This window comes from Haematobia irritans, chromosome 2 (genome assembly GCF_050003625.1).
Source record: "Haematobia irritans isolate KBUSLIRL chromosome 2, ASM5000362v1, whole genome shotgun sequence".
NCBI classification, from domain to species: Eukaryota; Metazoa; Arthropoda; class Insecta; order Diptera; family Muscidae; genus Haematobia; species Haematobia irritans.
This window is the reverse complement of record NC_134398.1, coordinates 32,648,025-32,792,203: the sequence shown is the minus strand read 5'-3', so window position 1 is coordinate 32,792,203 and position 144,179 is coordinate 32,648,025. Positions and strand designations below refer to the sequence as shown.

The 144,179-nt window shown below is 29.0% G+C and overlaps 1 protein-coding gene across 1 annotated transcript; it reads left to right on the top strand.

The window, feature by feature from the left end:
* The first annotated feature begins 57,159 nt into the window (after positions 1–57,159).
* On the top strand, positions 57,160–132,859 carry sens-2 (zinc finger transcription factor senseless-2). Its single transcript, XM_075293716.1, has 5 exons — positions 57,160–59,003; positions 108,344–109,106; positions 109,269–109,628; positions 109,847–110,028; positions 132,015–132,859. The coding sequence occupies exons 1-5, from the start codon at positions 58,385–58,387 to the stop codon at positions 132,473–132,475; spliced, it is 2,385 nt and encodes a 794-aa protein (XP_075149831.1). The 5' UTR covers positions 57,160–58,384; the 3' UTR covers positions 132,476–132,859.
* The last annotated feature ends 11,320 nt before the right edge of the window (positions 132,860–144,179 follow it).

Sequence of the window (144,179 nt, the reverse complement as noted above, 5' to 3'; positions counted from 1 at the left end):
CAACCGTGCAAAAATCGGTCCACATCGGTCCATAATTATATATAGCCCTAATATAAACCGATCCCCAGATTTGACCTCCGGAAGCTCTTGGAGGAGCAAAATTCATCCGATCCTCTTGAAACTTAGTATGTGGTGTTATTATATGGTCTCTAATAACCATGCAAATATTGGTCCATATCGGTTCATAATTATATATAGCCCTCATATAAACCGATCCCCAGACTCGATCTCTGGAGCCTCTTGAAGGAGCAAAATTCATCCGATCCGGTTGCAAATTGTTATATTTCGCTAGTGTATGGCCGATAACAACCATACCAAAATTGGTCCGTATCGATATATATTATATATAGCCCCCAAATAAGCCGATCCCCAATCACAGAAAAATCACGATAGCCACTCGATCCAAAAATAAACTACCAAAATTTTATTTTATTTTAGAAAAATTTGTCAAAATTTTATATTTCTATAGAAAATTTTGTCAAAATTTGTCAACATTTTATGTCTTTAGGAAATTTTGTCAAAATATAATTTCTATTTAAAGTTTTGTCAAAAATTTATTTCTATAGGAAATTTTGTCAAAATTTTATTTCTATATAAAATTTTGTCAGAATTTTTTTTTCTGTAGAAAATTTTGTCAAAATGTTATTTCTATCAAAAAAATTATGAAGCATTTCATAGTTGGAGAGGAATTCTTTTTTTGTTTTTTTTGTAACCATTGCACCACGGTGGCTCCCGTATGGCCAATAACAAACATGCCAAAATTGGTCCGAATCGATCTATATAGCCCCAATGTAAACCGATCCCCAATCACAGACAAATCACGATTGCCACTCGAGCCTACAAGAATTTACCAAAACTTAATTGCCATAGAAAATTTTGTCAAAACTTTATTTCTATAGAAAGTTTTGTCAAAATTTTATTTCTGTAGAAAATGTTGTCAAAATTTTTTTTCTATAGAAAATTTTGTCAAAATTTTATTTCTATCGAACATTTTCTCAAAATGTTATTTCTATAGAAAATTTGATCAAAATTTTATTTCTTAGAAAATTTTGTCAGTATTTTATTTCTATCGAAAATTTTGTAAAAATTTTATCTCCATTGAAAATTTAGTCAAATTTTTATTGCTATAGAAAATTTTGTCAAATTTGTATTTCTATAAAAAATTTTGTCAAAATTTTGGTTCTATAGAAAATTTTGTCAAATTTTTATTTCTATAGAAAATTTTGTCAACTTTTTATTTCTATAGAAAGTTTTGTCAAATTTTTATTTCTAAAGAAAATTTTGTAAAATATTCATTTCTATAGAAAATTTTCTCAATATTTTATTGTTCAGAAAATTTTGTCAAATTTTTATTTCTATAGAAAATTTTGTCAAATTTTCATTTCTATAGAAATTTTTGTCAAATTTTCATTTCTATAGAAAATTTTGTCAAAATTTTATTTCTATAGAAAATTTTGTCAAAATTTTATTTCTATAGAAAATTTTGTCAAAATTTTATTTCTATAGAAAATGTTGTCAAAATTTTATTTCTATAGAAAATTTTGTCAAAATTTTATTTCTATAGAAAATTTTGTCAAATTTTTATTTCTATAGAAAATTTTGTCAAATTTTCATTTCTATAGAAAATTTTGTCAAATTTTCATTTCTATAGAAAATTTTGTCAAATTTTCATTTCTATAGAAAATTTTGTCAAAATTTTATTTCTATAGAAAAATTTTGTCAAAATTTTATTTCTATAGAAAATTTTGTAAAATTTTTATTTCTTTAGAAAATTTTGTCAAAATTTTATTTCTATAGAAAATTTTGTCAAAATTTTATTTCTATAGAAAAAGTTGTCAAAATTTTATTTCTATATAAAATTTTGTCAAAATTTTAATTCTATAGAAAATTTTGTCAAATTTTTATTTCTATAGAAAATTTTGTCAAATTTTCATTTCTATAGAAAATTTTGTCAAATTTTCATTTCTATAGAAAATTTTGTCAAATTTTCATTTCTATAGAAAATTTTGTCAAATTTTCATTTCTATAGAAAATTTTGTCAAAATTTTATTTCTATAGAAAATTTTGTCAAAATTTTATTTCTATAGAAAAATTTGTTAATTTTTTATGTCAGCAGTACCCCCAAAACGTGTTAGCATTTTATCACGTAATTTCTTCCATTTTCCAATCAATATTCCGAAAGTGGAAAATAAATGGAATCAATTTCACAATCGAAATTAAATCAGCATTTCTGGAGAGCTGACGATAAAGCGGTGAAAGGTTTTTTTATAATAGGCAATAACACATAATTGACCATACCATAGACGATAATGGCACAAAAAATCAACAATAAAATCATTCTATTCATTCTATATATCACAAATAGCACAATCGCATTATATTTAAAACTGTTGTGTTATAGAACGATAGTATTAAAAAGAAATGATTATTGCGCACATGTATTTTTACTGCTATGATCTAAGATTTTCGGTTATCCATGTGAAAAACGTGAAATTTTAATCGATTGCCGAGAAGTTATTTCCAAAATGATTAATGAAATTTATTTTTTTTTAAATATGTTTAACGTTCATAGATTCCCTATTACGTTGCATTATTGATTTCTTATTAATTTTACATAAATTAATTAAATAATTACATTTACCTGTGGCACGCTTGTTACTCTAGCCCGGAAACTAAATAAACCTAAGTTTAACTAAAGAAGTATAAATATAGAAACAAAATTATAGTAAGAGCAACAAAAAAACAACAACGTTACACCACATACAGACGCTTGTGGATGTGATATATTTGTTTACAAAGTAAAAAAAAAAAGAAAAAGTTATAAATTATCCGGACAAGGAACCAAATGAAATTATCGTCAACAATGCAAACAAAAACTTTATTTTCAAGAGGTCGATTATGATGGCGGCACAAGAACAAAAGCTATCCACAACGATAACTAACGAATGAACACCAATCTATAGTCAATCAATCCAAAAGCAACTATCCATCCAGAACCAGATGTAAACAAAAATCGATTGAATGGATAAGCGGACACACAGACGGACCGACGGACGTGTGAATGAAGGTATGAACTAACGGACACTTGCTAATATTATTTTCGATGGTAACTCAATGACAAAATACTAACATACAAGAGTAGCACTGGTTTACAAGAAGATGGTTTTTTATAGCCTACACCATAGGACTACACACAAATTCCTTTGACATTCCCTTTCTAACATATCAAAATATTGGTCTAAGATCCCATAAAATATATTTTAGGTCGTGGTAAAATTCTGAGTCGATCTAGCCATGTCCTCAGTCTGTCCGTCTGGCCAGTTCTAACGCAATTTGAAACCTTGTACAAGTAGATATTATTGATGTCGATCGAATGGTATTCCACAGATTAATCCGATCCGCATGCAATTGGGTACGCGATTTTGGTATATGCCCTCTAATTAGTCCATCGGTCCATATATTAGTCCATCGGTCCATATTTATATGCAACTTCCATATAAACCAAGCGCCAGATTTGATTACCGGAGCCTCTTGCAACCAGTTGTGAGTGGGATACTCTGAGCTGCTGCAATGGAGTGAAACAACCGTAGTAGCTTTGTGCCAAACTCTATTGATTGCGTGAAAATGTGAAAGTGATTTTGCAGAAAAATACGTAAAAACTTACTGGGAAAAACTCAAATGTGAACTCCACCCCCTCGTCGTATAGCTCCTTTGCTCTTTTGGTTATGAGGAAGCCAAAAATTTGGTCAATTGTTGAATTGAGACATTTTTTCGTCGTAGTATCCTGTAGGCCCAAAGGTCTCAGTGGTGGAATTATAACCCCGAAGGTCTCACAGAAGGAATGGTAGGCCCGGAGATCTCAGTGGTGGAAATGTATGCCCGAAAGCCTACTACTACTGAAAGAAGGTTTCAAAAGTGCAAATTTAGGTATGAAGGTCTCAATGGTGTAATTGTAGGCCCAAAGGCATCAGTGGTGGATCTGTACCCCGAAGGTCTCACAGAAGGAATGGTAGGCTCAGAGATCTCAGTGGTGGAAATGTATGCCCGAAAGCATCAGTGTTGCAAATATAGACATGAAGGTCTCAGTCGTGTAATTGTAGGCCCAGAAGTATTTGTGGTGAAACTGTAGATCCGAGGATCTCAGTGGTGGAACTGTAACCCCGAAGGTCTCAGTGAATGAATGGTAGGCCCGAAGATCTCAGTTGTGGAAATGTATGTCCAGAAAGTGCTAGTGGGAAAATTGTAGCCTCGTGGAAAAATTGTAGCCTCGAGCCCTCAGTGGCGAATTGTAACACCGAAGATATCAGAGGTGGGACTGTAGGCCCGAAGGCCTCAATAGTGCAACTGTAGGCCCGAAGGTCGAAGTCATGCAACTGTAGGCCCGAAAGTATCAGTGGTGACACTGTAGGTCCGAAGGTCTCAGTTGTGGAATGGTAGGCCCGAAGGCCTGAGTGGTGCAAATTTAGAAATAAAGGCCTCGGTGATGCAACTGTAGCTCCGAAAATATCAGTAGTGAAACTGTAACCCCGAAGGTATCAATCGTGGAACTGTAGACCCTAAGATCTCAGTGGTGCAGATTTTGACACGAAGATATCATGCGTGCAATTGAAGGCCCGAAAGAATCAGTGGTGGAACTGTAGATACGAAGATCTCAGTGGTGGACCTGTATCAGTGGTGATACTGTAAGTCCGATGGTCTCAATGGTGCAACATAAGGTCCGAAGGTCTCAGTAGTCGAACTGTAGACCCGAAGATCGCAGTGGTGGGACTGTAAGCTCGAAGGTCTCAGTGGGAAAACTGTAGGCCCGAAACCCACAGTGGTGGATCTATAACACCGAAGATCTCAGAGGAGGGACTGTAGGCCCCAAGGCTTCAGTGATGGAACTGTAGATCTTAAGGTCTCAGAGGGAGAGCTATGGTCCCGTAGGTCTCCACAAGGGAACTGTGGTCTCGAAGGTTTCAGTGGGGGAACAATGGGCCCGAAGGTCTCCATAGGGGAACTGCAGGCCCGAAGATCGCAATGGTGGAATAGTATGCCCGAAAGTTTCAGTGCTGCAGATTTAGACGCGAAGGTCTCAGTCGTGCAATTGTAGACCCGAAAGTGTCAGTGGTGGAACTGTTGATCCGAAGATCTCAGTGGTGGAACTGTAACCCCGGAGGTCTCAGTGGTGCAATTGTAAACCCGAAGGCCTCAGTGATGGAACTGTAGACACGAAGATCGTAGTGATGGTACGGTAAGCTTGAAGGCCTCAGTGGGAAAACTGTAGGCCCGAAGCCCTCAGTGGCGGAACTATAACACCGAAGATCTCAGTGGTGGAACTGTAACACCGAAGATCTCAGTGAAGGAATGGTAGGCCCGAAGATTTAGACACGAAGATCTCAGTCGTGCAATTTTAGGCCCGAAAGTGTCAGTGCTGGAACTGTAACCCCGAAGGTCTCAGTGGTGCAACTGTGGACCCTAAGATCCCAGTGGTGGAACTTTAATCCCGGAGGTCTCAGTGGTGGAAGTGTAGGCCCGAAGATCTCAGTGGTGGAAATGTATCCTCGAAAGCCTCAGTGCTGCAGATTTAGATACGAAGGTCTCAGTCGTGTAATTGTAGGCCCGAAAGTGTCAGTGGTGGAACTGTAGATCCGAAGATCTCAGTGGTGGAACTGTAACCCCGGAGGTCTCAGTGGTGCAATTGTAGACCCGAAGGCCTCAGTGATGGAACTGTATACTCAGTGCTGCAGATTTAGATACGAAGGTCTCAGTGGGTAATTGTAGGCCCGAAAGTGTCAGTGGTGGAACTGTAGATCCGAAGATCTTAGTGGTGGAACTGTAACCCCGGAGGTCTCAGTGGTGCAATTGTAGACCCGAAGGCCTCAGTGATGGAACTGTAGACACGAAGATCGTAGTGATGGGACGGTAAGCTTGAAGGCCTCAGTGGGAAAACTGTAGGCCCGAAACTCTCAGTGGTGGAACTATAACACCGAAGATCTCAGAGGTGGGACTGTAACCCCGAAAGTCTCAATAGGCAATTGTAGTCACGTAGGTCATGGTGGTGGAACTGTAGGACCGAAGGCTTCAGTGATGGAACTGTATATCCAAATATCTCAGTGGGGGAACAGTAAGCCCGAAGGCTTTAGTGATGGAACTGTAGGTTAGGTTAGGTTATGGAGGATGAGACCAGCCCGTAACAAAAAGGGCTGGCTCCCACTTAGACCATGTTAATCCAATGTGTTTCCTCACTGTTGTTCTTCTTCGTCCTCCTCAATCATTTAAGTTTGCAGGCGAGTTTCGAAAAAAGTTTTCCTAGTTTTTCCATCACGGGGCCTTTATGAAGGCAAGTATATCCTTCATGTTGCAGTTCCGTACGTCCGTTATATCCTGAAAGAAAAAAGAGTCCAGTATCTTGTTTCTTCTAAAGGATAATGCTGGACACTGGCACAGAAAATGGTAGGAGTCTTCTGTTGCCTCTGGCTCCAGACACCATCTACAAATATCATCAGTCATTAAGCCAATCCTTACCATGTATTTTCCAAGGGTGTTGTGTCCTGTTATGATGCCTATCAATGCTCTCAGATCATCTCTGCGGGTCGCCATCAGGAAATCAGAGTTCTTGCGGCTCTTGTCGTCCCAAATCAGCTTGGTTTTCTCGCAGGTCGCATAGGAAGCCCAAGGTTCCTTCCATAAATCATCGTATCTTATATTGATCCTGTAAGTAAGTGTAGAGGCGGGGGGAAGACATCCGTAACAATGTTGTTCGTCCCGCATGCGCCTTCTTTAGCCAACACATCCGCCTCCTCATTTCCCCTTATTCCATAATGTCTAGGTACCCAGCACAGATTGATATTATACAGTTCAGTGAGAACTCTAAGCTGTCTACGACAGCGGTTGACTACCTTCGACGTTATGTTTCCTAAGGCCTTAATTGCTGCCTGACTGTCGATGAAGAATCTGATATCTCTCCTGAATATCGGCCTCATCAACGGTAGTTCTGCAGCATTCGCAATGGCAAACACCTCTGCCTGAAAGATGCTGCATCCGTCATCCATCTTGTATGAATCGCTGATACCCAGCTCTTCGCAGTAGATACCACTGCCCGTGCCCTCATCTATCTTCGAGCCGTCCGTATATATATATTCAGGTCTCCAAAAAGTATGCGTCCCTCTCTCCACTCCTCTATACTTAGTGTAATCGATCTCAGCTCTAGTGCTGCTGTGGCTGTTGTCCTCATTGCGCCAGTCATGGAGATCTCAGTGGTACTGGCTTTTTCGAGCCCAGAAATTTGTGTGTTCTATAGAAAATTTTATCAAAATTTTATTTCTATAGAAAATTTTATCAAAATTTTATTTCTATAGAAAATTTTATCAAAATTTTATTTCTATAGAAAATTTTATCAAAATTTTATTTCTATGGAAAATTTTATTTCTATAGAAAATTTTATCAAAATTTTATTTCTATAGAAAATTTTGTCAAAATTTTAAATTCCTTAGCACGTCCCAAAAATTACAACTGAATTACGATGTGCAATGATCCATCTGTAGCATATCCAAATTGTCAAAGGTCAAAAATATGAAACTTTCATGCGATGGACTAGTTGAAAATTAGCTCGTCTTCCATTAATTGAATATACCAACTAAACTTACGTTTGCATAACAGAAAACAACCACTCTTTTAGTATTTATGTTCACTGAGTTATGCACAGATTTCAATAAAGTAATTTAGTTTATAAAATGGACAAATGCCATTCTGTTTGTAACGCATTGAAATATTGGTCTGAGACCCATAAGGTCTACATATTTTTGGTTGTGGTGAAATTTTGAGTGGATCCAGCCATTTCCCTTGGTCTGATGAAATAACCGTTCTCCAGATTTGACGTTTTGAACCTCCTGGTATAGCAAATTTCATCCGGTCCCATTGAATTTTTTACGCCTCTATCCCCTCTAACTACCACACAAAATATCACTGTAGCAGAGTGTAATATCGCATAGTATAGCAAGGGAAAGTCCAGAAACTAGTGATGACTTCGCCGCAATGGCATAATATCATAATGGCAACAACATCAACAACAACGACAACGACGGCGGCAAATATGACGGCCAACTAATTTATAGCACTCTATGCAACGGCAGCAGCAACTGCTGTAAGTAAAAGTTGTAAAAAAATCCCAACGTTAAGCAGGAGGAGTTGTAAAAAGAACCATAAGCATTGGTTATCGCTTCATTACTTGGTATACCCTGGAATACCAATAATGGTGGGTTGGTTGGTTAGTTGAATTGTTCGCCACAACCCGGGCAAATCTAACACACCCATCAGCCATTATCAAAGATGAGAATACCAGTTGTCGAACAATTCAATCAAATATTGATTGCAAGGAAATCGTTATCGCCAATCATTTATTAAAAGCAGCCGACTGACACACACAAATACAGGCAAACGTAGAAAAATATGAAAAAAATGAGAAAAATCGCACGCATTAGTTCGTAATAATTAATTTAGTTTTTCATTGAACAAAAATGGTAGATATTTTAACTGTTTGGTAGATTTTTCGAAATATTTCTGTTCCACTAAGAGGTACCTCAATTTTCTACAGAAATAAAATTTTGACAAAATTTTCTATAGAAATAAAATTATGACAAAGTCTTCTATAGAAATAAAAATTTGACAAAATTTTCTGTAGAAATAACATTTTGCACAAATTTTCTAAAGAAATAAAATTTTGACAAAATTTTCTATAGAAATAAAATTTTAATAAAATTTTCTGTAGAAATAACATTTTGCACAAATTTTCTAAAGAAATAAAATTTTGACAAAATTTTCCATAGAAACAAAATTTTAACAAAATTTGCAATAGAAATAAAATTTTGGCAAAAGATTCTATAGAAATGAAATTTTGACAAAATTTTCTATAGAAATAAAATTTTAATGAAATTTTCTGTAGAAATAAAATTTTGATAAAATTTTCTATGGAAATAAAATTTTGTCAAAATTTTCGATAGATATAAACTTTTGACAAAATTTTCGATAGATATAAAATTTTAACAAAATTTTCTATAGCAATAAAATTTTCTATAGTAATAAAATTTTGACAAAATTTTCTATAGAAATAAAAGTTTGATAAAATTTTCTATAGAAAAAAAGTTTTGACAAAATTTTCTATAGAAAAAAAGTTTTGACAAAATTTTCTATAGAAATACAATTTTGACACAATTTCCATAGATATAAAATTTTAACAAAATTTTCTAAAGAAATAGAATTTTGACAAAATTTTCAATAGAAATAAAATTTTGCAAAATTTCTTAAAGAAATAATATTTTGACAAAATTTTCTATAGGAATAAAATTTTAACACATTTTTCTATTGGAATAAAATTTTGCAAAATTTCCTAAAGAAATAAAATTTTGACACATTTTTCTATTGGAATAAAATTTTGACAAAATTTTCTATCGAAATAAAATTTTGTCAAAATTTTCTATAGAAATAATATTTTGAAAAATTTTTATAGAAATAAAATTTTAATGAAATTTTCTGTAGAAATAGAATTTTGACAAAATTTTCGATAGATATAACATTTTGACAAAATTTTCTATGGAAATAAAATTTTGAGAAAATTTTCTATAGAAATAAAATTTTGACAAAATTTTCTATAGAAATAAAACTTTGACAAAAATGTCTATAGAAATAAAATTTTGACAAAATTTTCTATAGAAATAAAATTTTGACAAAATTTTCTATAGCAATAAAATTTTGACAAAATTTTCTATAGCAATAAAATTTTGACAAAATTTTCTATAGCAATAAAATTTTGACAAAATTTTCTATAGAAATAAAATTTTAATAAAATTTTCTGTAGACATAAAATTTTCTACAGGAATAAAATTTTGATAAAATTTTCTATTAAAATTAAATTTCTACAAAATTTTCTATAGAAATAAAATTTTGATAAAATTTTCTATAGAAATAAAATGTTGACAAAATTTTGTATAGAAATAAAATGTTTAAAAAAATTTCTATAAAAACACAATTTTGACAAAATTTTCTATAGAAATAAAATTTAGATAAAATGTTCTATTGAAAAATTTTGATAAAATTTTCTATAGAAATAAAATTTTGATAAAATTTTCTATTGAAATAAAATTTGGAAAAAATTTTCTATAGAAATACAATTTTTAAAAAATTTTCTATAGAAATAAAATTTACATAAAATTTTGATAAAATTTTATACAGAAATGACAAATTTAAAAATAAAAATAAAAAATGTACACATTTTTTTATAGAAATAAAATTTTGACAAAATTTTCTATAGAAATAAAGTTTTGACAAAATTTTCTATAGAAATAAAATTTTAACAACATTTTCTATAGAAATAAAATGTTGACAAAATTTGTTATAGAAATGAAATGTTGCCAAATTTTCTATAGATATATAATTTTGACAAAATTTTCTATAGATATATAATTTTGACAAAATTTTCCATAGATATACAATTTTAACAAAATTTTCTAAAGAAATAGAATTTTGACAAAATTTTAGATAGAAATAAAATTTTAATAAAATTTTCGATAGATATAAAATTTTGACAACATTTTCGATTGATATAAAATGTTGACAAAATTTTCGATATATATAAAATTTTGACAAAATTTTCGATAGATATAAAATTTTAACAAAATGTTCTAATAGATTTATAATTTTGATAAAGTTTTCTATAGAAAAAAAATTTTAACAAAATGTTCGATAGGAATAACATTTTCACAAAAATTCGTATAGAAATAAAATTTTTACAAAATTTTCTATAGAAGTAAAATTTTTACAAGATTTTGTATAGAAATAAAATTTTGACCAAATTTTCTTTAGAAATAAAATTTTGACAAAATTTTCTATAGAAATAAAGTTGTGACAAAATTTTCTATAGAAATAAAATTTTGACAACATTTTCTACAGAAATAAAATGTTGTCAACATTTCCTACAGAAATAAAATTTTGATAAATTTCGATAATTTGGAGGCAGAGGGGGGCCTCCCCTTTGTTCGACCTTTTTTTAAAGTACAGTGAAAAAACTAAAATTCTCTAAATTATCTGAGATTTACATACAACATGTATGTGGTGAGGTTATGAAATTAATATTGGGTAACTGATGGGTTCATATGTGGCCGGGGAGGGGGACCTCCCACTTGCCCTACTTTTTGAAACTTGGAACGAAATTATGCGATTTGCTTGAAATGTTCATTGAAGGTTGGGGTTGGAATCTAGACAAAGATCCGCTACATTATTTATCCATATTTGGTCGCGGAGGGGGCCTCCCCTTTGCCTGAAATTTGGGCTTATAATTTGCTGGACATTTTCTAGAACGTTTACAAAAGATACGCTACATCACTTTTCGATATGTGGTCGGGGAGGAGAACCTCCTCTAAAACTGAAAAAAAAAATGTTCTTAAGTTTTCTTGAAATGTAAAACGGCAGTGGGGGAAGGTTATGAACGGGGAGGCAAGAATTTTTAGGGAAGGTTAAGGGTGCTATTTACTTCGGTGTTTGTCGAAAGTGAAGTCCCTTTAAAACAATAGAGCAAAATTTTAACTTCTCCGATCTACTTGAAATTTACAGGGAACGTGGGAGAAGGTGTTTAAATCAATACATGATTTTTAAATTAGTAAATGATTTTTCGATATCTGGTTGGGGGAGGGGAAAAGTGAAATAAACTATGTCGATTTACTTCGATAGAATTTATAGGGACCATTGAGTAGTTTGTGAAATTAATATAGGGTACGTGATAGTCCGATATCAGGTCGGAGTGGAGCGACGGTTCCCTTTTGTCCGATTTTTGATTTTAAGTAGAGGGTTGTCCGTAAATGGGAACTCGGTACATAATTTTATGATTTTTGCACAGGCTTCTGCAAGACTTTTTAAGTTAAGTAACGTAGAGGGTGCATCATTTTTCTGTATATGTTCGGGAAAGTCATGTTCTCCGTGTCCAACATTTTAACAAATGAGAATTTGTTAAAATTGTTTAAGTACTTTTAACGCTTAATTTTCCGGTATGTTGAGGAGAAGGATCCCTTTCCTTAAATGTAGAAGATTCTTTATTTATTTCTATGAAATTTTCTATAGAAATAAAATTTGGACAAAATTTTTTATAGAAATAAAATTTTGACAAAATTTTTATTGAAATAGAAATTTAACAACATTATCTATCGAAACAAAAATATTGACAAAATTGTCTAAAAAAATAAAACTGTGACAAAATTTTCTGTAGAAATAAAATTTTGACAAAATTTTCTATATAAATACAATTTTGACAAAAATTTTTATAGAAATAAAATTTTGACAACATTTTCTACAGAAATAAAATTTTGACAAAATTTTCTATAGAAGTAAAATGTTGACAAAATTTTTATAGAAATAAATTTTTACAAAATTTTCTATAGAAATAAAATTTTGAAAATTTTTCTATAGAAATAAAATGTTGATAAAATTTTATGTACGAGTAGAACTAACATTTTCTATAGAAAAAAGTCAAATGTAATTTTAAAGAATTTCCAGAATTATTAATGTCAATTTGAATCTAGTCAAATAATTTTTTTTTTTTCGTGTAAAGATATTTTAACTTAACTTTTGGGCAAGGCAAACACCTTTATATATTGGAGAAATGGGTCTTCTATGCTAATCAAAACTCGCATTCGTATTTTAAAGACATGACATGGCCTCACGACAATATTATTTTTCAGATTACCACACCCAGCTGGTCCCACCAAATACAATGCAAAATCAAGTACAGATCCTAATATGATGGATTTCTGTTCAGATTGAGATAAAGCTCCCATAAAGATGTACCGTTTAATGTTTTTAAATATGGAAATGCGGTTTATCGCCCAAACCTAGCTTGTTTTTTCAACCGTCGAACGGAACGGACGTGTTTTTTAATAACGGATAAAATCATCGTAATAAGTACCTACTACGAATTTCAAGTGTGGTGGGATATTAGGCCACCATGCAGAGAAATTCAAAGACATCCACTGGGTTGCTAACTTCAGGGCCCAGTGGACGGGTATCGACTGAAGTTATAAATTTGGGCAATGACCAAGAGTTAGGCCCAATTAGTGTACCTGTAGACGGGTCGACAGGTGGCGACAATTTGACAAGTCGGACCTTTTCCAAGGTAACGGCATCAAAAGGAGGTAATCCCTCACGAAAGAGATTCAAAGAACGCAGAAATGCTTTGTTTATCCTAAAGAAATTAGGATCAGTCGACCCAAGCACGTTGTCGGCTAAACAAAGCGATTCCTTAAAATGGGCTCAAGGAATTCTTGAGGCTGGAAAAAGGGAACGATCACCGGATGAGCTGCCATCCTCCAAAAGGGATCAACGATCGTTTGCCTCAGTTGCTAAAGACAGCCTTGTGATGGCTATCATAAATAAAGGAGCATTGGACGGTATGGTTCCAAAGCAAAAATGGGGGGAAATTGAGAATGCTTTGTCTGGCGTCTACTCACAGGTGCTGGAAAAGTTTCCCGGCCCAGATCCTCGACACCAAGAGGCTGGTTGGTATCAAGGACGATTTAAGCTAGTCGCATTTGAGGACCAGAGGTCTATAGAATGTTTTAAAGCTGCTCTGATATTAATTGGTGAAGTTTGGGAAGGAGCTGCTCTAGAGTTAGTCGAGAAGAAAGACATACCGGCTAGACCAAGAGCACATGCGTGGATACCTGCAAACCCTCCTGACCCTGAATCTATTTTAAATAGACTGAAACAATGCAATCCAGATCTTCCAACAGCTGATTGGAAGGTTGGCCGTTTGGATGAAGTGGATGGGCCAAGACGGCATGCAGTGTTTATATTGAACACTCAGTCTTTGCCACATCTAGCAAAGTCCCAGGGCCGTGTATGTTATGGCTTTCATTATATCCAAATGAAGGTGTATAAAAACGATCAGCTAAAGGATTCAGAAATGGACAAGCCTCTGTCTGAGTCAGAAGTAAGCGGATCCTCTTGCGAAGTCGAGGGGGATACCAAGACATTTGAAGACATGGATAGATACCGTATGCGTGAGGAGGCTTCTACTGCCTCAGAACTCACCAAAGTTGAACCTATGGTTATTGCGAGAGTCACCGATATCTCTGAACAGGACATTCTTGATGACTCGATTGAAGCGGCTGATGTGACGGTTGTTGAAAATCTCGATGGTCCTACGGATCCTCCAGATAAATCTTCATCATTGTAAGGCTGCATGTGCTGCCTTAAAAGTTCTCCTGATGAAAGGGGACATAGATATAGTTCTTATTCAAGAACCATATGTTTATAAAAACAAAATATGTGAATTAAGTACTCCGGGGTTCAAACTATTGCAGTATACTGGTAATGATATAAATCGAGCCTGTATAATTGCTAAAAACGAGCTCAATTTGTTTCTGCTTCCTTCAATGTGCAATACAGACACTGTCGTTGCAAGTTTAGAAATAGCCAAATGCAAATATTGGGTATCTTCGGTCTACATGGGACATGACAGGGAGATGCCTCCATATGCCGTTAAGACCTTAGTGGAGGAGTCACTGAAAACAAAGACGAAACTCATTATGGGATGCGATGCGAATGCACATCATAGTATATGGGGAAGTAGTGATACTAATGCAAGGGGAGAGTCGCTAATAGAGTTTATTTTGCGTACTAATCTGGTAGTTTGCAACAAGGGAGATGTCCCAACCTTTGTCACTAAAAACAGGCAAGAGGTTTTGGACATCACCTTGGCCTCGCAAGAACTGAATGAAATGATATCTGAGTGGCAGGTTTTAAGTGAACACAGCTTCTCAGATCATCGCTACATCAGTTTCAAATTTGATGTTCATATCACCAAGATCATATTTCCGCCAAATGTTAGGAAAGCTGACTGGAATAGGTATAGGGAATCGTTCAATATGATGATACCGGAAATAACAGAGACAAATATGAGAAATGTGCAAGATATCGAACACGCAGTGGAGCGGATTACTAAGGCCTTCAACATCTCACTGAAAGCTGCATGCCCTAGAGGAAAGCCAAGGGGGAAACATCGACCACCATGGTGGTCTACGGAATTAAGTAATATGAGGAAATCCTGCAGGAAGCTCTTTAACAAGGCAAAGTCCACCAGAGCCCCTGAGGACTGGGACGCTTACAAGAAGAATCTGAGAGGATACAAGCGAGAACTGAGAAAGGCTCAGCATAACTCTTGGAATGCTTACTGCAGCAGTATTGAGAATACGTCCGAGGCTTCCAGACTACGGAAGGTTCTAGCATCCACCAACTCCGCTCCAGGTTTCATTAAAACATCGGAGGGCAATTGGACAACGTCCAGTGAGGAGACGCTGGAGGTACTATTGGACACACATTTTCCCGGAAATCAAACGGTTGAACCATGTACTGGCGGTGCCACAGTTGCTCAGCGGTCGTTTCCTGTCAAGGAAATTGTATCGGAAACTAGAATAAGATGGGCGCTAAATAGCTTTGGACCATTCAAATCCCCTGGACCTGATGGAATTACTCCGGCGGAGTTACAAGCTGTAACTGACAAAATTATCCCCTGGTTGTCGGTGATATATAAAGGATGTATCAACTTATCATATATCCCAGGAAAGTGGAGGGAAACAAAAGTCGTTTTCATACCTAAAGCGGGAAAAGCCTCTCACTCGAGGGCGAAGGATTTCCGACCAATCAGCTTATCCTCATTCCTACTTAAGACTCTGGAGAGGATGATAGATATTTATCTTAGAACTAGCATCGACTCAAGTTTGTTTTCGAAACGACAGCATGCATACTCGAAGGGCAGGTCTACTGAGACCGCACTACATGAACTAGTCAGCTTTATTGAAAGCTCACTATCTGTCAAAGAATACACAATCGTGGCGTTTCTAGACATCGAAGGGGCGTTCAATAATGTCCATCCGAGCTCGATATTAAATGGACTGACAACTCTGAATGTTGATCCATGTATACTCAGGCTGTTAGACGAACTGCTAATGAAGAGACGTATTTCAGCCACACTAGGACAAGCAAACATACAAAAGTATGTGAACAGAGGCACTCCTCAAGGAGGAGTTCTATCACCTCTTCTTTGGAATGTTGCTATAAACGACCTTCTGGTTTCCCTAGAAAAAGAAAGGATACAAGTGGTGGCATACGCAGATGATGTGGCGATAGCAGTCAGGGGAAAATTCCCATCAACAATTAGAGATATTATACAGAGAGCCCTCCGGATGACTGAGAAATGGGCGAAAGATAATGGTCTTGGGGTAAATCCTGCAAAGACAGAAATAGTCATGTACTGCAAAGATCGCAAAACTCCCACGGTTAGGCCCATTTCCTTAGGGGGTATTGAAATTCCCTTTAGGGAGTGTGCAAAATACCTTGGCGTTATTTTGGACAGGAAGCTGAACTTTAAGCTTAATATTGAAGAAAGGGCGAGGAAAGCAACGGTAGCTTTATACTCGTGCAAAAAGGCAATAGGGAAAAAGTGGGGACTAAAACCAAAAATTGTACATTGGCTATACACGGCAGTGGTTAGACCTATAATGCTATATGGTGTTGTAGTCTGGTGGCCGGCACTTCACCAGCCGACAAGTTTAGACAAAGTTCAGCGTATGGCGTGCTTGTGTATCTCAGGTGCATTCAGCAAGACAGGAACAAACTCCCTTAATGTCATACTGAATCTATTGCCTTTAGACATTTTGGCCAAACAGTCAGCTGCAACAACGGCTGTGCGGTTGCGCGAGCTATCGCTGTGGTCGGAAAAAAGTTACGGTCACAGTTCGGTCCTCAAAATAATGCCAGATGTGCCTAACGTAGTGGATTACACTTTGGCGAGCCCACTTTTCGACAAAAAGTTTGAGACTCTAATTCCCAACAGTGAGGCGTGGTGTACACGGACCCCGGGGAATAAAAGATATATAGATTTCTACACTGATGGCTCCAAATTGGATGGCCAAGTGGGTTTCGGAGTATATTCTAAAGATCTGGAACTTCGAATAGCGAAAAGATTACCTGATCACTGTAGTGTTTTTCAGGCTGAAATATTAGCAATAAGAGAGGTGGCGAATTGGCTGAGAAGTAATGTTCCAAAAAATGTGGGCATTAATATATACTCAGACAGTCAACCTGCAATAAAATCCTTGGACTCTGTGTTCCTCAACTCGAAAACGGCCATCGATTGCCGCAAATCTCTCAATGAGATGGCTGAGCAGTACAATATTCACCTAATATGGGTGCCTGGCCATAGGAACATACCGGGGAACTGCGAAGCGGATGAGTTGGCAAGGCTAGGGACTACCTTACATATTCCAGGGGAACTAGAATTTGTTGGTATGCGCCTAGCTACCTGCAAGCTCATGCTGCGTGAGAAGGCTGTTATGATGGCAAATGTTCGATGGGAGAATTGTAAGGGTTGTAACGACACCAAGCAAATATGGCCCCATTTCAACTTAAACCGCACACTAGATATGCTAATGTTCTCGAGACGTCAGATATCACTCCTGATATCTGCTATAACGGGTCGCTGCCTGATAGGCGATTTTGCAAAAACTATTGGCGCGAAGTATAATGACTATTGTATGAGCTGTCATGATGCGGAGGAAAAAGAATCAATTAAACACCTCTTGTGTGAGTGTCCTGCATTTTGTGTAAAGCGCAAGCAACTTTTAGGAGCATATAGCTTCAGATTACTGGCGGATCTGGAAAACGTTAACTTAAGCAGTCTGCTAATATTTTTGGAACAATCTGGTTGGTTCAACAAAGAAAAGTAATCAAGAAGGTTCAGCGGTTAAAACTAGAAGTGCCCATATGTAATAGGTACTTTTAGTTAATGTGGTATCACAATGGACTGAATAGTCTAAGTGAGCCTGAATCTTAATCGGGCTGCCACTTTAACCTAACCTAACCTAACCATCGCCCAAACCTATATCAATGATACCCCACAAATTCTTACACTAATAGAAAAAATTGCGTTTCGCAATCGTGAACGGACGTTGTCAAAATGAAACGGAAACGTTCACAAAAAATCAAAACGGAATGTTCACGATTTCGTCCACGGGCGTTCACGATTTCATGAACGGCATTCGTTTTTCTTTGGTCATGAAATGTCTTAAAATAATCGTTAGACGTTGTTATGTCAACTCCGCCGTTGGTGCAATGTGCTAAGGCGACTGTTAACGTGTATCGTGCAGGCAACACAGGTTCGAGTCACGGTAGGGGAAATCTTTTTTAATTTTGTTTATAAATTCGTAACCATTACGTTTTCAGATCATGAACGCTGGTTGTTGTTTTGAAAACTTATGGTGTCATTTTTACGTTGTCAGATTGTCCCCATCTGTTCTCAGTTTGACAACACATGTGTGTTGATTCACTTTCATGAACGGATCTTTTCAAAATGACCACGCCGTTCATGATTTTTTCTATGGGTGTAGGATCACTAATTCAGCAAGATAGTTAAGGGTATGATATAGTCGCTCAATTTTCTACTAAAATTAAAATTAATTATTAATGAAAACTAACCTTGGAAATTGTTGACATTCACTTGTGAAACATGAACTTAGTACTGACCTTTAGGTGTAAAATTCTCGCATCCAAGCCGAGAACAATTTATTCAACCCACATAAATTCTGTACTATTGTTCGACTATCAGCTTACTCTATTCCTATTGCGAACAAGTTTAGAGAGACTCATATCAGATTATGGGCTATATACTAAGTAAAATTCGCATTCATATTTTAAGGACATGGAATCTTTGTTTGCTCTAAACAATATTTTTTCAGTGTTGCATAACTACTTCCATGCAGATCTCAATAATACATTTCTTGACCACCTTATGAGAGTAAAGCAATATATTTTCTTTTTCTATTCAAAATCCATCTATGTGGAAAAAAGTATGATCTACCCATCACAAGAATTTTATTTCTAATGGTATGCATTTCCCAATCTGCTGGGAATGACGATAAGATAAGCTGCCAAATGTTAAAGAAGCAATAATGACGGTATGCAACGACTAAACACACCAAACTGGCTATGAGCAGATATAAATGCTTTTGGGACTCTACTACTTATTAGATATACGCTATGGAATCAGGGTATCTTTATACCCTCTAAATGTGGTAGAGGTGGAGGATCATAAAGTGCCACTAAATCAATAGAACGAGTGAGTGAAGTAAGAGGTTATAAATAATTTATTTACAACTTTTTATTATTTGTTAGATTTTGTGCATGAGAGTGTGTGTGTGCGTTTGTGTGAATGCATCGATTCTTATATCGGCAGACAAATAGTCCATACGTCCATTTGTCTAGCCGTGATACTTCCATATGTTATTCTCCTCTGCAGTGAGTCCCTAAGTGTAGTCCATCATCATACAATGCAAGACCATTAAATTCACAAAAACAGAAAACATACAAAACAATCATAATAAAGTATCTGAGAACTACGTCAGTGGCGGTAGATTGTTGCATTATAGCTGCCTTATTTTGTATATAAAGATTATAGAACCAGAGGCGTGCATATATCATAAAATTTATACAGTGAAACCTCTCATACATATGGACAACTAATAAATGTTGACAAAATTTAGATGACTGCGAGTGGTCACTTATGAGAGGTTCCACGTTAATGCGATTAACGCAATTGATTGGCATTGAAGTCAAAAATATATTTTGTCTGTCAAAATGTCATTTCTATAGAAAAATTTCTCAGAAATTTATTTTTATAAAAATTTTTATTTCTATAGAAATTTTTACTTCTATAAAAAATTTTGTCAATATTTTATTTCTATAAAAAATTTATCAAAATTTTAGTTCTATAGAAAATTTTGTCAAAATTTAATTTCTATAAATTTTTTTTTTTTAATTTTATTTCTATGGAAAAGTTTGTCAAATGTTTTTCTTCCATAGAAAAATTTGTCAAAATTTTATTTCTATATGACATCTTGTCAAAATTTTATTTTAATATCACATTTTGTCAAAATTTTATTTCTATAGAAAATTTGTTCAACATTTTATTTCTATAGAAAATTTGTTCTAAATTTTATTTCTACAGAAATTTGTGTAACATTTCATTCCTATAGGAAATTTTGTCTAAATTTTATTTCTATAGAAAATTTTGTCAATTTTTGATTTCTATAGAAAATTTTGTCAAATTTTTATTTCTATAGAAAATTTTGTCAAATTTTTATTTCTATAGAATAATTTATCAAAATTTTATTTCTGTAGACAATTTTATAAAAATTTTAATTCTATAGAAAATTTTGTCACAACTTTACTTCTATATAGAAAATTTTGTCAAAACTATATTTTTATAGAAGACTTTTTCAAAATTTTATTTCTATAGGAAATTTTGTCAAAATTTTATTTCTATGAAAAATTTTGTCAAAGTTGTTTTTCAATAGAAAATTCTTTTAATTTGTCTTTGATATAGACATTTTTGTCAAATTTTTATTTCTATAGAAAATGTTTGTCAAAATTTTATTTGTATAGAAAATTTTGTCAAAATTTTATTTGTATAGAAAATTTTGTCAAAATTTTATTTTTATAGAAAATTTTGTCAAAATTGTACTTCTATAGAAAATTTTTTCAAAATTTTACTTCTATCGAAAATTTTGTCAAAATTTTCTTTCTATAAAAAATTTTGTCAAAATTTTATTTCTATAAAAAATTTTGTCAAAATCCCATATCTATAGACATTTTTGTCAAAATTTCATTTCTATAGAAAATGTTGTCAAAATTTTATTTCTATAATTTTTTTTTTCAAAACTTTATTTCTATAGAAAATTTTGTCAAAATGTTATTTGTATAGAAAATTTTGTCAAAATTTTATTTCTATATACAATTTTATCAAAATTTTATTTGTATTTACAAATTTGTTCAAATTCTATTTCCATAGAGATTTTTGTGAAAATTTTATTTGTATAGACAAATTTGCAAAATTTTATTTCTATAGAAAATTTTGTCAAAATTTTATTTCTATAGAAAATTTTGTCAAAATTTTATTTCTATAGAAAATTTTGTCAAAATTTTATTTCTATAGAAAATTTTGTCAAATTTTTATTTCTATAAAATTTTGTCACCTATTTTTCTTCCATAGAAAAATTTGCCAAAATTTTATTTGTATAGAAAATTTTATCAAAATTTTATTTCTATAGCACATTTTGTCAAAATTTTATTTCAATATAACATTTTGTCAAAATTTTATTTCTATAGAAAATTTGTTCAAAATTTTATTCCTACAGAAATTTGTGTAACATTTCATTCCTATAGGAAATTTTATCTAAATTTTATTTCTACAGAAAATTTTGTCAAAATTTTATTTCTACAGAAATTTTTGTAACATTTCATTCCTATAGGAAATTTTGTCCAAATTTTATTTCTATAGAAAATTTTGTCAAAATTCTATATTTTTAGAAATTTTTGTCAAAATTTTATTTCTTTAAGAAATTTTGTCAAAATTGTATTTCTACAGAAGTTTTTATCAGGCAGTTCATTAAACCCAACAATGAACCACACTTGAACTTTCCGAAAAAAGGTTTTACATGATAGCTGGCTTATGCCGAAATAAATTCGTACAAACAAATCTCTTTTCCTATGCCACTGTCAAATCATCGATTTGAGTGCAGTTGGCTGCGTTTATTTTGAGCGTGCTTCCTCTTTTTTTCATTCGTTTTGTTTTGTTATTGTTGGTTTTGTTCTTTAAGCATTGTTGTTGTTTTTTGATTTCAGCTTAAAACCATGCATTGACTAAACTACAAGTGTAGCTGCATTTTATTTATTTATTCGGCATAAGCCGGTTATCATGCAAATCCCTTTTTCAGAAGGTTCAAGTGTGGTTCATTGTTGGGTTTAATGAACTGCCTGTATTTATTCTGATAATTGGTTGATAGTTTTGCTGCAAGTAGAGGATGCTGATGAGGAATGTGGTAATTCCGAAACGTGCGTCCATCCAACCATCTTGCAGTCTATAGGGCTTTGCCCAAATAAATTTGACAAACATTCTTTTCCTCTGTTGGTTAAGCTACACGTGTAGTTTAGTCAATACATGGTTTTAAGCTGAAATCAAAAAAAAAAACACAATGATTAAAGAACAAAACTAACAATAACAAAACAAAACGAATGAAAAAAAATGTATTTCTATAGAAAATTATGTCAAAATTTTATTATTATAGATTTTGTCAAAATTTTAGATCTATATAAAATTTTATGAAAATTTGTAGAAAATATTGTAAAATTTTTAATTCTATAAAAAATTTTGCTTAAAGTTAATTTCTATAGAAAATTTTCTCAAAATTTTATTTCTATAGGAAATTTTCTCAAAATTTAATTTCTATAGGAAATTTTCTCAAAATTCTATTTCTATAGGAAATTTTCTCAAAATTCTATTTTTATAAAATTTTGTAAAAATTTTATTTCTATAGAAAATATTTGTCAAAATTGTACTTCTATAGAAAATGTTCTCAAAATTTCGTTTCTATAGAAAATGTTGTCAACATTTCAAAAGAAAATTTTGTCAATATGTTATTCCTATTAAAATTTTTGTCAAAATGTTATTTCTATTGAAAATTTTCTCAAAATTTTATTTCTATAGAAAATTTTGTCAATTTTTTATTTCTATAGAAAATTTTGTCAAATTTTTATTTCTATAGAATAATTTGTCAAAATTTTATTTCTATAGAAAATTTTGTCAATTTTTTATTTCTATAGAAAATTTTGTCAAATTTTTATTTCTATAGAAATTTTTGTCAAATTTTTATTTCTATAGAATAATTTGTCAAAATTTTATTTCTGTAGACGATTTTATAAAAATTTTATTTCCGTAGAAAATTTTGTCACAACTTTACTTCTTTAGAAAATTTTGTCAAAACTTTATTTTTGTAGAAATTTTTTTCAAAATTTTATTTCTATAGAAAATTTTCTCAAAATTTTATTTCTATGGAAAATTTTGTCTAGGTTGTTTTTCTATAGAAAATTTTTTTAATTTGTTTTTTATATAGAAATTTTTGTCAAAATTTTATTTCTATCGAACATGTTGTGAAAATTTTGTTTTCAATAGACAATTTGATCAAAATTTTATTTGTATATACAAATTTGTCCAAATTTTATCTCTATAGAAATTTTTGTCAAAATTTTATTTCAATGGAAAAATTAGCAAAATTTTATTTGTATAGAAAAATTTGTCAAAATTTTATTTGTATAGAAAAATTTGTCAAAATTTTATTTCTATAGACAATTTTCTCAAAATTTTATTTCTATAGGAAATTTTTGCAAAATTTTATTTCTATAGAAAATTTTGTCAAAATTTTATTTCTATATGAAATGTTCGCAAAGTTTTATTTCTATAGAAAATTTTGTCAAAATTTTATTTCTATAAAAAATTTTGTCAAACTTTTATTTCTAGATAAAATGTTGTCAAAATTTTATTTCTACAGAAAATTTTGTCAAAATTTTATTTCTATAGAAATGTTTACCAACTGTTAATTTATATAGAAAAATTTGTCAAAATTTTATTGATATAGGAAATTTTCTCAAAATTTTATTTCTATAGAAAATTTTCGCTAAATTTTTATTTCTATAGACAACACAGCAAAAAAATTTGGAAGTTCTTCCAAAGGTACAACTTTAAAAGGACTTCCAGAAGATGCACTCCCAATGATGTTCTTTATTTTAACTACCCAGGAAGTTCTTTTAATTCAATTTGTTATAACTTGGTTTTTTCATACTTTTAATGGATAATTTTAACTTTTTTGTTTCAAATAGGTTAAAAACAGAGTAAGAATTCATAAATTGGTGCAAATTATTTAAATTTTGTCGAAAAAATTTTAAATCCAATTTGAAAAAATTGTGAATTTTTGAAAATATTTAAGGTCAAACGTTCCCGAGAAGCGTTAGAATCCATTAATAATTATAAAAAGTATTTATTTGACAAAATATCACAGAATTTTTGAATTTACATCCAAAACATTGAATTCGGATCACACCTAAAGAAGTGATGCAAATTCAGTGCAACGGCTGTTGAAATGGAGGACTTCCGTCCTATGACAAGTCCATGTTAAACTCATCGCTTCTGCGTCAATTTTGCACCACTTCCTGACCCAAAAAGAACATTTTCATTACTTTTTTGGCGACGCTTTTTTTGCTGGGAATTTTGTTAAAATTTTATTTCTATAGAAAATTTTGTCAAATTATTTTTTCTATAGAAAATTTTGTCAAAATTTTATTTCTATAGAATAGTTCGTCAAAATGTTATTTCTATGGAAAATTTTATCCAATTTGTAAGAATTCATAAATTGGTGCAAATTATTTAAATTTTGTCGAAAAAAATTTTAAATCCAATTTGAAAAAATTGTGAATTTTTGAAAATATTTAAGGTCAAACGTTCCCGAGAAGCGTTAGAATCCATTAATAATTATAAAAAGTATTTATTTGACAAAATATCACAGAATTTTTGAATTTACATCCAAAACATTGAATTCGGATCACACCTAAAGAAGTGATGCAAATTCAGTGCAACGGCTGTTGAAATGGAGGACTTCCGTCCTATGACAAGTCCATGTTAAACTCATCGCTTCTGCGTCAATTTTGCACCACTTCCTGACCCAAAAAGAACATTTTCATTACTTTTTTGGCGACGCTTTTTTTGCTGGGAATTTTGTTAAAATTTTATTTCTATAGAAAATTTTGTCAAATTATTTTTTCTATAGAAAATTTTGTCAAAATTTTATTTCTATAGAATAGTTCGTCAAAATGTTATTTCTATGGAAAATTTTATCCAATTTGTAAGAATTCATAAATTGGTGCAAATTATTTAAATTTTGTCGAAAAAAATGTTAAATCCAATTTGAAAAAATTGTGAATTTTTGAAAATATTTGAGGTCAAACGTTCCCGAGAAGCGTTAGAATCCATTAAAAATTATAAAAAGTATTTATTTGACAAAATATCACAGAATTTTTGAATTTACATCCAAAACATTGAATTCGGATCACACCTAAAAAAATTAATGCAAATTCAGTGCAACGGCTGTTGAAATGGAGGACTTCCGTCCTATGACAAGCCCATGTTAAATTCATCGCTTCTGCGTCAATTTTGCACCACTTCCTGACCCAAAAAGAACATTTTCATTACTTTTTTGGCGACGCTTTTTTTGCTGGGAATTTTGTTAAAATTTTATTTCTATAGAAAATTTTGTCAAATTATTTTTTCTATAGAAAATTTTGTCAAAATTTTATTTCTATAGAATAGTTCGTCAAAATGTTATTTCTATGGAAAATTTTATCCAATTTGTTTTTCTGTAGAAAATTTTGTCAAAATTTTATTTCTTTTTATTTCTATAGACAATTTTCTCAAAATTTTATTTCTATAGGAAATTTTCCCAAAATTTTATTCCTATAGACAATTTTGTCAAAATTTTATTTCTATAGAAAATGTTCTCAAAATTTCATTTCTATAGAAAGTTTTGTCAAAATTTCAAAAGAAAATTTTGTCAATATTTTATTCCTATTAAAAATTTTGTCAAAATGTTATTTCTATTGAAAATTTTCTCAAAATTTTATTTCTATAGAAAATTTTCTCAATATTTTATTTCTATGGAATTTTTTCCTTCCATCCAAATTCGACGTCTCTGCCTTATCACAGAAAAAAAAAAATAAATATTTCCAAAAAAGAGTCACATTTTGTTGATTTTCTATGAAAAAAAATTACAAAAAATCCCTCTCTATCTCTCTCGTCGAATTGGAATTTGGTCTTGTTTTTTTTACAACTTTTCTTTTTTTTCTTTTATTACCAACGACCGTTTGGGTTATTGCTGTGGTTGATATAACCACGATAATGTGGTGCGCGATTGTTTACTGATAACCAACCATGTTGTTATTATTAAAGGCAATTAAAATTGTGATTGAAAATTCGTGTCAAAAATATATAAAAATGGTTTATGATGGGCCCATTGTAAAATATCAATTATTGACAACAAGAAAAAAAGAGAACATTTTCAATGGATATGATTGAAAGCTGACCCATTGTAATCATCACTATATGGTTACATTTAATATGCATATCAATAGTTCCTTGTACTTGCCAGGTGTCCGAGCATAACGGACTAAGAATCGATTTTTTTTAATATAAAGCCACAAGGAAATCGGGAGCATTCGAAATGTTGACTACCAGATGCTGGAGAACAAAACCATTTTGCAAACTTGAAAAGTTACTGGATTTACTAAATGCCTTCTGAATGTCAAGATTCTCAGGAGGAATAGAAAATATTATGGATTTTTCGTTTAGAAAATTTGAAGAAATTCAAGGCCCACAAGGTTGAGTTTACGCCGGCAGCTACATTGATTACTAGAAGTTAAGTCGGTAATTTGTTCAAATTTTCAGCCATCCAAAGCAATTCATATGGGACGAAAGGGACTAACTGTCTAATACCCTTTCCCACTACCTTTTTCTAGTTTTCACACCTTAAAGGCATGAGAAATTAACACTCTATCGTACATGCCTTTAATTTTCCAATTGTCTTCTTTAAATGGAGGAAACATAAAAAAATATCAACCAGCATCTATGTACTGTAAACCAGCACTCTTTGTCTATTATCTAACGTAGTACTAATAACATTTTAATACCTCTTTTAATAAGCCATAATAAAATATTTTCTGGCGTTTATTTGTAGCTACAGGAAATATTTCCAGTATTTAGCTTCCCCTCAAGAAGCAACAATAAATTACTATCAAAAGATATTTTACGGTATTTCTTTTCATCTCGAGTATAATAAGTCGCCCTAAGGGAAGAAGGCGAATATTGGCACATTATAACATACCCTTAGTGGCGGTAGATATTGATAGGGATAGCAGTTTCAAAAAAAATTTTTTTTTTGATTGCCAGTTTTAGGGGTAGGTTTTAGAGATCCAAAAAATAATATTCACATCAGAAGCAAAAAATTTCTACGAAGAAATTCATTTCACTCGATCGAACCGTTTGAAATGAGGCTATTATTCCACATCATTTTATATCGGATAGGAAATTCTCAGTACGACTCTTAGGTTAGGTTAGGTTAGGTGGCAGCCCGATGTATCAGGCTCACTTAGACTATTCAGTCCATTGTGATACCACATTGGTGAACTTCTCTCTTATCACTGAGTGCTGCCCGATTCCATGTTAAGCTCAATGACAAGGGACCTCCTTTTTATAGCCGAGTCCGAACGGCGTTCCACATTGCAGTGAAACCATTTAGAGAAGCTTTGAAACCCTCAGAAATGTCACCAGCATTACTGAGGTGGGATAATCCACCGCTGAAACATTTTTGGTGTTCGGTCGAAGCAGGAATCGCACCCACGACCTTGTGTATGCAAGGCGGGCATGCTAACCATTGCACCACGGTACGACTCTTAGTTGGGACTGAATATTGTTTCACAATAGATTCGTTTTGAGAACCCAGCAAAAAACAACAGTGAAAATGTTCTTTGTGGATCCGGATATGGTGCAAAATTGGCGCAGAAGCTATGAATGTAACATGGGCTTATCATGGGACGGATGTCCACCATTTCAACAGCAGTTGTACTGAATTTGTATCACTTCTTAAGGTGTGATCCGAATTCATTGTTTTGGATGTAAATTAAACAATTTTGTGATATTTTGCTAAATAAATAATTTATATATTTTTATGATTTTTTATGCATTCTGACACTTGTCTGAAACGTTTGACTTCAGAAACTCGCAATTTTGCTAGAATGAATATTGGGAGCCACCGTGGTGCAATGGTTAGCATGCCCGCCTTGCATACACAAGGTCGTGGGTTCGATTCCTGCTTCGACCGAACACCAAAAAAAGTTTTTCAGTGGTGGATTATCCCACCTCAGTAATGCTGGTGACATTTCTGAGGGTTTAAAGCTTCTCTAAGTGGTTTCACTGCAATGTGAATTTGCTCTAGGTTTAGTCGGCTTATGTAAATGTCCACCGAGATGGTTTAATACTCACAATTGATCACCTATTTTGGATCTAAGCTATTTCCTTGTCAAATCGATATACTAATAAGAAGAAATAATTGTAAGAATGTCTCAAACTCAAACCTCTAATAAAGGGTGATTTGTTAAGAGCTTGATAACTTTTTTTTTTAAAAAAACGCATAAAATTTGCAAAATCTCATCGGTTCTTTATTTGAAACGTTAGATTGGTCCATGACATTTACTTTTTGAAGATAATTTCATTTAAATGTTGACCGCGGCTGCGTCTTAGGTGGTCCATTCGGAAAGTCCAATTTTGGGCAACTTTTTCGAGCATTTCGAATAGTTTTTTTCGAGCATTTGGAATAGTTGCTGGCTTATTTCTGTAGACTTTAGACTTGACGTAGCCCCACAAAAAATAGTCTAAAGGCGTCAAATCGCATGATCTTGGTGGCCAACTTACCGGTCCATTTCTTGAGATGAATTGTTCTCCGAAGTTTTCCCTCAAAATGGCCATAGAATCGCGAGCTGTGTGGCATGTAGCGCCATCTTGTTGAAACCACATGTCAACCAAGTTCAGTTCTTCCATTTTTGGCAACAAAAAGTTTGTTAGCATCGAACGATAGCGATCGCCATTCACCGTAACGTTGCGTCCAACAGCATCTTTGAAAAAATACGGTCCAATGATTCCACCAGCGTACAAACCACACCAAACAGTGCATTTTTTCGGGATGCATGGGCAGTTCTTGAACGGCTTCTGGTTGCTCTTCACTCCAAATGCGCAATTTTGCTTATTTACGTAGCCATTCAACCAGAAATGAGCCTCATCGCTGAACAAAATTTGTCGATAAACACATTTCGAACCGAACACTGATTTTGGTAATAAAATTCAATGATTTGCAAGCGTTGCTCTTTAGTAAGTCTATTCATGATGAAATGTCAAAGCATACTGAGCATCTTTCTCTTTGACACCATGTCTGAAATCCCACGTGATCTGTCAAATACTAATGCATGAAAATCCTAACCTCAAAAGAATCACCCTTTATATGCATATGTATAGCCGGAAAAATCATAAATGATTGTTTTTTGTTTTGTATGAGCCCACTCCAATTTGAAGGATTTAATGTGATATCAAAAATTTTAATATACAAAGTGAAGTCAATAATATATAGTCGGACGCCGTTCTACTTTAGATTATCCTTACTTGGTTATTTTATATTAGTATTTTGATTGCAACAGAATAGATTGAAGCAAGAATGTAGGAGTTCTCAATCTGCACTAAAGACCCTATCACAATTTCCTTTTTTGTTCTCCATGATTGACATCCCTAATTATTTTTCACATCATTTGGATTTTTGGGGTGAATACATGGGAAGTTGGTTTACAACTTGGCTCTGCCAACCACAAACATAAAAATACTAACATCAAAATATAGCCACCTACTTGCTTCAATATTGAATATGACGACATTGGTATTCTATTGCATTTGATATCACCCCACACTAATGGATATCGCCAAAAGAAATCTTAGAAAAACATCCTAAATGATGTCTTTTATTAAAATCCAGCTATAAAAAGTTCATCAAAATATACGTGTATTATAAAAAAGAACATCAAATGCACAAATATATCCCATTGTTGTATGGGAAACCATTGATTGTCTTTTAATAACATAAACAATCGTAAAAATATTAATTGAACAAATCGATGATAAATATCCCACTATGATGGGTTGATGTCAGTTGAACAGTCAATTATTATGGCAACAAGCAAAAATATCTCTTGATATTTTCACAAAAATATCTCTTGATCTACAATTTGCATTATTATATATTATGATCTCTCCTATTTTTAAAGATATTGAATTTATAGAAAATTTTGTCAAAATTTTATTCTATAGGAAATTTTGTAAAAATTTTATTTCTATAGAAAATTTTGTAAACATTTTATTTTTATAGAAAAATTTGTAGAATTATGATTCTATAGAAAATTTTGTCAAAATTTTATTCTATAGAAAATTTTGTAAAAATTTTATTTCTATAGAAAATTTTGTAAAAATTTTATTTGTATAGAAAATTTTGTCAAAATTTTATTTCTATAGAAAATGTTGTACAAATTTTATTTTCATAGAAAATTTTGTCAAAATTTAATTTCTATAGAAATTTTTTCAAAATTTTATTTCTATAGAAAAATTTGTCAAAATTTAATATCTATAGAAAATTATGTCAAAATTTAATTTCTATAGAAAATTATGTCAAAATTTTATTTCGGGCATGCTAACCATTGCACCACGGTGGCTCCCGTTTATCCCACCTCAGTAATGCTGGTGACATTTCTGAGGGTTTCAAAGCTTCTCTAAGTGGTTTCACTGCAATGTGGAACGCCGTTCGGACTCGGCTATAAAATGGTGGTCCCTTGTCATTGATCTTAACATGGAATCGGGCAGCACTCAGTGATAAGAGATAAGTTCACCAAAGTGGTATCACAATGGACTGAATAGTCTAAGTGAGCCTGATACATCGGGCTGCCACCTAACCTAACCTAACCTAACCTTCTATTGAAATAAAATTCTGACAATATTTACAATTTTTACAAAATTTTCTATTGAAATAAAATTTACATAAAATGTTCTGTAGAAATAAAATTTTGACAAAATTTTCTATAGAAATAAAATTTTCTATAGCAATACAATTTTGACAAAATTTTCTATAACAATACAATTTTGTCAAAATTTTCTATAGAAATAAAATTTTGACAAAATTTTCTATAGCAATACAATTTTGTCAAAATTTTCTATAGAAATAAAATTTGGCATAATTTTCTATAGAAATAAAGTTTTGACAAAATTTTCTATAGAAATAAAGTTTTGACAAAATTTTCTATAGAAATAAAATTTTAATGAAATTTTCTGTAGAAATAAAAGTTTGACAAAATTTTCTATAGAAATAAAATTTTGACAAAATTTTCCATAGAAATACAATTTTGACAAAATTTTATATAGAAATAAAATTTTAATGAAATTTTCTGTAGAAATAAAATTTTGACAAAATTTTTTATAGAAATAAAATTTTGACAACATTTTCTATAGAAATAAAATTTTGACAAAATTTTCGATAGATATAAAATTTTGACAAAATTTTCGGTAGATATAAAATTTTGACAAAATTTTCGATAGATATAAAATTTTGACAAAATTTTCTATAGAAGTAAAGTTTTGACAAAATTTTCTATAGAAATAAAGTGTTAACAAAATTTTCTATAGAAATACAATTTTGACAAAATTTTCTATAGAAATAAAATTTTTACAAAATTTTCTATGAAAATAAAATTTGTACAAAATTTTCTATAGAAATAAAAAAGAGCTCCCTTTCCACTCACGTGTGCCGTAGATTTCCAATAAATCGGACTACTTGCTTTTTCGTTAATACACAAAAATAGGGCGGTTATGCAGATGTAAAGCGGCCCGGCTTAAAAAATGTCGGGTAGGGGGTGTTCCGTTTCAACCAATTTTTTATTAATTGTTCTGTATTCAAATCGTTGGACAATCTTCTACATTTCCTGTGAATTCCAAGCGTGATTTGTCAAGAGGAGGTATACTTCTCCTCAACACACCGTCCAATAAATCGGAAAAAGTAAAAGTACTTACAAAATTGACCATATTAATATTTGTTAAAGTGTTGAACACGGAGAACATGCCTTTCCCAAACATATACCGGAATATGAAGCATCCTCTACGTTTCCTGTAAACTGTATGTAAATTTAAGTTTTTTACTTTAAAAAAGTCTGTCAGAAGCCTGTGGAAAAATCATAAAATTATGTACCGAGTTCCCATTTAACGACAATCCTCTACTTTTTATTTTCAAAAAAAAAAAATCGGGCATAAGGCAACCCCCCTCCTTCGCTCCTCCCCGACCAGATATCGTAAATTCACGTACCCTATATTCATTTCGCCAAGTACCTAACTTCACTATTCTCCTTACCCAACCAGACATCGAAAAATCAGGTATCCTGTATAAATTTAATCATCTTCTCCCAATTTCAAGTAAATCGGAGAAAGTTAGATTATGCTCGCTTTTTTTTTAAAGGGACGTCACTTTCTGCAAATTCCAAGATAATCTGCACACTTCCCTTCAAGTTTCATAATGTGGGACAAGGCACCATATTGATTTCATAACCTTCCCCTACGGCCTTTGTAAATTTCAAGTAAACTTGCGAATTTTAGTTTTTTTCAGTTTTAGAGAAGGTCTCCCTCCCCGTCCCAATATCGAAAAATGATATATAGTATATTGTGTAGACGTCCCAGAAAATCTCAAGCAAATTGTAAGTCCAATTTTTAAACAGCGGGGCATGGGGAGGCCCCACTTCTCTTCCGACTATCACAAAATCAGATATCCATTATAATAATATAACCTACCCCACATCCTCTGTAAATTTCAAGTAAATTGGAAAAGTTCAATTTGTTAACGGTATGCACTTAAGGAGAAAATTTCATAATCTCCCCCAAGTTATCCGTAAAAAAACATGAAAAAATCAGTAAGTCGACAAATTTTAGTTTTTTTCACTGTACTTTACAAAACAAAGGACAAAGGGGAGGCCCCCCTCCACGACCAAATATTGAAAAATAAAGTAGCTGTTCTTTGCCTCGACGCCCCCTTCAACCTTCCCTGAAATTTTAAAGCAAATCGGATAATTTTGTTTCCATTTTCAAAACGTCGGGCAAGGTAGGGGTCCCCCCTGTAAATCTCAAGTAAATTAGGGAATTTTTGTTTTTTTTTTTGTACTGTACTTTAAACAAAAATCGTATAAAAGGGTGGTCCACCTCCGCGACCAAATATACAAAATAAAGTTGCGGGTCTTTGTATAGACTTCACCCCTAACCTTCGTGGGAAATTTCAACCAAATCGGAAAAGTTTTGGCCCAATTGTAAAAATGTCGGGCAAAGTGGATGGACGTTCCCCTCTCCCACCAGATATGAGGTACCCTATTTTCACCACATGATTACCCTCTACGTTCTCCGAACATTTTTCATGTGAAAAATTAAAATTATTTCATAACAAAAGCAACTGCCATGAATTCAAATTATAAATATGTAAAAAATATTTCCCCCCTTTTCCGTTGAAACTTTTCTTAGATTTCCTTTACTATAAACCTCATAGAGACCGAGACCTTTCCAACGAATGCAAAACCGTGGGAATCGTTTCGTGCGTTCTGGAGCTATAGCGTCAGGAAGGAAAACCCGATTTATTTTTATATATTAGATTTAGTCACAATTTTATTTCTATAGAAAATTTTTATCAAAATTTTATTTCTATAGAAAATTTCGTCAAAGTTGTATTTCTATAGAAAATTTTGTCAAAATTTTATTTCTATAGAAACATTTATCAAAATTTTATTTCTATAGACAATTTTGTCAAAATTTTATTTCTATAGAGAATTTTGTCAAAATTTTATTTCTACAGAAAATTTTGTCAAAATTTCATTTCTATAGAAAAATTTATCAAAATTTTATTTCTATAGAAATTTTGTCAAAATTTCTAATGAAAAATTTGTCACAATTTTATTTCTACAAAAAAATTTTATCAAAAATTTTTGTCAAAATTTTATTTCTATAGAAAAATTTTTCAAAATTTTATTTCTATAAAAAATTTTGTCAAAATTTTATTTCTATAGAAAATTTTGTCTAAATTTTATTTCTATAGAAAGTTATGTCAAAATTGTATTTCTATAAAAAGTTTTGTAAAAATTTTATGTTGTAATCTTTTGTTGCAAGTAGAGGATGCTGATGAGGAATGTGGTAATTCCGAAACAGCTGTACATCCAACCATCTTGCAGTCTATAGCGCTTTGTCCAAATAAATTTGACAAGCATACTTTTCCTCTGTTGGTTAAGCTACACTTGTAGTTTAGACAATGCATGGTTTTAAGCAGAAATCTAAAACAACAATAATGAAATAAAATGTTGACAAAATTTTCTATAGAAATAAAATTTTGACAAAATTTTCTGTAGAAAAAAAATTTGACAAACTTTTCTGTAGAAACAAACTTTTGAGAATTTTTTTTGTAGCAATAAAATTAAAAAAAAAAACTAAAGAAATAAAATGTTAACAACTTTTTCTATAGAAATAAAATTTTGAAAATATTTTCTATAAAAGTAGAATTTTGACAAATTTTTTTACAGACTTTAAAAATTTTCTTTAGAAATAAAATTTTGATAAATTTATTTTTTTAATAAAATTTTGACAAAAATTTCTATAGAAATAAAATTTAAAGAAAATTTTCTATAGAATTAAAATTTAGTGAAAATTTTCTATAGAAATAAAACATTGAGAAATTTTTCTATAGAAAAAAAATTGAGAATATTTTCTATAGAAAAAAATGTTGACACAATTTTCTGTAGAAATAAAATTTTAACATAATTTTCTATAGAAATAAAATTTTGACTACATTTTCTATAGATATAAAATTTTGACTACAATTCCTATAGAAATATAATTTTGACTAAATTTTCCATTAAAATAAAATTTTCACTGTAGAAATAAAATTTTAACAAAATATTCTATAGGAAGAAAGTCTTGACCATATTTTCTAAAGAAATAAAATTTTGACAAAGTTTTCTATACAAATAAAATTTTGACAAAATGATCTATAAAAAAAAAATTTTGAAAAAATTTTCTGTAGAAATAAAAAAGAGATATGCTTGCAAAATTCTGTTAGGCAATAGCCGACTATCAAAAACTCTTTTTTCGGGTGGTTCAAGTGTAGTTCACTTTGGGTTTACTTTTTTTCTGTGTATATCCAACTCAAGTTTTCTACTTCTGCGGCTTGGATTTCGATTAAATCTGCCTTCACTTTTTGGTGTTGTTGCCTCTTTTTTCAACCACTATGCAACACTACCAATATCATCATCAGAGCTGGACAGTTCTAACCATACCCATGCGCGGCGGGCATGCTAACCATTGCAGGCTCTAAGTGAGCCTGAAATAGCGGGCTGGCACTATACCTAACCAAACCATTTCTATAGAAAATTAAATTATATCTATAGAACATTATGTCAAAATATTATTTTTATGGACAATTTTGTCAAAATTTTGAAATTTTTTATTTTTATAGAAAATTTTGTCACAGTTTTATTTCTACAGAAAATTTTATCAAAATTTTATTTATATAAAAAAAGTTATTTATGTCAATTTTTTTTATAGAAAATTTATTCAAAATTTTATTTCTTGGTTTATTTTGTTTCTTGTTCGATCTTTTTCAGTTTAAATAAAATTCTTTATTTTGCCAAGCTTGAGATCTATTTGTTTTTATTGTTTTTAATTCATCCGTCCTTATATTTCGCAATTGTTGTTGAATTGCTTCATCAGAGGTGTATGATATATAAATCAATCACTATACACAAAATTCTTATTAGAGCATCACTGCTCTCGTCAACTTTATTTATTTATTTCTATACAAATTTTGTCAACATTTTATTTCTATACAAAACTTTGTTAAAATTTTATTTCTATAGAATATTTATTTCATAATTTTATTTCTTAGAAGATTTCGTCAAAATTTTATCTCTGTAGAACATTTTGTCAAAATTTTATTTCTGTAGAAAATTTTGTCAAAATTTTTATTTCTGTAGAAAATTTTTCCAAATTTTATTTCTATAGAAAATTATGTCAAAATTTCATTTCTATAGAAAATTTTTATAATTTTTTTTTTTCATAATTTAATTTCTATTGAAAAATTTTTCACAATTTTATTTCTATAGAAATTTGGTCAAAATGTTATTTCTATAGAAAATTTTATCAAAATTTCTAAAGAAAATTTTGTCACAATTTTTTATCAAAATTTTATTTCTATAGAATTTTTTTTTTAAATTTTATTTATGTAGAAAAATTTGTCAAAATTTTATTTCTATAAAAAATTTTGTCAAAATTTATATAGAAAAAATTTCTATAGAAATTTTGTCAAAATTGAATTTCTATAGAAAAATTTGTCAAAATTTTATTTCTTTAAAAAATTTGTCAAAATTTTATTTTTATAGAAAATGTTGTCTAAACTTTATTTCTATAGAAAATTATGTCAAAATTTTATTCCTATAAAAAATTTTGTAAAAATTTTATTTCTATTGAAAATGTTGTCAACATTTTATTTTTGTGTCCAAAATGTTTTGCTATACAAAACTTTTGTCAAAATTTTGTTTCTATAAAAAATTTTGGGAAAATTTGATTTCTATATAAAATGTTGTGATTTTTTGTCCATAGAAAATTTTGCCAAACTTTTATTTCTATAGAAAATTTTGTAAAAATTTTATTGATATCGAAAACTTTGTCAAATTTTTATTTCTATAGAAAATTAAAAAAAAAATTATTTCTATAGAAAAACTATTTATATAGAAAATTTTGTCAAAATTTTATTTCTATGGAAGAATTTGTCAAAATTTTATTTCCATAGAAAACGTTGTTCAAATTTTATTTCTATAGAAAATTTTGTCAATTTTTTTCTATAGAAAATTTTGTCACAAATTTATTTGTATACAAAAATTTTGTAAAAAATTTATTTCTATAGAAAATTTTATCAACATTTTATGTATATCGAAAAGTATGTTTTAATAGAAAATTTTGTCAAAATTTTAGTTGGAGAGGAATATTTTTCAAAATCTACCAAAACATGAACATTTGACTTTCAAAAAAACAAATTGTTCACGTTAGATCGCACACAATTTGTCAATCGCTCAAAAACAAGCTGGTGTCGATTGGTCGAAAGAAATGCTCCAAAAATAAAATTTTTCAAAGTTTCTAGATTTCATTAAATCGTCTTTAAATTTGTTGAATTTTTGCATCTTTAGTATAAAATATAAAAAAAAAAACTTTTAAAAATAGGAGATTTTTTTTAAATGCTTTATTTTAATGGCTTTTGTACTTGAAACTAGACATAATTTCTATTTTTAGTCGCTTCAACATAAAATGACAACCCATATTTCAACAAATCCATAATGGCTCTTCAAAATGCAAGATTTTCCAAATAATTGCAATCTGGTCTTTGGTGCCCTAGTGAATCTATGAAAGAATAACTAAATTTCTTTCGCAACTTGTTGACTAGGCGACCTAAAGAGCAAAGACCAAGCGCCTCTAAAAGAAAAACAAAATAACAACATATGTTTCGAAAATTCTATTTGTTAAACTAGGTCTCCCACACTCATCACCATGTAATGGGGATTTTTTTTTTTTTTGATAATTTTTTGACAATATAATACATTGAAAACAGTGTTTCTAATGTCATGTGTGAATTGATGTAAATATGAGCCACAGATTTACTCGCATTTAATATGAGGCGACACAATTTCCAAATAGGGTAACAGACGGACAATTGTTTACAGCTAAAATTGTAAAACAAAGAAGCAGGGAAAGACATAGGGACGGACATAGAACTTCAAGACTAATGAATAGATATTTAGTATAAACTATTCATAAAAGCCTTCAAAACACTTGTATCCAGTATGCTAGGAATCTTTTCCCCTATTTTCCGGATGAAGTTTTGTAAACATCAACCCTTTCGTGAAGAATTTATTGTTGTCGAACTTGTAGTTTCCCATTTTTTTTTTGTTATATGTGTCTCGAATGCAATCATAAAATGAGTCGACGAGCATTAAATCTAGCGCGTAATTACTTTAAATCGCTGTCATATGTGCTCCCTCCCCCATATACATATATCCCACAAAATATGGTCCACTAAAGTACTTAGTTTGGGGACTAGCAGTGTCGCCATACCCCATGTCATTTTGATCATGTGAGGGGGATAACTAATGCAGGCGGCCAAGTCAAATTCAAATATGGAATTTGGGGTTGTGGCAGTTTTGAAAACCGTGATTAAGTTTCGAAACAAAAGTTTCGTGGTATTCGGTTTTTTTGTTTTGTTTTTGTCAGGGGTGTGAATATATGATTTTAGTTTTTTTTTTAATATTTTGTGGGATGTCTAGGGGAGGCTGTAGTTGTCTTACTTAAAACATTTCACGAGGATTTATGAACATGATGAAATGTGTATATGTTGTTATTACCAACAAAGTCTCCATAACAAAAGCTGTGGTTAATAGGGTAATGCTGTTCTAGATTGATAGATTATGATTTTCGTAAGTGGACATTTTTTATTTTTTGCGACATATCTATTTTCAAGTGTAATGCTGAAATTTTGATACAAAAATCTCTACTACATTCTTTTTCAATACACCGACAAAATAGTAACCTGTTCTATATGAAGAATGAACTAACTCGTTCCAAAATTGAACTAAATTGTACTCCACATTTTGAAAAGAGATTTTTTTTTTCGAAATTATATTTCGATCTCAGCTTAAAGCCATGCATTGACTAAACTACAAGTGTAGCTTAACCAACAGAGGAAAAGTATGATTGTCAAATTTATTTGGGCAAAGCCCTATAGACTGCAAGATGGTTGGATGTACAGCTGTTTCAGAATTACCACATTCCTCATCAGCATCATCTACTTGCAGCAAAACTATCAACCAATTATCAGAATAAATTCGAAGCTACGCTTGTAGTTTAGTCAATGCATGGCTTTAAGCTGAGATCAAAAACAACAATAACGATTGAAGAGAAGCCAACAATAACAAACAAAACGAATGAAGATAGAGGAAGCACGCTCAAAAACAAACCCAGCCAAATACATTCGAATCGATGATTTGAGTTTGGCAAAGGAAAAGAGATATGCTGGCAAATTTATTTAGGCAGTAGCCGACTATCAAACCCTTTTTCGGGAGGTTCAAGTGTAGTTCACTTTGGGTTGAGTGAATTACCCGAATTTATTCTGATAATTGGTTGATAGTTTTGCTGCAAGTAGAGGATGCTGATGAGGAATGTGGTAATTCCGAAACAGCTGTACATCCAACCATCTTGCAGTCTATAGGGCTTTGCCCAAATAAATTTGACAAGCATACGTTTCCTCTGTTGGTTAAGCTACACTTGTAGTTTAGTCAATGCATGGCTTTAAGCTGAGATCAAAAACAACAATAACGATTGAAGAGAAGCCAACAATAACAAACAAAACGAATAAAATTATATTTCTATTTTTAAATGCATATATCATCTGTGATGCGCATTTAGACTGATTGTCTGTACGAAGTACACATAGTGTACCGTAGTACATGTAATGATATAATGGCATTATTTATTAGCCTATCATTACCAGTTATTTTTATGGTGTATGGAAACGTGAAAATGTTGTCCAAAATGGTTGGGAAGACAGCTGTTTCGGATTTCCACATCCTCATCAGTTCCCTTTATTGGACGATCTACTGATCTCAATTATTAGACTATGTTGGTAAGTCATTCTTATATTGCAAAGAACGAGCTTAAGCCAATCCAACATGTCCAAAAAAAGCAGTAGAAAACATTTTCACCTTCCAATTACTTCCAATGTTTTCTACTGCATTTCTTTTTTTGGACATGTTGGAGGATGTGGAAATCCGAAACAGCTGTCTTCCCAACCATTTTGGACAACATTTTCACGTTTCCATACACCATAAAAATAACTGGTAATGATAGGCAAATAAATAATGCCATTATATCATTACATGTACTACGGTACACTATGTGTACTTCGTACAGACAATCAGTCTAAATGCGCATCACAGATGATATATGCATTTAAAAACAAAACGACTGAACGAAAACAACAAAAACAATTATATTTCTATAGAAAATTTTGTCAAAATAATAATTCTAGAAAATTTGTCAAAATTTTATTTCTATAAAAAATTTTGTCAACATTTTATTTCTATAGAAAATTTTCACAAGATTTTATTCCTATAGAGAATTTTGTCAAAATTTTATTTCTATAAAAAATTTTGTCAACATTTTATTCCTATAAAAAATTTTGTCAAAATATTATTTTTATAGAAAATTTTGTCAAAATTTTATTTCTATAAAAAATGTTGTCAAAACTTTAATTTTATAGAAAATTTTGTCAAAATTTTATTCCTATAGAGAATTTTGTCAAAATTTTATTTCTATAAAAATTTTGTCAAAATTTTATTCCTATAAAAAATGTTATTTCTATAGAAAATTTTGTCAAAATTTTATTTCTATAAAAAATTTAGTTAAAATGTAATTTCTATTAAAAATGTTGTCAAAACTTTAATTTTATAGAAAATTTTATCAACATTTTATTTTTATCGAAGTTTTTGTCAAAATATTATTTCTATAGAAAATTTTGTCAAAATTTTATTTCTATTGAAAATATTGTCAAAATTATATTTCTATAGAAAATTTTGTAAAAATTTTATTTCTATAGAAAATTATTGTCAAAATGTTATTCCTATTGAATTTTTTTTCAAAATTTTACTTCTATAGAAAATGTTCACAAAATTTTATTTCTATAGACATTTTTGTCAAAGTTTTATTTCTATAGACAATTTTCACAAAATTGTAATCCTATAGAAAATTTTGCCAAAGTTTTATTTCTATAGAAAATTTTATCAAAATTTTATTTCTATAGAAATTTTTGTCAAAGTTTTATTTTTATAGACAATTTTTACAAAATTGTATTTCTATAGAACATTTTGTGAAAATTTTATTTCTTTAGAAATTTTGTGAAAATTTTATTTCTATAGAAAATTTTGTGAAAATTTTATTGCTATACCAGATTTTGTCAAAATTTTATTTCTATAACAAATCTTGTCAAAATTTTATTTCTATAGAAAATTTTGTGAAAATTTTATTTCTTTAGACAATTTTGTCAAAATTTTATTTCTATAAAAAATTTTCACAAAATTTTATTTCTATACAAAATTTTCACAAAACTTTATTTCTATAGACATTTTTGTCACAGTATTATTTCTATAGAAAATTTTCACAAAATTTTATTTCTATAGAACATTTTGTGAAAATTTTATTTCTATAGAAAAGTTTGTGAAAATTTTATTTCTATAACAAATTTTGTCAAAATTTTATTTCTATAGAAAATTTTATCATAATTATGTTTCTAAAGAAAATTTTGTGAAAATTTTATATCTTTAGAAAATTTTGTGAAAATTTTATTTCTATAGAAAATTTTGTGAACATTTTATTTCTATAGAAAATTTTGTGAAAATTTTATTTCTATAGAACATTTTGTGAAAATTTTATTTCTATAACAGATTCTGTCAAAATTTTATTTCTTTAACAAATTTTGTCAAAATTTTATTTCTATAGAAAATTTTCACAAAATTTTATTTGTAGAGACATTTTTGTCAAAGTTTTATTTCTATAGACAATTTTCACAAAATTTTATTTCTATAGAAAATTTTGTGAAAATTTTATTTCTATAGAAAATTTTGTCAAAATGTTATTTCTATAGAAAATTTTGTCAAAATTCTATTTCTATAGAAAATTTTATCAAAATTTTATTTCTAGAGAAAATTTTCACAAAATTTTATTTCTATAGACATTTTTGTCAAAGTTGTATCTTATAGACAATTTTCACAAAATTATATTCCTATAGACAATTTTCACGAAATTATATTCCTATCGAAAATTTTCACAAAATTGTATTCCTTTAGAAAATTTTGTCAAAATTGTATTTCTATAGAAAATTTTGTCAAAATTTTCTTTCTATAGAAAATTTTATCAAAATGTTATTTCTATAGAAATTTTTGTCAAAGCTTTATTTCTATAACAAATTTTGTTAAAATTTTATTTCTATAAAAAAATTTGTCAAAATTTTATTTCTATAGAAAATTTTCACAAAATTTCATTTCTATAGAAAATTTTGTCAAAATATTATTCTATAGAAAATTTTGTCAAAATTTTATTCCTATAGAAAATTTTGTCAAACTTTTATTTTTATAGAAAATTTTCACAAAATTTTATTTCTATAGAAAATTTTGTGAAAATTTTATTTCTATAGAAAATTTTGTGAAAATTTTATTTCTATAACAGACTTTGTCAAAATTTTATTTCTATAACAAATTTTGTCAAAATTTTATTTCTATAACAAATTTTGTCAAAATTTTATTTCTATAGAAAATTTTGTGAAAATTTTATTTCTATAACAGACTTTGTCAAAATTTTATTTCTATAACAAATTTTGTCAAAATTTTATTGCTATAGAAAATTTTGTAAAAATTTTATTTCTTTAGAAAATTTTGTGAAAATTTTATTTCTATAGAAAATTTTGTGAAAATTTTATTTCTATACAAAATTTTGTGAAAATTTTATTTCTATAACAGATTTTGTCAAACTTTTATTTCTATAACAATTTTTGTCAAAATGTTTTTTTTTTTATAGAAAATGTTCACAAAATTTTATTTCTATAGACATTTTTGTCAACGTTTTATTTCTATAGACAATTTTCACAAAATTTTATATCTATAGAACATTTTGTGAAAATTGTATTTCTATAGAAAATTTTATGAAAATTTTATTTCTATAACAAAATTTGTCAAAATTTTATTTCTATAACAAATTTTGTCAAAATTTTATTTTTATAACAAATTTTGTCAAAATTTTATTTCTATAGAAAATTTTGTCAAAATTTTATTTCTATAAAAAATGTTGTCAAAATTTTATTTCGATAGAAAATTTTGTCAAATTTTATTTCTATGGAAAATTTTGTCAAAATGTTATTTCTATAAAAAATTGAACTTTATACCAACGATAACATACTTCAAAGTAAAAAATGTTTTCTTAACTCCGCAAAAACTTTAAACCAAAGGTGTTAAATCTCCAAAATAAGTCTTAGCCTATATTTGAAGCGCTTGATCTTAAATCTTAAGATGCAATATTTCAGGTAGTTCAAGGACGAGTTTTTAAAATCAAAAATGTATTTCTATACTTTAAGGAAAATTTTGACTTAGTTCAAAGACATAGGGCTGTAATGGATTTAATACAAAAAATTTTTGAAACAAATATTATAAACTTTATTTTAATTAAAATTTCATTATTTTAAAGAAATTTGTCCTTAATATTTTGTAAATTGCGCATCTTTAATGTCGCGTAAATATTTTTTTCAATTTGTGGGCCGCCGTAACGACTAGTGGTTGCTCCCCGCTCGTATTCATCGATCGGCCGTGGAGTGAAAATAAATGCCGAACATTATTGGGAAGATGTTCTAAAGACGGTATTAAAGCCATGGGCAGAAAAATTTTCGCTTGCAGACCATGGACATTCAAAAACGACTCAGAACGCGTCAACCAGGAATGGCTTAAAACGGAGGTTGCTCGCTTCATTTCTGCCGCACAACGGCCACTAAAATCTTCGGATCTCAATCCGATGCCATTTTCGAAAAATACCAAAGGGTTGATAATCTGAAGACGGCGTTCTTATCTTTCTTTCTCCATTGAGTTCTTTACCCAACCCATCATTCCAAAATGTTGAACCCTTTACTCTATTGTGTCTTATATTTACTTCAAATATTTTGTCAAACATATGTGCTGAGAGCAATACCCCCACCCACACTAATATTCTCCAATGTGGCGCTTGATGAAGAACATCGTCATCGACATCATATTTTGTAGATGACTCGTCATCATAACGATCACTGGAAGCCTAGTCAGACACTTGGTTGTGATGGTGATGACTGGTGGTACTGATGGTGTTGTCCCATAATTATGCTAACCATCGATCGAGTTCTTTTTTGAACATCTTGCCATCACATCGAGAGTGTCGTTGACTTGGAAGGTCATATGGTTGGTTTCGTTAAAACAAAACGAAAAGTTTCGTAAAAAAACTCAGAAACATTTCCGAAAATTGGTACAACATCCGTACAATTGTGTTTTGTGGTGACAATATTTGTATTTTAATTATCTCAAAAAAAAAAAAAATATTTAATGCTCCCTTTGCTGCTGCTGTGTGTGTGGGGCTTTAATTTAAAACAAACATTTATTTGTTTGTGTCCAATCTTCATACGTTCACTATTGTTTTTTTTTTTGGGTTGTTGCCGCTGATGATGATGATGACGATGATCTGACGATTTGGGTGGATATCTTGTCTATGGAGACTGATGATTCAATCATATTAAGTGATTAGTTCATAGTTTCCATACACTCTAGACAGACTATGGGCGGTTAGCTCAAGCCACGAGTAAAGTGCGCATTTCACATAATAATAATAACAACAATAATATCAATTATATTATTTGGGTTACTATTTGATCTTTGGCGATTAAGCTTATTTCAGTGTGAATGATTAATAAACAAAAAAAAATAGAAAATAGATTCCACAAGCCCAAAGTGAGTGAGTAATACCCTCAGCAAAAATTCACTATAGAATATTTACTAATTAAAGGAAAAAATATTAACATTTTTACACAAAATGTTTATGAGTGTGTGTGTGTGTGTGTGTCTCAAGCTTAAATATAATTAATTTCATGATTTATTGTTATTAACCCTAAGGTGCCATTATGATTGGCATAATAGCTCCCACACTCATTGCTAGTCTAAAAAAGCCCTCATTTCAAATTGAAATCGGTTAATTCAAATTTTGTGTGAAAGTTTTTTTTTCACTTTAATATTTTGAAATTTTAATGACACAAAATTGTTATTAGACCAATAGGCGTCATAATTTTTGCTTTGATGCTTTTAGGAGTCAGATGTGTTGCAAGAAGTACACTCACAGAAAAGAATATTTGGCTATAAACTTTAGATAACTCTTATTTAGGAAATTTAATTAAAGGGTGATACGGCCAAATTTGGTCAAGGGAAAACGCGTATAAATCGGTGAAATCGTTTATTTAAAAAATCAAATTAAATTTCTTTTTCAAGTTCAATTAGTATAAAATTCAGGAAAGATATTCAGTTAGGCTTTCGCTTTTTCAAATCCGAATTGCCGGGCCTCCCGCTTGACACCTGCCATCAGATTTTGTACAGCCACCTTGTCCACTTTCTTCGCCGCAGAAAGCCAGTTTGCCTTGAACTGCTGCTCGTCCTTAGCAGTTTTTTTGGTCTTCTTTAGGTTCCGCTTGACAATAGCCCAGTATTTCTCAATTGGGCGGAGCTCTGGCGTGTTCGGATAGTTCTTGTCCTTGGGAACCACCTGCACGTTGTTGGCGGCGTACCACTCCATGGCCTTTTTACCGTAATGGCAAGATGCCAAATCCGGTCAAAACAGTACGGAACAACCGTGTTTCTTCAGGAAAGGCAGCAGACATTTATTCAAACAATCTTTCATGTAAATTTCTTGGTTGACAGTCCCGGAAGCTATGAAAATGCTGCTTTTCAAGCCACAGGTACAGATGGCTTGCCAAACCATATATTTCTTTGCGAACTTTGACAGTTTCATGTGCTTGAAAATATCTGCTACCTTTCCCCTTCCTTTTGCCGTATAAAACTCCTGTCCCGGAAGCTGCTTGTAGTCGGCTTTGACGTAGGTTTCGTCGTCCATTACCACGTAGTCAAACTTCGTCAGCATCGTCGTGTACAGCCTCCGGGATCGCGCTTTGGCCGTCGTATTTTGTTTATCATCGCGATTTGGAGTCACTACCTTCTTGTAAGTCGATAGTCCGGCTCGTTTTTTGGCTCGATGCACGGTTGTAGACGATACACCCAGCTTATTTGCGGCATCTCGGAGAGAGAGGTTAGGGTTTCGCTTGAAACTACCGGCAACTCTCTTTGTCGTCTCAGCGGCTTCCGGTTTTCGATTTCCCCCCCGATCCAGACTTCCTGGCTGTCGACAAACGTTCCCCAAACACTTTAATTACATTTGTATCGGTTGATTTGGCAACTTTTAGCGATTTTGCCAGCTTTTCGTGCAAGTAGCTCGGATTTTCGCGATGCGCAAGCAAACTTTTGATACGCTGCTCTTCTTGCTTGGACGGCATTTTGACAAGTGAAGAGTGAATTCCAAAATCAAAAAAAAAGCAACATTCTACACACACACACACCTTCAAAATGAGGGGTGTTCAGGTTTTTTAAATGCAAAATTGAAAGAAATACGTCAAGTTTATATTGACCAAATTTTGACCGTATCACCCTTTATATACCTTTCGTCCGATTTGCACTTATATGGCCACAAAAGAAAGAGTTTTATCCTGATTTGCTTTAAATTTTGCACAAGGAGTGTGTTTAATAGTATCGTTAAGTGTGCGAAATTTGGTTAAAATCAGTTCCGATTTAGATATAGCTCCCATATATATCTTTCGCTCGATATGGACTTATATGGCCCCAGAAGCCATAGTTTTATCCTAATTTGCTTGAAATGTTGCAAGAGTTTTATCCTAATTTGCTTGAAATGTTGCACTAGGAATACAACTTGTACTGTAGTCAAGTGTGGTAAATTTTATTAAAATCGGTTCAGATTTGGATATAGCTCCCATATATATATCATTCGCCCGGTTTGGAGTAATATGTCCACAGAGGCAAAAGTTTTACTCTGATTTACGTGAAATTTTGCAGAGGGAGTGTAATTAACAGGTTGGCTGATAAGTCCCAGGTCTGACACATAGATGGCGTTGCTAGTATTAAATACATATATTTTTTATATCGTACCAACCTTCAAATGATTCGTGTCAAAATTTGACGTCTGTAAGTCAATTAGTTTGTGAGATAGAGCGTCTTTTGTGAAGCAACTTTTGTTATTGTGAAAAAAAATGGAAAAAAAGGAATTTCGTGTTTTGATAAAATACTGTTTTCTGAAGGGAAAAATACGGTGGAAGCAAAAACTTGGCTTGATAATGAGTTTCCAGACTATGCCCCAGGGAAATCAACAATAATTGATTGGTATGCAAAATTCAAGCGTGGTGAAATGAGCACGGAGGACGGTGAACGCAGTGGACGACCGAAAGAGGTGGTTACCGACGAAAACATCAAAAAAATCCACAAAATGATTTTGAATGACCTTAAAATGAAGTTGATCGAGATAGCAGAGGCCTTAACGTGTTGGTCATATCATTCATCAATATTTGGATATGCGGAAGCTCTGTGCAAAATGGGTGCAGCGCGAGCTCACATTTGACCAAAAACAACAACGTATTGATGATTCTGAGCGGTGTTTGCAACTGTTAACTCGTAATACACCCGAGTTTTTCCGTCGATATGTGACAATGGATGAAACATGGATCCATCACTACACTCCTGAGTCCAATCGACAGTCGGCTGAGTGGACAGCGACCGATGAAACGTCTCCGAAGCGTGGAAAGACTCAAAAGTCCGATGGCCTCTGTTTTTTTTTGGGATGCGCATGGAATAATTTTTATCGATTATCTTGAGAAGGGAAAAACCATCAACAGTGACTATTATATGGCGTTATTGGAGCGTTTGAAGGTCGAAATCGCTGCAAAACGGCCCAATATGAAGAAGAGTGTTGTTCCACCAAGACAACGCACTGTGCCACAAGTCATTGAGAACGATGGCAAAAATTTCCTGAATTGGGCTTCGAATTGCTTCCCCACCCACCGTATTCTCCAAATTTGGCCCCCAGCGACTTTTTATACCCTCCACCATAGGATGGGGGTATATTAACTTTGTCATTCCGTTTGTAACACATCGAAATATTGCTCTTAGACCCCATAAAGTATATATATTCCGGGTCGTGGTGAAATTCTGAGTCTATCTAAGCTTCTTCGTCCGTCTGTCCGTCTGTTGAAATCACGATAACTTCCGAACGAAACAAGCTATCGACTTGAAACTTGGCACAAGTAGTTGTTATTGATGTAGGTCGGATGGTATTGCACATGGGCTATATCGGTCCACTTTTACGTATAGCCCCCATATAAAGGGACCCTCAGATTTGGCTTGCTGAGCCTCTTAGAGAAGCAAATTTCATCCGATCCGGCTGAAATTTGGTACATAGTGGTAGTATATGGTCTCTAACAACCATGCAAAAATTGGTCCACATCGGTCCATAATTATATATAGCCCCCATAGAAACCGATCCCCCGATTTGGCTAGCGGAGCCTCTAAGAGAAGCAAATTTCATCCGATCCGACTGAAATTTGGTAAATGGTGTTAGTATATGGTCTCTAACAACCATGCCAAAATTGGTCCATATCGGTCTATAGTTATATATAGCCAATCTCCAATCACACAAAAATTGGTCCATATCGGTTCATAATGATGGTTGCCACTCGAACCATAAATAATCTATTAAAATTTTATTTCTATAGAAAATTTTGTCAAAATTTTATTTCTATAGAAAATTCTGTTAAAATTTTATTCGGTTCATAATCAAATTTTCATCATTGTCAAAATTTTATTTCAATAGAAAATTTTGTCAAAATTTTATTTCTATAGACAATTTTGTCAAAATTTTATTTCTATAGAAAATTTTGTTTAAATTTTATTCAGTTCATAATCATGGTTGCCACTTGAGCCAAAAATAATCTACCAAAATTTTATTTCTTTAGAAAAATTTTGTCAAAATTTTATTTCTATAGAAAATTTTTGTTAAAATTTTATTTCTATAGAAAATTTTGTTAAAATTTTATTTCTAAAGAAAATTTTGTCAAAATTTTATTTATATAGAAAATTTTGTCAAAATTTTATTTCTATAGAAAATTTAGTCAAAATTTTATTTCTATAGAAAATTTTGTTAAAATTTTATTTCTATAGAAAATTTTGTTAAAATTTTATTTCTATAGAAAATTTTGTTAAAATTTTATTTCTGTAGAAAATTTTGTCAAAATTTTATTTCTATAGGAAAATTTGTCAACATTTTATTTCTATAGAAAATTTTGTGAAAATTTTATTTCTATAGAAAATTTTGTGAAAATTTTATTTCTATAGAAAATTTTGTTAAAATTTTAATTCTGTAGAAAATTTTGTGAAAATTTTATTTCAATAGAAAATTTTGTCAAAATTTTATTTCTATAGAAAATTTTGTCAAAATTTTATTTCTATAGAAAATTTTGTTTAAATTTTATTCAGTTCATAATCATGGTTGCCACTTGAGCCAAAAATAATCTACCAAAATTTTATTTCTTTAGAAAATTTTGTCAAAATTTTATTTATATAGAAAATTTTTGTTAAAATTTTATTTCTATAGAAAATTTTGTTAAAATTTTATTTCTAAAGAAAATTTTGTCAAAATTTTATTTCTATAGAAAATTTTGTCAAAATTTTATTTCTATAGAAAGTTTAGTCAAAAGTTTATTTCTATAGAAAATTTTGTTAAAATTTTATTTCTATAGAAAATTTTGTTAAAATTTTATTTCTGTAGAAAAGTTTGTCAAAATTTTATTTCTATAGAAAAATTTGTCAACATTTTATTTCTATAGAAAATTTTGTGAAAATTTTATTTCTATTGAAAATTTTGTTAAAATTTTATTTCTATAGAAAATTTTGTTAAAATTTTATTTCTATAGAAAATTTTGTGAAAATTTTATTTCTATTGAAAATTTTGTTAAAATTTTATTTCTATAGAAAATTTTGTCAAAATTTTATTTCTATAGAAAATTTTGTGAAAATTTTATTTCTATAGAAAATTTTGGTAAAATGTTATTTCTATAGACAATTTTGTCAAAATTTTATGTCTATAGAAAATTTTGTCAAACTGAATTATATACATATTTGATCGATCTTTTTTGATTTAATATAACCACGTATGGACTTACAGACAATTTAGAAGACGGTGTTAGGAGGTTTTAAGATACCTTGCCATCGGCAAGCGTTACCGCAACTTAAGTAATTCGATTGTGGATGGCAGTGTTTAGAAGAAGTTTCTACGCAATCCATGGTGGAGGGTACATAAGCTTCGGCCTGGCCGAACTTACGGCCGTATATACTTGTTCTTGTTCTCAGACCTCAAAAGGATGCTCGCAGGGAAAAAAAATTGGCTGCAATGAAGAGGTAATCGCCGAATCACCTATGCCTATTTTGAGGCAAAACCGAAGGAGTACTACCAAAATGGTATCAAAAAATTGGAAGATCGTTATAATCGTTATAATCGTTGCTCTTGAAGGGAACTATGTTGAATAATAAAAACGAATTTTGATAAAAAAAAGTGTTTTTCTTTGTTAGACCGGTGACTTTTCAGCCAACCTGTTAACATAGTAACTATGCATGTAAAATTTGATTGAAATCGGTTGAAATTTCGATATATTTTCAGCCAACCTGTTAACAAAGTAACTATGCATGTAAAATTTGATTGAAATCGGTTCAAATTTCGATATAGCTTCCAAATATATGTTTGCCCGATTTAGGCCAAAATGCCCACATTTTTCATATAAAATCGCTACTGCTAACTAGAAAAATTGTAAAAATGACTTAAATTTTCTTATTACTCTAATACACATCTTTCGACCAATAAATCATAAAAACACGGTTGCGAAGTTGCCTCAAAATTTGTTCAGATTTAAATTCACCACTTCTCTTATTGCTAATATTTCAGTCTGAAAAACGCTATTCGAAGTTCCAGATCTTTAGAATATACTCCGAAAGCCACTTGTCCATCCAATTTGGAGCCATCAGTGTAGAAATCTATATATCTTTTATTTCCCGGTGATCTTCTTACAATTCCAAATCTATTTTTATTTCATGCATGGTACCAAGACCCTTATACAGTATTTTCCCTACATATACCTGACGCATCAACTTGATGCGATACGTCTCATTTATAACAAAAAAAAAATTGTTATCAGGTCTACATGAGTTGTGAGTGATTCTTTTCATCAAATCCAATCCAAATCTAAACCAAATATATTGGAATATCATCTAGTCATAAATAATGTACTTCAGAATATTTCTCCATGCCACACAGTCGCATAAGCCACTTTATGACATTATGTCCTTGAGAAGCTCAAAAGAAGCCGCCAAATTCCGTAAGTTAATAACCCGCAATTAATCCATAATCTTATCGCATCTGAATCGTAAAACAAGTTCAGCAGATTAGTGTACTGAAATCCAATGGTGTTAATAAAAGAAGTGAACTCAATCACAAATAAAGCGTTTTTTGTTTTCAAGTAGAGGGGGAGAGGACGGAGCTAGTTAACAAAAAAAATTCCAATAGTAAAAGATTTCAATTTAGAAAATTATCTCTAACATAAAACTTTATCGAGCCACTTAAGTGCAGGGGGGGGGGGGGTTGAATTGGAAGCCCATTTAATCTTTTAATTTTTACAATCCTTTTCAGCCTTAATCAAAGTTTTAAAAATTATAGATTAGTTTTTTGTTGTTTTCTTTTCATAAATAACTTAAGAAATACGAAAATAGCTACTTGGGGGATTTTTTTTCAGAAAATTAAATCCAATCCCTTTTTCTTATTCCTTCTTATAACAGTTTCGATGGCTATGATGGTTTTTGCCAGACTAAAGCGAAAGACAATAACAATTTTGGGAGTTGCCTTATAATGTCGTCAATAATGGCATTGAGGCGGAGTTAAATGTTATAAGCAACAGGCTGTTCTACTGTTCTCTCCAGCAAAGTTATGGAGAGTAAAAGAGAACCATAGCAAACTAAGTAGAGCGAAAGAGACAACTACAATTACTAAAGACCATCACAATGGAGATTCGTGTTGTTTTTTCTTCGTACTATTCCACTTGCTGGTGTTCCGTTTTCATTTCATTCCTATTACCCACTTCGACACATTCCAATTGGAATAAATCATGGAATAATCTCAGTTGCATTGCTTCGCTCGGTCACATAGCCCTCTGAGAGAGAGAGAGAAATGCTTTACTTCACAAACTGATTCAGATTGGAAGAGTGTAGCATAAAAGCAAATGCTAAGTGTATGGGTCCTCCATATTGTCTAGAATTCCAATAACCGTTATAATGTAATCATGGTTGGCATGTAGAGTTGTAGTTGTTTTATGGTGCTGAGATATATGGACACAGACAGTGGTATGGAAATAGAAAAAGATAAACTAACAAAAAATTACATATATTAAAATTATTAAATGTTTTACAAGTAGAAAATTAAATATGACATGGGCAAATATTAATTTACAGCAGGATATATGTGAACCTTCCGCCCACACTGAAAAAAAAGCATACTCGGTTCCAAAGATTTTGTCTTTACTTTAAAAAATTTGGTATTGATTCCGAGCCAAAGAAGCGGAGAATACAAGTAAGGATACTTTTAAGACACAATTCTCTTTTAAATTTAGGTTTTGTGTACTTGCTTCTATGAAGCAAATTTTAATTTTTCGCTTTCTCAGTTTTTTTCTTCATATGCTATCAAAGTCCTTTAAAAACGAGTTAACGGCAACTTTATTTTCCAAATTAGGACTCGACTTCCAGTAGAAATTATGCTATGTTTGAAGTAAAAAACTTCTTTAAAATAAAGTTTTGAAAAACATGTCCTATATTTGAACGATTTTTTGCTTTGTAGTCAAGATGCAAAAAGACAACAAATTTAAAGACAATTTCATTAAATTTAAAGAATTTTTCTGAATTATTAAAGTCAAGTTGACCTTAGCCTATAAATTTTTTCTTTCATGTTAAGATACCCATTTTTAAGTCAAATCACTTAATTATAAGGACAATACGACTTCATTGAAAAGTTTATCGACTTTTGGACAAGGAAAATAACTTTATTTTAGAGAAATGCGTCTTCTATGCTAAGCAAAATTTGTATTCGTATTTTAAAGACATGAAATCTTTGACCTCAGGACAATATTTTTTTCAGTGCAATACTGGAAATAAAAACCGTTTCTAGATTGTTCTAGGTTTTTTTTTAAAAACCGCCAAAATTGGGTATGCCAATAGGTACAAAATGATTTTTCAAACTTTTTTAAAAAAATACTCCAGTTTATGCGCTTAAAAATGCTACTTAAAAAGTCAAAACATAAATGTTTTAAATTATCAAAAAACAAGTAAGAAAAATCTAAAGTCGGGCGGGGCCGACTATATTATACCCTGCACCACTTTGTAGATCTACATTTTCGATACCATATCACATCTGTCAAATGTGTTGGGGTCTATATATAAAGGTTTGTCCCAAACACATACATTTAAATATCACTCGATCTGGACAGAATGTGATAGACTTCTACAAAATCTATAACAATTTTAAGGAAACTTCGCAAAAGTTTATTTATGATTTATCGCTCGATATATATGTAGTAGAAGTTTAGGAAAATTAGAGTCATTTTTACAAATTTTCAACTAAGCAGTGGCGATTTTACAAGGAAAATGTTGGTATTTTGACCATTTTTGTCGAAATCAGAAAAACATATATATGGGAGCTATATCTAAATCTGAACCGATTTCAACCAAATTTGGCACGCATAGCAACAATGCTAATTCTACTCCCTGTGCAAAATTTCAATTAAATCGGAGTTAAAAATTGGCCTCTGTGGTCATATGAGTGTAAATCGGCCGAAAGCTATATATTGGAGCTATATCTAAATCTGAACCGATTTCAACCAAATTTGGCACGCATAGCAACAATGCTAATTCTACTCCCTGTGCGAAATTTCAACTAAATCGGAGAAAAAAATTGTCCTCTGTGGTCATATGAGTGTAAATCGGCCGAAAGCTATATATTGGAGCTATATCTGAATCTGAACCGATTTCAACCAAATTTGGCACGCATAGCTACAATGCTAATTCTACTCACTGTGCAAAATTTCAACCAAATTGGCGTAAAACTCTGGCTTCTGGGACCGTATTAGCCCATATCGGGCGAAAGATATATATGGGAGCTATATCTAAATCTGAACCGATTTCAATAAAATTTGGCACACTTGACTATAGTACTAATTGTTCTTCTTGTGTAAAATTTTAAGTAAATTAGGGTAAAACTCTGGCTTCTGGGGCCATATAAGTCCATATCGGGCGAAATATATATATATGGGAGCTATATCTAAATCTGAACAGATTTCTTCCAAAATCAATAGGGATCTATTCTGAGCCAAAACACATACTTGTGTCAAATTTGAAGTCGATTGGACTAAAACTGCGACCTAGACTTTGATTACAAAAATGTGTTCACGGACAGACGGATATGGCTATATCGACTCAAGAGCCCACCCTGAGCATTTTTGCCAAAGACACCATGTGTCTATCTCGTCTCCTTCTGGGTGATGCAAACATATGCACTATGTTTTTATACCCTGCACAGTGTGGTGCAGGGTATAAAAAAAAGTATATACGGCCGTCAGTTCGTCCAGGCCAAAGCGTATGTACCCTCCACCATGGATTGAGTAGAAACCTACTAAAGACTGTCATCCACAATCGAATTACTTGGGTTGCGGTAACACTTGCCGATGGTAAGGTATATTAGAACTTCCTCACACCGTCTTCTAAATTGTAAGTCAGTCCATACGTGGTATATATTAAACTAAAAAACAAAGCCGGCAATAAACATAGCAATAAAATTTTGACATTTTCTATAGAAATACAATTTTGACAAAACTTTCTACAGAAATAAAATTTTGACAAAATTGTCTATAGAAATAAAATTATAACGCAATTTTCTATAGAAATAAAAGTTTGACAAAATTTTCTATAGAAATAAAATTTTAACAAAATTTTCTTCTAAATTGTAAGTCAGTCCATACGTGGTACATATTAAACTAAAAAACAAAGCCGGCAATAAAAATAGCAATAAAATTTTGACAACATTTTCTATAGAAATACAATTTTGACAAAACTTTCTATAGAAATAAAATTTTGACAAAATTTTCTATAGAAATAAAATTTTAACAAAATTTTCTATAGAAATAAAATTTTGACGCAATTTTCTATAGAAATAAAAGTTTGACAAAATTTTCTATAGAAATAAAATTTTAACAAAATTTTCTTCTAAATTGTAAGTCAGTCCATACGTGGTACATATTAAACTAAAAAACAAAGCCGGCAATAAAAATAGCAATAAAATGTTGACAACATTTTCTATAGAAATACAATTTTGACAAAACTTTCTATAGAAATAAAATTTTGACAAAATTGTCTATAGAAATAAAATTTTGACGCAATTTTCTATAGAAATAAAAGTTTGACAAAATTTTCTATAGAAATAAAATTTTAACAAAACTTTTTATAGAAATAAAATTAAACTAAAAAGGGCCGGTTAAATACGTATATAAGTTAGTTTGACAAAATTTTCTATAGCAATAAAATTTTTTCTATAGAAATAAAATTTTCTATAGAAATAAAATTTTTACAAAATTTTCTATAGAAATAAAATTTTTACATAATTTTCTATAGAAATAAAATTTTTACATAATTTTCTATAGAAATAAAATTTTGACAAAATTTTCTATTGAAATAAAATTTTGACAAATTTTATATAGAAATAAAATTTTGACAAAATTTTCAATAGAAATAAAATTTTGACAAAATTTTCAATAGAAATAAAATTTTGACAAAATTTTCTATAGAAATAAAATTTGATAAAATTTTTATAGAAATAAAATATTGGTCAATTATTTTTGGCTCGAGTGGCTAGCATGATTATGAACCGACATGGACCAATTTTTGTATGATTGGGGATCAGCTATATATAACTATAGATCGATATGGACTAATTTTGGCATGGTTGTTAGAGGCCATATAATAACCCCACGCACCAAATTTCAACTTAATTGGATAAATTTTGCTCCTCCAATAGGCTCCGGAGGTCAAATCTAGGGATCGGTTTATATGGGGGCTATATATAATTATGGACCGATATGGACCCATTTTTGCATGGTTGGTAGATATCAAACGCTTACACCACATTACAAATTTCAACCGAATCGGATGAATTTTGCTCCTCCAAGAGGTTCCGTAAGTCAAATCTGGGGATCGGTTTATATGGGGGCTATATATAATTATGGACCGATATGGAAAAATTTTTGCATGGTTATTAGAGACCATATACTTACACGACGTACCAAATTTCAATCGGATCGGATGAATTTTGCTCCTCCAAGAGGCTCCGGAGGTCAAATCTGGGGATCGGTTTATATGGGGGCTATATATAATTATGGTCCGATATGAACCAATTTTATGCATGGTTGTTAGAGACCATATACTAACACCACGTACCAAATTTCAACCGGATCGGTTGAAATTTGCTTCTCCAAGAGGCTCAGTAAGCCAAATCTGGGGTATCCGGATTGGATAAATTTTGCTCCTCCAAGAGGCTCCGGAGTTCAAATCTGGGGTTTATATGGGGCCTATATATATTTATGGACCGATATGGACAAATTTTTGCATGGTTATTAGAGACCATATACTTATCCGACGTACCAAATTTCAATCGGATTGGATGAATTTTGCTCCTCCAAGAGGTCAAATCTGGGGATCGGTTTATATGGGGGCTATATATAATTATGGTCCGATATGAACCAATTTTATGTATGGTTGTTAGAGACCATATACTAACAGCACGTACCAAATTTCAACCGGATCGGATGAATTTTGCTCCTCCAAGAGGCTCCGGAGGTCAAATCTGGGGATCGGTTTATATGGGGGCTATACGTAAAAGTAGTTGAACTTTGCAATACTATCCGACCTACGTCAATAACAACTACTTATGCCAAGTTTAAAGTCGATAGCGCGTTTCGTTCGGATTTCAACAGACAGACGGACAGACTATATATACTTTATGGGTCTTAGAACAAGATTTCGATGTGTTACACACGGAATGACAAAGTTAATATACCCCCCATCCTATGGTGGAGGGTATAAAATAGGGTGATATTCATTTCAATTCAAATATGTTTTTTTTTGTAATCGACATGTGCTTTTCTTAACAAAACGAACCGATATGTTTTTTAGTATAAATTTTAAATTAAATAATAATAATAACATAGCAATATTTTTGGAGTACAACATAGAAATTAAAATGTGATATTCCAAAAATAATTGCAATGACATTAATAATACATTTTTTAATTTAATACAATTCAATTAAATTGCAATTTATACTCGCTTTAGAGCCACTGTGCTGTAGCCCAAAAAACGCATTGAGTTTGATTTCATATTTGGGTGAATGTGTGTGTATATGACGCTAAGGAGAAATCCATTATCCACTATATGTTGTCTCTTTCTCACCCATTTAATATTGGTTTGGGTGTTAACCCCCACCCTCATAATAAACAACCATATGTAGTAAGTAAGAGTAAGGAGAGCTTTGGTTCATTGCTGTTGGTGTTGTTGTTGTTGCTGCTGCTTAGTTATGTGAGTATAACATGAGGGTTATAATGATTGGAGGGTATATGAGGCCTCTTTGCTTGCTCAAATCATATACAAAATCCGGTTTTGGTGGTTGTTATCGCACCACAATTATCTGCGATTGAATTTCTCTGTGTGTGGTGTGGAAATGAAACATGGCAGCCGCGCTGTTACTTATGCCTCGCCTCTGCCTTGTACAACCATGGTACTGGTTAAGTGCCGTTAGTCGCAGCTAAAACGTTGACGGAACAACAAAGCAACGTTGGCTTTATCATAGGAAACGGAATTTGCAAATAAAAAGCAAAAATACGATTTTTTCTGCAATAAAAACAAAAAAAACCAAAACACAAGAAATCGGGAAAATAAAGCTTGTCAAGCAAAAACAACGTAAAACAAGTGGAGAACAGATTTGGCTATTGCCATAACAAAACAAAGCAAAAAAAAAAAACAACTCACAAAAATATTACCGTTACTCGTGCGCTCTGTAGTCGTGGAGAATTCCAAAAGTCTGTTAAACACTCTCCATGTAGGATTCAATTAAAGAGAATGAGAGAGAGCTAGAACGTATACACATGCATTTGGTGACCTTATGAACTGTATATACTTGCTTTGAGTGAGAGTATGAGTGTATATGTTCATTCCTTAACTTGATTTCAGTTCCAATCTAGCTGAGAAATCGCAACAATTGGAATTTACGGATTGGCAAAATTTTGGGTGGGTACAAAATCTGCTACCCTCTTCACTCACATGCACACACACACACACCCACCCACCATATATGCAGGACAGCTCTTTACTCTTACCATCGTTTTGGGTTGCTGGTCATTAAAGCACCGCATACTCTCGGGCTCATACTATAAGAGGCTCAGATTCTTAACGGTTATTCGAATATGGAAGCATTGCAATAACCGCGACGTTGGCAGAGCCACCACAACGCAAAAAATCAAATAAACGAACGAACGAAAAAAAAAATCGAGGCTGGATAGTCAGTCAAGTCAAGTGTTTCAGACTCAGTCGAAAAATCAGATTCATTCAGAGTTCACATTGTGTGTGGCAATGTTGCAGAAGCTCAACAGCCAGCCAGATGGTGGCCACTAGAAGAACAGTGATTAATTTTCCTAGTTAGTCCATAACAAGATGCCAAAGCAACAATAACCTACTCCAGTAGTAAACCAGCAGCAGCAAACGCGCTCTCTTCTCTGAATCAGTAAAGAAAAAAAAAAACAGAAAAAGTGAAATCAAAAATCCAAATCCAAGCGAAATTCCCAAATACCGACGCGAGTGTGAATAAAAACCATAACGGATGAAAATTTTAGAATAATTATTTTAACTTGAAAATAAAGTGATGACAAACAAAATTTAACGAAAAATTTAAATAAAATAAAACATTGTGAAAACAAATTGTAAAGAAAAATTAAATAATTTTGAAAGAAAAAAAACTTAATCCCCCTAGACTTGGCCCAAAATGGATATTAAACCCATAATATTAACATCAGCAGCTTTACCAACGGCCACCAATACACCTACTTCATCGGCTGCATCTTCCACACATGTATTAAGCAGCAGTAGTAATAGTATATCCGCATCTAATAGCAAAGCCACCTTATCCCCTACATCCTCCGCCATTCTCAACCCTTCGATAAATAATTCCTCACCCAGTACACCAGTGGCTTCCTCGTCACATTTACCCCTAGACTATAGTCTGGGAAATTTTAAACCAGCCATAGCTTCAGATTTTCCAGGTCCGTTTGTAAGTACAACAGCGGCGGCCGTATCTCAAGCAATTACTTCCGCCTCCACGCCAGCAACGTCTTCATTGCAATTAAGGGATCTTAGCGTTTTGACCACTATGGCCGCTACAATACCCTCTCCAACACAATTGTTGCAACAACGTGCCCATCATCACCAGCAACATCCTCACCATCCACACCACCACCAACTTCATCATCAACAGCAACAAAGTCCTTCTTTGGGTACGGATGTGCAACAGACAATGCCTCAACAGCACCCTCATCAGCAGCAACAGGATTATCAACCTGTATCGGCATTTAAAGCAGTCCTACCCAAAAAGAAAACTACCGACGGTAAGTGGAAATATTTGAAAACTCTTTATTTTTCCCAATTGGAAATTTTAGGAAAATTTTTTGATATTCAAATATTTTATAATATCCAATTGGAAATAGTGATCAAAATGTATTCGATTTGAAAAATTAAAGCGACGGTATTTTAAAATTTTATTTCTCGTATTTTCTCTTAATAATAGGAGACTTCAAAACGAAATATATGATAAATTTTAAATATGTGTGAGAAAATATTCAAGACAAAAAGATCTAATGTCAAATGGAAAATTAGTTTTTTTATGTTATTGCCAATTTATCGGTGATTGCAATGGAATAATCGGGGAAGCCATAGGGTGGGCCGAAAATGATATGATATTTTTTGTTTAAAGCCTTATTTATGGCATTCATTGGTATGTCTGTTCTCAAAGACTTTTGTTTAGTCTGAAAAAAAAAAAATAAGTTTAATAACAAATGAAAATATTTTGTGGATGTTGATGTAGTTGAAACCATTTACGCATATTGACGTTTATTGTTTACAAAGTTCAATCATATTTTTAGAAATCGGGGGATATATTTGACAGCTACATTTAGATTTTAAAGAATATTGTTGATATTTTGCACATCTCGCTTACGCAAAAAAAGAATTCTTTTCTCCCAAACGAAATTTTACAAAAAATAAAATACTTTCCTCCGAAACCAAATTTTAGACAAACAAAATTGTCCCCTTAGTTATGAAATATTTTCGAATTTATGAGAAGTGATGCAATCCGATTATCTATATTATTTAATTTGGCTTTTGTATTGTTTTAAACTCAGAAAATTTTGTTTATTTATATTTTTGCATTTCTATAGAGTCAAACCAATACTTCGTTTATCTAAAATTTTGTTCATCAGAAAAGATAGTTCTGCTTTCTCTATATGAATAGCATCGATTAATAATAGAGAATATTATTTCTATAACTATGAAAATCGGTGGATACATATGACAATTATTTTATTAAAGGGAAAGGTTGTTTATAACGGTAAAAAATAATTTGTTTTATTGTTTTTTTTTGGAATAAAAGTATGAACTATTCGAAGAAAAATGTAATAAATAATATTTTTTGAAACCCGAAACATTAAAAGTCGCCTTTTGAATATTTGTCAAATTTGGGTTTATTTGAAATTTTTAAAGAACAAATCGAATAGTTTTAGATATAAAAGTATAAAAAAAAAAGTATATAATATTAATATTTCGTATTCGCTTAATTGTCCAGCAAAAAAGCGTCGCCAAAAAAAAGTAGTGAAAATGTTCTTTTTGGATTCGGAAGTGGTGCAAAATTGACGTAGAAGCGATGAATTTTCATAGGACGGATGTCCACCATTAATTCAGCCGTTGCACTGAATTTGCATCACTTCCTAAGGTGTGATGCGAATCCGGTGTTATGGATGTGAATCAACAAATTTTGTGAAATTTTGACAACTAAATAATTTTAAAATTTTTTTTTTAAGATTTCTAATGCATTATAACGCTTGTCTGGAACGTTTGACATAAAATGTTAAAAAAAAAATCGCAATTTGTTTACAAAGGATTTAGCATTATTTGTAGGCAAAATTTAAATAATTAGCACCATTTTATTAATGTTTAATCTGTTTTTAATCTACTTGAAAGAATAAATATTTAAAATTCCCATTAACAATACGAAAAAAGCGATGTATAAAAACATACAAATGCACAAACTTATTATACCCTGTACCACAGTAGTGGTGAAGGGTATAAAAATGACTCAAATGAACTTCCTGTGCAGTTCAAATAAAGAACAACTTTGGGAGGACATTTTTGCACTGAAAAAAATATTGACCTAATATGGAAGATTATACAACTTAAATTTTAGGACTCAAAATTTACGCAACGCTAAGGACTAAATTCTTTAAAACAATGACATTTTAATTAAAAGAAAGTTTATAATCCTTGCTTCAAAACTTTTTTTCATTAAATTTAGGACACAAATCTTGAAATTTTGCGTCTCTCTGCTGAAGTTGTAGATCTTTGAAGTAATGCAAATTTTTCTTAAAATAAAGAAAAACTTTTTAATCTAAAGAAATCGACTTTAACTCAACTGACATATTGAATTTTTAAATTTAAGATAAAAACGCTTCAAATATAGGCTAAGACTTATCTTAAGGATTTGCATCTCTGGTTTAAGAATTAAGAAAACTGTTTTTACTTTGAAGTACCTGGCATAATTTGGATTTTGAATTTGGAATTTGTTTGTACATAAATACCTTTATGAATATATACCAAAAAGAAATTAAAACTCGATGAATGTGATCTGTGTCCAATTTTAATTTATTTGATCCTAGATTTAAAGCCATGGAGGTCCATAAAAAATGTCTTTATTTTAAAAAAATCCTTAAGGGAAGTTCAAAGTCTTTGGATCCAAGTAAACTTTTTTTGAGTGTGGAAGTGCTTTAAAAATTGTGCTTTAAGAAGAACTTCCAAATTTTTTTTGTTGGGTGGAGACACGCGAAATCCTAAAGTTGTTTCTTTAAAAGATTCTTTTATTCGACGATTCTTTTATACCCCCCATATAAACCGATCCCCAGATTTGACCTCCGGAGCCTCTTCGAGGAGCAAAATTCAACCGATCCGTTTGAAATTTGGTACATTGCGCTAGTATATGGCCGCTAATAGCCATGCAGAAATTGGTCAAATCGGTCTATAGTTATATATAGTCAAAATTTTATTCCTATAGAAAATTTTGTTAAAATTTTATTTCTATAGAAAATTTTGTCAAAATTTTATTTCTATAGAAAATTTTGTCAAAATTTCATTCTATAGAAAATTTTATCTCAATTTTATTTCTATGGAAAATTTTGTCAAAATTTTATTTCTATAGAAAATTTTGTCAAAATTTTATTTCTATAGAACATTTTTTCAAAATTTTATTTCTATAGGAAATTTTGTCAAAATTTTATTTCTATAGAAAATTTTGTCAAAATTTTATTTCTATAGAAAATTTTGTCAAAATTTTATTTCTATAGAAAATTTTGTCAAAATTTTATTTCTATAGAAAATTTTGTCAAAATTTTATTTCTATAGAAAATTTTGTCAAAATTTTATTTCTATAGAAAATTTTGTCAAAATTTTATTTCTATAGCAACTTTTGTCAAAATTTTATTTCTATAGAAAATTTTGTCAAAATTTTATTACTATAGAAAATTTTTTCAAAATTTTATTTCTTTAGAAATTTTTTTCAAAATTTTATTTCTATAGAAAATTTTGTCAAAATTTTATTTCTATAGAAAGTTTTGTCAAAATTTTATTTCTATAGAAAATTTTGTCAAAATTTTATTTCTATAGAAAATTTTGTCAAACTGATTTATATACGTATTAAATCGGCATTTTTGTTGTTTACCATGTACCCCGTATGGACTAGCTTACAATTTAGAAGTTTTAAGATACCTTGCCATCGGCAAGTGTTAGCACAACCCAATTAATTCGATTGTGGATGACAGTCTTTATGAGAAGTTTCTATGCAAGCCATGGTGGAGAGTACATAAAATTCGGCCTGGCCGAACTTACGGCCGTATATACTTGTTGCTATTTTTTTTTTTTGTTAAACTTTAAGGCCAAACAAGTAATTCATTCTTTCCATTCTACTGTTTTTAACCTTCAATTTATTATTATAATATAATATTATTCCGCAAATTTGTCCGTATTCACCGTAGGGCAAGAAATTTAAAAACAAATTGTCCAACTTTTGAAAAAAAAAAACAAATTTAAAAAGCTTGATTACAATCCCGTTCCTTACGAAATTTTAGACAAAAAAACATAAATTGTATGATTCCATAAAACTTTTGTTTACTCATAGAAGAAAAAAATATACATTTTTTTACTGAAACCCCGACTTTTGCAGGACATGTAAAATGCGTTATATTAAAATTAAGATACTGATATTATATTATATTAAAATTAAGATACTGATCTCTTCTAATGAATTATAAATTTTCTTTTTGTTAGTTATGTACTATTTATTAAATGTAACTGTAAAAAATCAAATTAATAAAAAGTTATAAAAAAATGTTTGTTTTTTTTAATTAAAAAACAAAACACAAAATAGCTAAGGATGCAAAATCCTCAGAATAAATTTAAATTTTTATCGGCAGTTGTTTTTTTTATTAAGAATTCAATATTTCATTTAGTTAATTTAATTTAACTAAATTAATTTAAATATATCATTTTTTCAAAATAATAAAAAAAATTTATTTCATAAAAAAAAAATCATGCAATTTGATATTGTTAAAAACAAACATATTGTCCATTTAATCGAAGAGAGCGAAGCCCATATCATCATCGGATTCCTCAGGTTCCTCTACCTTCTTGGCCTCAGCGGCGGGAGCAACGCCACCAGCAATGCCTTACTTCAAAGGCATGCAAATTGCAAAGATGATGAGATGTCCTAAATTTTATGTAGTAAAATTTCAAAAATTGAATTTTTTCAATTTTCAAAAAATATGAACTTTATTTTCTTAAAAATTTTTCATATTTTAAAAAGATTTATCCCCATTGTTGTGTAAATATTGTGCCCTTAAAATAATGATACCTAATATTTTTTCATTGTAAAATTGTATTTATTTTAGTTGTTTAATATGTTTATTATAGTTAAAAAATTATAATAAATATATAAAATGAAAAAACAATAGCAGCTAACACCCAGAGAAGGAATATGATCATCTCAAACATGTTTTAAGAGCAAAATGTTATTTTGTGACCATGTAACATGGTTTTCGCAACCATGTTATTTTCTCGGAAATCTTGTATCTGATTTCGGCAAGCAGGCTATATTTGACGAGAAAATAACATTTTAGTGACAAACATGTTACATGGTCACCATACAAAAATAATATTTTGCTCTTGAAACATGTTTGAGGTGATCATATTCCTTCTCTGCGTGAAGGCCCTCGACTTTCCGTTGGTTGATGTTACTGAAATTGTTATGTTAATTTTAATTGGAAATTCCATTAATGTTACGAAGCTTTTTCTATCAGTGTACATTCACAATAAATCATATTCGGTAGAAGCCATTAAAATAATGAAAATATTTGCTATATTTTTAACACAAATTTCTATAAAGTATAAAAATATTTTTTTAAGTCTTCCATTTGATGGGTATTTGAGATTAAAGTAATTACCATACACAAACAATTTTTTTTTCTTTTAAAATTTAATTAAAATTAAAAATTTTTGCTATATGAATATTATGGATATTGTCGCTGGTACCAAAATACACAATGGAATAAGCAAATTGTAATCAAAACAAGGGAAAAGCCACAAAAAATGACAACAACAAAAATAATAATCAAAAATGAAAAGAGCAAAGCAACAGACGTCATATTTCAACACCTGATGATGAATTTCATACATTTATTAAACATGCACATAGACATTTAAAAATGCAAACACACACATATTCGTACTCACCAACATTGACGGAACTCACACAATGCTGTGGTCAGGATATAGCAATAAATTTCATCCATGTTTGTTGCAAGGTTTTATATATAGGCAAACACACACACACACACTCACACACATATTTTGTTCTCTATGCCTGTCTGTATGCTCAATTTTACGTATCCGAGATAGCCTGAATGTATGCTATAGTTCGCTTAAATGTATGCTTTAGCTTTTTTTTTGAAAAACCAATGTCAGTTAATTAAAAAAAGATACTTGGACTATTGTTAACATTATATCACTCAAGCGCACGCTTTATATCACTTGCCAAGCACAGTCGAGTCTATCTTTTGCCATCATTCATAGACTCACTCGCACAAATGCCATAGCGTACAGCAAATACCACGAATACATTAAAAGTAGATGAGAAAATACATGTAAAGAAAATTAAAAAAAAATCCATGGATAGATATAAAAATTGGTTTGGTGAAGCATGTCAAACCAAAAAAAAAAAGAAAACGCTGCAAAATAAATTTGAATAATGCTTGTGATTTTTTCTCTCCCGTATATTTGTATTTACCAACTTCAGTGTCTTTCTTGTTTGGTTTTTTTTGCGTCATTCTGAAAAAGTAATAATGAAACAACATACTCGATGAAAGTGACAGAAAATATGGTGGGCAGATTTTTACCATGTTGTGACAATGACTGAAAATCCTCTTGCATTTAATAGTAATTTGTTGGGAACATTCATATATGTATGAGAATAGTTGCTGGTGATACAAAATTTTGGCACTGTGGTTTTTGGCAGTGGGAGTTTGAGCGTCTTAGGGGTATAGGTTAAAGTTAAAGTAGCAGCCCGATTAAGATTCAGGCTCACTTAGACTATTCAGTCCATTGTCTTAGGGTTATAGTTTTTGTGAAATTTTCAAAAAGTTGCACAAAACGGCTCATCGGTAATAAAAAAGCAGTTTAAAAAAGTGACAACATTTTTATTTCAATATTTTTTAAATTCAATTAAAAAAAACGTAATTAAATTCAATAAAAAAAAATATTTTTTCGAAGTAATATAAATTCCAATTCAAGTCAAACTTTATGGCATTCTAGTGACATCTGATTTTTATTTGATATATTTAAATTTTCCAAAAACCACTGTCTTCTGCTATAGTTGAATTTTTTTATATACTCTAGTATATATATGATGGGGAAGTCATGGCCAACATCAACATTCGGCACAAAGAAAAAACCCGCGAAAAATAAATTCCTGCACTCTATAAAAACAAAACCAAAGGAGAGCCAAAAAAATATTATTCATTTATTCCGTTTGTGTAAAATGAACACAAATCTCCCATGTGGACATAAAAAGGACATACGAATGGATTTTGTCGGGATTGCAAAAATCCAACAAAAATGTGAATGTAAATAAATATTTGTATGTAAATGTGAATGTTATGCATGTATGTATATGTATGGAGAATAGTTACGGGAAATATATATGGAGGAAACGAGATTTATACAAATACAAATGTACTTTAGTAAATTGCATAAGTGTTGAATGAAAAATATTGGATGTAGACTAAAAATTTTTCCGAACTAAGAAAAACGTAATTATACAAAAAAAAATTATTTTCTCAACTTAATTATAACATAGTAACATCTCATGGGGGACACCCAACATTTTAAAATCACTTAACCAAAAATCTACCAAAATTTAAAACATACTTATTTTATAGTTTTGATCAAATTTTTGAATTTATAGAAAATTTTGTCAACATTTTATTTCTACAGAAAATTCTGTCAAAATTTTATTTCTATTTCTATAAAGCAGCATCACACGAACTCACGTTAGTTATTTTCAATATATTATATCTAAAATAATATTGTGATTTGTGAACATTAAAAGTAATTTCATTTTTGTAATTTCCCAGAAGATGGTTAGTGGCACTAACCGAAATATTGGAAATAAATATTAAAACAAATCAATAATCGATTGTTTCTATGACCTCAAGCCGAACAAAATTAATAATCAGAATAAAAAATTTTGTCAAAATTTTATTTCTATAAAAAATTTTGTCAAAATTTTATTTGTATAGGAAATTTTGTCAAAATTTTATTTCTATAGAAAATTTTGTCAAAATTTTATTTCTATAGAAAATTTTGTCAAAATTGTATTTCTTAAAAAATTTTGTCAAAATTTTATTTCTATAGAAAGTTTTGTCAAAATTTTATTTCTATAGAAAATTTTGTCAAAATTTTATTTTTATAGAAAATTTTGTCAAAATTTTCTTCTATATAAAATTTTGTCAAAATTTTATTTCTATAGAAAATTTTGTCAACATTTTATTTCTATAGAAATTTTGACAAAATATTATTTCTATAGGAAATTTTGTCAAATTTTTATTTCTCTAGAAAATTTTACCAAAATTTTATTTCTATAGAAATTTTTGTCAAAATTTTAGTTTTATAGAAAACATTGTTAAAATTTTGTTTCTATAGAAAATGTTGTCAAAATCTTATTTCTATAGAAAATTTTTATTTCTATAGAAAATTTTGTCAAAATGTTATTTTTATAGAAAATTTTGTCAAAATGTTATTTTTATAGAAAATTTTGTCAAAATTTTATTTCTATAGAAAATTTTGTCAAAATTTTATTTCTGTAGGAAATTTTGTCAAATTTTTAATTCTATTGAAAATTTTGTCAAAATTTAATTTCTATAGAAAATTTTATTTCTACAGAAAATTAAGTCAAAATTTTATTTCTAAAGAAATTTTGTGAAAATTTTATTTCTATAGCAAATTGTTATCAAAATTTTATTTCTGCAGAAAATTAAGCCAAAATTTTATTTAAGTCAAAAATTAAGTCAAAATTTTATTTAACAGAATTTTTTTTATCAAAATTTTATTTCTATAGGAAATTTTGTAACAATTTTATGTCTATAGGAAATTTTGTAACAATTTTATTTCTATAGAAAATTTTGTCAAAATGTTATTTTTATAGGAAATTTTGTCAAAATTTTATTTTTATAGAAAATTTTGTCAAAATTTTATTTCTATAGAAAATTTTGTCAAAATTTTATTTCTATAGAAAATTTTGTCAAAATTTTATTTCTGTAGGAAATTTTGTCAAATTTTTAATTCTATAGAAAATTTTGTCAAAATTTAATTTCTATAGAAAATTTTCTCAAAATTTCATTTCTACAGAAAATTAAGTCAAAACTTTATTTCTAAAGAAATTTTGTCAAAATTTTATTTCTATACAAAATTGTTATCAAAATTTTATTTCTGCAGAGAATTAGCCAATATTTTATTTAAGTCAAAAATTAAGTCAAAATTTTATTTCAACAGAAATTTTTTTATCAAAATTTTATTTCTATAGGAATTTTTTTAACAATTTTATTTCTATAGAACATTTTGTCAAAATGTTATTTTTATAGAAAATTTTGTCAAAATGTTATTTTTATAGAAAATTTTGTCAAAATTTTATTTCTATAGTAAATTTTGTCAAAATTTTATTTCTGTAGGAAATTTTGTCAAATTTTTAATTCTATAGAAAATTTTGTCAAAATTTAATTTCTATAGAAAATTTTCTCAAAATTTTATTTCTACAGAAAATTAAGTCAAAATTTTATTTCTAAAGAAATTTTGTCAAAATTTAATTTCTATAGAAAATTGTTATCAAAATTTTATTTCTGCAGAAAATTAAGCCAAAATTTTATTTCTATAGAAAAAATTGTCAACATTTTATTTCTTAAGAAAATTTTGTCAAAATTTTATTTCTATAGAAAATTTTGTCAAAATCTTATTTCTATAGACAATTTTATCAAAATTTTATTTCTATAGAAAAATTTGTCAAAAATTTATTTGTACAGAAAATTAAGTCAAAATTTTATTTCAACAGAATTTTTTTTATCAAAATTTTATTTCTATAGAAAATGTTGTCAAAATTTTATTTCTATAGAAAATGTTGGCACAATTTTATTTTTTTAAGAAAATTTTGTCAAAACTATATTTCTATAGGATATTTTGCCAAACTTTTATGTCTATAGGAAATTTGTCAAAATTTTACTTCTATAGGAAATTTTGTAACAATTTTATTTCTATAGGAAATTTTGTAACAATTTTATTTCTATAGAAATTTTGTCAAAATTTTATTTCGAAAGAAAATTTTGTCAAAATTTTATTTCTGTAGAAAATTTTGACAAAATTTATTTCTATACAAAATTTTCTCAAAATTTTATTTCTATACTTTCTCAAGATTTTATTTCTATAGACAAGTTTTATCAAAATTTTATTTGTATACAAAATTTTGTCAAAATTTTATTTCTGTAGAAAATTTTGTCAACATTTTATTTCTATAGAACATTTTCTCAAAATTTTATTTCTATAAAAAATTTTCTCAAAATTTTATTTGTATACAAAATTTTGTCAAAATTTTATTTCTGTAGAAAATTTTGTCAAAATTTTATTCCTATAGAGAATTTTATCAAAATTTTATTTCTATCGAAAATTTTGTCAAAATTTTATTTCTATAGAAAATTTTGTCAAGATTTTATTTCTATAGGAAATTTTGCAAAATTTAATTTCTATAGAAAATTTTGACAAAATTTTATTTCTATAGGAAATTTTGTCAAAAAATTTTTTTTGTTATAGAAAATTTTGTCAAAATTTAATTTTTATAGAAAATTTTGTCAACATTTTATTTCTTTAGAAAATTTTGTTAAAATGTTATTTCTTCATTTCTTTATTTTGAATTTTTCACATATTTGCTGGGTTTGCATATTTGCCATATAGAGAAGTTTTCTCCATTTCCTGTAGTCGTGATAGTAATGGCACATCTGAATATAGAAAACAAGGATTGGGAGTAAAAAAAAAAACAATAACAAAATGGAGTATGGATTTTCTGATATATCCATGTGATTTACAATCAGGCATATTTGTTGAACACTTGGTGGAACATGTGCTCCCCTTTCTGCTGCTTCTCGCTCTCCCGTTCTGCTCTTGCCATATAAAGCTTTTCACTAAAATGTTAACATGGATTTATTTTCCGACAGTTCAGCTTTGTTTTTCATGTAACTTTTTTTTCGGTATTCCCGTTTCCGTATTTTCTCTTCCCTCTACTCGAACAGATATTCCCCTTGTGCATGGTGGTTTTCTTTTGTTTTCTGATGGCTTCTGTTGTGATATTTGATACTGACATATGAATACGGATTGCAAACAGGAAGAAAAAAAATCTTTTTGGCTTAAAACTGAAATGTGATTACTTTTGTAATAATTTCCTCGTATATATTGCTTGGCGGATTTCAAGGCGAATTGGTCTGATGGTTTGATATGAGTGTCTGAATGGCCTGTCTGTCTATCATAGCACTAAGGATTTGTAAGAAATTTGATGAGCATTGGATAATGTATGCATATGATTTGTAAATGAAAGACTGCAAAGAAATTTTGTTTGACAAAACAGATTTTTGCAAAAATTCTTACAAAGTGAAGAAAGAAAAATGGAGATTGTATGAAATGGTGAGGGAAAAAGAAAATCAAAGGACTACAAACATTTTGTTTGTTCATTTCAATGAATTCAATGTTTTATCTAAAATATCTTTGAGTAAAAATATCATATTATTACTGAATTCCTACTGTCCCCACCTACTATGTACATCAATTTTTAGCTAAAATGATAAGTCAAATAATTTTCGCCTCATTGTTATACTCAACTCGTATTCTAAGTGACACCTTGAAGATTTGAAGCAAAACTGTGACCATTTTGAGCCTCATTGTAAATCGTTATTCCATATTCAGCGAACTATTTTTCTATATTATTTTCATACAAGAAATTTGATAAATAAAACTTAATATTTTCGATTAATTTTCACTAACTAAAAACACCAGTTGTGTCAACATATGACTATCACACCTAAGGATTTCACACCTTTTCCTTTCTCTATACAAGATAGTACAGCAAATAAAATAAATATTTAATGGTAACTTAGTTATATTTGATTTTTGTTTCTCTGCCTGTTTTATTGTATTAATAAACATAGGGAGGTGCAAGAAATGTCTAGTCAATATTTCGATTTGATTGATTTATGAGAATGAAAATATTTTTTCAATAGGTATTCACAACCCTTTTACATATTGTCTCTAGAAATTCTGAGGAATAAAAAAAAACGACACAACAACAATTCGAATAATGACAAAATATTTTTTATGGTATGATTTTTTTTTTATTTCGATCACTTAAAATAATTATTTATGATATAATTAAATTGCTTACACTCTGCGACAATCTGAAGATAATCAAAAGAATTACAACCTTGGTTAAAGGGTAATCGTTTAATCTTTCGAAAAAAAAATAAAATTAATAACTGCTTGCGTACGATGATAAATTATTATTAAATGAATGAATTGATTTTGATGTAATGGTAGATTGTAGGAGAAGAAGAAGGCTTTCCATTTTTAGAGATAAGCACAATGCCCTACAAAAAAAAAACAACGAATACACTGAATATTAAATTAAATTAACGTAAATGTTTTCTGTTTTATTTATATGATTTTCGTATTGAAATTGACGTATTATAATAAAACTGAATATTTAAAATCCTGATAACTAGAAAAGTATTGATTCCTCATCTACTAAGTAGATTGGAACAGGAGAAATGTAGTTGCCACAGTTGGTAGAATTCTACCAAAAATGGTCGATTTCTTACTGCGTGTTAGATTGATAGAATTCCTGATGATTTGGTAGTTTTTGTGTAATATTCCTCTCCAACTAAAAGGTACTTCACAATTTTATATATTTTTATTATCCTATAGAAACAAAATTCTGACAAAATTTACTACAGAAATAAAATTTTGACACTATTTTTTAAAGAAATAAAATTTTGTAAAAAATTTCAAGAGAAATAAAACTTTGCAACAATGTTCTATAGAAATAAAATTTTGACATTTTCTAAAGATTTTCTATAGAAATAAAATGTTAACAAAATTAAGTCAATATTTCGATTTGATAGAAATAAAATACTTTGTAGTAAGAAATATATATATAAAATTTGGCAAATTTTTCTATAGAAATACAATTTTGACAAAATTTTCTACAAAAATAAAATTTTGACAAAATTTTCTAAAGCTATAAAAATCTGACAAAATTTTCTATAGATATAAAATTTTGACATAGTTTTCAATAGAAATACAATTTTGACAAAATTTTCTATAGATATAAAATGTTGACAAAATTTTCTATAGATATAAAATTTTGACAAAATTTTCTATGGAAATAAAATTTTGGCAAAATTTTGTCAATATTTCGATTTGATAGAAATAAAATATTTTATAGTAAGATTATTACTTAACGCTAAATTAAAATTTAATTCTATATAATAAAAATTAAATTTTAAAACTTTTTCTACAAAAATAAAATTTTGACAAATTTTTCTATAGAAATACAATTTTGACAAATTTTTCTATAGAAATAAAATTTTGACAAAATCTTCTATAGATATAACATTTTGACAAAATTTTGTATAGAAATAAAATTTTGACAACATATTAAAAACAATAAAATTTTGACAAAATTTTCTACAGAAATAAAATTCTGACATTTTCTACAAAAAAAATTGATAAAATTTTCTATAAAAATAAAATTTTGACAAAATTTTCTATAGAAATAAACCTTTTGACAAAATTTTCCATAGAAAAAAAATTTGACTAAATTTTCTATAGAAATAAAATTTTGACAAAATTTTTTATAGAAATAAAATTTTGACAACACTTTCTTCAAAAATAAAATTTTGACAAAATTTTCCATAGAAATAAATATTTTGACAAAATTTTCTATAGAAATAAAATTTTGACAAAATTTTCTATAGAAATAAAATTTTGACACAATTTTCTATAAAAATAAAATTTTGACAAAAATTTTTATAGAAATAATATTTTGACAAAATCTTCTATAAAAATAAAATATTGACCAAATTGTCTATACAAATAAAATTTGAAATAAAATATTTTATAGTAAGATTATTACTGAACACTAAATTAAAATTTATTTCTATATAATAGAAATCAAATTTTGACAACTTTTTGTACAAAAATAAAATTTTGACAAAATTTTCTGAATTTTCTATAGAAATAAAATGTTGACAAAATTTTCTATAAGAAATAAAATGCTGACAAAAAAAATATTGAGTAATATTTCAATTTGATAGAAATAAAATATTTTATAGTAAGATTTTTACTGAACACTAAATTCAAATTTAATTCTATATAATAGAAATCAAATTTTGAAACTTATTCTACAAAAATAAAATCTCGACAAATTTTTCTATAGAAATACAATTTTGACAAAATTTTCTATAGATATAAAATTTTGACAAAATTTTCTTTGGAACAAAAAATGTTGACTATTTAGTCTATATTTCGATTTGATAGAAATAAAATATTTTATAGTAAGATTATTACTAAACACTTAATTAAAATTTAATTCTATATAATAGAAATAAAGTTTTGACAACATTTTCTACAAAAATAAAATTTTGACAAAATTTTCTGAATTTTCTATAGAAATAAAATGTTGACAAAATTTTCTATAAGAAATAAAATGCTGACAAAAGTTACTCAATATTTCAATTTGATAGAAATAAAATATTTTATAGTAAGATTTTTACTGAACACTAAATTAAAATTTAATTCTATATAATAGAAATCAAATTTTGAAACTTATTCTACAAAAATAAAATCTCGACAAATTTTTCTATAGAAATACAATTTGACAAAATTTTCTATAGATATAAAATTTTGACAAAATTTTGTATAGAAATAAAATTTTGACAACATAGTAGAAGAAAATAAAATTTTGACAAAATTTTCTATAGATATAAAATTTTGACAATATTTTCTATAGATATATAATGTTGACAAAATTTTCTATAGATATATAATGATGACAAAATTTTCTTTAGAACAAAAAATGTTGACAATTTAGTCAATATTTCGATTTGTCGAAATAAAATATTTTATAGTAAGATTATTACTGAACACTAAATTAAAATTTAATTCTATATAATATAAATTAAGTTTTGACAATATTTTCTACAAAAATAAAATTTTGACAAAATTTTCTAAAGATATAAAATTTTGATAAATTTTTCTATAGAAATACAATTTTGGCAAAATTTTCTGCAGATATAAAATTTTGACAAAATTTTCTATAGATATAAAATTTTGACAAAATTTTCTATAAATATATAATTTTGACAAAATTTTCTATAGAAATAAGATTTTGAATTTTCTATAGAAATAAAATTTTGACAAAAAATTTTATAGAAATAATATTTTGACAAAATTTTCGTCAGAAATAAAATTTTGACAAATTTTTCTATAGAAATTAAATTTTGACAAAATTTTCTATAGCAATAAAATTTTGACAAAATTATCTATAGAAATACAATGTTGACAAAATTTTTTAAGAAATAATATTTTTCAAAGCAAAATTTTTTTTGGGTAGTTTTTGGTAAAAAATTTCTCTAAAATTTTGTAGATTTTTTTTGACTCGAGTGGCAATCGTGATGTAAACATCCCCCTGTTTTTGTAAAATTTTTGAAATTCATTTATAGGTTATTGAAAAATTATCATCCAAAGTTAATTGCTTGGAAAATATGTATAGCAAAAAAATGGAATTATTTTCATTTAAATTCTATAGAAATTCTATAAAAAATAATTATATTCTATAGAAATAATAAAAACCATAAAGTTTTATTTTTTCTTTGTATGATTTTTCTATTGAAGTTTTCATATTGTAATACAAAGGGATCTCAAGAATTTAAATTACTGAATTCGAGTGGTTGCCATTCACTATAGCTTGCAAGGTATTAATTCCTACTGTCTGTATCTACTTAGTAGATTGGAACAGTAGGAATCTAAATAACCCATATTTTTATGAAATTTAATTTAATAATCATTTACTGATTGTTAAAAATTTATTCATTAAGGATTCTTTAGGACCGTGAGCTATATCTAAACGGTATTGATGAAAAAACCCTGATTTAAGATACAAATAAAAGAAAAATTATTTTTATTTTTATTAAGTATTGTAATAATTTAAAAAATTTTATTTCTAAAAAAATATTAGCAGACCATATCAAAAATTAAATATATATACAAATTTTTTCCTGTTCTCTTAAATTTTTTTCGAAAATGTAAACAAAAATGTTTTTTGTTTTTCATCATATCATTTCAATCTTTTGTATAAATTAAAATTTACTCTTAATTGCCTCATGGCATTTTTTTCTGCCAGTTTATTAATACATTTCATCATCTAACATCAAATGATTTTCACATTTTATTTGAAATCACCCCTAAAATACTTACAACAACCATGGACGGAATCAAACCAAAAAAAAAATCTCGATGTTTTTCGTAATAAACCATGGTTTACTCAATTTAAATGCAAATATCATAAATCTGTCGTTTAATGAACAAATGACTTTATTAAAATATTCGTCGCCAGTTGTCTGAAATCTAAAGATTTTGGTGACTTTTTATTTGTCTTTGATTTGAATTTGCCTTGATGGTTTGATCTACTGGAAACAGCCAAGCCACTGGCTACCCCAGACAACGACTACATTAAATCAAATTAAATTAGTGAAAATTGCTACAATGATACAAATTAATTAATACAGATACACACACAGACGCAGATTATAAGCATTTAGATATAAAGAATAATTTTTCCATCGTTTTTCATTGTCTTCTAAGACAAATATAATTCATATGATTTTGTTGAAGTGAAAAAAAAAAAAAAAACAAATGACAAAAATAAAAGACAAATCACGCATTTCATAATTAGTGGTCATCCATCATCACAGAGGACTATGTCCAGACAACAGTAAAAAGATTTTTTCGTATAAAATAAACAGAATTTTAATAAATTAAGCGAAAGAAAGCAAAATAAAACTATTTTTATACGGCTATGGAGTTTTAAGGGCTATTTTTATGGTGGGGAGAGGAGCTTTTAAAGAATTTTTTAAGTATTAATAATTGCAAAACTAAATTATAAAGGTCCTTTATTGAAGAATTTGAAACCAAACCATGAATAGTAGGACCGCAATAAAATAAAAATAAAATAAATTATACATAATTAAATACAAAACAAATTAATCCAAGTATATTTAATTAAATGAAAAATAATTTAATGTAAATTAAATTAAAAACAAGTCCAATAAAATAAAAAAATAATTTTAAATAAAATAAATTATAATATAATTCAATTATAATAAGGATATTCATAAAAAATTACAAATATTATAAAATAACTTAAATTAAAAACAAATTTAATAAAAACTAAATAATTTTAAATAAATTAAATTATATTAAAGTCACTATACATTAGGGAGCCATAGTGGTGCAATGGTTACCATGCCCGCCTAACTTCACGTACCAAATTTCAACCAGATCGGATGAAATTTGCTTCTCCAAAAGGCACCGGAGGTCACCTCTGGGGATCGGTTTATATGGGGGCTATATATATTTATGGACCGATTTCGACCAATTTTTGCATGGGTATTTTAGACCATATGTTAACACCACGTACTAATTTCAACTGAATCAGATGAATTTTGGTCTTCCAAGAGGCTCCGGAGGTCAAATCTGGTGATCGGTTTATATAGGGGCTATATATAATTATGGACCGATGTGGACCAATTTTTGCATGGTTGTTAGAGACCATATACTAACACCATGTACTAAATTTCAGCCAGATCGGATGAAATTTGCTTCTCTTAGAGGCTTCGCAGGCCAAATCTGGTGATCGGTTTATATGGGGGCTATATAAAGGGTGATTCTTTTGAGGTTAGGATTTTCATGCATTAGTATTTGACAGATCACGTGGGATTTCAGACATGGTGTCAAAGAGAAAGATGCTCAGTATGCTTTGACATTTCATCATGAATAGACTTACTAACGAGCAACGCTTGCAAATCATTGAATTTTATTACCAAAATCAGTGTTCGGTTCGAAATGTGTTTATCGACAAATTTTGTTCAGCGATGAGGCTCATTTCTGGTTGAATGGCTACGTAAATAAGCAAAATTGCCGCATTTGGAGTGAAGAGCAACCAGAAGCCGTTCAAGAACTGCCCATGCATCCCGAAAAATGCACTGTTTGGTGTGGTTTGTACGCTGGTGGAATCATTGGACCGTATTTTTTCAAAGATGCTGTTGGACGCAACGTTACGGTGAATGACGATCGCTATCGTTCGATGCTAACAAACTTTTTGTTGCCAAAAATGGAAGAACTGAACTTGGTTGACATGTGGTTTCAACAAGATGGCGCTACATGCCACACAGCTCGCGATTCTATGGCCATTTTGAGGGAAAACTTCGGAGAACAATTCATCTCAAGAAATGGACCGGTAAGTTGGCCACCAAGATCATGCGATTTGACGCCTTTAGACTATTTTTTGTGGGGCTACGTCAAGTCTAAAGTCTACAGAAATAAGCCAGCAACTATTCCAGCTTTGGAAGACAACATTTCCGAAGAAATTCGGGCTATTCCGGCCGAAATGCTCGAAAAAGTTGCCCAAAATTGGACTTTCCGAATGGACCACCTAAGACGCAGCCGCGGTCAACATTTAAATGAAATTATCTTCAAAAAGTAAATGTCATGGACCAATCTAACGTTTCAAATAAAGAACCGATGAGATTTTGCAAATTTTATGCGTTTTTTTTAAAAAAAAAGTTATCAAGCTCTTAACAAATCACCCTTTATAATTATGGACCGATGTGGACCAATTTTTGCATGGTTGTTAGAGACCATATACCAACACCATATACCAAATTTCACCCAGATCGGATGAAATTTGCTTCTCTTAGAGGCTTCGCAAGCCATATGGGGGGATCGGTTTATATGGGGGCTATATATAATTATGGACCGATGTGGACCAATTTTTGCATGGTTGTTAGAGACCATATACTAACACCATGTACCAAATTTCAGCCGGATCGGATGAATTTTGCTCTTCCAAGGGGCTCCGGAGGTCAAATCTGGGGATCGGTTTATATAGGGCCTATATATATTTATGGACCGATTTCGACCAATTTTTGCATGGGTGTTTGAGGCCATATATTAATACCACGTACCTAATTTCAACTGAATCAGATGAATTTTGGTCTTCCAAGAGACTCCGGAGGTCAAATCTGGTGATCGGTTTATATGGGGGCTATATATAATTATGGACCGATGTGGACTAATTTTTGCATGGTTGTTAAAGACCATATACCAACACCATGTACCAAATTTCAGCCAGATCGGATGAAATTTGCTTCTCTTAGAGGCTTCGCAGGCCAAATCGGGGGATCGGTTTATATGGGGGCTATATATAATTATGGACCGATGTGGACCAATTTTTCCATGGTTGTTAGAGACCATATACTAACACCATGTACCTAATTTCGGCCGGATCGGATGAAATTTGCTTTTTTCTCTTAGAGCAATCGCAAGCCAAATTTGGGGGTCCGTTTATATGGTGGCTATACGTAAAAGTGGACCGATATGGACCAATTTTTGCATGGTTGTTAGAGACCATATACTAACTCCATGTACCAAATTTCAGCCGGATTGGATGAAATTTGCTTCTCTTAGAGAAATCGCAAGCCAAATTTGGGGGTCCGCTATACGCAAAAGTGAACCCATATGGCCCATTTGCAATACCATCCGACCTATGTCAATAACAACTATTTGTGCCAAGTTTCAAGTCGATAGCTTATTTCGTTCGGAAGTTAGCGTGACTTCAACAGACGGACGGACGGGCGGACATGATCAGATCGACTCAGAATTTCAGCACGACCCAGAATATATATACTTTATGGGGTCTTAGAGCAATATTTCGATGTGTTACAAACGGAATGACAAAGTTAATATATCCCCCATCCTATGATGGAGGGTATAAAAATAAAAATTATTTATAATTAATTATTAATAATTCATTAATTTAAAATATTTAAATTATTTTGAATATAATTTAATTATTAAATTTAGTTCACATTCCATAAGATTGAATCACTTTCTAGGTTATACTTCTCATTGTATATCACATTTATTCCTACATTATCACATTGAATCCATAAGCCTATTAAATCCTCTACAACTTGTATAGTTTACTGGCCTTATAAATTAAAGTAAATCAATGTATTTGCCAAAAAAAAAGAAATATATATTTCTATTTGTTTACCATAATATTTGAGATTTCAACAGGGTCATTCATCATAAATTATGCGATTGTTCGATCGAACATTTTTATGATACCATTGCAGAGAACAGAATAAATCCAAACAGCAACTAACAACCTAATCTTCTAGTACAACATTATTTGATATACAATATAGCCTATGAGTATAAAGTATTGGGTTAGTAGTTTATGTTTATATATATGATGTTATTCATATAAAAATACAACAATAATATACACAAATAAAGCAAAACAATTTTAAATCACACCAATCGATTCGTTAAGCAATTCAATTAATACCATAATAATAATCGACTCATTGTTTTAGTGGATTCAGATATACAGCTCCCTTGTGCGATGAAATGCCAAGAACTTAGAACTCGTGCCTACTATTATGGGCTATCAAAACAATGTGACTTATTTTTTTTTTCTTGGGTAGAGGAATTCAATATTTTTTTCAATTCATTTTTTTATGATATAGGCAACCTCATTATACACAGCCTGTTGATAATGATTTGATTTTTGTACCTGGTGTATCATAAAAATTCCATTACCCCTAAAAACTTGCTTTACATCGAAAGAAAATTTGCCAAAATAAAATCCAACTCCATCGAATATAAAAAAACGCATTTATTATTATCATGAAAACGAAAGAGAAGCAGCAGCAAATGGTCTGCTATATAATAAACAATCAGTCCCCTAATCATTTCAATTTAAAATAAAATCAAGTCGTTTTTGTTTGCATTTAAAGGAGCGTAAGATTTATTTATATCAAAGCTTTTTTATTGGAATTACAATAGGTGGGTTTTATTTTACGAAAATATTTGGAAATCAAAATACACAAAAACATTTTGAAATTTTGCAACAAAAAACATAGAACTAGCTGGTAAAAATACTTTAAAAATATAAACTAGTCTATAGTAAAAAAATTAAAAAAATAATAAAAATAAAATAAAATAAAAATAAATGCACTTAATTTAAATTTAAGTTGAATTTATTATTATTTTATTTATTTTCTTTTTTATTTTTTTTTTACAAAGACTAGTTTCTACATTTAAAGTATTTTAAACAGCTACTTCTATATAGTTCTATTAAAAAAAGAAATTAAAAATAAATGCAACTAATATAAATTTTAGTTACATTTATTTTTATTATATTTATTTTCTGTTTTTTTTTTTTTTTAATTTTTTTACATAGACTAGTTTTTACATTTAAAGTATTTTAACCAGCTAGTTCTATATAGTTCTATTAAAAAAAGAAATAAAAAAAAAATAATAAAAATAAATGCAACTATTATAAATTTGAGTTGCATTTATTTTTATTTTTTTTATTTTTATTTTATTTTATTTTTTAAGTTTTTTACTGTAAATTGTAAATGTATTTTTCCATTTCTATTTCCAACTATTTTCGTAAAATAAACCCCCTATTTTAAGCATATAAATACAATCCTTAATATTTGTTATTTGATTTTTGTGCTAAAACTCTTCTATTATAGTTGTATGTATTTATTTTATAAGTGATATAATCAGTAATTGAGGTGACATTTTTAAATATTTTTTCAAGAAGTCTTTCAATGCAAAACAGGTCATAAATACCAAAATATGAAAACAATAAAAATTAAAGTAAACAATAGTAACAATAAATGAAGTTTCAATTTTTTATATTAATTAGTTTTCTTAAACCTTATTAATAAGAATTAATTAATCATATAATATAAGAAAAAAAAATGAGTTTTAAAAAATGTTCAATTAAAAATTTAATACCCAAAACATTTAGAATTTTGCAACAAAAAACATAGAACTAGCTATAGTAAAAAAATAAAAAAATTTAAAAATAAAATAAAATAAAAATAAATGCAATTAATATAACTTAAAGTTGAATTTATTTTTATTTTATTTATTTTCTTTTTTTTTACATAGACCAGTTTTGACATTTAAAGTAATTTTACCATCTAGTTCTATATGGCTCTATTAAAAAAATTAAAAAAATAATAAAAATAAAAGCAACTAATTTGTAGTTGCATTTATATTAATATTTATTTTTATTTTATTTTTTAAAATTTTTACTGTAAATTGTAAATGTTTTTTTTTTCATTTTTATTTTCAAATATTTTCTTTAAAAAAACCTTTTTTAAGCGTATAAATACAATCCTTAATATTTGTCATTTGATTTGATTTTTGTGCTAAAACACTTCTATTATAGTTGTATGTTTTTTTTTTATAAGTATAATCAGTAAATACGGTGACAATTTTAAATATTTTTTCAAGAAATCTTTCAATGCAAAACAGGTCATAAATACCAAAATATGAAAACAATAAAAATTAAAGTAAACAATAGTAACAATAAATGAAGTTTCAATTTTTTATATTAATTAGTTTTCTTAAACCTTATTAATAATAATTTATTAATTAATTATTTAATAAAAAAATGAGTTTTAAAAAATGTTCAATTAAAAATTTAATACCCAAAACATTTAGAATTTTGCAACAAAAAACATAGAACTAGCTGGTTTAAATTCCTTTGAATATATAAACTAGTCTGTAATACAAAAATAAAAAAATGTAAAAATAAAATAAAAATAAATGCAATTAATATAAATTAAAATTGAATTTATTTTTATTTTATTTATTTTCTTTTTCTTTTCGTTCTTTTTTTAGATAGACCAGCCTCAGTACATGTTTTTTAATTGATACTATCATTTCTGTGACTGAAGGCATTTCAATTAAAAATTAATTGGATAAATTAATTTTGTGATTGAAGACAAAAAATATTTTTTTGTGTGTTGTATTTAGTTCTTACAGGCAAAATTTAAGATTCTACATAGTTTTCTATATGGATTGTCAGCAAAGAAAGCCGATCAATGTACATTTGAATTTGCACACATTAATGTGCCATTCGATTTATGGTAGTAAAATCTATTGCAAAATTGTTGTTTACTATAGTTGTTTGATATCAATTAATTTTATTAATTAAAACAACAAAAAATCTTATTTAATACAAATCTTATTTAATTTAAAATAATCTTATTTAATATAACAGCAACCAAGCTCATAAGATAAAAAAACTCCAAAATAGCATACAAAAATCAAACGGTTCCATTATCCGGCTATATTTAAAAAAAAAACTATATATTTAAGTTTTAATGCATTGAAAGATATATTTAACTAATAAACAATTTATTAAAATTCAATATTTTATTTATTTCCAGCAACTTTGATTTTAAATAATCGTTTGAAAATCAGTTCACTTAGCTGTATTAATGTATGCCGTATTAAATCTTAATCCTTATCGTTCAAGAATTTAACATAGCTAATCTGTATTCACCATTGTGGAGCCATCTCAAGTGGAAAATCGTATACTTAATCTGTTGCAAATAACATTGTAGAGATTACCGTCTCTAAACAAATAAGGTTGTATATGTTTGTGTGATTGCTTAATGATATTTAGGGTAAAACTATTTATAGCATGTGATTGGAAATTATAAAAATATTTTTGAAAACGATTTGAAATAAATGCTGTACATTTTAAAAAAAGTAATGATAGGATTTTTTTATATTTGACGATATTTGTTTTTTTTGTTAAACATGTAACGATTTTCAAAAATATAAATTTTAATAGGAAAACGATTGCACACTTGCTATTAGTTAACATCAGAAAGATGTATGAAGTCTAGAAAAATGTTATATGCTAATTGTTTTTCTACATCAATTCCCAGAGCGATTCAGATTCCAATTTTTAGTAATAATACTAAAATATAAATAATTCAAATGGAAATAAATGTTGTACATATTAAGATAGAAATTATTAGAAGTAGAAATAAATATTATATTATAAATTTATATTGAGATGCAGCGATTTTAAAAACTTTAAATTTTTATAGGAAAACCGATGCACACTTGCTAACAATTAAAAGCAGAGGGATTTATTAAATCTAGAAAAATGTGATCTGGTAACTGTCTTGCTACATCAATTCCCAGAACAAGTCAGATTTCGTTTTTGATGAATAAACTAAAACAAAATATAAAGCAAGTATAGAGTTTATTACCAACATATTGGTTGCACACATTATAATATGGTAGGCTGTTTGTAAGTTTAGGGCATGGTCAATATCATGACTAATGCCTCTTTTCAATATCAGTTACGTTTTTTTCAGAGATTTCATTTTGATAAAGACTAAATTATTATTTTTTTGTTTTTATTGTTTTTGTTTTTTTTTTGTTAGTTATGGATTTAGAATTCAATATTTTTATTCAATTATACACGTTCACAAATAATTAAAAGATATTGTAAAATATTAACAAATTTTTGTAGGCTACGTAAAACGTTTTAGTTGATAATTAGATATTTTCCAAAGAAAATAGTAAATAATAACAAGTGGTACCCATTTATTAGTTCACACACATATGCAACTGAATAAGAAAACTTATGCACACATGTTACCAGCCACCAGTGGAAAGAAGTGTACACATTAGAAAAATTTTATTTTATTATAGTTTTCTTATATCAATTCCAATAGCATTCCAGATGCCGATTTTTATAGATAACCTAAGAGTAAGTTATTGTATTTTTTTTTTCAGTAATATATTTTAAAGTATGGAAACATTTTTGAAGACAATATAAAACGTTTTAGTTCATAATTAAATATATTTGCAAAGGCAATGTTTTTAGTTCATAATTAAATATATTTGCAAAGGCAATGTTTGCTGATAGGAATTGCCATTTATTTATTATTTCACACTTATATAAATATGCAATTGAATAAGAAAAAATTATGCACACATGCTATCACTTAAAAGCAGAAAGATGTGCACACATTAGGAAAACCTTGTTTTTTATATTTTTCTTATATCAATTCCTATTGCACTTCAGATTTCAATTTTTATAAATAACCTAAGAAAATTATAAATAATTAATGTCATTAAATTTATTTTCCAATAAAATATTTTAAAGTATGGAAACATATTTTTAAAGACAATATAAAACATTTTAGTTCATAATAAAATATATTGCAAAGGCAATGGTTGATGATAGGGATTGTCATTTAAATAAGAAAACAATATGCACACATGCTAGCAGTCAATTTCGGAAAGTGTGCTCTTTGAAAAATCGTTATTTTATTATATTTTTGTTAAATCAATTCCCATCATATTTCAGATTCCGATTATTATGAATAACCTAAGAAAATGTATATAGAAAGTCCCATTGCAATGTCATTGGATTTATTTTTCAGTAAAATATTTTAAAGTAAAGAAACATATTTGAAGTCAATATAAAACGTTTAAGTTCATAATTAAATATATTGCAAAGGCAATGGTAGATGATAGGGATTGCCATTTATTTATTATTTCACACTTATATAAATATGCAATTGAATAAGAAAAAACTATGCACACATGTTAGCAGTCAATTTCGGAAAGAAATGTGCTCTTTGGAAAATCATTATTTTATTATATTTTTGTTAAATCAATTCCTATAACATTTCAGATTTCAATTTTTATGAATACCCTAAGAAAATTATATATAAAATCCAATGACAATGTATTAGATTTATTTTGAAGTATGGAAAAAAGTGAAAACTATTTAAAACGTTTTAGTATATAATAAATATTTTCCAAAGTAGACCATTTTTTATTATTTCACATTAATATAACTATGCAACTGAATAAGAAAACTTATGCACACATGATACCAGTTAACAGAGTAAAGAAGTGTATACATTAGAAAAATGTTATTTTATTATATTTTTATTATATCAACTCCTATCACATTTCAGATACCAATTTTTATGAATAACCTATGAAAATTATAAATATAGTCCCATTGCAATGATATTTTGGTATATTGGCTGCACACATTAAGATTGTTAGCCTTTTGTAGAAGCCTATAACATGCCAAATAACACGGCTTCAATTGTTTTCAAATGTTAATTACCTAATTCATTCAGGAATTTATTTTATACAGTAGTTAATTTTCCAGTAAAACATTTCAGTATATGGAAAAATTGAAGACTACGTAAAACGTTTTAGTCTATAATAAATATTTTCCAAAGTAGACCATTTTTTATTATTTCACATTCATATAACTATGCAACTGAATAATAAAACTTAAGCACACATGCAACCAGATAACAGAGTAAAGAAGTGTATACATTAGAAAAGCGTTATTTTATTATATCCTTCTTATATCAATTCCCATTACATTTCAAATACCAATTTTTATGAATAACCTAAGAAAATTAGAAATAAAGTCCCCTTGCAATGATATTTTGGTATATTGGCTACACACATTAGGATTGTTACCCTTTTGTAGAAGCCTATTACATGCCGAATAACACGGCTTCAAATGTTAATTACCTACTTCATTCAGGAATTTATTTTATACAGTAGTTAATTTTCCAGTAAAACATTTTAGTGTATGGGAAAATTGAAGACTACGTAAAACGTTTTAGTCGATAATTATATATTTTCCAAACTAGACAATCGTTTATTACTTCCCACTCATATAACTATGCAACTGAATAAGAAAACTTATGCACACATGCTACCAGTTAACAGAGTAAAGAAGTGTATACATTAGAAAAATGTTATTTTATTATATTTTTCTTATATCAATTCCCATCACATTTCAGATTCCGATTTTTTTCAATAACCTAAGAAAATTATAAATAAAGTCCCATTGCTAAGATATTTTGGTATATTGGCTGCACACATTAAGATTGTTAGCCTTTTGTAGAAGCCTATAACATGGCGAATAATATGGCTTTAATCGTTTTTAAATGTTAATTACCTACTTCATTCAGGAATTTATTTTATACGGTAGTCAATTATTCCAGAAAATTATTTTCATTATGCAGTATAGACATTCATATAATTTAATTTATTCTGTTAACTAAGTTTTAAGGTTGATACTTTAATATAGTTAAATAGATTTAAAAGATATTCGAAAACATGCGGACATTAAAATAGACAGCGACAAGAACTATATATTAAAACAAAATATAGATTTGAGGAAAATTCTTCACTAACCAAAATTAATTACTGCACACAAGCAAACCTCTTATATATTTTTTCAGCACACATAATTGTAATGCTTATGCATGAATTGGATATCCTATATCAATTCGATTTTTTCTCCAGAACAACATTTATTAAAGATTCATCTCATTGAAGAAGATTTTTCTTTACTATATTCTATTACGAAGGTAATGACAAGAAACCTGAAAACTATTCACAACAAGATTTCTAATTGCAGTGCAACTTCTGAAAGATATACACCAGCAGTCACCTAAATTGTGTCTACATTTGAGAGATGTCCAGTTATGAGAGGTTAATTTTTATGTGTTAATATAACGAAAGTCCCCAGACAACTGACCACTTTTGGAAGGTGTCCGGTTTTCTGAGTGTCCAAGTTTGAGAAGTTTCACTGCATATATTCTGAAAGATACACAAAACATTTAAAAAATTTTCTAAAAACAAAAATTTAAATATTTTGCAAGTAGGCACATTTGATTTTAAATATTGAGCCAACATTCAAATATGTTCAAATAAATAGATAAAAAAGTAATGAAAAATGAAACAGGTAACCAGTCTTAAATCATATGCCCAAGATTACGTATAAATGATTTTTTATTTTATTTTTATTCCATGCCTATTAATGCCTTTTGTTCAGCTTCTTGAAACCGATAATACCCATAATTATTTTCTAACCCCAAACAAAACAAAAAAAATGCAAATCAAATGTTCGCATTAATTTAGTCGTGTGTTCTGGGTTTATCAATTATTCGAAGCTGATTTACCCATCCATGCAAGTGCTAATGTCACCACCACCACCACAGCTACCAAGACTATTAACTAACTCATCCTCCGAATCCAATCATCATCAACATCAAAATCGAAGTCATGACTTAAGAAGGGCAAAAATAGAAAAAAAATCGAACAGATTGTCATCAAATTATGCGTAAAGATACGCTAAATACGGCAACCGTAAAGCCTCTGAGCAGGATGATGATGATGATGATGTCTATTTTTCAAGTGAACAACATAGTCCATGGCAAATTGTTCTTCACAATCAGTACTCACCCTCTTGTCTCTTCAATTCCCTCCAATAAGGCCAAATGCATATAATTTTCATCAATTTCGCACATACCATATAATTATTAGGGCGGTTTTATTTCATTTTATATGAAACGAATGAGCCAACGAATATCACAGACAATAGATAACTTAAGTATGGGCATGAGCACGTCCCAATACTCGGGGATGACAGAAAGAGTATTTTGGGTGTCTCCTGGGGATCATGTTGTTGTTGTTGTATCACGTAATCTGTTTCGCCAAAGTCATGACATAGTTGTAGATACACAATACACAAAGCAGTGAACTAAGGATGGCAATATTGGGGGCGGAAGGCCGGTTCTACAGGAAATTTGTATAGGAAAAAATCAGCCTGTATCCTCCCACACCCCTAGCAATTGGGAGTAGCAAATTCAAATTCGAATAATAATTTACACCAAATAAATCATTAAAGACCCCTTTTTTGTCTTGTCTTGTATATATCCTATGGGAGGCCCAATTAATTGTGTTAAGGGGGGGGGGGGGGGGGGGGGATTTTGCAACATGATATGCTATCATTTAGTCAAAGGTTAATAATATTTAATAGACTACAATCACAAACGGGACTAATACCAGGAAAGTGATAGGTTTAATGAAAGAGATATTAGGAATTACACTGAAAAATATATTGTCCTAATACGAAAGAGTATGCAATCTAAATTTTAGGACACTCGATTTACACAATACTTAAAGAGATTTTTTTTTAAATTAATACATTTTAATTAAAAAAAAAGTTTATAATATTTGTTTTAATTTTTTTCCCAAAAAAATTTAGGACAAGAATTTTTAAAATTTTTAAAGCAAAGAAAATGTTTTTTTTTTTTGGTTTAAAGAAAAACTTTTAAATCAAATGAAACAGTGGAGCTTTGGATTAAAAATTACAAAAAAAAAACTTCGAATATACACTGAAAACATTTTTGATCTAATATAGAACAAACTAAATTTTAGGATACGAAAGTTACACCATATTAAATATATTGTATCTTTGGTTTTAAGTATTTTTTTTTTTTTGTAATTAATAAAATATTTCTTACTTCGACGTATCTGTTACAATATGAATTTTTTTGCTGAGATTTATTTGTAAGTGAGTAGCTTTGAGAGAATTAGAGAATGAAAATTCTATAAATGCACACGGTATCCAAATTTGAATTGTATAGAGCCTATATTTCGATTAGGCGGTATGAAAATGGACCCTAGGAAAATGAGCTCCAAAAACACAATGAAACAAGGCCCCAAAAGTAGAGCGACGCTTCATAATGACTATGAGGCCTATGAAGTCAACAGTTGTAACTGAACCATGAAAATCGACCCCACAGCAAAGGTACTATTCTCACTTTTGATTTAAACGGTTGCCTCTCGTGCCAACAGTAATCTAGAAAAATTGTAAGAAAATTTTACCAAAAATCTACCAAATTAAAAAAATCTTACAACTTCAAATGATGATCAAATTTTTGTGGGTTGTAATGTGAGTTCGTATTTCGAATGAAATGGTTTATTATGTTGTTTTAAATTATTATATAGAAATTTTATTTCTATGGAAAATTTTCCCAAAATTATATTTCTATAGGAAAGTTTGTGAAAATTGTATTTCTATAGAAGATTTTGTTAAAATTTTATTTCTACAGAAAATTTTATCAATTTTTTTTTCTACAGAAAATTTTGTCAATATTTTCATTTCTATAGAAAAAATTTCTCAAAATTTATTTCTATAGATAATTTTGTCACAATTATATTTCTATAGAAAATTTTATCAATATTTTTTCTTATAGAAAATTTTATTTCTATAGAGAATTTTTCCAAAATTGTATTTCTTTATAAAATATTCTCCAAATTTTATTTCTATATAAATTTTTGTCAATTCAGATTTGTTGTTCTGATCTCAGCTTTAAAACGATTGCGTTTACTAAACAACAAGAGTAGCTTAACCAACAGAGGAAAAGAATGTTTGTCAACTTTATTTGGGCAAAGCCCTATAGACTGCAAGATTTTTATTTCTATTGAAAATTTTGTCAAAATTTTATTTCTATAGAAAAGTTTGTCAAAATTTTATTTCTGTAGAATATTTTACCAAAATTTTATTTGTATAGAAAATTTTGTCAATTTTTTTTTTCTATAGAAAATTTTGTCAAAATTTTATTTATACAAATAATTTTATTAAAATTTTATTTCTATAGAAAATTTTGGCAAAATTTTATTTCTATAGAAATATTTTTCAAAATTTTATTTCTACAGAAAATGTTTGATTTCGAATGAAATATTTTATTATGCTGTTTTATATTATATTATTCTATACAAAATTTTTCCAAAATTTTATTTCTATAGAAAATTTAGTCAAAATTTCATTTCTACAGAAAATTTTGACAACACTTTATTTCCATAGAAATTTTTTTCCAAACTTTTATTTCTATAGAAAATTTTTTCAAACTTTTATTTCTATAGAAAATTTTTTCAAAATTTTATTTCTATAGAATATTTTGTCAAAATTTTATTTCTACAGAAAATGTGTGATTTCGAATGAAATATTTTATTATGCTGTTTTATAGCATATTATTCTATACAAAATTTTTCCAAAATTTTATTTCTATAGAAAATTTTTTCAAAATTTCATTTATATAGAAAATTTTGACAACACCTCATTTCCATAAAAATTGTTTTCAAACTTTTATTTCTATATATTATTATTTCTATAGAAAATTTTGTCAAAAGTTTATTTCTATAGAAATATTTTTCAAAATTTTATTTCTATGGAAAATGTGTGATTTCGAATGAAATATTTTATTATGCTGTTTTATATTATATTATTCTATACAAAATTTCTCCAAAATTTTATTTCTATAGAAAATTTTGTCAAAATTTCATTTATATAGAAAATTTTGACATCAAATTTATTTCCATAGAAATTTTTTTCAAACTTTTATTTCTATAGAAAATTTTGTCAAAATTGTATTTCTATAGAAATATTTTTCAAAATTTTATTTCTATAGAAAAATTTGTCAAAATTTTATTTTTATAGAAAATTTTATCAAAATTTTGTTTCTATAGAAAATTTTGCCAACATTTTATTTGCGTAGAAAATTTTGTCAAAATTTTATTTCTATAGGAAATTTTGTTGAAATTTTATTTCAATAGGAAATTTTGTCAAAATTTTATTTCTTTAAAAAATGTTCCCAAAATTTTATTTCTATAGAAAATTTTCCCAAAATTTTATTTTTATAGAAAATTTAGTCAAAATTTTATTTTTATAGAAAATTTAGTTAAAATTTTATTTCTATAGAAATATTTTTCAAAACATGATTTCTATAAAAATTTTTGTCAAAATTTTATTTTTATAGAAAATTTTATTTCTTTAGTAAATTTTGTCTAAATTTTATTTGCGTAGAAAATTTTGTCAAAATTTTATTTCTATAGGAAATTTCGTTGAAATTTTATTTCTATAGGAAATTTTGTCAAAATTTCATTTCATTAAAAAATGTTCCCTAAATTTTATTTATATAGAAAATTTTCCCAAAATTTTATTTCTATAGAAAATTTAGTCAAAATTTTATTTCTATAGAAATATTTTTCAAAATTTGATTTCTATAAAAAATTTTGTCAAAATTTTATTTTAATAGAAAATTTTGTCAACATTTTATTTCTTTAGTAAATTTTGTCTAAATTTTGTATCTATAGAAAATTTTGTCAAACTTTTATTTCTATAGAAATATTTTTAAAAATTTTATTTATATAGAAAATTTTCCCAAAATATTTCTATACAAAATTTTGTCAAAATTATTTTGTCAAAATTTTATTTCTATAGAAATATTTTTCAAAATTTTATTTCTGTAGAAAAATTTGTCAAAATTTTATTTCTATAGAAAATTTTGTCAAAATTTTATTTCTTTAGAAAATTTTGTCAAAATTTTATTTCTTTAGAAAATTTTGTCAAAATTTTATGTCTATAGAAAACGTTGTCAAAATTTTATTTCTATACTCTGCTAGAAAAAGTTTCGTTATATTAACGAAATATGTCGTTATAAGTCAGACAAATTCTTTAATACAACGAAATCTTTCGTTATTATAACGAATTTTCTGTTAACGTAACTTTTTGTACGTTTAACGCATATTTTCATTGTAGTAATGAAAATATTTCGTTATATCAATGAAAAATTTTCGTTGGCTCAATTTTAATGAATTTTTCTTTGTGTGTAAACAATTTTATGATTTTTTTTTTTCAAAATTGTATTCGTATAGAAAACTTTCTCAAAATTTTATTCAAAATTTTTTTTCTATAGGAAATGTAGACCAAATTTTATTTCTGTTGAAATTTTTGTCATAATTTTATTTATATAGAAAATTTTCTCAAAATTTTATTTATATTGAAACTTTTCTCAAAATTTTATTTATATAGAAAATTTGGTCAAAAATTTATTTCTATAGACAATTTTGTCAAAAATTGTAGTTCTGTAGAAAATATTGTCAAAATTTCAAAGAAAAATTACTCAAAAATTTATTTCTATTCAAAATTTTGTTAAAATGTTATTTGTATAGGAAATTTAAATACCTCTTTGGAGAGGAATATTTTGCCAAATCTGCCGAAACTTCTAGAATTCTACTAAACTACCAAACAGTACACACAAAGAAAATTTCATTAAAATTGAGCCAACGAAAATTTTTCATTAATACAACGAAACATTTTCATTAAGACAACGAAAATGTTCGTTAATAGTACGAAACGTTTCGTTGACTAACAGAAAATTCGTTACAATACCGAACAAATTCGTTATATTAATGAATTTGTTTCATTGGCTCAATTTTAATGACACATTTCATTAATATAACGAAACTTTTTCTACCAGTGTAATATACCATTTTTGATAGAGTTCTTCCAACTGTGAAAGCTTTGATCCTTTTTCAAGTCCATCTATTTGACAAATTTTAGGCAGTCACCTCGAAGCGGGGTGAGGAACATAAGGGCCACGAATTATTTTGTAATCAATATACCACCTATATTTTGCGTCGATTCCAAAACCTATTTGCTTTTCTAACTTCCGATTCACTGCTATATAAGAAATCTAAGTTACATTTAGGCCTAACAAAGTTCCATTTATTTCATGGTCTGAGCTTTCAATATTAAATAAAAAATAATTTCCGATATACACATGCTCTTTAAAACCTTTAATCGTTCTAATCGTTATTAAGACAACCTTCTTCCGAAAACACTCAAGTTGCCTTCTTACCGCCCATTGTCATCAATTACCATTAGTAAGGTCAGGATAATCTCTCTTAAGGAAAACATAACAGGATAACAATATTTATCAATTGTTTCAGGTTGTAATTATTTTGCTACCTTCTAAAACACAGTCACAGTCATAACGATGTTCATGAAAATTGAAAATAATCTGGTAGACATAAGCTCCCCCGAATAAAGGGGATGATTTTTGAGCTAGAGGAAGGAAACAAGTGTTTGGCTTGTTTTCTGGCGGCTGCCACCTTTACGCTTCATATTATATTGCTCCCGGGTGAATTTAAGCAGATGATTGTTGTCGCTTAATGCTAAAACTACATGGAGAGTAACCAAAATAAACCAAGAGAGTATGTAAGAGGGAGAGAGAGAGAAAAGGAAGCTGTAGAAGGTAAAGCTTCCCTTATAAACATGGGAAACATGTCTGTTATATTTTTTGTTTTTCCCCCCTTTCTCCCAACAATAGACCTCTGTCCCATATTTAATGTTTACAAATTTATGGGTTTTTCTTTTTTTCCAAATATTTCCGAGGGAAAAGGCGTTTTGTTGTTGTTTTGTGTGTGAGAGAGTGTGTGTGTTTTTTTACAGATGTCTATTGCGTGTTGTATGTTTACTTTAACAGCTCAGCTCAGTACTTTTGGGTATACAATTCTGGTCTCGTTTGTCTTGGCTAAATGTCTGGCTCGACTGGCTGGCTGGCTGGATGCTACTGTCTGGCATTTATGACTAAATCCTTTTGCCTCATTATTATCATCATTTAAAATTATCTCCCTTTAAATATAAGACTGGTCGAAGTAGGTTTTGTTTTTGTTTTTTTTTTTTTTTTTGTTTTCGAAGGACAAGTGTGCTCATTTTGTTGTCCAGGCGGGGGGGTTGAAATCGGTTGGTGTGTGTGGATTTTCTTTGAGTGTATAATGCTTACATATGCTTAGGTTTGTTGCTCTTTTTTTCAAACAGGTCTCTTTGTTAGCTTAACATTTATCCTTGTTGGTTTTAAGGCCACAAAGAGTGGTGGTGATAATCTAATGGAGAATTCTATTCAGGATAACAAAGATTTACAAGGAAATAGTTGATTTCCTTGAGAAGTTAACCAAAGGTTTGTTTAATATATTTCCTGAATGCGAGAGGGATGGGGGTTGTTGATACTATGTTCTTTGTAAAAAGGTGGTGGTTGGCAATTGATTTCACTTGTTTATATCCCCTAGGGTCTACAAAGGGTTAAATTAACAAATGACGTTATAACAATAAAATTCTTGGGATTTAAATTGAAATTGACAAATTATAAAAATAATGAAAAACACAAATATTTATTACCAAAGAAATTAACAGAAAAAAATGAAGCGTTTTAATTTGAGCTATCGTATGAAGTTTATAGTAAAAAAAAATTGAATATTATTTTATTATAAGAATTTATTTTTAAATTCCATTGCACTTTGCTTTCACTTGTTTATATCCCCTATGGACCACAAAGGCTTACATTAACAAATGATATTATAACAATAAAAATCATAGGATTTAAATTTTAATTGACAAATTATAGAAATAATGAGAGAAGAGGAAATTTTTATCAACGAAATTAGAAAAATTAAGTATTTTTTATCATATCAACTTTATATCCAAAAATTTAAATTGTTTTTTATGTAAAAGAACTTTTCAAATTCCATTTCCTTATAACTACAAAGAGTAAACCGCCTTTGTTATAAACCGCATTTTAATACGATAACCATTGAAGCTATAACATCTTTGAAATTTTCTCTTCATAAAATCAATGAATATTTATTCCAACAAGTATTTATACGTTTCGTTTGATTTTTGTTTTTTTAATATATTTCTAGGGACATAAATGTCCCGAACAGGTGATTTATTATTGTCGCTCCTAATGTTTCTTAATTACACGTGTTGTAAAATTTTATTATACTCTAGATGTCAATCAAAAATTTCCTCTGCAGAGAGAGATCATATAATCGAGGTTAACCTTTTGCATATGTCGGATTGACCTTAGTATTGGAGATATGTGAAATCATCATCATCGTCATCATGGTGGTCCATGGGCATATCTTAGCCATAAACTAGGCTTGTAAAACTCAAAGTAGCTACCTTTTTAACATAACGAATTATTTATGATCAAGTGGCTTGTTCGGTTTTTTTAAGCTATTTTGAATATTAAAACGAAGAAGCAAAAAAATCTCAGTTGAAATGGGAGACAGTGAGAACCATATTAAGAATTTTAATTAAAAAACTTAAAAAATTTTCAAAAAACTATTTTTATTATTTACTAGCTAGAAAGTGGCACATCTCTTCATACGGAAAAGAACTTGTGATATTCGTATTAAAGAGCCTTTATATTTATTAATATAAAGGTTCTCTTTCTCCCTCTGAGATCAATGTTCTTTTTATTTTATAAAGGCCTAACACCTATGTTAGCAGAAATGTTCAGTTTAAATGGGAGATATGGAGAATCATATTAAAACTACGGATAAAATTTTAAAGAACTCTCTTTTTATTTCAAACTAGCTAGAAGGAGTTAAATGCGCAATTCATTATAACTAAGAGAACAGGTGGTATTCCTAAGTTAGGAATCTTAACAGAGAATCTTAATATTTATGTTGATGAAAGATATCTCTCTCTCAGGGATAAATTTTGTCTTTATTCTATAAAGGCTTATTTCTTAGCGAGAGTAAATATTTCTGTTACTCTAGAGTTGACAAAGACATAGAAGGCTTTCTTTCTATCTGAGATAAATGTTCTCTTTATTCTAAGAAAGCATATCTTAAAGGGAAAATAAATATTTCTGCCACATTATGACTTAAATCGAATTATCTTACCTTTATGGAAATAATCCTATAAAATTATTAAATAAATTCATAGAAAATAAAGATACAAAAATAAAAGTACAATATTTTATATTCCTAAGATAGGAATCCTAACTGGTGGTCTTAGTATTTTTGTTTATGAAAGATCTCTACCTTTCTCTGTGAGAAAAATGTTCTCCTTATTCTATAAAGGCTTATCTCCTAGCGAAAGTGAATATTTCTGTTAATCTAAAAATGAAATTCTGTTTATGCTTTCTGAAAAATGTCATTGTCATGGTATTTTACTTAAAAAAAATAAAAACAATTTCGCTGAAGATGAAGCTCGTTTGTCACCAAGTGTAAATATAATTAAGCATATCTCTCGAATAAGAAAAATTTTACCTTTTCTCCTTTTTCTGTGATTTTAAAACAAAACGCAGATCTATCTTTCTTTCTGATTTAAATGTTCTCTTTTTTCTAAGAAAGGCTTATTTGCAAGCGAAACTAAATGTTTCATCCACTCTATGGCTGAAATATTGGTTCTACTTTATAAAAAAATTCATTTTTGATATTTGGGCTGAAAAACCTCAATTTCGCTGAAGATAGAGCTCCTTTGCCATAAAGTGGACATGAAATCAATAATGTTTTTTTTTCTTCAAAATAGCACAAATTAAAATTTTCAGAAAGCAGCATAAGAATTTCAGTCTTCGAGTTGCTGAATATATATTTTCGCTAGGAGATAAACCTTTAGTGAGACAGGGAGAGAGAGAGCCTTAGTCTTAGAGTGGCTGAAATATTTATTTTCAAAAATGGAAGTAAAACAAACTTTTCTCTTATTTCCATTTTTGAAACTAAATATTTCAGCCACTCTAAGACTAAATCGCCCTCTCTTTCTCTCTCTTTATCTCACTAAAGGTTTATCTCACGGACGAAAAAGACTGTTTTTCATATGTTTTGGTTTTTAAGAGCAAGTATACAATGTTTATAAGCTAGCATAACATGTTTGGGACATATATGTTAATATGTTAGAACATATCATGTTTGGGACATAAAATTTTTGTAAACATAATATGCTTGGATTCAAACATATATTAATTTAGAAATAGCCTATAAACATATATGTGTTTAGAAAGAGAGACCTAGAGAGTAAGCTGCAAGTAAAAGAATGGAAGTAACCGATTGGCGCTTCAAAAATATATAAAATTTCATTATAATTTTATTCTACCAGTGTATGCATAAGGTGAAACATAATATGTTTAAACAATACAAACAATATTTTGTTTGGACAAATCCAAATGCTTGAAGCAAAATGTATTTGTGGTATATGTTATAGAAGCGATTTTTCTAGGTTTCTCCTAGCGAAAATATATATTTCAGCCACTCTAAGACTGAAATTCTTTGTTAAAATTTTAATTTGTGGTATTTTGGTGAAAAAAAAACAACAATTTCGCGAAAGATGGAGTTCAATTGTCATAAAGTGAAAAAATAACACTGGTTTCCAAAATAATTTTTTTTCATGCACATTTGATGAGATGTGACTTTCCTTATGTATTTTGATCTGCTGAATTCGAAAAAGTTTAAAAAAAATTTATGCAACAGTTTCCTTCTGCTGAATTCGAAAAAAAATGTATGGACCAGTTTTTGAGATATCCCGTTATTTTTAGTTTTTCGCTATTTTTCCCTAAACAAATTATATCTCAAGTTGGAAATGTCCGATTATATCTCAAGTTGGAAATGTCCGATTATATCGTTGTTCATACTTAAATGAAAGCTATTGAGATGACAAACAATCGTGTATACACGCAGAGAAGGAATATGATCACTCCAAACATGTATCAAGAGCAAAATGTTATTTTTGTATGGTGACCCTGTAACATGTTTGTCACTAAAATTGTATTTTCTCGTCAAATATAACCTGCTTGCCGAAATCAGATACATAATTTCCGAGAAAATAACATGGTTGCGAAAACCATGTTACATGGTCACAACCCAAAAATAACATTTTGCTCTTAAAACATGTTTGAGGTGATCATATTCCTTCTCTGGGTGTAATTGGATCTGTAATAAGTTAATTGGTTCAAAAAATATCGATTCATAAAAGGGCAAATTTCCAAAAAAAAATCATATTTTACAGTGACCCTTTTCCGCCGGAAAAGTACAAACCATTGAAAAAACGTCCGTAACAGATCCAATTATACACGATTGTTCGTCATCTCAATACCTTTAATTTAAGTACCAACAACGATATAACTAACTAACTCTAACTCGAGATATAATTTGTTTAGTGAAAAAAGAGCGAAAAACTAAAAATAACGCGATATCTCAAAAAGTGGTCCATACAAATTTTTTAACATTTTTTATTTCGAATTCAGCAGATCAAAATACATAAGAAAAGTCAACTCTCATCAAATGCACATTTTCAGTGTAAACTAATGTAATCAGACATGTCTTATGCATAAGAAAAATTTTACTTCATCTTCTTTCTCTTTCTGAAATTTTAAAACTCTCCGGCCCTCTCTCTTTCTCTGGGATAAATGTACTATTTATCAAAAACAATTGAAGAAGAAGATGGTAAAATAGCAGCAGAGAGTATCAAATAGAGGTCTGCACAATTCCATTTGTAAATGCAGAGTATACGTGTACTTGCTACATGAGTACATCTGCTTGAGAGAGTCGCAAGACTATTGGTACACATTTTGATGAACACCACAAGCCACGAGTAACTTCTTGTTGCTACTCTGATGTCTTCACTACCAACAAACACATATTCCTCTTTCTCTCTTATTGAAGTGTACTCAGAGTGATCACGTAGAGTATGTTGCGAGAACAAAACTTCATAGAGTACTCCATGTACCACGTGCAGTTTCAGAAATACAAAAAAAAAACAGTTACTCTCCATAATATCAGTTTTGGTTTGTTATAAAGAACGGCAAACGTTAAGGTAAGTGTGTGACATACATAAATATATGATATATGTGATATACATACATATCTATGATTAATAATAATGGAAAATTTTGCTGCGCACATAACTGAGAAATACTAGTGGTACCACGTGAAGTGAAGAGAATCCATGTTGTACTTTTTCTCAAGTACTTACATTTTTATTGTTTCTTTTTTTCGGAACACATATTGTTTCGGATAAGTACTTGGTGGTATTTGACAAGCAAGTGTTCTCTTCACTTCACTTCTTGCGCTCTGAGAGAAAGACAGTGTATGTACTATATTCGACAGCGAATTGCATACATGTAGTGAAAAGTTATTCGATGCAGACCTCTAGTATCAAACCATTTATGACGTTCGATGCAAACGTGTCGTTTATGATTTTTTGTTCCACAAATTAAACTAAGAATAAAATGAAATTTGTATCAGGGGATGACGTAAAAAAATCGGTCAAATGTTTCCCATTATTATTTATACAAAATTTAACATCATTTGTGAGTTTTTAACAAAAATATTGCAAATTAAAAATGAACGAACGTGTATGTATCGAACACCGTAAATGAACTCTTTGGTATGACGTCGGCCAATTTCCCATCTTCTTCTTCTATTGTTTTTGCTATTTATTGTATACAGGGGCTTATCTCCTTAATATTTCTGTCACTTTATTTATGAAATTCTGATTCTATTTTCTGAAAAATGTAATTTGTAGTATTTTAGGTTAAAAACAAAAATTCTCCACAGATGGAGCTCCTTTGTAATAAAGAGAAAACACAATGACTCATGAATAAGAGAAAAGTTACTTCTTTCCTTTCTGAGATTATAAAACAAACCGTATTGACTATACCAACAACATCACTATAATATCCCTGTGTTATAGGTAAACATGATTTTATTGCACGTTCTTCAATACCGAAAACAAAAATAACAACAACAATAAAAAACGTGCAGCTGATTTTTTTTTTGCTACAAATAAAGGGTGATTTGTTAAGAGCTTGATAACTTTTTTTTTAAAAAAAACGCATAAAATTTGCAAAATCTCATCGGTTCTTTATTTGAAACGTTAGATTGGTCCATGACATTTACTTTTTGAAGATAATTTCATTTAAATGTTGACCGCGGCTGCGTCTTAGGTGGTCCATTCGGAAAGTCCAATTTTGGGCAACTTTTTCGAGCATTTCGGCCGGAATAGCCCGAATTTCTTCGGAAATGTTGTCTTCCAAAGCTGGAATAGTTGCTGGCTTATTTCTGTAGACTTTAGACTTGACGTAGCCCCACAAAAAATAGTCTAAAGGCGTCAAATCGCATGATCTTGGTGGCCAACTTACCGGTCCATTTCTTGAGATGAATTGTTCTCCGAAGTTTTCCCTCAAAATGGCCATAGAATCGCGAGCTGTGTGGCATGTAGCGCCATCTTGTTGAAACCACATGTCAACCAAGTTCAGTTCTTCCATTTTTGGCAACAAAAAGTTTGTTAGCATCGAACGATAGCGATCGCCATTCACCGTAACGTTGCGTCCAACAGTATCTTTGAAAAAATACGGTCCAATGATTCCACCAGCGTACAAACCACACCAAACAGTGCATTTTTCGGGATGCATGGGCAGTTCTTGAACGGCTTCTGGTTGCTCTTCACTCCAAATGCGGCAATTTTGCTTATTTACGTAGCCATTCAACCAGAAATGAGCCTCATCGCTGAACAAAATTTGTCGATAAAAAAGCGGATTTTCTGCCAACTTTTCTAGGTAATAAAATTCAATGATTTGCAAGCGTTGCTCGTTAGTAAGTCTATTCATGATGAAATGTCAAAGCATACTGAGCATCTTTCTCTTTGACACCATGTCTGAAATCCCACGTGATCTGTCAAATACTAATGCATGAAAATCCTAACCTCAAAAGAATCACCCTTTACAACAAAAAGAAAATAAAAACGACTACAATTAGTTGATGTTATTTATCGTAGTGAACCAACAAAAACGAAAACAAATCGTAGTCATACCCTCGTACCCCCCACCCCCTTGCCTTGCCATATAAAAACGCACATTCAACGAAGACTCAAATGAAAAAAAAAAAAAATAAAACCAAGAGTCTAAAGTTTAGATAGCCTTCTGATTTATGATTACTAGATAAGGTTGTGAAAGGGTATTGCTTATAGATTGCTCATAGATTACCCCTCTATGGTGGTAAATGGCAAACTCAAGTTACCTCTATCAGTTGTATAGTGGTACCCACTCCATCGAGCATGGATTTTGTATTTATTTTCTATTTAATTTATTGATTCAATTCGATTTTGTTTCCATTTCTTCTCATTTGTTTGAAGGTAAAAAAAAATGAAAATCAATTGAGAAAAAGGGAAAATAATGCCGTTGAATTTTATTCGTATATTAAGTAAATATTAAAGGAAAGTCTTAATATTATGTGGCTTATTTGTATGTAGACTCATAGTGAAGCGGCATAACATAAAAGATTAACTCTAAGGCCTAGATGGTAACTAGCGGCGGAAACTTTCATAGGATCTTAAATATTTGTTTTTTTTTTTTTTTTTTGTGAAAAAGAACAAATATTATTTATTCGAGGAATCCATGTGCAAAACAACAGCTTGAAGAGAGATAATGAATGCTATAGATGTACTGGGAAATGGGGAATTTATTCTGGAATACACTTTAGAGGTTTTAGATGGGTTTGGGTGTATTTAAAAAAAAATTAATTGAAATTATATTTTTCTAGAAAGTGTCATCGAAGACAATATTTGCTATTTAATTTCACTTTCAGTTATTGTAAGATTTTTTTCTATAGAAATTTTATGTTTAATTTTTATTCAATGAATTTTTTATTTTTTTAGTTTTGGTTTTAATTTCAATTTTATTACTACTTATTAATTATTTTAACTGTAATATGAATTTTAAATATTTTATTTTATATTAATTAATTTATTATAAAGTAATATTATACAATTTAATTTATTTTATTTTTATTAAATTAACCCTTTCACTACCGAAATAAACCTGGTATTAAAAAGTTGAATTTTTCATCTGTTTTTACTAGTACATGTAGAACAAAAATTGCAATTTTGAGAACCTGCCTCAATTACCCAGCAAAAAAAAAAAATGGAAGTTCTTCTAAAGGCACAACTTTAAAAGCACTTCCAAAAATGCCAGTTTTTACTAGTATATATAGAACAAAAATTTTGGTTTTAATTTTAATTTTTTTACTACTTATTAATTATTTTATCTGTAATATGAATTTGAAATATTTTATTTTATATTAATTAATTTATTATAAAGTAATATAACACAATTTAATTTATTTTAATTTAATTGAATTAACCCCTTCACTACCTGATATTAAAAACTTTAATTTTTCATCTGTTTTTACTAGTACATGTAGAACAAAAATTGTCATTTTGAGAACCTGCCTCAATTACCCAGCAAAAAAAATGGAAGTTCTTCTAAAGGCTCAACTTTAAAAGCACTTCCAAAAATGCCCTCCCAAAGATGTTCTTTATTTTATATACACAGACCCCCAAATTTGGCTTGCGATTGCTCTAAGAGAAGCAAATTTCATATGGTCTGGCTGAAATTTGGTACATGGTGTTAGTATATGGTTTCCAACAACCATGCAAAAATTGGTCCATATCGGTCCACTTTTACGTATAGCCCCCATATAAACGGACCCCCAAATTTGGCTTGCGATTGCTCTAAGAGAAGCAAATTTCATCCGATCCGGCTGAAATTTGGTACATGGTGTTAGTATATGGTCTCTAACAACCATGCAGAAATTGGTCCATATCGGTCCATAATTACATATAGCCCCCATATAAACCGATCTCCCGATTTGGCTTGCGGAGCCTCTAAGAGAACCAAATTTCATCCGATCCGGCTGAAATTTGGTACATGGTGTTGGTATATCTTCTCTAATGACCATGCAATTGGTCCACATCGGCCTATAATTATATATAGCACCCATATAAACCGATCCCCAGATTTGACCTCCGGAGCCTCTTAGAGGAGCAAAAGTCATCCGATCCGATAGAAATTTGGTACGTGGTGTTAGAATATTGTCTCTAACAACCATGCCAAAATTGGTCCATATCGGTCCATAATTATATATAGCCCCCATATAAGCCGATCCCCAGATTTGACCTCCGGAGCCTCTTAGAGGAGCAAAATTCATCCGATCCGCTTGAAATTTGGTACGTGGTGTTAGTATATGGTCTCTAACAACCATGCAAGAATTGGTTCATATCGATCCATAATTATATATAGCCCCTATATAAATCGATCCCCAGATTTGTCCTCCGGAGCCTCTTGGAGGAGCAAAATTCACCCGATCCGGTTGAAATTTGGAATATGGTGTTAGAATGTGGTATCTAACAAACACGCAAGAATTGCTCCATATCGGTCCATAGTTATATATAGCCCCCATATAAACCGTTCCCCAGATTTGATCTCCGGAGCCTCTTGGAGGAGCAAAATTCATCCGATCCGATTGAAATTGCAAAGTGGTGTTAATATAAGGCCGCTAATAACCATGCCAAAATTGGTCCATATCGGTCTATAGTTATATATAGCCGATCCCCAATCACACAAAAATTGGTCCATATCGGTTCATAATCATGGTTGCCACTCGAGCCAAAAATAATCTACCAAAAATTTTATTTTTATACAAAACATTGTCAAAATGTTATTTCTATAGAAAATTTTGTCAAAATGTTATTTCTATAGAAAATTTTGTCAAAATTTTATTTCTACAGAAAATTTTGTCAAAATTGTATTTCTATAGAAAATTTTGTCAAAATTTTATTTCTATAGAAAATTGTGTCAAAATTTTATTTCTATAGAAAATTTTTTCCAAATTTTATTTCTATAGAAAATTTTGTCAAAATTTTATTTCTATAGAAAATTTTGTCAAAATTTTATTTCTATAGAAATTTTTTTCAAAATTTTATTTCTATAGAATTTTTTTTCAAAATTTTATTTCTATAGAAAATTTTTTCCAAATTTTATTTCTATAGAAATTTTTTCCAAATTTTATTTCTATAGAAATTTTTTTTCCAAATTTTATTTCTATAGAAAATTTTTTCCAAATTTTACTTCTATAGAAAATGTTGCCGAAATTTTTTTTGTCAAAATTTTATTTCTACAGAAACTTTAATTATATAACATATACCACGTATGTACTATGTGGTATATATTACGGTGTTAGGAAGTTTTAAGATACCTTGCCATCGGCAAGTGTTACCGCAACCCAAGTAATTCGATTGTGGATGACAGTCTTCAGTAGAAGTTTCTACGCAATCCTTGGTTGCGTAGTTCGGCCTGACCGAACTTACGGCCGTATATACTTGTTTTCATTAAATTTAATTTTATCCTATGAATTTTATTTATTTTTTAATTAGTTTTTATTGCTTTGTTTTATTTTGATGTAATTTATTTTTTTATTAAATTAAATTTAATTTACTTTTGATTTATATCAAATGAAAGTACATCCTATATTTCGGATGTGGGTAAAAATTTCCTTTAAAATCTACATCGTCATATATTTTTACTTTTTCTATTTATTTCTTTTTTTCGATGTATTAATCTTTATGCCATATCAAGAATCCCCCTTTATACATTTCATACAAGGCAGGACGATTTTTCAAATAACAATTAAAATCTCATTGCAAATTATGGACCATGAAACCATTAATCATGTCCACCCCAATACACCCTTTCTGCACTGTTTCATCAACCAACCCTTTGATTCTATTTCGCAATAGGCATGAAATCAAGCCCACAATCCACCTGTTTTTTTTGTGTTGGTGGGCATAGACTATCATTGACAAATCGCTTGAATTATATATGAACAAATAGCCACATATGAGGCAGTTACTCTACTCTGAACAAAAAAAAAAAAAACGAAACGAACATTCATGATATCCCGAATATTAGTCAATCTATCTATCCATACATCGATCTGACAATGGTGCCATTTCATATGCCATTGCTACTTTACCATATCGAATTTCTAAATATAATTATTTTTACATTGATTATGTGTATGTTTGCCAAGGGCCATAGTGCTAATCCACCTTACATGACCATTAATACCCACCACCGCCATTGCCATCATCGCTGTCATCATCACTATGTTGGAAATCAAAGGACAACCAAATCAGACATGGATTTTTCCTTTATAACAATACAAAATACATTCTACTGACACATAAGAGCCATAGAAAAAAAACCTTCTATAAATCAGCTTTAGCCTCTGATGAGGACGCAGTGTATCATTTACCCTCCATTTGGTTGGATTTTCATTTGTGATGATGTTCCTCTCAAAAATCATGCCAAGCATCATGATTTTGATATTGCAGTCAAAATATATACAATACGCTTCCACATATCTTACTCGCGTTCATTTATATCTGACTGACTTTGGAAATACTGCCATGCCATAGCTTCTGTGTACCATTGTTGTATGGTGTTAATCATTATAATATGCGTTTCAATAGAATCTACCGAGAACATCTGTTCTTGTCCACACCCGGTTAAATGGAGCATGACAAAATGGCAAAAACCTACATAAACCAAAGGGGAGGAGGTAAAATGTCCTTAAATTTGTCATGAATTTTACACTTCACACTTATTCCTTTAAGGGAAATGGAAAGGGTTTGATGACAATGAATATAAAGCTAGGAACAAGGTAGGAACTTTAAAAAAATTAGAACATGTAAAAGAAATTTTCTATAGAAATAAAATTTTGCAAAAATTTTCTATGGAAATAAAATTTTGCAAAACTTTTCTATAGAAATAAAGTTTTGAAACAATTTTCTATAGAAATAAAATTTTGCAGGAATTTTTTATAATAATAAAATGTTTGCAAAATTTTGTATACAAATAAATTTTGACAAAATTTTCTATGGAAATAAAATTTTGACAAACTTTTCTATAGAAATAAAATTTTGACAACATTTTCTATAGAAATAAAATTTTGATAAAATTAAAATTTGGAAAATTTTTTCTATAGAAACAAAATTTTGCAAAAATTTTCTACAGAAATCAAATTTTGCATAAATTTTTTATAGAAACAAAATTTTGCAAAAATTTTCTATAGAAATAAAATCTTGCAAACATATTTTATAGAAATAAAATTTTGACAAAATTTTCTTTAGAAATACAATTTTAAGAAAATTTTCTTTAGACACAAAATTTTCTATAGATATACAATTTTCACAAAATGTTCTACAGACATAAAATGTTGACCAAATTTTCTGTAGAAATAAAATTTTGACAAAATTTCTCATTTCTAAAAATCTACTGCTATAAAATTTTGATAAAACTTTCTATAGAAATAAAATTTCGACAAAAGTTTCTATACAAATAAAATGTTGATAAAATTTTCTATAAAAATACAATTTTACCAAAAATTTTCGATCGAAATACAATTTTGACAAAATTATCTATAGATAACATTTTCTATAAAAATAAAATTTTGACAAAATTTTCTATAGAAATAAAATTTTGACACAATTTTTCTACAGAAATAAAATTTAAACAAAATTTTCTATAGAAATAAAATTTTGAGAAAATTTATTTAGAAATAAAATTTAAACAAAAGTTTCTATTGAAATAAAATTTTGACAAAATTCTCTATAGAAATAAAATTTTGACAAAATTTAGTTTAGAAATAAAATTATGACAAAATTTTCTATAAAAATAAAATTTTGCAAAAATCTTCTATAGAAATAAAATTTTGCAAAAATCTTCTATAGAAATAAAATTTTTGCAAAATTTTGTATAGAAATAGAATTTTGACAAAATTTTCTATAAAACTAAAATTTTGACAAATTTTTCTATGGAAATAAAATTATGACAACATTTGCTATAGAAATAAAATTTCGACAAAATTTTCTATAGAAACAAAAATTTGGACAAAAATAATTTTTTTTTAAATTTTTCTATAGAAACAAAATTTTTTTGTTCTAAAGAAATAAAATATTGCAAATGTTTATAGAAATAAAATTTGTACAGAATTTTCTTTAAACAGAAAAATTTTGACAGAATTTTCTATAAAAATAAAAATGTTGACAAAATTTTCTATAGAAATAAAATCTTTCTATAAAATTAAAAATTTTGACAAAATTTTCTATAGAAACAAAATTTTGCAAAAATTTTCTATAGAAATAAAATTTTGACAACATTTTCTTTAGAAATACAATTTTGAGAAAATTTTCTTTAGAAACAAAATTTTCTATAGATATACAATTTTCACAAAATGTTTTACAGAAATAAACTTTTGACCAAATTTTCTGTAGAAATAAAATTTTGAGAAAATTTCTAATTTCTAAAAATCAACAGCTATAAAATTTTGATAAAATTTTCTATAGAAATAAAATTTCGACAAACGTTTCTATAGGAATAAAATGGTGATAAAATTTTCTATAGAAATAAAATTTTAGCAAAAATTTTCGATCGAAATGCAATTTTGACAAAATTATCTATAGATAACATTTTCTATAGAAATAAAATTTTGACAAAATTTTCTATAGAAGTAAACTTCAAACAAAAGTTTCTATTGAAATAAAATTTTGAAAAAATTTTCTTTAGAAATAAAGTTTTGACAAAATTTGCTATATAAATAGGTTAGGTTAGGTGGCAGCCCGATGTATCAGGCTCACTTAGACTATTCAGTCCATTGTGATACCACATTGGTGAACTTCTCTCTTATCACTGAGTGCTGCCCGATTCCATGTTAAGCTCAATGACAAGGGACCTCCTTTTTATAGCCGAGTCCGAACGGCGTTCCACATTGCAGTGAAACCACTTAGAGAAGCGTTGAAACCCTCAGAAATGTCACCAGCATTACTGAGGTGGGATAATCCACCGCTGAAAAACTTTTTGGTGTTCGGTCGAAGCAGGAATCGAACCCACGACCTTGTGTATGCAAGGCGGGTATGCTAACCATTGCACCACGGTGTGCTATATAAATAAAATTTTGACAAAATTTTCTATAGAAATACAATTTTGACAAAATTTTCTATAGAAACAAAATTTTGACCAAATTTTCTATAGAAATAAAATTCGATAAAAAATTTTTATAGAAACAAAATTTTGATAAAATTTCTATAGAAATAAAATTTCGACAAAATTTTCTATAGAAATCCCACCTCAGTAATGCTGGTGACATTTCTGAGGGTTTCAAAGCTTCTCTAAGTGGTTTCACTGCAAAGTGGATATAAAAAGGAGGTCCCTTGTCATTGAGCTTATCCTGGAATCGGGCAGCACTCAGTGATAAGAGAGAAGTTCACCAATGTGGTATCACAATGGACTGAATAGTCTTAGTGAACGTGAAACATCGGGCTGCCACCTAACCTAACATAACCTAACCTAACCTTCTATAGAAATAAAAATTTTGACAAAATTTTCAACCGGAATAAAAGTTTGAAAAGAAAAATTTGACAAAATATTTTATTGAAATCAAATTTTTATACAATTTTCTATAGAAATAAAATTTTGACAAAATTATCTATAGACAATATTTTCTATAGAAATAAAATGTTGACAAAATTTTCTATAGAAATAAAATTTTTAGAAAATTTTCTTTAGAAATAAAATTGTGACAGAATTTTCTACAGAAATAAAATTTTGACAAAATTTTCTATAGAAATAAAATTTTGACAAAATTTTCTTTAGAAATAAAATTGGGATAAAATTTTCGATAAAAAAAATTTTGCAAAACATTTTGATAGAAATAAAATTTTTGAAAAATTTTCTATAGAAATAAAAGTTTTGGCAAAATTTTCTATAGAAATAAAATTTTGACCAAATTTTCTATAGAATAAAACCCAAGGTTTTTATTTCATTGTTTTAACTCTCTCTATCTCTACACTCCAATAACTGTCGAACTGTTTCCCTATGGTGGTATAACAAAAAATAAATATTAGAACAACAAGAACCCCACCAAACATATGTCTCTCAAAGTAGAGTATCTTCAGCAATATATCTTCATAATAAATAAATGTCTTGTCTAAATAGAAATTTAATCGCAGAACAACTTTTTCATAACTGGAGCAAAGGCTATACATAAGAAAATACCCTTAGCAAAAAGTCAAGGACAATTTTGATAGCAATTTGATTTTATTTTATCATGTTACAATTAGTAAAATATTCTAGTTAGTTCAATTTTTTCCAAAATTAAACTAAATTTTTTCATGTGGGAAGAGTTTATGTTGGACGGAACTCAATTTTACTCAGAAGAAAAATGTTGCCAAAGTGTTCCCAATTACATTATTAAATGTATTTCCAATTATATCTATCGTTTGAATTAGTTTTTTGATAAAAATAATTGATAAAAAATAACTGAATCCATTAAATTCGCATATTTATAAATACTCGTGTGTGTGTCATGTGGATCTCCATTTTATACAGAACAAAAACGCTGCCAATATTTCCCAATTAAATTCTTAATTAAATGTGAAATTGAAATTAATTCATTGTATTTTTTTATTAATATTTTAATAAAAAATAAATCACAAAAATTAACAGAATTTGTAAAATTTTCATTTACAAGAATTAACTTAAATTTTTTGAATATTTAGAAGTTTTTAAAAATTTTCTTTAATTTTAAAATTTTAAATTAAAATTTGCTTTCTTTTTTGATTTCATTCCAGATGAACTTGCCTTCAGTATAAATCGTCTCGTTAAGACTGAACATTTGCAAGCCCATAGTGCAGCTGTGGCAGCAGCTGCTGCAGCCGCTGCTGCTGTAGCAGCAAATTCCAATAAACTAATCAAAGAGGAGACTAACAATAATAGCCTAACAATGTTAAGTAAAAATCACATTTTACAATGGAAATTGGAAAATGCCAATAATAGCAGTAATGGTCTAGCTCTTCATCATCCCTTGGCTAGTCTGGAGGCAGAACGTCTCTATGAAAGGGCATCCCGTTCAAGATCACGTAGCTTATCGCGGTCGTCATCATCACAAATCGATTTAGATGATGACAGTACATGCCGACGTTCGTTACATTCCAGATCAAGATCACGTTCAAGTTCTGTAGAGCTAGAAGTTGATTCACCACCTGCCTCTCCCATACCAACAAGATATCCAGCTTCCAGACCCTCAAGTGCCCATAATAATACCAATGAACTGATAAGCAGTAATGGCAGTAGTAGTCGTACTAGTCCCAAGAAATCGGAAATGTTTTCGGTATCCGCATTATTGCGTAAAGACGATAGTCATGTGAAAAGTTCAGCATTACATTCCCATCCAGCTGGTTGTGATCCATTCGAAGCATTTCGTCAAGCCTATCCTGGCGGGCAATATGAACAGGCCATGTTTCAAAGGCCTTTTCTATCGCCTGCCTTTCCCTTTTTTGCGGCCTTTGCCTTTCATCAGGGTCAACAGCAACAGCAATCTGGTTTAAGTTCAAGGTAAGTCCCTCCACCCTCAAAGCAAAGGAGATCCTTTGGTTTAATTAAAATGTATTTTGGTTGTACAAGTACTCTCTAGCAATTAGAGTCGTCCTAACATATTTTAATTACATTAAAGGACTAAGTGAAACTCTTTTGTTTTTTTTTTGTATCCCTCACCAGCTATCATCCCGCCTCTCAAGAAGATCTCTTTAGATTACGCAATTTAATGGCTCCTCTACAAACAGCCCAAAATGCTGGCAATCCAGCGGGAGCTCCTGGCTCCAATGGTCTACCACCAAATACTCATTTGGGTTTAGCTGCTCATCCTGCACATTTGCATCACTTCCACCATATGGCCTCGAAATGGCCCGGTTTACCGCAATTCAGTGACCTGTACTCATGCATGAAATGCGAAAAGATGTTTTCCACTCCCCATGGCCTAGAAGTCCATTCGAGAAGGACACATCATGGCAAAAAGCCCTATGCCTGTGAGCTGTGTAATAAGACCTTTGGTCATGAAGTTAGTCTAAGTCAACACAGGTTGGTAGCCAAATGGATTTTCTTTCTTTTTGTATTTATTTTGTGGTTGATGGTTGAAATTGCCCAGAGACAAAAAGGGTTTTTCTAGATCCTTGGGATTTCCACTAGCCACACTAGTCTCGATGAAAATGTAGTTGTTGTGGCCTTTTGAACTAATTATAATAATAATCGTGTTTTTGTCGTTTTGTTTGGTGGTTTCTTTTCATTCATTCACTTAGGGCTGTCCATAATGTGGAGAAAGTTTTTGAATGCAAACAATGTGGTAAACGTTTTAAACGCTCCAGCACATTGTCCACTCATCTGCTAATACATAGTGATACCCGACCATTTCCCTGTAGTTATTGTGGCAAACGTTTCCATCAGAAAAGTGATATGAAAAAACATACGTACATACATACAGGTAAGTGAGACATTAAATTATAAATCTCTACAAAGCATATAAAAATGCCTTAAAGAAGGTATGAAAGAAAGACGCAAGCAGGGAGAGTTCAAAGAAGCTCCAAATTTCTCTATCGTTAAAGCTTAACAGAGCGAGTGCATCAGACTAAAAAAATCCCCATCTTCTACCTACACTTCTGTAATTTTTTTAATACGTAAATATTTTTTGATTATATGAAGGAGTTTATAAAAGGCAATTTTCCATATATAAGGATACTTTTTTAATTTGATTAAATATAAACTGCGAAATTTTACTAAATAAAAACAATTTTGTTGTTCTGGGTATTGCTTTGGTTATTCGTTGCGTTATTGTTGTTAGCTTTGGCTTCTGTTATACTAGCAGAGGAAAACAGTTTGAGATTCATTTGTATCTAAATAGTGAGAGAGAGTTGAGGCAATTAAATAATAACATTGTATTTTGTTCTATAACTAGACTAGAGACTAGAAGGTCATTTATACTTTGCGAAAAAGAGAATTTGGAGTTAAATGTTAACATGTTTAAAGTGCCAGTTATTAAGGTGACGGGATATAACATTACTAGCATAATTGGTTTCCAAACTGAATTGAATTAATACCACTTTGTCGCAGCTACCCACAGCGCTAATTCCCAACAAATGTATCTGCTCTTGATAACATTATACCTAATACGTGATTTCTATTTTAAATTTATATATAAATTTGTTTTTATTCAAAACAAAAAAAATCTAAATTAAATTTACAATTCACATTCACATACTAAACAAATTAATGGTTAGATGATGATGATTGTCTAACTAAAAAAATCTAAGCTAAATTTAATTTGAAAATATCTACATTAAATCCGATATATTTTAAATCAAAATCTGACGCCACCATTAAATGGCATAAAATTATACAGAGTATTGGTAGATAACTATACATGGTGTATGTATGTGTGTGTATCTGGTGAGTAAAAAAAAAAATACCACATAAATTTAATAAATGGAAAATCAGCACAAAACGCGATGGATAATTTAAAAACAACAAAAAATCACACATATCGAAACTTAATACACCCAAAAAGGCAGCATAGACTAACACACATACATGGCATTTATATACGACAGTAGTATATATATATGTACATATGTATGCATACAAGGATAAAATAAAACATCTACATGTGGTATGGTGGACAAAAATAAAAAAATACCGAAGTACATAGAGGACATTTAAAAAAGTGAAAAAAATTGGTAGATTGTGAATTAACTTATCTCTGGAAAATGGTATGGCAGTCAGGAGGAGATTATCTCATATCAATGAGTTCGACCTAAATCTATTGTCTTGCCAATAATTTAGCCGAGTTTAAACAAAGCATCATATAACACAAATTTTATGAAAGGCTCTAATAGGTTGCCATCGTCGGCTTTAAATACTAAGTCTGACTTTGAAACAAGGTACCTAATACACAAGAAAATAATAGTCAATTAATTCTTAGTTTATTTATTTTTGTTTATTTTATTTTATTTTATCTTATTTTATTTAATTTTATATTATTTTTTATTTTATTTTATTTATATGACATTGAAAAAAGGTCCTCAGCAATTAGTTCTTAGTTATTTTTTTAACTTTATTTTATTTGTTTCTATTTTATTTTTTTTATTTAACTTTATTTCATTTCATTTTATTTTATCAGTTAGTTTTTATTTAGTAATCTACGCCTTCATGATTACAACTTTTATTGCAAAGCTATAACAACCTGTATAGAAAATAAAAAAATAGAAAAAATAACACATTCACCAACTACTAAATATCAATGAAATCCCGAAAATATATCAGAAAAAAACGCAATTAATCCTCAGTGACATCATTATCTAAATTTACTACTGGAACCTCTTTGACTAACATGATTTAATTCATTTCGTAGAACGTCATTCATTGGCCTCCTGCTGTAATAACCATTTGCCTATATTGGGTTTTGTAAGCACGATTTACGAAACAGTCTCCATTTGCCACTAAATTCCCTAAAAAAATCCTATTTCTAATGTTGATGACTGCACCAGGCAGGACTCAAAGTGTGATGGGTGCTAATGGCTGGAAAGATAAGTAAATGTTGATGGTTGGACGTTAGTTGGCGATGGGAGATGAGTCGAGAAAAATCACAACACAAACAATCGTTATCCCTACTCAAACCAAGTGTAGCCCCTAAAGAATTTTCCTTTTCGGTCCATTTTGGGAATCTGGTAATGGAAAATCTCTGAAAAAAATCATGACAAAGAATTCAATGAAAAACGAAGAAGACAGAGAGAACAAGAACCCAAAGACATAAAATGGTATATCAACGCCATTTGGTGGGGCGAATAAATCTCAACCTTTCGTAAATACAAACTTATGGGGGGGTTAGAGAGGGAATTTGTCCAACCATTATTTCTCTTTGCTGTTACGTTTCTCTCGCTCTTGCTCTTTTACTCAAAGACTAAAGCTTTCCATTAAAAAGTTTGATTTTTACTCAATTGGAGTTGTTGAAGGGAGGGGGAGGTGGGGGTCTAAAAGTTATGCGCAGCGCATTGCAAAACTGATGATGATGGCGTAGCTATGCAATAAAATGGCACCTTACATACAAACACCCACATAAACACAATGACCTTTTATACACATCTCTCCTTCCATGCGATTTCTCAGAGAATCTCAATATATGCAATTTACAATTTTTTTATAGATTTGAGTAGATAAGCATTGACGAAACTCTAACAGTTATGTACTCTCTCTCTCTGGAAAATTGGAGATTTTTATTTTCAAATACTGTGAGAGAGTTTAACTTAGGCACACACATTCACAATAACGTTGAAGCCTCTGCCTTTGTCTACGCCAACTGAAATGTTAACGCAGCAAAAAAAAAATCACAGACAACCAATGAAAAATTTAGTCAAGGCAACTTGATTTTATAAGCTCGCCCACACTAAACTACATATATACAGAGTTATTTCCAAGGGTTTTAATAAAACGCACACACATACACTCACACTTCTATATATACGGTAGTCCCTTCTCTAGCCAACTTTGTATTAACAAAAATATTGCTTATACTTTGAAATGGTTCATGTCATGGTGGGGCTTTAATAAAAACTACCTCTAATAAAATCAACCCCATAGATATTCAATCATTCCTCTCTCCAAATACCAACAACTGGCGAAAAAATGTCGTTGAACAAAGAAAAAAAAAACAATACATAAACGTTGATTGTCCTATCTGAGATATCCAAAATGGCAACAACTGAAATAACGAAGGGAAGTGAAGCGTTACGAATTTTAAACGAAATACAAAATACAATCAGGGAAATATCATCAAATGTCTGCGATTTTTTTTAAGCAAAAGGCAATAGAGAATACACTTAGAAAAAAAACTGAATTGATACGAAAGGGGTTCCAATATACGTTTCACAATACTCGAAATGAAATTCGTTATTAAAGTTTTGCCAATACAAACTTTTTTTTACATCTTCAAAAAAAAAGGATCCAATTAAATGTTTTATAGCAATAATTTTAATAACAAAAATAAATAAATAAAAAATAAAATTGTTTTTTAGTTGTTTTACTTAATAAACTTTATAATTGTTTCACTTTTCTTTTAATTATATTAAACAATGAATTAAGTCGATCAATTTGGTTAATTTAAATGTGTAAAAAATTTAAAAAAAATATTTGAAAGATATGTTCGTATTTTATTAAATAAATAATTGAATAAAAAAAATTAAATTAAATTAAGTATATATAATTGAAATAATCGGAGATATTTTTTCTATGTTTTGTTTATATTTTACCCATTTTTATTATCTTAACGAAGACCGCTTAAAAGAGGGTAGGTTAGGTTAGATGGCAGCCCGATGTATCAGGCTCACTTAGAGTATTCAGTCCATTGTGATACCACATTGGTGAACTTCTCTCTTATCACTGAGTGCTGCCCGATTCCATGTTAAGCTCAATGACAAGGGACCTCATTTTTTTATAGCCGAGTCCGAACGGGTAATTTCATTTAATTGAATAAAATGACAATAAATTTATTTTTAAACTAATATATTAAAACATTTATTTTTTTTTAAGTTAATTAATTAATTATTTAATTTTATTAATTAATTAAAATTAATCATTTTAAAGATTTGTTCGTATTTTATTAAATAATTAATTGAATAAAAAATTCAATTAAATAAAAAAAAATAAATTAAGATTTGCCAACTCAAAGAATATTTAATTGGTGATATTTTTTCTACGTTTTGTTAATATTTTACCCATTTTTATTATCGTAACGAAGACCGCTTAAAAGAGGGTAATTTAATTTAGATGAATAAAATGACAATCAATTTATTTTTAAATTAATATATTAAAACATGTAATTTTTAAATTAAATTAATTATTTAATTTAATTGATTAATTAAAATTAATTATTTTAAAGACTTGTTCGTATTTTATTAAATAATTAATTGAATAAAAACAATTCAATTAAATAAAAAATTAAACTAAAATTTACCAACTCAAAGAATATTTAATCGGTGATATTTTTTCTGTTTTGTTTATATTTTACCCAGTTTTATGATCTTAACGAGGACCGCTTAAAAAAGGGTAATTTAATTCAGTTGAATAAAATGACAATAAATTAATTTAGTTTGGTTTCGTTTAATTTATTATGAAAGACTTTTTGTTTTAATAAGCAAGTTTAATTTAATATATTTTATTTAATTTGACTCATTCCCTTATTAGATAATTTTATTTTAAATTATTATTATTTTTTAAATGAAATTAATTAATTAAATTGAATTTACTTTTATTGCTTTCATTTAATTTAACAGATTTATTTTCATAAAAGAGATTAATTTAATATATTTTTCTGTTTTGTTAATAAAATTAAAATTTTCGTTATTTTTTTATAGTCTGTTTGTATTTGCTTTCATTTAATTTAATTTTATTTATTTTCATAAAAAAGTTTAATTTAATATACTTTTCTGTTTTGTTAATAAAATTAACATTTTCGTTATTATTTTTATAAATTGTTTGTCAAAAAAAGCTTTTGTACTATTATTGAATTTGCTATTTGTACTATTATTGAATTTGCTTTAAAAGAGTTTAATTTAATATATTTTTCTGTTGTGATAATAAAATTAAAAAGTTCTTTATTATTTTTATATATTGTTTGAATTTGCTTTCATTTAATTAAATTTTATTTATTTTATTAAAAAATTATTTTAATATATTTTTCTGTTTTTTTAATAAAATGAAATTTTTCGTTATTATTTTCATAAATTGTTTGAATTTGCTTTCATTTAATTTAATTTATTTTATTAAAAAATTATTTTAATATATTTTTCTGTTTTGTTACTATAATTAAAATTTTCGTTATTATTTTTATAAATTGTTTGTCGAAGAAAAGCTTCGTACTATTATTGAGTTTGCTTTCATTTAATTTAATTTTATTTATTTTAATAAAAAAAAATTAATTTAGTATATTTTTCTGTTTTGTTAATAAAATTACATTTTTCGTTATTATTTTTATAAATTGTTTGAATTTGCTTTCATTTAATTTAATTTATTTAAAAAAAATAATAATTTAGTAAATTTTTCTGTTTTGTTAATAAAATTACATTTTACGTTATAATTTTCATAAATTGTTTGAATTTGCTTTCATTTAATTTAATTTATTTTATTAAACAAATTATTTTAATATATTTTTCTGTTTTGTTAATAAAATTAAAATTTTCGTTATTATTTTTATAAATTGTTTGTCGAAAAAAAGCTTCGTATTATTATTGAATTTGCTTTAATTTAATTTAATTTTAATAAAAAATGAATGAATTTCCTTTCATTTGATTCAATTTAACGGATTTATTTTCATAAAAAAAAATTAATTTAATATATTTTTCTGTTTTGTTAATAAAATTAAATTTTTCATGATTATTTTTATAAATTGTGTGAAATTGCTTTCATTTAGTTTTATTTTATTTATTTTATTAAAAAGATTATTTGATTTTTTTTTTTTTGTTTAAAAAATAAAATTAAATAAAATTACATTTTTCATTATTATTTTTATAAATTGTGTGTCGGAAAAAAACTTCGTACTAATCGTTTATTTATTATACTCATAGTCCTTATAAAAATCGTTCATAGTATTAATGAAAAATATCATTGGTCCACTTTATATTTCTCTTGGTGTAGAAAATCACATAGAATCAACTGGAATCTGTGTTTCTCGTTGACTGCCATATTGAAATCCGTACACTCACACCCAAATATACTCCCACATCAAAACAAGAAAAAAGATAAATGAATAAATGTTGGTGGAGCTTCATCCTTAGGAAAATAACTGTAAGTCTGTCAGTAACTGGGGCAGGAGAAAAGGAATTTTATTTCTCTTCGTACAGCAGAAACCTTTTTTTGGTGAATTTTCTTGAACTAAATTCACTCAAGCATTTTTATGTTTATCTGCAATGCCAAGATTTTTACAGCCATATGGTTTTTCTCATGTTATTCTACAATTTCCTTAAGACAATCTAAATTCTTTTCGTTTCGTTTGCCTTAATTCTGTTTTTTTCTTCTTTTCTCTTTTAATATATATATATACATATATAACGATAATAAAAGGATATATGCGTGTGTTTATCTAATCCTGTTGGTTGGATGAAATCAGCGCCTTTATGTCTTCTAGACATTTTTATCGTTTTAGTCTTCGATTTTGTTGATGGCTATCTTGTTTGCTTATGTATACAAACCAAAAAACAAAAAAAAAAACGAATAATCTAAAATAACCAAACTACAGGCGAAAAATCAAACACCCACTTAACTGCAAAAGGATATTAACTAAATTTACCGAATACAAAAAACAAAAAGAGAATAAAAATCACATCTAAATGGGAAAAGAAGAACTAAAGATACGTAACGGAAATAAACATTTATATAATAATCTTATGTGATTTGTTATGTTTTGTAGTAAGAAAGAAAAGAAAATGGATTATTCGTAGAAAAAAATTATAAAAGATTTATACGAAACTTTACTTCACTTTCTAATATTTACTAAACTCTGTTTTAAAGAAAAAAAATCAATTGATTTTCGAAAGTCATGTATTCTTAGTAATACGATTATCTATATTTTTTAGTAATTAATAAATTATTATTAAGTGTGGTTCAATTTGAAGCAGGGAAGATGCAATAACATTCCTTGCCATATGATTCGCATTGTAACTATTATTAAAATGCTTTCACGTTATTTAAACGAATTGATCTGTAGGAAATGTAATGAGCAACTTCTACTCTTGAGACCTATTTAAGATAATTTGGTAAACTTGTCCATGTGTGCAAATTTTGTAATATTTTTTTCATTTTGAATTAGCCTCTTTGCAAAAACTCAAATGTAATTTGAAGTATAATCACGGTTGCCACAGTTGATAGAATTCCACCAAAAATTGTAAATTTTTTATTATTTTGTAGATTCTATAGAAATAAAATTTTGTCAAAATTTTCTATAAAAATAAAATTTTTACAAAAAGTTTCTACAGAAACAAAATTAAAAAAAAAAAATCTAGAGCAATAAGATTTACAGAAAAATTTCTATGGAAATAACATTTTGACAACGTTTTCCATAGAAACAAAATTTTGACAAAAAGTTTCTACAGAAATAAAATTTTGACAAAATTTTCTATATAAATAAAATTTTTACAAAATTTTTTATATTAATAAAATTATGACAAAATTTTCCGTAGAAATAAAATTTTGACAACAAGTTTCTATGAAATAAAATTTTTAAGATAATTTGGTAAACTTGTCCATGTGTGCAAATTTTGTAATATATTTTTCATTTTGAATTAGCCTCTTTGCAAAAACTCAAATGTAATTTGAAGTATAATCACGGTTGCCACAGTTGATAGAATTCTACCAAAAATTGTAATTTTTTTATTATTTTGTAGATTCTATAGAAAAAAATTTTGACAAAATTTTCTATAAAAATAAAATTTTTACAAAAAGTTTCTACAGAAACAAAATTTTGAAAATAAATCTAGAGCAATAAGATTTACAGAAAATTGTCTATGGAAATAAAATTTTAACAACGTTTTCCATAGAAACAAAATTTTGACAAAAAGTTCCTACAGAAATAAAATTTTGACAAAATTTTCTATAGAAATAAAATTTTGACAAAATTTTCCATAGCAATAAGCTATTGACAAAAAGTTTCTATAAAAATAAAATTTTTACAAAATTTTCTATAGAAATAAAATTTTTGCAAAATTTTTAGAGCAATAAGATTTACACAAAATTTTCTACGGAAATAAAATTTTGACAACGTTTTCCATAGAAACAAAATTTTGACAAAAAGTTTCTATAGAAATAAAATTTTGACAAATTTTTCTATATAAATAAAATTTTTGCAAAATTTTCTATATTAATAAAATTATGACAAAATTTTCTATAGAAATAACATTTTGACAAAATTTTCTATAGAAATAACATTTTGACAAAATTTTCTACAGGAATAAGTTTCTATAGAAAAAAAAATTTCGACAAAATTTTCCATAGAAATAAAATTTTGACAAAAAGTTTCTATAGAAATAATTTTTTACAACATTTTCTATAGAAATAAAATTTTGACAAAATTTTCTATAGAAATTCAATTTTGACAACGTTTTCCACAGAAACAAAATTTTGACAAAAAGTTTCTATAGAAATGAAATTTTTACAAAATTTTCTACAGAAATAAAATGTTGACAAAATATTCTATAGAAATTTAATTTGGACAACATTTTGTATAAAAATAAACTTTTAACAAAAAGTTTCTATAGAAATAAAATTTTGACAAAATTTACCAAAGAAAAAAAAATTGACAAAAAGTTTCTATAGAAATAAAATTTTTGCAAAATGTTCTATAGAAATAAAATTTTGACAAAAAGTTTCTATAGAAATAAAATTTTGACAAAATTTTCTATAGAAATAAAATTTTTACAAAATTTTGTGTAGAAATAAAATTTTGACAAAATTTTCTATAGAAATAAAATTTTGACAAAATTTGCTATAGAAATAAAATTTTGACAAAACGTTTCTATAGAAATAAAATTTTGACAAAAAGTTTCTGTAGAAATAAAATTTTTACAATATTTTCTATAAAAATAAAATGTTGACAAAATTTTCTATAGAAATAAGATTTGCACAAAATTTTCCTTAGAAATAAAATTTTGACAAAAAGTTTCTATAGAAATAACATTTTGACAAAATTTTCCACAGAAATAAAATTTTTGCAAAATTTTCTATAGAAATAAACTTTTGACAAAAAAAATCTATAGAAATAAAATTTTTACAATATTTTCTATAGAAATAAAATTTTGACAAAATTTTTCATAGAAATACAATTTTTGCAAAATTTTCTATAGGAATAAAATTTTTACTATATTTTCTATAGAAATAAAATTTGTACAATATTTTCTACAGAAATAAAATTTTGACAAAATTTGCTATAGAAATAAAATGTTGACAGAAGTTTCCATAGAAATAAAATTTTGACAAAAAGTTTTCATAGAAATAAAATTTTGACAAAAATTTTCTATAGAAATAAAATTTTGACAAAATTTTCTATAGAAATTCAATTTTGACAAAATTTTCTATAGAAATAAACTTTTGACAAAAAAATTCTATAGAAATAAAATTTTGACAACATTTTCCATAGAAATAAAATTTTTGCAAAATTTTCTATAGAAATAAAATTTTTACTATATTTTCTATAGAAATAAAATTTTTACAATATTTTCTATAGAAACAAAATTTTGACAAAATTTTCTATAGAAATATAATTTTGACAAAAAGTTTCCATAGAAATAAAATTTTGACAAAAATTTTCTATAGAAATAAAATTTTGACAAAATTTTCTTTAGAAATTCAATTTTGACAAAATTTTCTATAGAAATAAAATTTTGACAAAATTTTCTAAAGAAATAAAATGTTGACAAAAAGTTTTTATAGAAATAAAATTTTGACAAAATTTTCTTTAGAAATAAAATTTTGACAAATTTTCTTTAGAAATTAAATTTTGACAAAATTTCCAGAGAAATAAAATTTTGACAAAATTTTCTATAGAAATAAAATTTTGTTTACATTAAGTTTACATTAAGTTTTAATTTATTATGAAATCTCTTCTTAAACTTCATCTTAAAGCTTCCAAAAAGTATTGATAATTTTCCATCATCATCTGCTGAAAGCAAAACTACCCACAAAATTTTACAAAACACTTAAGCATATCCTTCAACATAGGACAAAAAAAAAAAACAAAATACAGACACATTAAAAGGATTTCATATTTCTTTCAAGAAAAAAAAACACACACACTCACAGACAAATAAAACAAACAACAACCACTTTCAAAACTATCTGCTAATACAACTCCTACATAATCTTACGGAAGTATAATCTACACCTTTATCACACTTTCATCTCCTGTTTGTACACACATACACATAAACATACACATTCTTCACTACAGAGACCCGACGTGGTAAAAGATAGACATCCACCTATCACCAGTATTAACAACCCAGAACACCCTGAACAATTTGAATCCTTGCTTTAAACTAAACAGATTTCAATGATTTTTAGCCATGATACAGATTTGCTTCATGTGCTTCTGTTGCTGACTTGAATGCTGAAATACAGATTCTCGTGTATCCCATATCCATAGGATACGGGCAACAACCTTCTCGCTTTTTTTTCTTTAGTCTATTTCACTCGTTTGCTCATTTCTGACAAATCTTTCCATTTTTACGATTCAAAAAGAAAATCTGTAACATAGATTTGTATAGATGCACATGGTTAGCCATATATACATATGTATTTATATGTATATGTGTGAATATGTATGTATAGAAAGGTTATATAAAAACAAGCTGATGACGATGACAACAACAAATCCCAGCATTATGTATAAGGAATATATAAAACTAGTATATATTTTTTGCATTGAATGGCTCTATATGTAGCAGGGTTTGTAGGTTTAATGTCCTAGTATATAGCTTGACATGAATAGCCTTACTCAATATCCTGTAGGGAATTGATTTAGGATCAAAATTTCGCATCATTAAAACAAAAATTCTCAACAAAAAAAAAATTGAAAATTTTGTCAAATTTTTCTTCTATAGAAAGTATAGTCAAAATTTTATTTCTATTTATTCATATAGAAAATTGATTTATTTATATAGAAAATTTGATCAAAATTTTACTTCCATAGTAAATTTTATCAAAATTTTATTTCTATAGAAAATTTTCTCAAAATTTTATTTCTAGAGAAGCATTTTGTCAACATTTTATTTGTATATAACATTTTGTCAAAATTGTATTTCTATAGAAAACATTGTAAAACCCAATTTTGTAAAAATTTTATTTCTGTAGAAAATTTTGTAAAAATTTTATTTCTATAGAAAACATTGCAAAACCAATTTTGTCAACATTTTATTTCTGTAGAAAATTTTGTCAAAATTTTATTTTTATAGAATATTTGTCAAAATTTTATTTCTGTAGAAAATTTTGTCAAAATTTTATTTTTATAGAATATTTGTGAAAAATAAAAATTTTGTCAAAATTTCAACATTTTATTTCTATATAACATTTTATTTCTATATAACATTTTGTCAAAATTTTATTTCTATAGAAAACATTGTAAAACCCAATTTTGTCAAAATTTTATTTCTGTAGAAAATTTTGTCAAAATTTTATTTCTGTAGAAAAATTTGTCAAAATTTTATTTCTATTTTTATTTTTATTTTGTCAAAACTTCATTTCTATAGAAAAATTTTGTCAAAATTTTATTTCTATAGACAATTTTGTCAAAATTTTATTTCTATAGATAAATTGTGTCAAAATTTTATTTCTATAAAAAATGTTGCCAAAATTTTGTTTCTATAAACAATTTTCTCTAAATTTTATTTCTATCTCTAAATTTTATTACTATCGAAAATTTTTCTCTAAATTTTATTTCTATAGAAAATTTTTCTTAAAATGTTATTTCTATAAAAGATTTTGTCAACATTTTATTTCTATAGACAGTTTTCTCGAAATTTTAGTTTTTATAGAAATTTTTCACAAAATTGTATTTATATAGACAACTTGGTCAAAATTTGATATACATATAGAAAATTTAAGTACCTTTGAGGGGAAAGTTAATGTTTTGCTAAATCTACCGAAACATCAAAAATTCTACCAATCTATTCTCCCCTCCACTTTTTTTTCGAGTGCAGGAGAGAAAAAAAATCATTGTTGTTATTTTAGATACAGATATATTAGTTTTTAAAAATGTTTTAAAATCTGTAGGTGTAACATAGATGATTTTCCTGAGGAGAGAAAAAAACTCGATTTTATCAAAATCGATCAAATTCATCTAAACTACCCGATGGTTATAAAAAATTATACAGAGAAAAGTTTTCTGAAGTTCAATTCATATGGAGGTAATCCCCTCCTCACTTTACCGAAAAAAACTATAATATATGTCATCCCTTACATCTATCTATAGCCTTTAACTAACGAAAAAAAAAATAGACAAATAAAACTTCCTTCAATTGATCCCGAATAAATTTAATTGTATAAAATTTCATATGGCTGTAATCTCATTTTCACTTTACCAAAAATAAAATCGTTTTATGTCATCCCTAACATCTATCTATAGTCGTAAACTAACATGAAAAAGGAAAAATCTGTTGAGAAATAAAAATGAGCTCAAAAAAACGAAATAGAAAAAAACTGAAATCATTGGTTTGGAATTTTAACTACTTGCCCCTAACTCCCATTTACTCCCAGATTCAGAAACACCATCACCATGCAAGCACACACAAACTCTACTCTCCCTACTCATTGAAAAAGACAATATCTCTGAGTTGATTTTTGCCTTACGCTCATCGTTATTCGTACCATTGTACTTACATACAAACATACATACGCACGAACATTCAACGAACAAAGTTGAATTGAGTACATAATGATATTGCAGGGACGTGATTGTTAAAACATTCGACCATTGGGATGTGCTTTGATTCCTTCAACCAGATTTCTCTCCCAACCTCCAAAGAACAGACGAGTCATGTATATCGAACGACCTCCTCTCCACTCCTCCCTTTCCCTACATCATCTATAGTATACAGCTACTAGTGATGGAGTTGGTTGTCCTTCTTTAATGGCGCTCTTTTATCGTAGAGACTTTGGGTTTTCTTAATTTGTACTAGATTTTTCTCCTCTTTGTTTGTTGGCTTGGCTATCGTAATTACACAATGTTTGGCAGTCTGTTAGCTGAGAGATGTCATAGTATAGGGGGTTGGGGCATATGTCTAACGACTATAAGAATCAGGACAAAAAGGAGCCATAGCCATTGGCGTAGCTAGGGGGGTGCTGGGGGGGGCTATGCCCCCCCCAGAATAGTTCTTGCCCCCCCCCAGAATAATCAAAGCTACAGTTGATTTATATTTTAATTCAAGCTTTGCGATGTGTTTAATCCAATTAAGATTGTGGCAGAGAGAGTATGTTAAGCATATTTTTTAGTATTGATATTTACATTACAACTAAAAACACGTAATAAAAACACTAAAAGGAAACTTGAGACGCACATTTTCAAAAATAGTCAATTTATAACTACGTTGATTAAAATCATAAATCGTCACATGCCCAATTTACCATCTAAAATCGTCAAAATCACGAAAAATCCACAGAGTTGGCACCGCTGCTCTCGACAGTTGCTTCGTTGTATTCTGTTCTCAGAGAATTTCTAAAAACTAATCGAAGATAGAAGTTTTATAATATTCAATTTATTTTTTGCCTTTTATTTAATTTTTTATTCTTAGTATTTTTTATACACGATGAATATATTAAGTTTATGTTTTGCTTTATGATGTCTAGTCCTGTTTTAAAACACACATTTTAAATAAAATTTAAAAATCATATGTTTGTTGTCTTGAATTAAAAATAAATTACAAACAATATTTTTCAAACACATACTTAAAGCAATGCTTTAATTTTTTGTTATATTAAATAATGGTAAGTTGCTATTTGATTATTTATAGCGGTGTCGTGGAACCGGCTCCCACATACAATAAAATATTTTTTGTCTTCAACCATGAAATTAATTGATCTAATTAATTATACCCTTCACCACTACTGTGGTACAGGGTATAATAAGTTTGTGCATTTGTATATAACGCCAAGAAATAGTGGTCATAGACCCATCTTTTAGTATACCGATCGGGTAAGAATTAAAATCTGAGTCGATTTAGCGATGTCCGTCTGTCTGTCTGTCTGTCCGTCCGTCTGTCTGTATATGTAATTTTGTGCACAAAGTACAGCTCGCAATTTAAGTCCGATCGTCCTCAAATTTGGCATAGGGCCGTTTCTTGAGACAGAGACAATTGCTATTGGTTTTGGAAAAAATCGGTTCAGATTTAGATATAGCTGCCATATATATTTATCCCCGATCTGGTCATAATTGGCGTGTTTATCAACCGATGTTCTTCAAATTCAGTACATCCGAATATTTTATGAGTCTCAAAAAACTTGCAAAATATCAGCAAAATCAGTTCAGATTTAGATATAGCTCCCATATATATCTTTCGTCCGATTTAGACTCATATGACCACATAGGCCAAAGGTTACTACCGATTTTCGTGAAATTTTGCATAAAGAGTAGAATTGACATTCTACCAATGCTTGGTACACTTGATTGAAATCGGTTCAAATTTAGATATAGCTCCCATATATATCTTTCGTCCGATTTGAACTTATATGGCCACAAAAGCCAGAGATTTGCCGTGATTTGCTTCAAATTTTGCACAAGGGGTACGTTTAATAGTATCGTTAAGTGTGTCAAATTTTGTTAAAATCGGTTCAGATTTAGATATAGCTCCCATATATATCTTTCGTCCGATTGAACTTATATGGCCTCAAAATCCAGGGTTTTGCCGTGATTTGCTTCAAATTTCGCACAAGGAGTACGTTTAGTAGTATAGGTAATTGTGCCAAATTTGGTTGAAATCGATTCAGATTTAGATATGGCTCCCATATATATCTCCCGTCCGATTTGCACTCATATGACCAGGGGGGCCAAAGTTATACTCCCATTTACGTGAAATTTCGCATAGATAGCAGAATTATTATTCTAACTATACATGTCAAATTTATTCAAAATCGGTTCAGATTGTATATAGCTCCCATATATACGTACACCAGAGTTGGGGAAATATGGTCGACTGTTTCATATTTTAGACCCATTTTCAATGGGATTTTCCTCCAATTGACTGGATAGTTTCCACAGAGAATACAAATATGGCCAAAATTCTCACAGTTTACACAAAATTCTGTGATGATTTCCCCATATCCTACACACTGCAATGCCAAAATTTCCACAGAACGGATGAGTTTTAAATAAGGCTCCAAGTCGCCCTACACATATCTTGGCGAGATCTAACCAATATCCTTGTAAAATCGCCACTGCTGAGTAGCAAAAATTGTAAATATTACTCTAATTGTCCTATATCTCGAATACATATGCATCGCCTGAAAAATTAAAAATCTCTTTTGTACAATTGCATTAAAATTTCTCTCGCTTCATATTTCCCATATTTTTTACTAACATTGTGTATCATCCCAGGGCGTTAGCCGATTTAAATTTTAATTCTAGAGTTTTTGTAGAAGTACAAAAAATTGTTTCCATTAAAAGTATTTGTATCTGGAAATGCAAACCTTTATATAGCTCCCAGCAAATTTTAAGTAGTTGAGATGGTAACACAAATGTTTGTCTACATAGTGGTGAAGGGTATAATATAGTCGGCTCCGCCCGACTTTAGATTTTACTTACTTGTTTTTAATTGAAATGTATTCAATCAAAAAAAATGATAGTATCAATCATGTATAGTTTTATCAATAGGGGTAATTTATCGCTTCGGAAATTTGGACAAAATTTTGAAGGATGTCTGGGGGGGCATAGCCCCCCCCAGAGAAAATTTCTAGCTCCGCCAATGGCCATAGCTAAAGGCAACAACAACAACAAGCTCAAACAAAAACAGTGTAATAAAACGCACTATATATCACAGCAAATCGTAGAATAGTCATGTATATGTACATATACACACAAATGCGAACCAATACATACACACATAGATTCGGATGTTGATGTACCAAAATGATTACGTTTTGGACATTAGGGTAGAACGAAATTAAAAATGAAGTAAAAAACACAAAATGTTTTTTTATCACAGAAATTACGAAATAAATGGGCCTTAAAAAATGTCTGATTATTCCATACTGATAGAAAACAATTTTGTATATATTTTAACATTAGCTCAATGTAGATATAAAACCTTGACATACATAAAGAGATTTAGAATATTGGAAACCATCCTTTTGGATTTTTATGCAATATTTCCCATGCGTTAAAATAAAATGAAATTATATTAAAATTTAAAAAAAAAGATAAAAAATATTTTCGAATATAGGCGAATATTTATTTTAAGAATATCGCAGACTTGATTTAAAGTTTTTATGAAATAAAAAAAAAAATATCTCAGAGACTCACTGGGAAAAACCCATATAACTAATAATAAAGTCCTTAATGTTAAAATCTTTTTGAATCCCAGTCAACTGTTTTTAATGTAGCCCAAACCATTATTTGCTTATACAAAGGCTTATAGTAACCACGGTTGCCAAAGTAAAATTCTACCAAAAATGGTAAATTTTTTTATTCTTTGGTAGATTGGTAGAATTCTTAATGCTTTGTTAGATTTTGTCAAATATTATTTTCCAACTTCAAAAATTTTCTATTGAAATAAAATTTTGACAAAATTTTATAAAGAAATGAAATTTTGACAAAAGTTTGTACAGAAATAAAATTTTGAAAAAAATAAGATTTTTTTTTTTGGTAGTTTTTTTGGTAAAATTTTATTAAAATTTTGGTAGATTCTTTATGGCTCGAGTTTTCTATTGAAATAAAATTTTGACAAAATATTCAATAGAAATTAATTTTTGACAAAAATTTCTATAGAAATAAAATTTTGGCAAAATTTTCAACAGAAATACATTTTTGACAAAATTGTCTAAGAAATAAAATTTTGACAAAATTTTGTACAGAAATAAAATTTTGAAAAAAATAAGATTTTTGTTTGTTAGTTTTTTGGTAAAAATTTCTTCAAATTTTTGTAGATTTTTTATGGCTCGAGTGTCAACCGTGGAAGTAACCCCTTTATCCTACTCCATAGTAGTGTTCTAGTACAAAACATTGCTTATATGCTTGCTTGCATGACACGCCAAAAGTCTGTGCTTATTTTTCAAAAAACAGTTTTTTGTCAGTTTAGTTTTCTTGCATCCCTTCTCCTTCTCCTTCTCCATTTTTATTTTTTTTTTTTGGATTTTCTAAGCACGTCCATATGCTAACGGCCCAGATAACGTCACGTGCCATAGCACAGATTATATGAAGGGAGACAAGAGTATACAAATGATTTGTCCAGTGATGCGCTTGGATAAATGTTTTCCCATTTTCAATGTGCTTTTCTGTTTTTGATTCAAGCTAAAGTGAAGTATTCGCATTTTTCTTATTTAGCACAATCTTAGGTAAGATTGACATATACATATAGGAATATAACGTTGGATATTCGAATATATATTTTTTAAATTCCTCATGGCTTTATATAAGTTGGCTCATATGTACTATAACAAAGTAAAGTAATATTTTTAATAACAAAATAAAAACATTGAAAAAAACATGAAATTATAAAATGGTCCCAATCCAAAACTAATTTACCAAAATGTGCAGAAGAGTTTACCAAAAAAAAAAACTACTAAACAAAGAAATTTTATCTTGTCAAAATTTTTTTTTCAATATTTTATTTCTAAAGTAAATTTTGTCAAAATTTAATTTCCATAGAAAATTTGTCAAAATTTTATTTCCATAGAAAATTTTATCAAAATTTTGAGATATGTTCTAACAAAAAAGGTTTTCGACCTCAAAATTGTATTTCTATAGAATATATAATTTTTTTTCTATAAAAAAATATTTTTATAGCAATAAAACTTAGAAATTTTATTTAATTAAAAAATGGTTATAATTTTATTTCCACAGAAAAAATTTTCAAAGTTTTATTTCTATAGAAAAAATTTTGTTATAATTTCATGTTTATAGAAAATTTTGCCAAAATTTTATTACTAGGGAAATTTTACCATAATTTTATTTTTATAAAAAATTTTATCCATATTTTATTTCTATAGAAATTATGTCAACATTTTATTTCTATAAAAAACTTTGTCAAACTTTTATTTCTATCAAAAATTTTATTTCTAGGGAAAATTTTCTCAAAATTTTATTTCTATAGAATTTTTTTTCAAAATTTTATTTCTATAGAAAATTTTGTCAAAATTTTATTTCTATAAAAAATTTTCTCAAAATATTATTTCTATAAAAAATTTTCTCAATTTTTTTTCTATAGAAAAATTTGTCAAAATTTTAGTTATATAGAAAATTTTGTCGAAATTTTATTTCTATAGAAAATTTTTCCAAAATTTTATTTCTATAGAAAATTTTGTCAAAACTTTATTTCTATAGAACATTTTGTCAAAATTTTATTTCTATAGAAAATTTTGTCAAAATTTTATTTCTATAGAAAAATTGGTCAAAATTTTATTTCCATAAAAAATTTTCTCAATCTTTTTTCTATAGAAAATTTTGTCAAAATTTTAGTTATATAGAAAATTTTGTCGAAATTTTATTTCTATTGAAAATTTCTGCAAATTTTTTTTTCTATAGAAAATTTTGTCAAAATTTTATTTCTATTGAAAATGTTTGCAAAATTTTATTTTTAAAGAAAATTTTGTAAAAATTTTATTTTTATAGAAAATTTTATCAAAAAATTTATTTCTATAGAAAATAATGTCAAAATTTTGAGATAGGTTCTAACAACAAAGGTTTTCGACCTAAAGATTTTATTTCTATAGAATATATAAATTGTTATTTCTATAAAAAAAATATTTTTATAGAAATAAAATTTGGAAATTTTATTTTTATAAAAAAAATTGTTATAATTTTCTTTCGACAGAAAATTTTTTCATAATTTTATTTCTATAGAAAAATTTTTGTTATAATTTTACTTCTATAGAAAATTTTGTCAAAATTTTATTTCTATGTAAAATTTTGTCAGAATTTTATTGCTATAGAAATTTTTTGAAAAATTTTATTTCTATAGAACATTTTGTCAAAATTTTATATCTATAGAAGGTTAGGTTAGGATAGGTTATGTGGCAGCCCGATGTATTAGGCTCACTTAGACTATTCAGTCCATTGTGATACCACAGTGGTGAACTTCTCTCTTATCACTGAGTGCTACCCGATTCCATGTTAAGCTCAATGACAAGGGACCTCCTTTTTATAGCCGAGTCCGAACGGCGTTTTTATTTCTATAGAAAATTTTTCCAAAATTTTATTTCTATAAAAAATAAAATAAAAAAAATTTATAGAAATAAAATTTGGAAATTTTATTTTATAAATGTAAAATTTGGAAATTGTTATAATTGTTATAATTTTATTTTCACAGAAAATTTTTTCATAATTTTATTTCAATAGAAAAATTTTTGTTATAATTTTACTTTTATAGAAAATTTTGTCCAAATTCTATACAAAATTTTGTCAGAATTTTATTTCTATAGAACATTTTGTAAAAATTTTATTTCTATAGAAAATTTTGTCAAAACTTTATTTCTATACAAAATTTTTTCTAATATTATTTTTATAGAACATTTTCTCAAATTTTTATTTCTATAGAAAATTTTGTCAAAATTTTATTTCTATAGAAAGTTTTGTCAAAATTTTACTTCTATAGAAAATTTTTCCAAAATTTTATTTCTATAGAATTTTATTTCTATATGGAAAATTTTTGCAAAGTTTTATTTCTAAAGAAAATTTTGTCAAAATTTTATTTTTATTGAAAATTTTTTATAAAACATATCTCAAATTTTTGAGATAGATTCTAACAACAAAGGTATTCGACCTAAAAATTTTATTTCTATAGAAGTAAAACTGGGAAATTTTATTTCTATAGAAGTAAAACTGGGAAATTTTATTTCTATAAAAAAAAATTATTTCCACAGAAAATTTTTTCATAATTTTATTTCTATAGAAAAAATTTTGTTATAGTTTAGCTTCTATATAGTTTAGCTTCTTTGTTATAGTTTAGCTTCTGTCAAAATTTTATTTCTTTAGGAAATTTTGTCCAAATTCTATAGAAAATTTTGTCAGAATATTATTTCTATAGCACATTTGTAAAAATTTTATTTCTATAGAAAATTTTGTCATAACTTTATTTCTATACAATATTTTCTCAAAATTTTATTTCTATAGAAAATTTTCGCAAATTTTTATTTCTATAGAAAATGTCATCAAAATTTTATTTCTATACAAAATTTTGTCAAAATTTTATTTCTATAGAAAATGTCATCAAAATTTTATTTCTATAGAAAATTTTGTCAAAATATTATTTCTATAGAAAATTTTGTCAAAATGTTATTTCTATAGGAAATTTTGTCAAAATTTTATTTCTATAGAAAATTTTTGCAAAATTTATTTCTATATAAAATTTTGTCAGTATGTTATTTATATAGAAAATTTTGTCAAAATAAAATTGTATGACTATGGTAAATTTTGGAAAATTTCTAGTTCTAGTTCTAGGTCAAAATGTTATTTCTATAGAAAATTTTGTCAAAATGTTATTTCTATAGGAAATTTTGTCAAAATTTTTTTTCTATAGAAAATTTTTGCAAAATTTATTTCTATAGAAAATTTTGTCAATATTTTATTTATATAGAAAATTTTGTCAAAATTGTATGACTATGGTAAATTTTGGAAAATTTCTAGTTCTATAGAGAATGTGGCAAAAATTTTATTTTTTTTCAAAATTTTATTTCTATAGAAAATTTTGTCAAAATTTTATTTCTATAGAAAATTTTGTCAAAATTTTATTTCTATAGAAAATTTTCTCAAAATTTTATTTCTATAGAAAATTTTGTCAACATTTTATTTCTATAGAAAATTTTATCAAAATTTTATTTCTATAGAAAGTTTTGTCAAAATTTTATTTCTATAGAAAATTTGGTCAAGTTTATTTCACTTATACGATTTTTAACAATCAATCTCTTTACATCTGTATATATCTCATAAAATGGTGTGTCTGTATTGCTCATACAGAACAATGTAGAATTCAAACCCCATATGGAATTCCTCACATTAAAAAGCAACCCCAAAAATGAACCAAACAGGCACCCTGTTTGCACCACCCTCCCCCCATTCTAATGTGGGGAAAGCTTTAAAAATGTTTCCCCCATCCAATCAACAATTTTATTACCATTTAAAGTTTGTCTTCAAATTTGGTAGATTATGATGGTGATGATAATGACAATGATGGTATTAGGGTTGGTTTCTAAACCATTGTTCTGTGGTTTTTGCGGTTGAATTTTTGTTAAATTTCTATTACATCTTTTAAGTTTTGCCTTGAAATTTTTTGTTTTAATCTTAAAGAAATTTGTAAATTTTCTTCCGTTTGCCTGATTGTGGGGATTTTTCTCTAACGTCAAAACTATGCCATAGATTTAGCCTTGAGTTTTCTATCCTATGGATTTGGCTGCCACGATAGGCTTGATGTCTGTGGTATTTACACTTTCTTGGGGGTTCCTTCATTATTTTTATATCTTAAGTGATTCTTCTTTCGTTTTATTTTATGATTGCCGGAAAAAAATGTTTTGTATTCCTTTTGAAATTATCCATGGATTTATTGTACGAATCATTCGTTAACCTCCACCCATTTCCAGATTTATTTCCCAGTATATACCAAAATCTCTGTTATTCTGTACGTCTTTCTTTCTTGCCAAAGAACAATTTATGGCACTTTAAATAAAAAATGAAATTTTGTAGACGGTTTTTTATATTCCCATGTTTTTTTTTCGTCTCTTTTTCCATTGCAGGTGAAAAACCCCACAAGTGCCAAGTTTGCGGTAAAGCCTTCAGTCAAAGTTCCAACCTCATCACCCATTCACGCAAGCATACTGGTTATAAACCATTTTCGTGTAAACTTTGCCACAAAGCTTTTCAACGCAAAGTGGATCTGAGGCGTCACAAAGAGACACAGCATACAAATTTGGGTCCCCTATTGGAAAGGAATATGGGTAAAGTGGAATTTTTGGCAGCAGCATCTGCTGCAGCCGCCGCAGCAGCTGCTCAACAAAGTGGACAAAATGAAAATGGTCTACATTCCAATGGTAGTGGGACAAATCAAACAGGACATCTAAATTCTTCCCAGTCATTAGGAGGTAATGGCGGTGGTGGTGGTGCATCACATGCGGTATCACATGGACCCACAAGCAATGCTGCATTAAATGCTCAGCTAACCGCTATGAATTGCCAAAAAGTATCCTTGCTGGTATAACATCATCAACAACAACAGCAGCAGCAGCAACATCACCAGCTTCATATTGACCACCAACAACAACAACAGCATCATCATCATTCCCAATTGTTGTTGCATTCATCAAATCAACAGCATCATCATATTCGTACTTCTTAACATACCAGCTCGGGCGCCATTTCCTCAAATTCTATGGCGCCCACAACTCATCCGCGTACGCATACTCTACATACTCAAATGTCTTTAAGCAGGCCCGAACAACGAACATGTGCAATATTGAATACAACTGTTATAGAAAAAACACAAAATTTTAATTTATTTATTACTTAAATGTTACAAAAACAGAGAAATAAAAAAAATAAATCAAAAATGGTAAGAAAAACGGGAGAAACATCGTGGTACAGATGAAGTTTAAATTAAATTAAAATTAAAAATAAAATTAAAATTAAAATAAAAATAAAATAAAATTAAAATAAAAATACAAAATTAAAATTAAAAGTAAAAGTAAAATAAAATTACAATTAAAATTAAAATAAAATTACTATTGAAATTAAAATTGAAATGAAAATAAAAATAAAAATAAGAATTAAAATTATAAATTTAAAATATAAAATTCAAAATAAAATCAAAATTAATATTAAAATTAATATTAAAACTGAAGTTAAAATCCAAACTAAAATTAAAAATAAAAATAAAATTAAAATCAAAATTAATATTAAAATTAAAATTAAAATCCAAATTAAAATTTAAATTTAAAATAAAATTAAAATTAAAATTAAAATAAAAATGAAATTAAAATTAAAATAAAATTAAAAGTAAAATTAAAAATAAAATTAAAATTAAAAGTAAAAGTAAAATAAAAATTAAAATAAAAAATTAAAATAAAAAATTAAAATCAAAATTAATATTAATATTAATATTAAAATTAAAATCCAAATTAAAATTAAAAATAAAATTTAAATTAAAATTAAAAAAAAACTAAAGGTAAAAGTAAAATAAAATTACAATTACAATTAAAACTGAAATTGAAATTAAAATAAAATTAAAATTATAAATTTAAAATTTAAAATATAAAATTTAAAATTTAAAATTCAAAATAAAATTCAAAATAAAATTAAAATCAAAATCAAAATTAAAATCAAAATTAAATTTAAATTAATATTAAAATTAAAATCCAAATTAAAATTAAAAATAAAAATTAAATTAAAATAAAATTAAAATCAAAAATTAAAATTAAAATTGAAATTAAAATTAAAAGTAAAAGTAAAATAAAATTACAATTAAAATTAAAATAAAATTACAATTTAAATTTAAATAAAATTAAAATTAAAAATAAAATTAAAATAAAAAATTTAAGTTATAAATTTAAAATTCAAAATTCAAAATAAAATTAAAATTAAAATTAAAACCAAAATTAAAATTAAAATTTTAAATGAAAGTAAATTTTATTAATAATAAATTTTGTATCTTGTTTTTCTTACTTACTTTTATTTGTGAAATATAAAATCAAAATCTTGAAATAACTCCCATGTTGCCAAAATTTTTTATAGGAACCATAAATCAAAATCAAATCAGACAAATTGTATAAATAAACTGAATGCTAAATATATTTGTAATAAATCATAATTATAAATGTTCTTATAAATTTTTAACCAAAGAATTTCAAGAAATATTTCCATTTCATTGTTTTCTAGATGTAAATAAAAAAAACAATCAATTATTGCTAATAAGTTTAGGCTTTAGTCTAAACATGTGTGTGTTGTAAATTTTTGAACATAAATAAATTAAAAATGTGTCTATATATAAATATATATATTAAAATTTCTATAAGTAAATAAAACTAAAATTAATTTTTATGAAATGGTCTGTATAATAATAAAAGACAACATTTTCCAATTCCATATTTAAATGCTTTCATTATACAAAAAAAAAGAAAAACTTATAATACTATATAAATTAATGTAATTAATATAATAATAATAATTGAATAGTTGTAGTTAGTTGCGTTTATATTTATATATTTATCTACAAAAATATTTAAATAAAAAAAAAAACTAAGCTACTCTCCTATTTTTTTTTATTAAATAATTAAATTTAATTTAAACTATTTTTGATATTAAACCAGTGTGAAGGAAACAAAATAGAATCCACAACAATCATTCCAAAGAAATTTTTGTCTAGATGTAATAAATTAATTATGTTTTGTTTTAGTTTTTTTTTTATTAAAACTTGTACAAACTGTATGCTATAGAAATTCAATTCAAATATGTTGTAATATTTTATTTTTAAATGTTACAGAAAATTAAAATTTTTATGTTGAACAAAAACAATATGTCCAAGAACATGGAAAATAAATTAAATTTATTGAAAAAAAATATTTGTTTCTTTTTTATTGTTTATGTTCTACAATTCTTCAGAGGTCAGGGTATTTTAACATCAAAAAGGAAGTCAGATAGACATCTGAAAGTTTTGAGAACATTACGATTTTGTTTAAACAGGCCCGCATCTAACGTGATGAAATTATTTCTCAGAATTTTTTTTCTATTCATATTCTATTGGAGCTTCTGAAACAATGGAACCAAGAAACAGAAATAGGTATTTTGTGGTCAACAAACAGTAAGGGCCCTCTTTTATCCCGCTACAAGGGGTGATGGGATTTTAATAATTTTCGAAGATTTGACGGTGAAAGAGCCGAAGAGATGCGCTTCTTCTTTAATCCGATATTTTGTTGACTATCCCGACAGTGATAGAATGGAAAGAAGAGTCATTCGATGTCTCGGTGTCAGCAAAACACCACAATTTGTAACTCGTCCGAAGTTACAAATGTCATCAACAGCGCAAAACCATCGAAGGACTTCCCAGCCCTTCTGAGTGAATTTTAATTTGAGTAAAATTTGTCCTTAGAATGACTTACCATACCCGATATCGGGAAAAAGGATAGGATGATTCCAATACTGAACCCAGTCAAAGACTGGAGAAAGGGTGAATCGTACGTGCAATTTATGGATAGGATGTCGACCCGTCGAAGTGTGAAGCAGGGAGGTCTCCAAAGTTTGGTGATATCTCAGGACACTGCTAAACTTTTATCTATCTTCTTACACGCTCCCCCATCGCAAAACCAAGGCGATGGACCCCCACCGAATTTTAATTCTAATCAAGTCAAGTACTCAATCAAACTCCTCAATTTGTCCTTGGAATTACAACCAAACTCTTCAATTTGTCCTTAGAATCACTCACCATACCCGATATCTGGAAAAAGGATAAAAATATACCACTACTGAACCCAGTCAAAGACTCGAGAAAGCGCGAATCATACGTGCAATTTATGGATAGGAAGTCGACCCGTCGTAGTGGTAAGCAGGGAGATCTCCAAAGTTGAGTGATATCTCCGGCATGGTTTAACCTTTTAACCACTCCCCCATTATAGAGCGGAAAAGAGAGACATTCGTAGTCTCCTGGCCACCGACACACCACAATTTACCTTCACAATGTCATCAGCAGCGCAAAACCATCCAAGGCGATGGATCCCCTACGGAATTTCACTTCTAGTCGAATCAAATCAACTTCAAATTCCTCTATTTGCCCTTGGAATTACTCATTATACCAATGACTGCAAGCTGGATAGGGTGATTCCACTACTGAACCCAGTCAAAGACTCGAACAGAAGTGAATCGTACGTACAATTTATGGATAGGAAGTCGATCTTTCGTAAATTGAAGCAGGTAGTTCTCCAAGGTAGCGTGATATTTTTGGCACGGTTCAACCTTTATCTGTCTTCTATTCCCTCCATTCCTCATCCATCCTCAGAAGAGCCATTCACAGTCTCGGAACCAGCAACACTCCACAAGTTACCATCATCAGTCATCAGTAGTGCAAAACCATCCAAGCGCCTCTACCAATTTCAATGCTAATGTTGAAGTATCTGGGAATACTGAGAGTATTTGGCCAGACTCCTCAATTTGTCCTTTGAATCACTCGATGTCTGGAAAACGGATAGGGTGATGATCTACTATAGCCAAGCAAAGGCTCGAGCAAGGCCAAATCGTATAGACCAATCCCTATTCTCTCGCCAATAGCCATGACACTTGAGGCCCTATTCCTCCCCAACCTACCGGTAGGTACGAAAATATTGCCTTATGCCACCCTTATTCCCCGTCACTGTCGCTATCGATCAGGTGATCATGCCGGTCTTTTCTGAAATCGATTCCGATGGGCTTGGCTCGTTCATATTGCGCCTTACCGGATGTAGCATTGTTTGGCTTGCTTAAACCTGTGCACTTTATCAGGTGCTGGTGAGTGAGAAGGTTGCAGTACGTGAGTTAGGAGATAAGAATTTGAACCCTCGTTGAGGAAAACAGTGGAGTGATATCTGCGGCACTGTTTAACCTCTACCGATCTTGTTACTCCACCTCTCCTAATGACGTTGAAATTATTTCACATGTGGGCGATTTACAATCATGGCATTATAGCCCCTTGTGGATTACGTCTGCGATCTGCTAAACATGTACCTTGCTGATCTTACCAGCACCATCAAATCCACGCTACATTGACAGCAGATGTACTCAGACAGTTGAGTTAGAGTCGTCACTGTCGCCATCGATCAGCTCGGTCTACCTTGCTGATATTACCAGCTATTTCACTGCTTTGAGGATATCCGCCACCAAATCCTCACTACAGTCGACTCCGCTTTACTGAAACGTTAAAAATGCAGCCATTTAATTTCAGTTATCCGAAGTTTTTGCTAAAGCGGACTACGGATAACTGAAAAAAACTTCCAGTAATGCGAACTTCGGATAACTGAAAAAGTTTCAGTAAAGCGGACTCCGTATAACTGGAAAAAAATCCACTCAATTTCAGTTAACCGAACTTATGACCAATGCTATGTACATAAAATAATAAAAACAAGGTGTTTGATTCCGTGTGTGTGCCATCTACAATTTTACCTTTCAGTTGATTTTATTTACAGAGTGATTTAAACTGTTTTGAAAGTGCCATCTTCACTTGAAATAAAGCGTTCTCAATACGGAGAAGAAAATGTACTCTCTCTCAATAGCGAGAATGTGGCATTTTCAGTAAAGCGAAGTCATACTAATGTGACGAAACTCATTTGAACACAAAAAACTTTTCAGTAATCCGATTTTTTCAGTTAAGCGGAGTTTCACTAAAGCGGAGTAATTTAAATGAAATGGACAGAAAAAACAACTGGGGAATGCGATCGATTTCAGTTATCCGAGGTTTTTCAGTAAAGCGCATTGCGCTAAAGCGGAGTCGACTGTACATGGACAGCAGAAGTACGCAGGCGCAGATGAGTTATAGTCGATAGCGTAACAATTTCGACAACAGACTATCCCAAGATTCTTGGGGTCGTTGCCAGCATGTGTCTCGTACTTGTGATAAGCTCTGCGTTGTGTCTGCAAGGCGGGCATGCTAACCATTGCACCACGGTGGCTCCCATCAGCCAACATAACAAGAAGGTCTAAGAAACTACCAGATTAATTCTCTGAGTCCTACCACCTCCCTTCCAAGACGGACTAGAGTAGTTTTGGCCCAAATTAATATCGGGCAAGTGCAGCCATCCCAATTCCTACCTACCAGAGATTGATGTCAGCTAACCTAGGTGTTTTGTGAAGTAGGGCAGTAATATAGCTTCAGGAATCTTTGTGACAGGGGAAAGAAGTGTAATCGAAATCAGGTATTTCGAAGACATTGAGTCAATCATTCAAGGTATGGGCCAATTGCGGTGGAAATTTTGGCGACATTTATAGCTTGAAGTACAAACTCCGGGCTGATGACCTAGCCCTCCATAGAGAGAGAGAGATCCATAGAGAGAGAGCCCTCCATAGTCATCTGGTCTAAGTGTACGGAAGTCTCGCGTTTGTCTTCGGCTTGCTTGCTGCAGACTGGGGGAACTCGACAAATTATCTGTCTGGGAAAAATCTTCGAACGGTGCATTCGCTATACTGGTATCGCACTTTGGAGTTTGCCCCTCTAACAAAGCTCCGAATCGTCGACCACAGCCATTTGGCTTGAAGTACACACTCCGGGCTGATGACCTAGCCCTCCATAGAGAGAGAGCCCTCCATAGTCATCTGGTATATCTGTACGGAAGTCTCGCGTTTGTCTTCGGCTTGCATGGTCTGCAGACTGTGGGGAGCTCGACAAATTATCTGCCGGGGAAAAATCTTCAAACGGTGCATTCGCTATACGGGTATCGTCTTTTGGAGTTTGCCCCTCTAACAAAGCCATTTGGATCTAAGATCGGCCACCTTCTAGTACTTACACCACTTCTCTCGCTGGGTGGCTACAAACCGGTCGATGTCCTTAGCGTGACCTGGGGTCATAGGGGTTTCTCTTCGGATATCGTCCCTGCTATCTGCACACGTTGATGCTTCCATTGGGATGGGAAATTCACTGGACTAAGTGTACGTAAGTCTCGCTTCCGTCTTCTGCTTACATTGTCTGCAAACACTCCGGGCTGATGACCTAGACCTTCATAGCCATCTGGTCTAAGTGTACGGAAGTTTCGCCTTTGTCTTCGGCTGGCATGGTCTGCAGATTGGGGGGAGCTCGACAAATTATCTGCCGGGGAAAAATCTTCAAACGGTGCATTCGCTATACGGGTATCGTCCTTTGGAGTTTGCCCCTCTAACAAATCTCCGAAAAGTTGACCACAGCCGGTTGGATCAAAGATCGGCCACATTCAAATACTAGCACCACGTCTCCGCTGGATGGCCACAAGCCGGTCGATGTCGTTAGCGAGACCTGGGGTCATCTGCGTTTCTCTTCGGATATCGTCCCTGTTATCTGCACACCTTGATGCTTCCATTGGGAAATTCATAGGTGGCTATATGGTATAATTTTTCGTAAGTTTCGCTTTTGTCTTCTGCTTACATGATCTTTTGGAGTTTGCCCCTCCGAATCGTCAACCACAGTCGTTTGGATCCAAGATCGGCCTCCTTTAAATGCTTTCGCAACTTCTCTCGCTGGGTGGCCACAAGCCAGTCGATGTCTTTAGAGAGTCCTGCGGTCACCAGGGGTTTCTTTCGGATCTAAAACGTATCATTCGCTATACGGGTATCGTCCTTTGGGGTTTGCCCCTCAAACGAAGTTCCGAATCGATAACGACAGCTGTTTGCATCCAAGATCGGCTTCCTTCAAATGCTTGCGTCACTTCTCTCGCTGGATGGCCACAAGCCGGTCGATCTTCGAAGAGAGACCTGAGGTCAGCTGGGCTTACTCTTCGGATCTCGTCACTCTTATGTGCCAACATTGATGCTTCTATGGAGAAATTAATAGTGGGCTATCTGGTCTAAGTGTACGGTAGTTTCGCTTTTGTCTTCTGTTTACATGGTCTGCAGACTGGGGGGTGCTCGACAAATTGTCTGCATTGCAGAAATCTTCAAACGATGCATTCGCTATACGGGTATCGTCCTTGGGAGTTTGCTCCTCAAACGAAGCTCGGAATCGTTGACGACAGCCGTTTGCATCCAAGATCGGATTCCTTCAAATGTATGCGTCACTTCTCTAGCTGGGTAGCCACAAGCCGGTCGATGTCCTTACCGAGACCTGGGGACAGCTGTATTTACTCTTCGGATCTCGTCCCTCTTATGTGCCGACATTGATGCTTCCATGGAGAAATTAATAGTGGGCTATCTGGTCTAAGTGTACGGAAGTTTTGCTTTTGTCTCCTGTTGACATGGTCTGCAGACAAATTCTCTGCGTGGGAGAAATCTTCAAACTGTAGATTCGCTATACAGATATCGTCCTTGGGAGTTTGCCCATCAAACGAAGCTCCGAATCGTTGACTAAAAGCTGTTTGCATCCAAGATCGGCTTCCTTCAAATGCATGCGTCACTTCTCTCGCTGGGTGGCCACAAGCCGGTCGATCTTCTTAGAGAGACCTGAGGTCAGCTGGGTTTACTCTTGGGTCCCATACGGATGTCGTGGATCCGAGTCTCAGGTACACATGTTTTCCACGCTTTCTTCAAAACATCCCGGAAGACCTTCTCTCCAGCACGCGCTGACAGTGACAGTAAGGCAGTGTCGTTCTCTTCTGGGGAATAACTGTGTCTGTTGCTAGATCAATTTTTTTCTTGATAGGGAGATTGCCATAATTCATGACTATGTTTACATGCGAGATTCGATGGTGACGTAGCTTAAACATGTGACACTTATACGAGTCGGGTGGTCTTTATTTAACGCACAGAAAACTTTGTCACCCACCTGATACACTATAAACCCGGTTTCTGAAATCTACTGATCATAGCTCAGATTAGAAAAAAACCTATGTGGTTCGCCAGATGCACTCCACTGTTTCGACTGTTTCTTTTCCTAGTAGAACTAGCACGAAACACCGCAATAATTTCCTTCAATATTGTGTCAAGAATTTTTCTGAAATTATGTCAGGTATTGATTTCACAAAAACCACCCAAGATCAGTTTGCTTGATTTAAATCTCAATTCAAGTTTTTTAATTTTAATATCCAAAATATTGAAAATTGAATTATTATTTCATTGTACATCTCCATTCATCATCAAATCAATATCGATGCTTATCCCCTTTCAGCGATCATTTATGCGATCGTTCAATGCCCTTTGAGCATTTGGTCAGTCAATGACATGATCGATCGATCAATATTCCGTCATTGCTTTGCATTCAATATCACAAACAAATTTCTTTTTGACGATGGGGTCTGCCGTCATTTATAGCAACTTTTACATCTCTCCGCACTCTAAAAATGGAAGCTGTTGATATATAACCGGATGTTGCTGATTTCTTAAAACCGTGTATTGACTTTGTAGATCGCTGTCTCCCTTGTTATGGATCAATTTAGTCATAGAATTGATTTCTCTCTGGTTACCCCTTTTCTTTTGCTGACTACATGTAAAACGCCAAACTGGCGAACAGGGATTCCTGTGCATTTTGTTTTTATCCACTTAGTGAGGGTACTGGGCGGCTTTCTTTTGGTCAATTTAAAAATTACCGGATATTATCGATCATTTGGTAAATTAATTTTTTCGTTAGTGTAGTGGTTCCTAGGGGAGTATCAAAGTTGATGGAGTTCATGTAATGTCAAGAAGAATTCTGAAATTACAAGAAGCAATTGTTTTACTTGAGTTAGACGTAAATCAAGCTTGTGGTATGGAAGTAATTTTATAGCGACGAGTGGAGGTCACGGTTACCATTCGAGCCAAAAATAATCTACCAATATTGGGGGAAATTTTTTTCCAAAAAAAAAAACTACCAAACAAAAAATCTTGTTTTACTAAATTTTATTTCTATAGAAATTGTTTGTCAAAATTTTATTTCTATAGAAAATTTAGTCAAAATTTTATTTCTATAGAAAATTGTGTCAAAATTTTTATTTCTATAGAAAATTTTGTCAAAATTTTATTTCTATACAAAATTTTGTCAAAATTTTACTTCTATAGAAAATTTTGTCAAAATTTTACTTCTATAGAAAATTTTGTCAAAATTATATTTCTATAGAAAATTTTTATTCTACAGAAAATTTTGTCAAAATCGATCATTTGGTAAACTATTTTTTTTTTTTGTTGGTTAGTGGTTTCCAGGGGAGTAAAGTTGGTGGAGTTCATGTAATGTCAAGAAGAATTCTGAAATTACAGGAAGCAATATTTTTCTTGAGTTATGCGTAAATCAAGCTTGTGATATGGAAGTAATTTTATAGCGACGAGTGGAGGCCACGGTTACCATTCGAGCCAAAAATAATCTACCAAAATTCGGGGAAATTTTTACAAAAAAAAAAAAAATTAAACAAAAAATCTTATTTTGCTAAATTTTATTTCTATAGAATTTTTTTGTCAAAATTATATTTCTATAGAAAATTTAGTCAAAATTTTATTTCTATAGAAAATGTTGTCAAAATTTTATTTCTATAGAAATAAAATTTTGACAAAATTTTCTATATAAGTAACGTTTTGACAAAATTGTATATATATATACACAATTTTGTCAAAACGTTACTTATATAGAAAATTTTGTCAAATTTTATTTCTATAGAATATTCTGTCGAAGTTTTATTTCTACAGAAAGTTTTGTCAAAATCGATCATTTGGTAAAATATTATTTTTTGTTGGTTAGTGGTTTCTAGGGGAGTACAGTTGGTGGATTTCATGTCATGTCAAGAAGAATTCTGAAATTACAAGAAGCAATTTTTTTCTTGAGTTATGCGTAAATCAAGCTTGTGATATGGAAGTAATTTTATAGCGACGAGTGGAGGTCACGGTTACCATTCGAGCCAAAAATAATCTACCAAAATTCGGGGAAATTTTTACAAAAAACAAAACAAACAAAAAATCTCATTTTGCTAAATTTTTATAAAATTTTTTTGTCAAAATTATATTTCTATAGAAAATTTAGTCAACAATTTATTTCTATAGAAATTTTTGTCAAAATTTCATTTCTATAGAAAATTTTGTCACTATTTTATTCCTATAGAAAATTTTGTCAAAATTTTGTTACTATCGAAAATGTTGTCAAAATTTTATTTCTATAGAAAGTTTTGTCAATATTTTATTTATATAACACATTTTATCAACATTTTATTTCTATAGAAAATTTTGTCAAAATTTTACTTCTATAAAAAATTTTGTCAAAATTTTATTTCTATAGAAATTTTGTCAAAATTTTATTTGTATAGAAATTTTGTCAAAATTTTATTTCTATAGAAAATTTCATTAAAATTTTATTTTGTCAAAAATTTTATTTCTATAGAAAATTTTGTCAAAATTTTATTTCTATACAAAATTTTGTCGAAATCTTACTTCTATAGAAAATTTTGTCAATATTTTATTTCTATAGAAAATTTTGTCAAAATTTTGTTACTATCGAAAATGTTGTCAAAATTTTGTTACTATCGAAAATGTTGTCAAAATTTTATTTCTATAGAAAATTTTGTCAATATTTTCTTTTCTATAGAAAATTTTGTCAACATTTTATTTCTATAGAAAATTTTGTCAAAATTTTACTTTTATAGAAAATTTTGTCAAAATTTTATTTCTATAGAAATTTTGTAAAAATTTTATTTCTATAGAAAATTTTGTCAAAATTTTGTTACTATCGAAAATGTTGTCAAAATTTTGTTACTATCGAAAATGTTGTCAAAATTTTATTTCTATAGAAAATTTTGTCAATATTTTATTTCTATAGAAAATTTTGTCAACATTTTATTTCTATCGAAAATGTTGTCAAAATTTTATTTCTATAGAAAATTTCGTCAATATTTTATTTCTATAGAAAATTTTGTCAACATTTTATTTCTATAGAAAATTTTGTCAAAATTTTACTTCTATAGAAAATTTTGTCAAAATTTTATTTCTATAGAAATTTTGTAAAAATTTTATTACTATAGAAAACTTTGTTAAAATTTTATTTTTAAGAATACTTTGTCGAAATTTTATTTCTGTAGGGAACTTTGTTAACATTTTATTTCTAAAAACATTTTGGCAAAATTTTTTTTAGAAAATGTTGTCAATATTTTATTTCTATAGAAAATTTTGTCAAAATTTTGTTACTATCGAAAATGTTGTCAAAATTTTGTTATTTTCGAAAATGTTGTCAAAATTTTATTTCTATAGAAAATTTTGTCAATATTTTATTTCTATAGAAAATTTTGTCAACATTTTATTTCTATAGAAAATTTTGTCAAAATTTTACTTCTATAGAAAATTTTGTCAAAATTTTATTTCTATAGAAATTTTGTAAA

Coding starts and splice junctions, on each gene's coding strand:
- sens-2 (XM_075293716.1), top strand. CDS start 58,385: ATGGATATTAAACCCATAATATTAACATCAGCAGCTTTACCAACGGCC. Junction 59,004..108,343: donor CAAAAAGAAAACTACCGACG/GTAAGTGGAAAT, acceptor ATTTCATTCCAG/ATGAACTTGCCTTCAGTATA. Junction 110,029..132,014: donor ACATACGTACATACATACAG/GTAAGTGAGACA, acceptor TTTCCATTGCAG/GTGAAAAACCCCACAAGTGC.